The 144179-nt window shown below is 37.3% G+C and overlaps 1 protein-coding gene and 2 pseudogenes across 1 annotated transcript; 2 read left to right on the top strand and 1 right to left on the bottom strand.

The window, feature by feature from the left end:
- Positions 1-35391: 35391 nt before the first annotated feature.
- On the bottom strand, positions 35392-36202 carry LOC149195614 (pathogenesis-related thaumatin-like protein 3.5). The gene is made up of 2 exons (XM_089408600.1): positions 36154-36202; positions 35392-36062 (listed from the first exon to the last, which is right to left on the bottom strand). Exons 1-2 carry the CDS (start codon positions 36200-36202, stop codon positions 35392-35394), a joined length of 720 nt encoding a protein of 239 aa, XP_089264726.1.
- A 7605-nt stretch (positions 36203-43807) lies between these two features.
- Positions 43808-46407, top strand: LOC149195613 (putative galactinol--sucrose galactosyltransferase 1; annotated as a pseudogene).
- Positions 46408-58223: 11816 nt separating this feature from the next.
- LOC149195612 (uncharacterized) lies at positions 58224-134956 on the top strand (annotated as a pseudogene).
- Positions 134957-144179: the final 9223 nt, after the last annotated feature.

Raw genomic sequence — 144179 nt, 5'->3', positions numbered from 1 at the left:
ATAGTCATAAGTTCGACACACAACTTCAAATTCAAACAAGAATGTTTCAGGGTCCTCAGTTCTTAATCCATGAAAATTTGGGAGAACGGATGGTGACATGTTTTTCATGGTGGCTCGGGAGTCCTCATCAACAATGGGAAACCCAAATGTGTTATCCCCATCTCTATTTCCACCAATGGGACCTCTACCTCCTCCATTGTTATTGTTATTCCCTCCTCCTCCTCTACCTCTACCTCTATTGCCTCCTTCTTCCTCTGCCATGATGATTCTCCTAGGGATTTCAAAATCTTCTGGTTCTTCTACAAAGGGTGAATGAGAAGAAATTTCTCCTTCTTCTACAGATGAGTTTATTTCCTCAATTACAATTGGTTGTCTAGTAGGAGAAAGAGAAGAGTCTCTTCCTAGTTCAAACTCAATAGAAGGTATAGGAGAGTCAATTCTTGGTTTTTGAATTTCAGGACTAGGAGTTTCGGTTGGAGATAAGGGAGGTGTCTCTTGTCTATCTCTTGAAGCAGATGGACTTGTAAAAATCGAACTTCGAGTTCTAGCTAAAAACCTTCCCCTAGAATCTCTAGCTCTATGCATGTCATTTTTATTTTATCTTCAAGTCAAGTTAAATAGTTCTTTTTCTGATCTTCCAGTTCACTCTAGGTGCAAGAAGAGAGCATACTTAAGAAACTATTAGATTAATAACTTTCTCCTTTCTGATCCTCCAGATCACTTCAAAGTGCAAGAGGAGAGCATACTTAGGTAGGTTATTAACTTCTTTTCTTGAAGTTGTTTTTTTTTTTTTTAATTTTTTTCTAAGAATATGGCTACTTAATTTCACTTCCCCGGCAACGGCGCCAAAATGTTTAGTCAATTTAGTGTTATCTAAATTGCTAGTATTTATTGTCAACCCGGGGCTCGTAAGCTGATGAAGTGAAGGTGTACTATATGTACTTAAGTAACCTCTTAGAGTTTTTCTTATCGTTGGGGTGTTGTTGTGGTTAATTATGTTCCTATATGGAATGAGAATTTATAAACAAGTGAGTGATGGTGTGTGTGTAAGTGAATTCTAAATGAGTGGAAGTGTGTGTTGAGTGATTTCTAACTATTTGCTTGAAAGGAAATACTTGGAAAGAATAAATGAAATTGAAATGACTTGAAATAACTTGAAAGCAAATGACCACTACCAATGGCACTAGACACCGTTCAAGTTGTTGCTAATTAAAGAAGAAAAAGAGTCACTTTTAGAACCCAAGAATGAAGATTATCTCTCTCTAACTCAATGCCTCGAAGCACATGTACTGTGTAAAGCACGGAAAGAAAGTAGCTTAAGTGGAATTATAAAAGTGAGAAAAATATGCTTAAAAGACTAATAATAATTTGCTATCTCTAATACTCTACTTCAGCCATATGTACTATGGGAAGCATGATTAGAAAATAGTGAGGAAATAGTCTAAGAAACACTTTAAAATCAAAACTTCTACTTTAAAGACTAGTGGTAATGATTTACTCTCTCTAACTCAATACTTCAAAGCACATGTACTGTGTAAAGTAAGGAAAGAAAGTAGTTTAAAAATAGTCCAAAAAGTACCCAAACAAGCTGCAAGTTAGTAATATTTTGATCTTGAAAGATGTTAGCTTATGATGAAGATCATTCATATATGTGAACAGCTCTTTGAGAAATAAAATTAAAAACTAACTATAAAGGCAAAAGCAACACTTGGATTGTCAACTTAAAATACCATCAGCTGTAAAGCAAACACAACACATATAAAAATAAATCCCGGGCAAAAAGAAACCTGCAAAAGATAACACTGATCAGCTGAAAATAAAAGAAGACAAGTAAATAAAACTATACATGTTTAAGAAAGCAAATAAGGAAATGATGAAATACTGCAAATGAAATACTCTACAAAGGCTGAGATGAGCAGGGGCCCTCTGTCCATTCAGCCATAAAAGACTTCAAAGATCTGGAAACTTCAAAACAGTGCTTATATTTATTCCTCCATTTGCAAACAGGTCACAAAATAGAGTGCTGGAAAAACAGAGTTTACAACTGCTCCTTAATTCAACACAGTACAGCAAAAATATCACTAATCAAAAGTCTCTTGAGCGTACACAGACGCATCAATTTATAGGATTTTCTAACCTATCTATGCGTGCAGCTAGTTAACGGAAAAACGATAACAGTCATGCGTATTAAATGCCTCTTTTGACACATCACGGTTGCATAACGAGTTTGATGGTTCCTGTCATCATGGATAATCAATCTCGGTTGGATTGCGTTCCCTGTCGTCTTCAGAACTTGGACAAATCGCCATTGGAGATGACGTGACCGAACAGCCTTCAAACACCGTTGAACCACCTTGAGTTGACCGTGGTTAAACCAGCTTTGACCATGGCTGAAGGTGACGTGGATGGTTGAAACAATAGGATAGGAACCTCGACCATGATGATATCTGGGTACCCATGTGGCCCGTCTAGCAATCTGACACGTGGATCATAGTGTTTAACAAAATGGCTGCAGGATCTTCAGATAGCTGCGGGATCATCAGATAGCTGCGGGATTCCTGCAAGTATGTCAAAAAACTAAACAAATAATCATCCATTAGCAAACTTACTTAATCATGCCTATTGACACTGAATGTAATGATCTGAGAGGTTTCATGATGAAAATGAGGCAAAAGAGAAGGAAAGGTAGGGAAAAATGAAGGAAAATGATAGAGAAATAGGTGTAGAATAGAGGTTCTACAGTGCATCGATATTATTTATGAAGAAGAAAGATGGAACTCTTAGATTATGCATTGACTACAAGTAGCTAAACAAAGTGACTATTAAGAACAAGTATCCATTACTGAGGACTGATGAATTGTTCAATTAGTTGAAAGGAGTAGCAGTGTTCTCGAAGATTGATCTGAGATTCATATATCATCAGGTACACATCAAAGAGGATGACATTTAGAAGACAACTTTTCGAACTAGGTATGGGCATTATGAGTTTGTTGTAGTTCCATTCAGATTGACTAATGCTCCAACTACATTAATGTGCTTGATGAATAGTGTGTTGCATTCGTATTTGGATAAGTTTGTTATTGTGTTCATTGATGACATATTGGTATATTCTAAAAATGAGGAAGAGCATGTCGAGAATTTAGCATTAATGTTGAGGTTATTGGGAGAGCATAAGTTGTATGCTAAGCTTAGCAAGTGTATTTTCTTTCAGATTGAGGTGCATTACTTGGGACATGTTGTCCCCAAGGAGGGAATTGCAATAGATCCAGAAAAGATAAGGGCCATCATGGAGTGGGTAGCTCTTAGGAATGTGCATGAGGTGATATCTTTCATGGGGTTGGAAGGGTATTACAGGAGGTTCTTCAAGAACTTCTCACATTTTGATTATTGTATTACATCATTGCAGAGGAAAGGTAAGGATTTTGAATGGATAGAGGAGTGTGAGACTAGTTTTAAGCAACTTAAGCATTTCTTGACACATGTTTTAGTGTTAAGTATTGTAGATCTGGACAAGGAGTTTGTAGTATGTATAGATGATTGCAAGAGGGGACATGATGGAGTTCTTATGCAAGATGGACAAGTGGTATGCTACAAGTCATGAAAAATAAATGAGCACAAGTAGAACTACCCGACACACGATCTTGATTTAGCAACGATCATACATGCATTGAATATGTGGAGGTACAATCTTCTTGGAAAGGGGTTTGTACTAATGAGTGATCACAATGGGTTGATGTATTTATTTGACCAACCAAATATGAATGCCCAACTGACTAGATGGTTTGCCACGATCAGTGAGTTTGAATTTGAGATCAAGTACATCAAAGGAAATGAGAATAGGGTGGTAAATCCTCTTAGCAGGAAGGTATAAGTAAATCACTTAGCAGTTACGATCTCCTATGGGATAGACTTATAGGATATTATCTTGCGGGCACGTCAGCAAGATGTCAAGTATATGGAGATTGTGCACATGTTGCAACAGAGTACTGGTATAGGTATAGGTGATAGTATAGCTATAGGTACAGGTGGTAGTATAGGTACAGGTACATGTGATAGTACAAGTACAGGTAGTGGTACATGTACAGGTACAGGTGGACAAGATGTGGAATATTGTATTATGGCAGACAAATTGGTTAGAATCAGAGATAAGATATATGTGCCAGACAATAGTGAGCTCAAGAAGGGGATCTTGAGAGAGTTTCATGCGAAACCATATTCAAGCCACCTAGGTTATCAGAAGGCATTGACTACAGTGAAGAAATTTTATTATTGGTCAAATCTGAAAAAGGATGTAGTAGAGTATGTGGCTAGGTGTTTTGATTGCCAACATGTGAAGGTAGAGTGTAAACATTCAGGTGGACTGCTACAGTTGATTACGATTCCATATTGGAAATGGGAGGTCATTTCCATGGACTTTATCATAGGTTTTCTGAGGAAAATGAGACAACATTACTCCATCATGGTTGTTGCGGATAAGTTGACAAAGTTTGCACACTTCATTCCAGTGAAGTCTAAATTCTCAAATAGCGATGTAGCATAGATATTCATCAGAGATGTGGTCAAAAAGTATGGTGTTCCAAAGAAGATTGTGCTAGACAGGGATGCAAATTTCACTTCCAAGTTTCGGAAGGAGTTTTCTGCAAGTTTGGGCACATAGTTGGCCTTCAGTAAAACTTATCATCCGCAGACATATGGACAGATAGAGAGGGTCAATGGGATATTGAAGGATATGTTGAGGATGTATTTGATGCATCAGTAGCAGAAGTGGGAAGAGTATCTTCCACTGGTTGAGTTCGCATACAACAATGGTTATCATGAGTCATTAAGGATGAGTCCTTTCAAGGCATTGTATGGACAAAGTTGTAATACTCCCATCAGCTAGAGTGATCCAATGAAAGGTACTTATTGGACTAGATATTCTGGTAGACACGGAACAAGAAATGCAGGTAATCAAGAAGAATCTAAAGGTAATAGAGGATAGGGAGAAGATCTATGCAAGTCAGAATAGGTTATTCAAGGAGTTCCATGTTGGGGAACAAGCGTACTTGTGCATCAAACCAAATAAGAGTTCCTTACGAATTGAATCATGTGCCAAGTTGGCACCATAGTTTTGTGGACCCTTCAATATTATTGAGAGGATTGGTCCGGTAGCCTATGGACTTGCACTTCCATTAACAGTGGAATTCCATGTTGTTTTCCATGTTTCATTGCTAAAGAAGTATGTTAAAGATGTTTATCATGTGATTAATTGATCTCTATTGTAGGTGGAACGAGATGGAGAATTCCAACCGAAGCCTTAGTGTATATTGTAGAAAAAGGTGCTCATGCTTTGGAATCGAGCAATCAGGCAAGTTAAAGTAAAGTGGAAGCACTTTGGGCTCGATGAAGTTACATGGGAGATGTCAGATAAAATGCGGGCTATGTATCCTTCGTTGTTTGTAGGTTGAGGAAAAGCAATTTTTGTATATGTTTCATGATGTTTTGGTATATGTGCATATGAATATGGATGTAAATACTGCCATGAGATATGTTATAAAGCTCCATGAGCAGTATGTTTTTTTCCTATGGTTTTGTTGAGGTATAGGTGTGACTGAACACTGAGGAAAATGTCCCCCAAGGGGGAGGGTTCTGTAACATCCCTGGTGAAAATTCCATGTAATAAAAGTTAATAAAGACAAAAATAATAACCACGGTTGATGGGACACATATTCCAAGCTAAATGTTGGGCAAGAGATCCTAGTGTGGGTGTTCATCAATTTATTATGGCTAAGGAAATTGGCAAAGGTAATGGCTAAGGATTTGGAAACGCATAATGGCATTTTTGGCACATTTATTTATGAAAATAGTGTAAATTATGATAAAATGGAGGTGAAAGGTCACAGGTTTCATGTGAGGAGGAAAATGAAGGAAAATAATGGGAAATGAAGAAAATAGAGGCCTCATTAATCAAAAGGCTTCTCAAGATCAATTGGTAACCCTTTGTCAGTTCAATTTTAGAGCTTTCTCATTATTCTCTCTCTCTCTATCTTTGTCTCTCTCTCTCTCTCTCGCTCATGGAAACTTAGAGTTTTCTTGGAGCATTTTGGCATTGGATCAAGAAAGGAAAAGAATGTAAGAGGAAGCAAAGATCAAGCAGGGAAAGGCAAGATTAAGTAGCTACAAGAGAGTTATTTGTAGGTATCAATTTGCATGTGTATTTTCCTTGCTAGATTTGGCATGTATGGCATTGCATGTATTTTTTATTTTTTTTTGGTTATGGCATGAATGTTTCCAGGTATAATAATGTTTTCAACCTAGCCTTGCCATTTCCTTATAGCCATGGTATGATGGGGTTCTCATGTTTTGGTTGAGATGAATTGCCAGATGGATTCAAAGCTGAGTGAGGGGGATCTCTGAGTGATAGAGCACATGGCTTGGTGGTCCCTGAATCGGATTGTGGATCAGAGTAAAGCCACTAGCTCAGTGACCCCTGAGCCACACTGAGGGTTGCGGTAAAGCCAAGATTGTATTACCTCAGTGGGCCTAGGAATCCTTGTCAGTGAATGGCAGGATATACGGTAAAGCTAAGAGGTGGTTTTCTCTCTGTTGGGCCTAGTAATCCTAAGTTTGGGATATGCGGTAAAGTGTGGAGAGTGGGTCTCGGTTTAGGGCCTAGTGATTTGGGTTTGGATTGTGATAAAAGCTTGAGAGACTAGGAGACAAGAAAATTCCTCACGGTGTAGGTGGACAAATCTGGAGGCATCCATGCTTGTTTGGCCTACTAATCGAGTGGAGATCATGGTAAAGCCTATTATAACATGTTTATTGTGTTTCCCTAGTGATCTGGGATGGATTATGGTAAAGCCTAATTTCTATTGACGAGGGTGATGTGGTTTAGCCTCAAAATTCCCTGGTAAGTTCTTTTGATTTGAGTCCCACATTCATGTTTGGAATATAGCACGGGGTGAATGGATGGAGAGAGATTTGGCTCAACCATTTTATGGTCAGGTGGAACATGGTAGTTGCATCCCAGGTTTGGATTTTGCATCATCAATATCAGGTTATTTCTCCTTGTATTTGTACGAGTAGTATACTGATTTATATGTGGATCATATGGCTGTGGCTTCATTGGTATTTATGATGATATTATGATGGTTATATATGTGTTTCATGATAGTGCCTATGTATTCCTTTTATCATGTTTTTACTTGTAAATGAATGGACAATATATTTATGACCTAATAGATGATAATGCAACAAATGATATGAGGGAAAAATGGTTCTTAGTGATTCTCAGATAAGTATGAGATCCATACACTTAAATTTTTTATTTACAACTGTAGATTACATATTTGTGATATGTTTAACGAAACCTCTGTCATGGATAGTAGGGGTCTAGTTAAGGATTTGTTCAACTATTTTCTTTTGCGTCATTGTTTCCCTGTTATTTTACTTTTATGAAAATGTCATTCAATTATGGGCAGTGACCTTGGCTCTGGGCCTGAAAATGTGGCTTAAATCTCAGGAATGTTGGCATAGAACTGGACAGAATAGTCCCTGGACACTAGCATGCCTAGAGCATGACAACATCTTGAGCCTTCTGGACGCTGGCAGGCCTATAGCATGAGAGCATCCAGAGGTCAAGTGATCAAAAACTTCAGTGGGACCTAGGGGCTAGCTGCCTGAAGTATTGGGATGGTTTTTAGGGGTCCTGTAGTTGATGTGGAAGGTTTGTATGTTGTGTTTCTGTTGATTCCATTCCCTTAAGGTCACATATGAGGTTGAATTTGATCATAGTAGCCTCTTGTTGCATGTTGTAAAAGACTAGATGATGATGAAAATGCGACCTCACAAAGACCAATACAAATGCTTATTAAGTAGGAGTGCTGAAATTATTAATTACTAATGGTCTTATGTGAAACTGTATTTGTAATTGTTATTATTGATCATTGTGGGATAGAGTTTTTAAGTAAAGAGTTTGTTTTTATATTTTACTAGATTGTTAAATCTAATTAGAAATGAGAGATTCTTTCTAACTATTTAGTCTCAATTTTGATAATTGATAATTTTAATAATATTCAGATAATCTCTCAACAATTTATTGAATTATTAAAAAATGATAATTTAGATTTTCCCAAAAAACATATTAATAAAAATAATTAAAGCCTGACTCGCGTCCGGACTTATCCTTTTAAAATAATTTTTGATAATTGATAATTTTGATAATGTTCAGATAATTCAACAATTCATTGAATTACTTAAAAATAATAATTTCGATTATCATCCCCAAAAAAATCTTAATAAAAGTAATTAAAGTATGACTCGCGTCCGGCCTTATCCCTTTAAAATCATATGATATTTTGAATTCATGACTGACGCAGGTCAACAGAAGCAAGATGAATCCCCGGCGACTCTTTGTTGACTTCAGTGGTGAAGAATTAACCCATCGATAATGTTCATTAGGTCAGTGCAAAATTGGAGAAACATTGATTGTTTTCCCGTGAGGATGGGAAACAATGGAGAATCACAGGTTATTTTGATTATTGGCGAGAAAGGGAAACTATGGGAGGCTTTCACTATTGTTTTATGTACAGTAATTTTATGGGAAGTTATAATGGCATGGTTGGCCCACAACATATTTACACCGTAAGGCATTCCCTCTGAGAAAGACATCCCTAAAATGTCACGTGTGTGATCCTGAGCCGTTGATTCTGTGTTAGACGATTGGGGTGTTTTCCACCGTTGGTTTAATATTTTTTTTTTCATGGAAAAATGTCTCTTTTTTTTCCAAAAGAAAAAGAGGGCAGCGCGCGCGTGCTGAGGAGGGCAGTGGACCTGTCATTGCCATAGCTGATAGCCGATGCCAGGTTCAATGGATTCTTGGTTGTTTGCAAACTGATGGATTCGAGGGCTGCAGAGCACGAAACATGTCTTTCTTCGCTGCATGAGGGCCGCGTAGGCCATTTTTTCTTGCATCTGATGACATTTGTTTGCAATGGATAGTAACCCTTCCTCGCCAATTCTTTTGGACTTGCCACTATTAAGGTGCACCTTTCTCAGTTTTCTACATGCATTTGCAACTGCATAAATACCTCAATCAGGACAATCAGACACCCTGCTCCTAACAGTCACCTAACCATCAAGGGTAACCAGCGCCACACAAGAACAGGTAATTCTTTGTTTTATGTTAATGTAATAGCGATTCTATACGGTTATTCATCTGTTGTACTTAGTTAATTAAGTTTTTTCGAAAAGAGAGTCTGTTAAATCCCAACTGTTTGATTAGATCTATAATATGTAATTTGAAATCCAGTACCTCATATTGTATTTCCATAACACTACTGTTTGTTTATGAAACTCAGTCATGTATGTTAGGGCTTTTGGATATCCATTCTTTTTCAATGCCTGAAAAGATCAACTGTGTACTTAACAGAGGATTTGAAATGGTTCCCAAATATTGATTATGATTTTGCTAGTCTACCTTTATAATCTGATTCATACCCTGTCCTCGCTCAGAAACATTCCTTTTGTAGTTAGCATATTGATGTCCATGTGTTGAAGAATTGCACTATGGTTGTAATCCTCTATTTGGATGTGGGGGTTGTATAAGGAAAGGGTTGAGATTGTGTCAAATAACAACCATTATGCGAATCCTTTTCAGACTACTAGATCAATCCCTTCTTTTTCAATCTTTTTTCTACTGTTTGGATTGGCTTATATTACTTCTGTTCTATTACTATGGTACGCAGATTGGAATTATCAATTCAGTTCCAGGAGGATGGATAGTGGCAGAGGAAACAGAGTATCTTTTTGCAACCCTAACAGTTCAACCGTTTCCTTTCATTCCTACTTCTCAGAATGCAGATTTCTTCTCTGATGCCAATTCCTCCAAGATTATTCCCATAGACTTCACAGTATACATGGGTGGACATGCCAGTGTGTTATATTTCTTCACTTCTTATGTTAAAGCTATTGTTTACTGCAACTTTGTGATTGATATCAAGTAGGGGACAAATCTTAGAATGCAATGTTCGTAGATTTATCAGTTCATTTTTTTGCATGTCAATAATGGGTTCGAGTATTGAACAAAAATAATGGGTTCCAGTATGTAACAAATAATTATTTTCAAATTCAATTCTCGCCAGTGATATGATGATATTTGATTGATAATTGGCCAGAAGAGAAGCATACCAGATATTTCACATCTCTCAAATACTGCTGCGAGTTATACTTAAGTTATTCAATGAAATAAAGCCAGTTGTGAACCATCCATTAGATCATGGTCTGTTGTAGCCTTAAAAGATCACAGGTGTATTAGAATATTTTGTTGCCTGGATCCATTAGAGCATGGCCTGTTATAGCTTTAAAAGATCACAGGTGTATCAGAATGTCTTCCATTAGATCATGGCCTCGTATAGCCTTAAAAGATCACAGGTGTATCAATGTCTTTCAGAGGAATATAAACATTGTTGTCATATTTTTTCTTCCATTAGATCATGGCCTCTTGTAGCCTTAAAATATCATAGGTGTATCAATGTCTTTTAGAGAAATATAAACTCCGGTATATCTTTTCTTCATTTTGGATGATTCTTAAAGTAGCAATATATCATTATTCAATATAATAGACAAATTAGACAAATTGAGACTGGTTGGTCCCTACCTAGGTTTCCAAGTGTTTGTACCTTGCAACATGTTTTGCTTCATGGCGTTTGTTAACTATTAGGGAAGAGGTTATATGCTTATTTGCTAGGACACCCACATTAGCTTAGGATTTTATAACATAAGAAAAACTTTAAATTCCTACAAAACCTTGAGTTTTACAGTGATGATATACACAATGATCAAGACTCAAGAACCCCAACATTGAGAGATTCAAATATGACAACAACACAATTGTGTTCTATTACTATGGTACGCAGATTGGAATTATCAATTCAGTTCCGGGAGGATGGATAGTGGCAGAGGAAACAGAGTATCCTTCTGCAACCCTAACAGTTCAACTGTTTCCTTTCATTCCTACTTCTCAGAATGCAGATTTCTTCTCTGATGCCAATTCCTCCAAGATTATTCCCATAGACTTCACAGTATACATGGGTGGAGATGCCAGAGTGTTATATTTCTTGACTTCTTATGTTAAATCTATTGTTTACTGCAACTTTGTGATTGATATCAAGCAGGGGACAAATCTTAGAATGGAATGTTCGTAGATTTATCAGTCCATTTTTTTGCATGTCAATAATGGGTTTGAGTATGGAAAAAAATAATGGGTTCCAGTGTGTAACAAATAATTATTTTCAGATTCAATTCTTGCCAATGATATGATGATATTTGAATGATAATTGGCCAGAAGAGAAACATACCAGAGATTTCACATCTCTCAAATATTGTTGCGAGTTATACTTAAGTTATTCAATGAAATAAAGCCAGTTGTGAACCATCCATTAGATCATGGTCTATTGTAGCCTTCAAAGGTCACAGGTGGATCAGAATGTTTTGTTGCCTGGATCCATTAGAGCATGGCCTGTTATAGCTTTAAAAGATGACAGGTGTATCAAAATGTCTTCCATTAGATCATGGCCTCGTATAGCCTTAAAAAATCACAGGTGTATCAATGTCTTTCAGAGGAATATAAACATTGTTGTCATATTTTTTCTTCCATTAGATCATGGCCTCTTGTAGCCTTAAAAGATCACAGGTGTATCAATGTCTTTCAGAGAAATATAAACTCTGGTATATCTTTTCTTTATTTTGGATGATTCTTAAAGTAGCAATATATCGTTATTCAATATAATAGACAAATGAGACTAGTTGGTCCCTACTTAGGTTTCCAAGTGTCTGTACCTTGCAACATGTTTTGCTTCATGGTGTTTGTTAACTATTAGGGAAGAGGTTATATGCTTATTTGCTAGGACACCCACATTACCTTAGGATTTTATAACATAAGAAAACCTTTCAATTCCTGCAAAACCTTGAGTTTTACAGTGACGATATACACAACAGTCAAGAACCCCAACATCAAGAGATTCAAATATGACAAAAACACAGTTGTGTTCTATTACTATGGTACGCAGATTGGAATTATCAATTCAGTTCCAGGAGGACGGATAGTGGCAGAGGAAATAGAATATCTTTCTGCAACCCTAACAGTTCAACCATTTCCTTTCATTCATGCTTCTCAGAATCCAGATTTCTTCTCTGATGCCAATTCCTCCAATATTATTCCAATAGACTCCACAGTATACATGGGTGGAGATGCCAAAGTGTTATATTTCTTCACTTCTTATGTTAAATCTATTGTTTATTGCAACTTTGTGATTGATATCAAGCAGGAGAAAAATATTAGAATGGAATATTTGTAGATTTATCAGTCCATTTTTTTGCATGTCAATAATGGGTTCGAGTATGGAACACAAATAATTGGTTCTAGTATGTAACAAATAATTATTTTCAGATTCAATTCTCGCTAGTGATATGATGATATTTGATTGATAATTGGCAAGAAGAGAAGCATAGTAGAGATTTCACATCTCTCAAATACTGCTGCGAGTTATACTTAAGTTATTCAATGAAATAAAGCCAGTTGTGAACCATCCATTAGATCATGGTCTGTTGTAGCCTTCAAAGATAACAGGTGTATCAGAATTTTTTGTTGCCTAGATCCATTATAGCATGGCCTCTTCTAGCTTTAAAATATCACAGGTGTATCAGAATGTCTTCCATTAGATCATGGCCTCGTATAGCCTTAAAAGATCACAGGTGTATCATGTCTTTCAGAGGAATATAAACACTATTGTCATATTTTTTCTTCCATTAGATCATGACCTCTTGTAGCCTTAAAAGATCACAAGTGTATCAATGTCTTTCAGAGAAATATAAACTCCGGTATATCTTTTCTTTATTTTGGATGATTCTTAAAGTAACAATATGTCGTTATTGAATATAATAGACAAATTGAGACTGGTTGGTCCCTACCTAGGTTTCCAAGTGTTTGTACCTTGCAACATGCTTTGCTTCATGGCGTTTGTTAACTATTAGGGAAGAGGTTATATGCTTATTTGCTAGGACACCCACATTAGCTTAGGGTTTTATAACATAATAAAACCTTTAAATTCCTGCAAAACCTTGAGTTTTACAATGACGATATACACAGCAGTCAAGAACCCTAGCATTGAGAGATTCAAATATGACAACAACGCAATTGTGTTCTATTACTATGGTACGCAGATTGGAATTATCAATCCAGTTTCGGGAGGACGGATAGTGGCAGAGGAAACAGAGTATCTTTCTGCAACCATAATAGTTCAACCATTTCCTTTCATTCCTACTTCTCAGAATCTAGATTTCTTCTCTGATGCCAATTCCTCCAAGATTATTCCCATAGACTTCACAATATACATGGGTGGACATGCCAGAGTGTTATATTTCTTCACTTTTTATGTTAAATCTATTGTTTACTGCAACTTTGTGATTGATATCAAGCAGGGGACAAATCTTAGAATGGAATGTTCGTAGATTTATCAGTCCATTTTTTTGCATGTCAATAATGGATTCGAGTATGGAACAAAAATAATGGATTCCAGTATGTAACAAATAATTATTTTCAGATTGAATTCTCACGAGTGATATGATGATATTTGATTGATAATTGGCCAGAAGAGAAGCATACCAGAGATTTCACATCTCTCAAATACTGCTGCGAGTTATACTTCAGTTATTCAATGAAATAAAGCCAGTTGTGAACTATCCATTAGATCATGGTCTTTTGTAGCCTTCAAAGATCACAAGTGTATCAGAATGTTTTGTTGCCTGGATCCACTAGAGCATGGCCTGTTATAGCTTTAAAAGATCACAGGTGTATTAGAATGTATTCCATTATATCATGGCCTTGTATAGCCTTAAATGATCACAGGTGTATCAATGTCTTTTAGAGGAATATAAACATTGTTGTCATATTTTTTCTTTTATTAGATCATGGCCTCTTGTAGCCTTAAAAGATCACAGGTGTATCAATGTCTTTTAGAGAAATATAAACTCTGGTATATCTTTTCTTTATTTTATATGATTCTTAAAGTAGCAATATATCATTATTTAATATAATAGAAAAATTAGACAAATTGACACTGGTTGGTCCCTACCTAGGTTTCCAAGTGTTTGTACCTTGCAAAATGTTTTGCTTCATGGCATTTGTTAACTATTAGGGAAGAGGTTATATGCTTATTTGCTAGGACACCCACATTAGCTTAGGATTTTATAACATAAGAAAACCTTTAAATTCCTGCAAAACCTTGAGTTTTACAGTGACGATATACACAGTAGTCAAGAACCCCAACATTGAGAGATTCAAATATGACAACAACACAATTGTGTTCTATTAATATGGTACGCATATTGGAATTATCAATTCAGTTCCGAGAGGATGGATAGTGGCAGAGGAAACAAAGTATCTTTCTGCAACCCTAACAGTTCAACCGTTTCCTTTCATTCCTGCTTCTTAGAATCCATATTTCTTCTCTGATGCCAATTCCTCCAAGGTTGTTACCATAGACTTCACAATATACATGGGTGGAGATGCTAGAGTGTTATATTTCTTCACTTCTTATGTTAAATCTATTGTTTACTACAAATTTGTGATTGATATCAAGCAGGAGACAAATCTTAGAATGGAATGTTCGTAGATTTATCGGTCCATTTGTTTTCATGTCAATAATGGGTTCGAGTATGGAACAAAAATAATGGGTTCCAGTATGTAACAAATAATTATTTTCAGATTCAATTCTCACCAGTGATATGATGATATTTGATTGATAATTGGCCAGAAGAGAAGCATACCAGAGATTTCACATCTCTCAAATACTGATGCGAGTTATACTTAGGTTATTCAATGAAATAAAGCCAGTTGTGAACCATCCATTAGATCATGGTCTGTTGTAGCCTTCAAAGATCACAGGTGTATCAGAATGTTTTGTTGCCTGGATCCATTAGAGCATGGCTTATTATAGCTTTAAAAGATCACAGGTGTATCAGAATGTCTTCCATTATATCATGGCCTCGTATAGCCTTAAAAGATTACAGATGTATCAATGTCTTTCAGAGGAATATAAACACTGTGGTCATATTTTTTCTTCCATTAGATCATGGCCTCTTGTAGCCTTAAAAGATCACAGGTGTATCAATGTCTTTCAGAGAAATATAAACTCTGGTATATCGTTTCTTTATTTTGGATGATTCTTAAAGTAGCAATATATCGTTATTCAATATAATATACAAATTAGACAAATTGAGACTGGTTGGTCCCTACCTAGGTTTCCAAGTGTTTGTACCTTGCAACATGTTTTTCTTCATGGCTTTTACTAACTATTAGGGAAGAGGTTATATGCTTATTTGCTAGGACACCCACATTAGCTTAAGATTTTATAACATAAGAAAACCTTTAAATTCCTGCAAAATCTTGAGTTTTACAGTGACTATATACACAGCAGTCAAGAACCCCAACTTTGAGAGATTCAAATATGACAACAACACAATTGTGTTCTATTACTATGGTACATAGATTGGAATTATCAATTCAATTCCGGGAGGACGGACAGTGGCAGAGGAAACAAAGTATCTTTTTGCAACCCTAATAGTTCAACCGTTTCCTTTCATTCCTGCTTCTCAGAATCCAGATTTCTTCTCTGATGCCAATTCCTCCAAGATTATTCCCATAGACTTCACAGTATACATGGGTGGAGATGCCAGAGTGTTATATTTCTTCACTTCTTATGTTAAATCTATTGTTTACTGCAACTTTGTGATTGATATCAAGTAGGGGACAAATCTTAGAATGGAATGTTCGTAGATTTAGCAGTCCATTTTTTTGCATGTCAATAATGGGTTCGAGTGTGGAACAAAAATAATGGGTTCCGGTATGTAACAAATAATTATTTTCAGATTCAATTCTCGCCAGTGATATGATGATATTTGATTGATAATTGCCCATAAGAGAAGCATACCAGAGATTTCACATCTCTCAAATACTGCTGCGAGTTATACTTAATTTATTCAATGAAATAAAGCCAGTTGTGAACCATCCATTAGATCATGGTCTGCTGTAGCCTTCAAAGATCACAGGTCTATCATAATGTTTTGTTGCCTAGATCCATTAGAGCGTGGCCTATTATAGCTTTAAAAGATCACAAGTGTATCAAAATGTCTTCCATTAGATCATGACCTCGTATAGCCTTAAAATATCACAGGTGTATCAATGTCTTTCAGAGGAATATAAACATTGTTGTCATATTTTTTCTTCCATTAGATCATGGCCTCTTCTAGCCTTAAAATATCACAGGTGTGTCAATGTCTTTCAGAGAAATATAAACTATGTTATATCTTTTCTTTATTTTGGATGATTCTTAAAGTAGCAGTATATCGTTATTCAATATAATAGACAAATTAGACAAATTGAGACTAGTTGGTCCCTACCTAGGTTTCCAAGTGTGTGTACCTTGCAACATGTTTTGCTTCATGGTGTTTGTTAACTATTAGGGAAGAGGTTATATGCTTATTTTCTAGGACACCCACATTAGCTTAGGATTTTATAACATAAGAAAACCTTTAAATTCCTGCGAAACCTTCCCCGTGAGGATTAGATTATGTGGATTAGATTATGTTTTTTTCCCGCAGAGACTATTAATTTCCATAGCACTGTACAGATTATGTTGGTTACTCACACAACAATGTTAAATACAGATACTTTGCATCACTTCCTAAAAAAAGCCTTGGCCTACTCTGTTTTAAGTTTTTTTGCAAAGAGAGTCTGTTAAATAAATTAACGAAACATACAAATCAGAAACAAAATATAGTCAATTTCCAAACATCTTTTTCCTGGAATCTTGTACATAGTCATCACACCTCATATCCACATGGATATGTTGAATTTAGGGTCTTGTTAGGGATTTTGGACTAAAACTTGGGTTTGTTTCCCTACAGATACATTAGGATTGCCTAAGGCTCTATTGCCATTATCCCATACTCCCTTTTTTTCCTTTTTATTGTATAATATATTGATTCCTATCTATTCTTTGATTACTGTTTAGATTGTATGCTTAATAGTAAGTGGGTATTATGGTGTTGCATTTATTCATTCTAAACTGGAGGGTCAACCTCTCAGTAAATGCCAAGGATTAACACCATAACAAAATTAGACTTAGAATTTTGGAGGCACTTTAAAAACAATTATTGCAAGTCATTCAAATGCTTATTTTCCTTGAAAATTCAAGACTATTCGGGGGCCGTGTTGGAGTTTTAGATTTCAGTTAACAAGTTATTGAAAAACTGGAAATGCTAATCTGTAAAAATACTTGGTACAGCCCACTGTTATCTGTCTACTTACGTAGTCTGAAATAACATGATTCATAAACAAAGGGATTTGACCATCATATAAAAATTTTAGTTAGTTATTTATAGAATAATTGGAAATGCCAATCTAGAAGAAGGGTTTGTACAGTTCATAACCTCTCTCTTGTATCCCTGTCAAGCTGTTAATTTTTCTTCCATTTCATCTACAATTTTACATTTTGTGATCACTACTGTCGCTTTGAAAGAAAAATAGTTGAGATCTGTACTTAACATTCTTTTTGTCATTCACACATTAAAAAAGCGGAAAACAAATACATGCATGTGCATTTGCATTTAGAATGCATGCGGAAATTGATTTAGGACAGTGCATCTTCGTGTGTGCTCCTTGCTCTATGTTGAAACAATTTCACTTCTCTTTCCTTAGTAGCTAGGATTTCCATTGCAAAAATAAATTAAACGGCTATTTATCATCTTAGATTGCATATTTAGGAATTGTGTATCTACATCACGCAGTCAACCTTAAAGGAAAACTTCTTAAGAAAGATCAACTGTAAAATAAATTTCAATAAACATAAAAACGCTTTCTAACTCAATGCACAACATTTAGAAGTCTAGGCTAGAGACGTATTCCGGCGTCGTAAAGCCTGCTAACTATCGCTTTCATCGTAGGTTGGGTGATTCCTCCTCTTTGAGATGACAAGTGCCAGTACGGACTTGTGCTCCCACGTACCGTCGAGTATATATTGGGAGACCACAATAGGCTATATCCTTTATCCTTAGGAAGCCGTGTCTACCGCCCTATCAATTGCAATGCCCTGAACACAGCATTCGGGAAGATTGATTGTTGTACCATAAAAAGTATTCTGCAATTTTGCGATTGGTTTGGTAATCCCCCTGTCTAGATTTCTAGAGTAGTCACTTTCGTTCCTTTTCAGACTCCTTAAAAGAAAAGGTCCATCTGAGCAGTTGTCACTTCAAGCTCATTAAAAATCGAAGGTGACTAGAGTCATCTTTAGCTTTTTCTCGACTCTTAAAAATTGAAAAAGAAAGTTGTGTCAAAGCGTCATAAAATTTATTTAAATCGGAATAAGATCACTATTCCCTCGTTGGTCTTAGGTTGAGAAAATGGAGTCCACCAATCAAGGATTTCCCCTCGGGGGAATCCTACTCCCTTTTCCTCTAGGGGAGATGTTGGTGTACCTCATATGGCTACCTTGTCCCTTCCAGGGCTTGCAATTGGCCTGCTAGTATGGCTTTTCTCGACCTCTATCGTTCAAAACACCGTGATTCTTGAGCAATCAAATTAGCACCCAAATGATACTAGAGTTACCCAAATCGAAGGCGACTAGAGTCATCTTTAGCTTTTTCTCGACTCTTAAAATTTGAAAAAGCAAGTTGTGTCAAAGCGTCATAAAATTTATTTAAATCGGAATAACATCATTGTTCCCTCATTGGTCTTAGGTTGATAAAATGGAGTCCACCAATCAAGGATTTCCCCTTGGGGGAATCCTACTCCCTTTTCCTCTATGGGAGATGTTGGTGCACCTCATATGGCTACATTGTCCCTTCCAGGGCTTGCAATTGTCTCACCGGTATGGCTTTTCTCGACCTCTATCATTCAAAACACCATGATTCTTGAGAAATCAAATCAGCAACCAGATGATAGTAGAGTTACCCCCCAACCTTCTACTTCGTTTGTTTCTCCCTCTCCTTCTTCCTCTTCGCTTGGTGAAACTAGTCAAACTAAAAACCAAGTAATTGAGAAGAAGAAGAAAAGGAAGGAGAAGAAGAAGAAGAAGCCAACGACGAAAGGGGGCAACCATGCATCATCTGACGAAAATCCACACACTGCACCATCCAAACCTAAATCTCCATGTGTCATTTGCAAAGGAGATCAGAATCATCGAGATTGTCCTTGCATCCCACGGATCTTAAGGGACTGGGGTCCCCGCTTGCCATTCCTTTCTAGCACTACTTTTGGCTATTGCATATTCCTTTACTCTTTTGAATGACATACTTCATTTTATCCTCTCATCTAGTTCCACAAGACCTGTCCTTTCTTTGTTTGTGAATATGTCAACTAAACAAATGACAACTGATCCCGAGGATTAAAAACATCTAATTCCAAGCCCGTACAACATACTAATTACGAGGCAGGTAAGCTGTTCAGAGCTTTTAGATGTTCCAGAATGGTGCCAAAGGTGAAGTTGTTTGGCTTAAAAACACTCTCCTCATTTGACCTAAAACATTTCGGACCTCACGACATTACCCAACGCAGGCCTTGACAATGGTGTGTAAGCTGAAGTTGTTTGGCTTAGAAACAATCTGCTTATTTGAGCAAAAATATTTAGGGCCTCATGGCATTACCCATTCTATGCATATCATCACATTACAAATCCTAAAATTACATAATTTTATGTAACCTCATCTAGCATAGACATTGCATTAAATAGTTTCAGTGCTTGGTCATTGGACCTATGTTGAGCTTAGCCACCTATCATTGCATTCTATGCAATTGCACAACTTCTCTCCACCATTATGTACAACATTTGTTTTCTTTGGAAACAAAAATACTCATGCAAAACCCAAATTCCACAATACAAATTTGCCCAATGTAAAACCCACAACGTAGCTCCAACGTAGCTCTGGTGTTGCTACTGCCAAATTCCCTAAAAAATGTATACATTATTTGGCACGGGAAACTCAATCATCATGCCCTATCTGATTGTTTCTAACATGTGTAGGTTTTTGAAATTGTTAATTTACAATTTTCACTATGTTTCAAAAAAAATGATCATATAAAAGTTGTTGTAATAAATATCTTTCTTCATTATGTTCACAAGCTTAGATACCCACTCATTTGGAAAAAAATTGAACATGCTTCTTGCCCTGTGCCTTTAATTCATATATTTTCAAGTAATGTTATAGGAATGTAATGAATATTAAACATCTTACGTGAAGGAAACAACATTAAATTGAACATGCTTCTTGCCCTTTGCCTTTAATTCATATATTTTCAAGTAATGTTATAGGAATGTAATGAATATTAAACATCTTACGTGAAGGAAACAACATTTTTGTGTTTTGCTTTGTACCAGAAAATGACAACAAACCTTACTCAGAATGAAATTTCCTCAATGTTATCTGGATCAACTCATATTCAACCATACCTACAAATTGTTGAACTTGAACCAACACAATCAATGCGAAATTCAACTCCACGATATCGTACTACAATTTCAGATGGAACACATAAGAAACAAAGCATGCTTCCAAAAGATTTCAATGATCTCGTAGCAATAGGCTTGCTACAAAAGGGTTCTGTTATAAATGTTAAAAGTTGGACTACCTCAGCTATCGATCCATCAACGTAAGTTTGTTATAAATTTCTTATTTCAAATTTAACATTTTTATTTATAACACATCTGCTTCTAACAGTTATTCCTATGGCTCTCATTTGTCGTGTAGGTCTATAAAGCTAATAGACTTTGAAATATCTACTTCATTTGTACCCTTAATTGGCAATCCAAAAACTATCAGTATCCCGATCACATGTGATGAAAACACTCCATCCTCATCGAACCCAAATCCTTTATCAAAAAGATACTGCCTTCTTCCAACTACTCCAACTCCATCTGTTCTATCAGTTCAAATTCCCATCAAATCGTTAAACCCTTACCACTCAAATTGGTGCATAAAAGGATACGTCCAAAGGAAAATAGCTCTTCGACAGTTTCAGAATCAATATGGACCCGGTAAAGTGTTTGGTTTTGACCTGTTCAATACAGAGGGTGGAGAAATACAACATGTTTCAACAATGTCGCAGATCATTTTTTCGACAAAATCCAAAATGGAAATGTCTACATTGTCTCAAAAGGGAATGTAAAAATGGCTAATAAGCAATACAACCACTTGAACAATGACTAGGAAATTTTGTTGAATGCAACATCTACCATAGAACATGTTGCCAACGAAAAAAACATAATCCAATAGTGCAATTCAATATAAAATAAATTAATGATATCAGAACAACAAACGTCAACTCCATTGTCGATATTCTTGGTATTGTCATATACATTTCCAGTGTATGCACTATACGTAGAAAAGACGGCTTTGAAGTTAATAAACAAACAATACAACTTCAAGACATGTCAGGGTATAACATAGATGCAATCTTTTGGGGAGATAATTTTAATACCATGTCATAGGAAATCTCCTCCCTATGTGCTACAGGAAATAACCCCATTGTTGCAATCAAATTTGCGCATGTTGGAAAATTTAATGGAAAAAATATCGTCACTACAATGAGATCCATTATTCTTGTAGATCCTGACATTGAAGAGGCCCATACGCTAAAGTCATAGTTTAAAAAAGAAGGTTCGACTGCAGCTTCTACATCTTTGACAACAATATCTCCTTTTGGCCATCAACAAAAAAAGAATAACAATTGCTGATATTTATAGTATGGATTCCTTAGAGAAACCAACATTTTTCCAATTAAAGGGCACAATAACAAAAATTGGGATGGATAGTTTTTACTACATTTCTTGCCTGTCGATCATTGGTGGGAAAAAATTCATGAAAAAACTTATTCCACAAAATACAGGGATGTGGTTCTGCCCAAAATGCAACGCTGAAGTAAGTGACTGTGATTACAGATACTTATTGAAAATCGACATACAAGATCACACTGGTGAATTAGCTTCAACTGTTGCTTTTGAAGACGCGGGCTCTATAATTCTTGGAAATAATGCCAAAGACTTCTATTTATTATCTTCAGATCCAAAAATGATCAAGGAAATTGTCTCTAAAGCTCTATGGACAGATCATATATTCACACTATCGGCGAAGACAAAAACTTTTAAAGAAGTGCCACGATTGAAATGCATTATCATAAAAGAAGAAAAGTTGCATTTCATGACAAAATGCAACAACATCCTTCGAGAAATTTAGAACATCTTGATATTGTAGATAAATATCGCAAAATGTATTCCTTGCTTTTTGACAATTCCTATTGTCCAATTTTATAAGTACAACTTTACACGATATAATGTTGCATGCCTTCTTACGAAATGTTCTTATATACCATTGAAATAAGTATTCGTCCTACATTGTATCTAGCATTATGTGAGTAGACAAATTCACATTATTTTTTTTCTTTAATCATCTTCTTCCTTTTAAAAAATGATGTAACTTGCTACATTACACATGAAACTATCTACATGTATAAAGAAAAAATACTAATATGTTCTTTCAAACACATTATTCAAATAAAAAAATTCACATAAAACTATTCAAAACTTAAATTTTTTTCCCTTCTTTCGCTTTCACTTAAATTTTTTACCATTCTTTCGCTTTCATACAATAACATGGTTGTTGTCTCCAAATAACATTCTTCTTTTCCCCTCTCTTGCTTATAGGTACCATAAACTTTGTGAATGGCTTCTTCTTCTAATAATGAACGTGCTCGAAGATACTATGCAGCAAATAAAGAACGAATAAATGCACGTCGCCGTGAGCTTTATCAAGCAAAAAAAGACATCAGAGAATGTCAAAAACATAAAAAACAGAAGGAAAACCAACATTCCTCGTCTGAAAATGGCCCACCTTGAAAACAATCCTCCCTTGCAATTATCAAACTCTTTATCTTCTCAGCAAACCTCTCAAACAAATACATCCATACCTCATTGCCCTAACCCCTCCTTCACACATGCTTTCAGCAACATTTATACTAATCAAGCACATCGAGATTTCCATGCAAAGATTGATAAAATCTCACCTAAATGCCCATGCTCCATTTGTCTTGAATCATATCCTAGAATACATATCCACAATTCCAACCACATGTATTGTTTCTCCAGATGCGTCTCTGAAACAAAGGGTCATCGCTTCTCATTATCAAACAACATGGACCCTGGTCCTCAACCAGCTATCCTTACATCTCTTTCACAAATAGAAGAAATGCTCATCGCTAGGGTTAACCCTATACTGCAAGTAACACATGCACATGGTGGCCAATATAAATATAGTGGCCACACAATTTGTTTACCTCAAGACATTACAAAAATCACAAACATGTTGCCACGACATGTTGAAAACTTGGACATCCTAATTGTCACTCGTCATAGTAATGACCATAAGGCTTATGATTTCATTGTCAGTAGACATCGTGTTCTCGTTGCATTAGAATACAATTGGCAAATGACCCATACTATAAGAATGTCTGTATTGATAACAACGCACTGGAATCCTTACCAGCAATCCCCACTGATGTCTCCTCCTCCCTTCACCATTCCAATACTACAGAAGCCACTGTCCACCTTTCACTTGAACCACCACATGAGCTCACCAAAGATTCCGCAGACCCATCTGTAAACCAAACATCATCATTCGTACCCATCATACCTAATACAAATACAGAAATCCAAGAAATCTGCCATTATTTACATGCTTACAACCACCAATCTGAGACTACAATTGAGTGGCCAACAATTGGTTTATCACCAATCAATGAATACAACATAGAAGGTCTACTCTCTATGGCTTTCCCCACCCTTTTTCCGACAGGAGGTGCAATGCCAAACCAACCAAGAATGAAAGTAGTGCAGTTACATGAATATGCACTTCATCTCATACGTTACTATGATAATAGATTTGGAAAGCACCCAAGCTTTCGTTATTACATATATAATCTCATGATGCGACATCGTAGTCAAGCAACAACATCAATTTTTGTGAAAAAGAACATCACAGATAACTTCCCAATATCTATTCAAGATCTGAACATCCGATTAGAGAAATTTCCAAATGAGCAATTGGCAGAGCAAGTCATGCGATTCGGTAGCTCTTTACGTGGAACAAGATCATTTTGGCACAAAGCTAAAAATGAACTAACGGACATGATATCTCAACTCGGTTGTCCGACGTTATTCTTCACATTAAGTGTAGCTGATACAAAATGGCCTGATATTCATGCAATCATGCCTAGATGTCTTCCTTCTGATATTGCAAAACAACAAAAGTGGAGAAATGATAACATTATCTCTAACCCACATTTAACATCACTATATATTCACCATAGATTCACAACATTTCGTGAGATTATCTTAGAGAAACACTTGAAGAAAAAAGATTACTGGTACAGGTATGCATTCTACCGCATTTTTTTTCCAAAAACTCGAAACAACATTCCTCGCCTATTACAAAATTATCTTACAAAAACGCATACTTGACAGGTATGAATGGCAACCTAGGGGATCTGCACACATCCATGGTTTCCTTTGGATAGAAAATTCACCGGATATGGAAAACCTCAACTGGGAAGACACAGAAGTAGTTGATATTACAAGGCAGTTCTTCGACAAATATATTTCCGCTTGGAACCCTCGTACTCCTTCGACTTCAAACCAACCAATTGCTTGGACAAATCCTGAAGACCCTTGTCTATTGTCCACACTGCAAATCTTCAGAACCAATCCTTTCAATGACTATGAATAGCTCATCAATTGTGTTGAACGTCACACAAAATGCTCAAAAAGAACATGCCTAAGAAAAATGGATCCTCACTCCAATGTCGTTATAAAGCACCATGGGAATTACATCCAAAATCGGCCTTACTCATTGATTCCAATGGCCAAAAAACATACACCCCTGCTCGCAATGACGATCGACTCAATAGCCATAACCCTACCATCTTATCTATTTGGCATGCAAGTGTTGACTACCAACCAGTACTATCCATACATGCTATACAAAAATATGTCGCCAAATATGCATCCAAAGCAGAAAAAAAATTTGAAAGTTTCTGTTGGGTGAAACTATGTTAGTTTAATTCCGTTGTAGTACTTAGCCAACTATTTAATTTATCAATCCGAGGTCCGTAGACTTACGAGACACATGCACTATATATGCAGGACTGAAGTGGAACTAATCTAATCTAATCTAATCTAAATTACTGAAATCAAATTAAAGCATTGGAACACTAACTAGGAAAGCTTCTATTGGGTGAAACTATGTTAGTTTAATTCCGTTGTAGTACTTACCCAACTATTTAATTTATCAATCCGAGGTCCGTAGACTTACGAGACACATGCACTATATATGCAGGACTGAAGTGGAACTAATCTAATCTAAATTACTGAAATCAAATTAAAGCATTGGAACACTAACTAGGAAAGCATGAAATTGCATAAAGGAAAATAAATACAACATGTGAAGAAGTGAATGGCAAACAACAGATATGAGCTCATAACAATAAAACTATGTCAAATTATATTACAATAACTAAATTACAAATCATGAAAGAATCAAAGTTAATCTCCATTCTCTATTATTCCTTCCTATCCCAATGAAGAGAGAGCACTCTCTTATATACATGAGGAAGATAACATTTCCATAATTACATATCCAATATTCTCTCAAGCACTCTCAACTAGTTTCCCGTTATTACAAGATGTCATCGCACAAATCTCTCAAACATGATCCCACAAATCTCTTCTTGGATAACATATGTCTTCATGATTTTCTCCTTAGGATAAGATATGCTTCCATGATTTTCTCCTTAGAAAAAGATATGCCTCCATGATTTTCTCCTTAGAAAAAGGCTTCCATAATTAACACATATTTCCTACACATCACAAAACTCACATATTCTTGAGATATATATAAAAATATGTACATTTTCTAATAATTAATCATAAATTCACTTAAAATACAAAAATGAATAAAATGCAAAATAAGAAGGTGAAACGCAAGTGTATGTAGGAAAGTGATATGACAACAGGTTAATGGGATGATGAAATGTAAGGAAAAAGGTGGATGAAAATATGACATTTCTGAGTCCCATCATCCTCCCCAACAGAACTTGTTGCATGTCCTCATGCAACCATGCATGGGTATCTTTTAAGAACATTTGGCATATTGAACTTTGGCTTTACATGATGATGTCTTAAATGTTTCCAGGGTATGTGAGAGACATTAGTAACAATTTACATTTTCTTATGGTTGGTTCTTGTGTGACAACCATGAATATGGTTGGTTCTTGTGTTACAACCATGAATACAAAGAATGTTGGTTCTTGTGTTAACAACATTCATTTCATTTTCTGTTCTCTTTTCTTCAATAATGTAAACACTCACTGGAAATCATAATGTGCATAAGAAAGCCCTTTTGTAATATTAATGAAGCATGCCAATATTGCGTATGAAACAAAGTGCAACAAAGTATCATTGGAAAATAAATGTTGGTGAATGGTAAATGGAGTGATAGTGGTGAAGAAATGGAATCATGGAAGTGAATATGTAGTGAATGTAGTTAGTTCTCCGCCCCCCTCAACTGAATTGGTTGCATGTCCGCATGCAACTTTTACTTAACATGGCGCATGAAAGGAAATGTAGCATGGTGAGGGAATTTTCCAAAATATTCAATTTAGCATATAAGGAATTGCATGATTAAAGATTAGAAAACAACATACCTCTACTTACCCAAGAATGATGAAGTATGCAATAGGAATGTAGCTGCTGTTGCTGCTGGATCGGGAAAATGTGACTGATGTAACTGGATCCTGGAGAATGAAGGAATCTGAACTGCTGATGCTGAATCATGGAAAAGATAAAAGCTGAAAGTGGTATTGTGGTATCCTCATAGATCAGAATGCATACTGCTGTAACTGCTGAGGGAGTCATGAAAAAGTGTATAGTCTTCACCCGCTACAAACCCGATGGTACAATTCTAAACATGCGAATGAATGTGTCGATATCGAGCATGAATAGAAATCATTGGATTACCGGCCATTGATGTATGTCGTTAACCAATGCGAGGCAACTCACCATTGATGTCAATGAGTGCCAAGGTACTAGAGTACATCTTGCAAAGTGCGAATGGATGTGTCGAGGTCAAGCCACTTGCAAGATCTGAAGATCAAGGGACATTGATGCATTCCCATGATCGCCAGCGAGAGAGCTTGCCATTAAGGCATGCAAGCCTCTAGGTACTCAAAATGAACTCTAGTCTATTTCCCAGATAAGGTGCTGATGTCGATGGGGCAAGACTTGTTGAAAGGTGGGCCTTAAGGAATCCCACATCAGTCAACGCGAGTTTGTACAAAAAGATTTGGTAGGACTATAGATGGAAAGAACTCACGGACAAGCAGTGTGGATCAGCATGTCTAGGAAATCAAGGTAATGTGATCATGGAAAGGGAATGAGTTTTATTCAGAAGGCAAACTAGAAGGAAAAACTAGACTGAAAAGGATAAAGGGATGTATGCGATTCAGAAAAATAGGTGTGCATGAAGTCGTGAAAGATAAGGAAATGGAAGATGGCTGCAACACAAGGATGGTCTAGGCGTTTGGAAGGAAAAAGGGAACTAATCATGACGCAAAAGGATTGTTGTGCAGTGGAAAATGTCATGATATGTGCAGTGAAGAATTAGTTCCTTCAAGCGTCCAATGATGCATGTTTCATAGTGATTTCGAAAAATCACTTTGCATTAGATTGTCTTCAACTCTTAGCACCATTCCTACATAAAAATTGTCACCTTTGTGTGCCATCTCCATCGATCATTCCTATATGAAGTGACTCAAAAACAAATTAGCGCATTTTCAAGAATTTACAAAATGTCCATTTTTTTTTAATTATTTTTCGAAATAACTCTAATTGTGGATGAAAAAGGTGTCGTATTGTAATGTTGAGTTTTCTGCATAAGCTTCTCATTGTCCTACACATAACACCAATCTCATTTCACTTGTTAGTATATGCATCCTAACTTTTGCCCATAAATTCACAAAAAAAATCCAACATACTTTGACTCCCTCCCCAACTAGAACTATTGCATGTCCCCATGCAATGTATTCATTGATTTTGCAATATTTTTTCACAATGTTTTTATTGGTTTGCAGGACATTTGAAAAGGCATTGTACTTGTTAGGGATCGAGTAATGAGTTTATGAATGAAGGCAATTTTATTTAATTATTATTTTTATTATTATTATTTTTTATTATTATTATTTTTTTTTTTATATTATTATTATTATTATTTTTTAAACTACAAGTCAGCAACTGTACATTATGCATTACATTAAGTTAGGCAAGTTTGAATAATTGAAACACTTCGTGTGTCCCGCAAACATTATATCTCCGCCACTACATCATTCATAATTTCATATAGAATCAAAGCGGTGCCATCCATTGCTACTGAAACAGTAATATAAATCATATTTTTCAAGCGCTTATGATACTTATCTGTTCCAAAATATCCTCTTTGCAGTTACTTATCTACTGCATATAATTATCAGAAAGAAAGAAAATCCATGCACTGTATATTTCAACGACAATTCCTGCGGATTTCGGCAGTGGGTGGCCAAAGGCTGCAACACAGCTGATTAAATTTCATGGAAGCTATCAGCAAGACAACAGAGATGAGCGCTTTAAAGGAGGCAAGTCTTATCAGTTCATGCTTCGAATGAAGAACCCGGCAGGGAAAGTTCCATATAGACTCTACTTGGTAATGGATGATCTTGCAGATGAGTTTGGGATTGGAACTCTTCGACTTACGACAAGACAGACATTTCAACTTCATGGCGTGCCTAAGAAGGATCTGAAGACAGTTATGAGTACCATCATCAGAAATATGGGATCCACACTGGTGATTTGAATAGAAATGTTCTAGCTCCTGCAGCACCATATTTGACGAGAAAAGATTATTTATTTGCTCAGGAAACTGCAGAAAAAGTTGCTGCTCTTCTTGCCCCTCAGTCAGGTTCTTATTATGATTTATGGGTAGATGGAGAGAAAATAATGTCAGCAGATCCACCAGATGTTGAAAAATTGCTATAAAACCATCAACAATCGACCACCCAAATCAGAAAATTCCAAATAGCATGAATGATTCACAAAAGGCACCATGTATATATAGAAGACGAGTGGAAAAAGTAAAATCAGTAAATATTGTAAACCATACTGTGCCTGGAGTCACCTGAAAGAAGCGGGATTGATTATCAGTCACAAATATATACCGAGCTACCGGTGTTTGCTTCAACTTCGCTGGCCCGCTGTCTACAATCCGTGATTGTCACTGTTGTAACGGACACATTAATCACCATGGAGCATCCATTGATATATTCAGAGCCGCTGAAACGAACTTGAGATGTGTTTGGCAGAGCTTCAATTTCGAATTAGGAAGGTGAGTCGGCGTTCAGATAAATACAAAAGACAGATCGTGTGTCACCAAAGGTCCTGCTGTAAAGATTTACATGTTCAGAGGGGACTGGCAGACTAATATTGTTATCTTATTTTACCTGAGTTAAATGTCTGCATTCGTGGTGGTGCTCTCTACCCGGCATGACCGCATTACTAAAAGGTCTCAAGATGTTCAACATATTGCGCGAATAATGTAAAAGTTCAGTGCACGAATTGGAATTGATTTCGCCCACTTTTAACCTTTTCATCGTTTATGTTGAGGAACACGTATATGTGGACAGATAGAGATCGCTATGCCGGCAAATAAATTTGGACACACAGGTGACACTCTAACAGATCCATATTGCACCAAAGGAATAAATACAGAAATCTCGTTGCAATATTTTGTCCACATTCACGCACTTCTCAAAGATTTTTACTGCCAGCAACACCCCTAATTCTCTGTACATTGATTTTAAAACCGTTTTTTATGCAGTTACCAAACCAGGGTCTCGAAGAATCGCGATTCCCTCTCAAACCGTTAGGAATTCAAGAAAACAATTTATGGGTTCTATAATTCATTCTATTAGGGAAAAAACCCATGTCTGTTTTTTTCTAAATTTGTCCTGGTTTGATCACAAACCGCTTTTGGAAACTTACGTTTGTAGGGATTGCGTATGGATTGCCTGTCAAATCCAACAAAATTCAATTGGCTTTGTCAAGCCTGTGACTTGACTAATCAGAATCAGCCAAAACCTGAACAAGATCAGCTGAAGCTGCAAATGAAAGTCAACTTAGAGACAATATCTTCTAATGTTTGGATTTAAAAGTGCAAGTGAAGCGTGGTCGTCAAGTCAAAATGTTGTTTCTTTGAATTATTTAATAGGGAGGAAGTAACTCAAGATATAGATTGATCGAATGATGAGAAAGTACTGATCCGAGTTATGAATAATGACTGCATGCGTGATGGTGGCGACAGGGATTAAAATTTCAATAGGTTATTAATTTATATGTAGAACATGTGTGAAGTGATAGTGGTAGAAGATCAAGATTTTCTCAGTGAGAGTCCTGTGACATCTGGGGACGAATTCATCAATTAGAAGTCCTTCTTCTCAGAATGAAAATTTTCACGCAGATCAATTGATCAGGACACGATTCTCAGGAAGAGATGAACTGATTGTCAAGATATTCAAGAATACTTTCCAGTCCGGTTTTCTTTCAATCCTCTACAGCCTTGGGAGCAAACCATTGCAAATATGGGACAAAGAAGTTGTAAATGGACAGATTAAATGGTTACAAGATTCAGTCTGATGTTCTGGAAATTGTTAGCCCAAATGTGAACATCACATGCCCTACAGATCTTGCTGCGACACTTGGTATTAAACTGCCATTTTTGGTGATGATTGTCAAGAATCTAAAGAAATATTTTATATTTGAGATTCAAATCCTGATGAAAAGAATGTTCATCGCTGATTTAGAGCTTCCAACTATCAAGCTATAACCCGTGTGAAACCATACATGAGTGCGCTGGTTGACTGTTTTATTATTTTTTATTTTTTTTATTATTATTTTATTTTTTATTTTATTTTTTATTTTTTTATTTTTTTTGATTTTGTTATTTTTATTATTAACAGTCTAGAAAATGAAATTAATCCTATCTTTAAAAACAAAAATGGTTAGTTTTAAATTTTCTTTTTAACAAATGGACACAAAAATTTGCATATTGAAAGATATTTTTGATGAAGCATATTGCAAAACATTTATTTATTCCTGAAATTGGTCGCCTAAATCATCCCTATTTTCTGATCCTCAAGATCGTACAAAGACGCAGGAGGAGAGCATACTTATTCTAAGCAAAACTGAAACCTATTTTCTGATCCTCGAGATCGTACAAAGACGCAGGAGGAGAGCATACTTATTCTAGGTAAAAGTAGAACTGAAAATGAAAGCAAAAGCTAAATCTAAAAGCCTCCCTACTCTATACTAATTAGAATTTACAAATTAGCTACGTGTAGTTAAACTTCCAATGAAGCCATTCGCGTAGCAGTGACAACAATAGATTCAGTAGCAATTTGTCAAATGAAAAATGACAATATTCGAGAGTGGATATGTCTAGTTGTTGTAACTGCAAATTAACTAAAAAATTAAAAAATGAATCTAATCTAGTACTTACCTGGAACCATTGTTCGATGAAGCTTTGATAAGCACAGTTACTCTCACTCAGATTATGCTGTAACTCCTGTTCTTCTTCTCCGATCTGCTGCTCTTCTTCCTCGATCTCTTGTTCTAATGATTGTTCGCCATTAGATACGCAAGATTCTTCAGATGTTGATATTTCTTGGGGAGTAGTTGAACTTTCAATTTTTGTCAAGATCTCCTTTTCCAGGGAAGAGGAGATTCCGACTTCTGCAAGGATCTGAGCGAGTAGTTCCAAGCTGAAACTCATTATAAAACCATGTTGAAAGAGAAAAGCAAATAAAAATTAGCACACTAACAATTGAATTAAAAACAAAAGGACCACAGAAATAATCTTGAATTCAATACTCAATTAAACCCTCTTACAAGGACTGCTCATTAATTGAGTAATCGAATGTTTCAATTATAACCATGAGCCATGAATTCATCAAACACTCTTCACAGTTGCGAAAATAAAAAACACTTACAGAAATTAAAATTCACACTTGCATAAATGTAAACACACCCTACATGCCCTGATCCATAAGAGGTCGAGCCCATTATGGTATCTCGAATGCGATGCGTAGGATATTCCCCACGTCTTACCACCTTAACACCTCGGAGTTAGGAACATGTCTAAACACACTTGCATGAAAAATCAAACTAAACTTCAATCCATCGTGCCTCCCCCGCAACGGCGCCAAAATGTTGGGTGAAACTATGTTAGTTTAATTCCGTTGTAGTACTTACCCAACTATTTAATTTATCAATCCGAGGTCCGTAGACTTACGAGACACATGCACTATATATGCAGGACTGAAGTGGAACTAATCTAATCTAATCTAATCTAAATTACTGAAATCAAATTAAAGCATTGGAACACTAACTAGGAAAGCATGAAATTGCATAAAGGAAAATAAATACAACATGTGAAGAAGTGAATGGCAAACAACAGATATGAGCTCATAACAATAAAACTATGTCAAATTATATTACAATAACTAAATTACAAATCATGAAAGAATCAAAGTTAATCTCCATTCTCTATTATTCCTTCCTATTCCAATGAAGAGAGAGCACTCTCTTATATACATGAGGAAGATAACCTTTCCATAATTACATATCCAATATTCTCTCAAGCACTCTCAACTAGTTTCCCGTTATTACAAGATATCATCGCACAAATCTCTCAAACATGATCCCACAAATCTCTCTCATATCTTGGATAAGATATGTCTTCATGATTTTCTCCTTAGGATAAGATATGCCTCCATGATTTTCTCCTTAGAAAAAGATATGCCTCCATGATTTTCTCCTTAGAAAAAGGCTTGCATAATTAACACATATTTCCTACACATCACAAAACTCACATATTCTTGAGAGATATATAAAAATATGTACATTTTCTAATAATTAATCATAAATTCACTTAAAATACAAAAATGAATAAAATGGAAAATAAGAAGGTGAAACCCAAGTGTATGTAGGAAAGTGATATGATAACAGGTTAATGGGATGATGAAATGTAAGGAAAAAGGTGGATGAAAATATGACATTTCTGAGTCCCAACAGCTTCCACCACATGCTATGTAGAATTGTCCTGGCTTCATCCATTGCTGACCCAACAACATCTGCATTTCGAAAATTTCTTGCAGAAACCCTTGTTGATCGTGACATTGGAGCACAAGAAACCTGCCATATGCTGCAAAAATTACCATTAACATTATGTAGTCGACCATTCATTTCTTTAAATGTAGGCCAAAAAATTCTTATGCTCCTTCCACAATCGAACACCACCTCCACTACATCCCCACACATCATAGATACATATATCCAGCACCCTTCTACCCTAGAATCCACATCACTAATAGAATTAGCAAGATCTTGGTCATATGATCCTCGTCGCAAAACAAACAAATGGAAACAAAGACCTACAAAAGCAATTGTTCGGGTCATACAACGTTACTCCTCCATACCATCCACAACTGAACCTTGCTACGTTGACTTTAGCAGAGTTGAACTTATGCTATACAAACCTTTTCGCTATATGGTACAAGATATAGGAGATTCTGCTATAGAATTCATCACAAATTGGCAAACGTTTCGTCCATTCTACAAACCTTGGCATCAACACTGCACACTATCTGATATTGAATCTGTCGCAAATGATACCTCAACTATTCATGAAACCAATCCTCCAGACACCATGGAAGTCAATGAATGGGAATTACTTTCCCAATCACACCCTACAAATGAGCTTCTCATAAATGACCTTGACATGCTTGGTCTTCGTGGCTTTGATGACACCCATAACTGGAATCATACCACTATCTCATTAGATCTACAAAATAATGTCATACAATTCATTGAGAGTAGCCGCTCCATCCACCGCATTCTTCAAACACATCAACATATCCTGGCAACCCTTACTACATTATCTCTAATGCAAAGAAAAGCTCTAAATATTATTTCTAATCATTTTGCTAAGAAAGATTATTTACCCGCTCTCAAAATGATAATACAAGGCACTGCTGGTACAGGAAAATCCCTCCTTATCAATTGCATCAAAGATATGCTCATAAGCCTTGCAAGCCCAGAACCTTCACCGATCATGCTCCTCGCCCCTACAGGGGTCGCTGCCTTCAACATACAAGCATCGACAATCCATTATGCTCTACACCTTCCTATAAAGGATCTTATGCCCTTAGAAGGTAATGCTCTTGCAAAATTCCAAGAAGAACTTAGGCATATAAGATACATAATAATTGATGAAATGAGCTTCATTGGGCCAAATCTTCTCAGCCATATTGATGAACGTCTTCGAGAGGCATTTCCACATCAAAGAAACACTCCTTTCGGTGGCTGTTCCATTATATTGGTTGGTGATCTCGGACAACTGCCACCCGTCAAAGACATACCTTTATATGTAGGGACGAGCCACAGAAGCGCATAGTGGAACACCTTCAACACAGTCATCACATTAGACACAATATTTTGTCAACAAGGCGACAACATCGCACAAGTTATTTTCAGGAACATTCTCCAGAACATTAGAGATGCAAATCCAACAATCGACGACTACAACATATATGTGTGTGTGTAAATTTTTAAATAAATATTAAATATAAAAAGATTTTAGATCGGATTTGAAAGTATGAAGGAATTTTGAATTTTGAAATGAAGATAGATTTTGGAGATAAGACAAGTGTAGTTATCATTTTGATAAGTAAAAAGTAATTTTAAAATTGTTTATATTGATTAAAATTATTAAAAATTATTTAATTTCAAAATAAATGGGAAAAAATGACAAGACATTGTTGTTATAAGAAAAAAATATATATATTTAAATGTTTAAAATATATATTCTCAAATTTTTTCATCATTGAAAAATTTTCATGAAAACTTTTATGGTATGGAATCGGAATTCAAACTTGATAACTATAACACGAAGAAAATAATGTCAAATACCATAACACGAGATTAAATTATTATTATTATAAAAAGAAGTAAACCTGATATACAACCTTCATCGTTATCGTTATATATCACTGCTCATAAATTTAGAAGAATCCGGCCTAATGGCTAATCTAGTAATTTTGAATATAGAAACTTAATCTTATATTAACGTTTCCATTATAACAGTGATCCGGATTTGCTCTTATTCTTTGAGTTTTATTAATCCCAGACTATAGGCATACACCCATCATAAAATCCTCCCCGCAATTCATGGACAGAAGGTGATCCTATAATCGGGATGGGTGCAGGTGAACAAGCTGGTACTGTCATCATAAGCGTAGCTGTAGGCCGTCGGGCAAGCAGCCTTGAAAACCTTCGAGTATTCGGTGGGAGGACACGTCTGAGCGGTGTTATGGTCGCCCGTGCAGCAGTATTCCGGACTCCCGAACTCGTCGCAAGCGCTTTTACAGGCAATCACCTGTCCATTGCTGCCCGTAACCTTAAGCTCGTCCGGGCAGGTTTTCCGAATATCGCCGACGCACCCGGCCGTCGTGCAGTTCCCAGTGCCGCCTGCCGTGCTGATCTTCAAGGGGACATTGAAGCCGTCCACGAGGCTCACGTCGTAGTAATCCAGGTCGCCGATTGTGAACTCGGCGAGGGTGGCAGGCGGGACCCCGCCGGCGCCATCGCACTTGAGGCCGCGCCCGCAGTCACCAGTGTCACACGAGCCTTTGCCCGACGCATCGAAGTTACAGCCCGTGCGGCCCCAGAAGCGGCCCGACCAGTCCGCCGGGGCGGTAACCTGTTCAGACTGTTGAGCGGTGAGGGCGAAGCCGCCGTCATTGAGGGAAGCGCCGTTCCCCGTGAGGACACCCACCCAGATCGTCTCGGAGCAGCTGTTAACTACCGTGAATACCGTTCCGTTAACTCCAACGCACCCTGCAACAACACAGCACAGACAAACTCGTCAATCACACATCCCAAAGAGCAGGAGCTTGAACATGGGGAATTTTTCACAGGATTTTCTCACAGAGTAATAGCACAATTGCCAGCGCTGCCATCAAACCCTTCGAAGCCATGTAAGCAGGCACTAACCGAACCGAGCTGAATATTTGTATTTAATATATATTCTCACAATATTGAAACTGAGCAGCTAACATTGAGATAACTCCTTGACCTGTGGATGCTATATATCGAATCTCGTCATTTGATATCAACGCTATGATCTTCGCTTAAAATCCGTTTAGCTTCGGATATATTAAGCTTTATTAATTTCGAGATAAACCACTTTAATACCAATAAGATAAGTCTTATTTTTTTTAATTATAAATATCACTTGTATATTTAAAATTTAATTAAAAAAATTTAATATTTTTCATTAAAGTTGTCATAAATTTATTAATTTATTTGCATCTTATGAATAGGGATGTGTGACTATTTGTATTATTAATTTTTTTTAAGTCACCTTGTTAGGTTCCAACCCTAAGACCTTGTTAGCTTCAAATCCTAAGATTTTGGTTTTGGGCTATTTTGTTTTCATACTGGTTTCTTTTGCTATTTTAGGAATATGTCATATTTTAGATTTTTTTTTATTACAAATATTATAGGTATGTTGAAGATTTAATAAAAAAGAATATTTTTTATCATTTAATGAGATGTTTTCACTAAATTATTAAGTCATTTTCAGTTTATAAAAGGGAAGTTGTGGTTATTTGCCTTGTTAAATTTTATTTGTTTAGTTATTTTGTTGACTTCCAATATTTAAATTTAAATTATTCCTAACCCCATTGTCACAATTGTTGGTCTTTTTTGATTACTTTGGTGTCCTAAGCTTATCCATGTTCATTCTGATTGATTGATTTTTTTATCTTTGTCTTGAGGATGAACCACATTAGTTGGTTCGAAAGATCGACCAAATAATAATGAAGTGATTAATCAAAAAAACGTTCTTCTTTACAATATGGATCACAAAAGTCTAATGGTTATAAATCAAATATGTTAGCATATTTTTGACATCTCCTCCACAAAAATTAATAAAATTTCAAATATTAATTACTTTTTTATTTCTAGATTTATATTTACAATTTTACATTTACATAATACAATTATCATCAAATACAAATAACATTTTGTGTAAAAAATAATCATTAATTTAAAAAAATAACATGATTCACATATACCAATCACATTTACCAAGAAAATCGTATCAAATAGTCATATCTACTAATAAAATTATACTAATTTATATATACTTAATTTTTTTTTATAAAAAAATTGTTAATCTTTCTTGGAATTATTTATATTACAGGCTTCTCAATTTTATAAAAACTTTGTCAATCCTTTCTTCGGGCTATTGTTTTTATTAGTTGTCCTTTTGGGTACTAAGAAAAATGTGTTTTATTTTTTTAGTATTTTAATTTATATATTTTTGAAAATTTAATTTAATAAAATATATATATTGATTTGATTTTCTATTATTGTATTTAAATTTTAATTTGATAAAATATATTGATTTAATGGTTTTTTTGGGTGGGATGTTAGCTAATGTTTTGTATGATTAAAAGGTAACCTGTTTTAATGAGTACGAATATATTGATTAATGTTTTTTTAATTATTTTCTCAGGTTGGATATTAGCTAATTTTTTATATGATTAAAGAGAAACATGTGTTAATGGGGTGGTGGCAAATGTTATGCCATGCTCTCCCTCAAAAGGTTTATAATTGTTCACGATACAACGAACACTCTCGCTCTAGCCTTTTACTTTCACCTTGCTATATTGGGATTGCTTATGGATGTAAGCATGCTATTATGTGCTCATTTTAATCCTTTCATTACAATTATGGCCAATGGTATTAAACCCCTTTGGCGTCATTCGTTTGGTCTATGTCCTCAATGCTTAAGGGCATGTTGTAGTGGCTACAACCACCCTCCAAAATTTTGGCTCGCATGCAAATTTTGGAGCCTACCTTGGATCTTGCGATCGATCGTTCCTTGGTCACTTGTTGGTAAGCTGATGATCTCAAGCTCCCCTCCTTGATCTTAAGAGTTGTTCATGTTCTCATCTTTATGCAACACGTGTCATCTTTGGGCAAAGGGAATGTTGTTTTTCTTCAAGGGAAATCTTGTGCATATGAGTTGTTTTCATTACATAGACATGTTTCACACTCACTTCACACACTCTTGTCGCGAAGGTTGTTGCATCAAGAAGAGTATGTTTTATAAATTTTGGATGGTCTACGTTGTATCACTAAGTGTTCGTGTGTGATCATAGTCGAGTCCTATCACTATTTACATTTGTTCCCATGATCTCACACTTAGCCAATTTCTTAAGCGAGCTAGCATCATCCAGCTTCCCAAAACTATGCACTTTGCTTCTAAAAACCTCAAGCTTTTTCCCTTGCCTACTAGAACTGCGTAGTGCGTAGAGACCCTAGCCTCCCTTGGAATCCAACCCTGCGTAGTGATTTCCTCCAGTGTCCTTCCCCCAACCGGAAGCCACTGTCATTAGAAACTACGCAGTATTGTCCCTCAGCTGCTTAGTCTGCCTTGCAACCTGAAACTACGCAGATGTGTCCTCTTGGAACCCATCCCGCAACAGTGCCTTGCATCCAGAAACTGTGCAGTATTTCCTCTTAGCTACCCAAGCTCACTACAGTCAAAAACTGCGTAGAGGTGTCCTCCCAAGACTCCTATAGCAGTTCCATGTGCCTCAAAACTGCGCAATGTTGTCCAAGCTATCATGTTAGTCTTGCATGTGGAAACTATGCAGATGAACCTCCCAGGGCCTCATTCCAGCAACAGTCACTGCCCGCTCAAACTCCGTTGATCTATCTTTCAATGGCTACAGGAAAAGGTGACAAGCTAAGATCACTCCCAAGGAGTTGAGGATAAGGACCAAGAGACTACACTCCCAAGGAGTTGAGGATAAGGACCAAGAGACCAAGTCATGGAAAAAGATCAGGACCGCATGCAAACTCTATCGTGTGCATAATCATCTTGAGGGTGAGTACAGTAAGTGAAGAACACCTTTCAAAGTACATCTCTTAGTTGAGTTTGCGGGACTGCTTGTCATTGTCTTATCATCATGTCTTCAGTAACATGCATGTGTGCAAACACAAAAGTAGCTTCATGTGTGCATGAGTTGTTCCAACTATGTAAACACCCATTGTACTCACACACAAAGTTGTAGAAATTGTTGTGCAAGTGTCATCATGATCATTCAATGACCCATCTTAAGTGTCGCACTTGTCGCTCTCACCTTTAAATGGTCGCACTGAGCACATTGTCTTGTTGGTTTGAGGTGTCTTGTCGTCGATTCATGCTAAGTGTGTGTTCACAAGGTCATATATACATGAGTTCGCTCGCTCACACACTTAACCATTTTCTCGAAAATTTGTCGACCAGACAACCTTCCATCAACCAAACCTCCACTGAGCTGCGTTACATAGTCTCAAACCTTAATGACCCTATATTGTTACCTAGAACTATGCATAGCTTGAGGTTGTCCTCCTGGGAAGCTTGCATTGTGCAATTCTAGAAATGAGCCAGCTGACTATCTCTTAAATCTGCACAGAAGTTTTCCAAGAAGCCATTCCAGTTTGCGCTTATCATAAGACCATCTAGCAAGCCTCCCTCTAGTCAGTCGGAAGATCTAACTTGAGTTATGACCCAGGGATGCACTCATCCCCAAAACAACACAAACTTTTTCCAGCCTGCCTGCCCACACTGCCTATAGAAACTGTGCAGGCATGAGGAATAGGCCTATGCTTCCTATCATTGTACTGTCCCAAACAATTGTGTAGTTTTTCCAGGCAGTCCCCCAGCTGGCCTGCTCTCCTCTCCTGCTTAAAACTACACAGTTCACTGACATTCCTCCTGCTCCACGACACTCTACTTAGCCCAAAAACTACACAGTCATGCACTACCTTGACTATCTCCCAGAACTGCGCAATTCTGACAAGCAACTCCCACAACCTCATCCTGGATTCCTCCGATAAACCACACAACTTTCACTACCACTGCTTCCTATTGCCCGAACTACCTTCGCAGAAAAATTTTGCAATTCTGCCTCCGAGCTGAACCCTCTCTTGCAGATGTCAATATTGTCCCAGACTGCTCAAATTAGCCTCATAGTGACCTCTACGCAATTTTTCCTGATAGTGCCCTAGAGCCCTGCATCCCAGCTCGAGCTATGCTCTGCGAAGTCTTAGTACCGTGTCCTCCCTCTTGGTCACCCAGATTGATCATGGAAAACAATGCATCAAGGTAGATTAAGATATTTCTGGATTTGATGTCATCTTGTCATGAGTGATTGTAGAAGTAGATACATGAATGGAACATGGCGCGATGACGAATGAGATGAAGAAGGGGTGCATGCTAGAAGACTTGCTCGTGGTTGGACAAACACGCGAAGCATACCAAGTAGCAAGTGAAGGAGATACATACACATGCATGAACCATCAAGCAAATACCAAGACCATCAAAGACCGCACATTTCAGCATGCGAAGGTTAAGATATGATACACCAAGATCGTACTCATCGCTCAACAACGTAGCAGCTCGACATGGACACCACAGTCATCATGTTCATGTCAGCAGTGTCATGTTGGGTTATGCCATGAGTCATCTCAGCCACATCACTACTTTGGGCCATACTTGTTGTAATCAATTTAATTTAACGTGGAAGTCTAAGAGACGCAAGGATGAAGTTGAAGAGTTATGTACATTGAACAGTCATGAGGGAAGTTTAAGAGTCGTAAGGGTCAGTTTCACCCTTAGCTATATATACCCCCTCATTTGTACATGCAGGGGACTTTTCACCTTGTCTCCTTCCACATAGCCTTAAGAATCTGTAATATTTTCTTTGAGGAGCGAGTAGTGGCTCCAACCCTCCATTGCTAGGGCTAGTGATGTATGGTGTACGAATGTGTCTTTGAAGTTTTACTTAATTCAGAAGCCTATCACAAGCCAACAAATTTTCATGCATGTGTTGTATTTGTTTGTAAGATTATTCTTTAAACGCTTGTAATGGATGTTTTCTTAACTTGTACTAGGATAGTTGAACTACTTCAGTTATTCTAGTGCATATATTGTTGAAGATGTATTGTAATGGTTTCTATTGTTGTCTCATCTGTGTGGACTAATCCGCCGGACACTGGAAAAATTCATTCTTATATGTTTCATAGAAAATTTTAGGGGCGAATCTTAGACCAAAGGAGAAATTTAAGGGGTTTTATATTTTGGAGGGGCGAAATATTTATATTATACCCATTTTCTATAGTTAGCCAAAAATTTATTTAAAAAATAAATATTTATTACATTTTAGCCCAAAAAAATAAAAGGCAATAAACAATGGAAAGCCCGATTCACCTGATTTGGGAGATTGCATTTGCTTGCAGTCGCCCGATTTCGTGGGTTGAAGGTTGGATCTAGTTGTAATCGCCCCTGATTTCCTGGTTTACAAATAGAAAATTGAGGGCAGAGTTGAATTTGGCGATTTCATGGGTTGAAGGTTGGATCTAGTTGTAATTGCCCCTGATTTCCTGGTTTGCAAATCAAAAATTGAGGGTTGAGTTGAATTTGGGGGATTCCCCAATATAATTTATACAACTTCCATTAATGCAGGTCGAAAAATGACATACAACCTCCGCAGTGCCTTCAGACTTACGATGGATGTTTCTTGCACTATGGGCTTGCTTACATAGTGGTATTGATCATCCTTCTGATATTATCGCAGAATGACTAGGCATAAATGGCAATGACACTGCAGGTGGGGTAGGCTTCCTTACGTTCCCATTCATTGATTCATGTAGAACCTGATCCTTAAAAGAGTATCCTAAGAGTTACGACCAGCTAAAGCCCTAAGTTTACATGTGTTATTGTACATTGCAGCTACAGGATTGAAGATGGAAATACCCGAACCTATAAAAACAATAGTGGTGCTCATCCAGGAGAATCGATCCTTTGACCACATGGTGGGCTGGATGAAGGAGCTAAATCCAGAGATAAACGGTGTAATAGGGGAGGCATGAAACCAGTCTCAGTAGACATTGACTTCTCGTGAACTTTGTGTTAATGCCACACAGTGGTGTGCCTTCCCTTCACAGATGGGGTGCTGGAGTTTGGTGTTACAGAGCTTGTAACTATTGAGACTATACAGAACTCCAAGTTTGAGCCACTAGTTTTATGGCCTTCCTGGGCATTCTGGAAGCTGCTGCGGTAGAGAGGGAATTCTAATGGAAGATCTGCTTGGATATTGGTGTGACTGTGTGGGATTTTGATGGTGGTGGAGTAGCGTTTTTTCTCAAAGGTAAGTAGATCCGGTTTGCACTATTTTGGTAATGCTACATGGATATTTGGCTGGGTTTGAGGAGTACTATATATCTATCTGGTAGTTTTTTGTTTTGTCTGCACTGCTCGCGATGTGGTCCTTAGATACTTCCCATTTTTTATTTGTTCCCTTGCCATAGTTTTGGGTTACTGTGGCATATCGGGGTATGGGGTAACTTTCTCTACCTATAGTGACTTCTAATATGCTCGACACATTTCTGGCTTTTGTTCTTTCCCACGTACTATCTGATATTTCCCAGATTCTGATGATATTCCTTATTGCAACCTACATCATTTTCTGCATCTTTAGAACACACATTCCACCTGGTCACAGGCAACCAGATGCCTATTTGGACTGACCTCATCTCCCTGGCATGCCCTCACTTATCTCAGAAATGAAATTGTTCCTTGCAATGAAATTGTTCATGGAAAATTGTTGTTTCTGAAGATTAGGGGTTCGAAATCAAGCTTAATTTGAAGGTTGTTTGTTATGTTAACTTTTTTGATGTGGCTTTCTCTGGGGTAATGATCTGATACATTTTACTAGTCTTTCTGTTACAACAAAATGTATTTTGGTTCTGTACATCTTAAGCAACAGAATGCTGCATTTTCTTTTGTGTTTTACACCTTTTTGGGGGAACATGATCTTGTATTCAGAACCATAGCTGCATTTTCTTTTGTGTTTTACAACTTTTTGGGGGAACATGATCTTGTATTCAGAAGCATAGCTGCATTTTCTTTTGTGTTTTACACCTTTGTTTTGGGAGAATTTGATCTTGTATTCAGAAGCCTACCTCGATTTTCTTTTGTGTTTTACACTTTTTTTTTGGGAACTTGATCTTGTATTTAGAAGCCTAATTTGAAGGTCATTTTGACTGTTATTTTTTTCAATATTCTAATAGTTTACATGATCTACTTATGTAAAACCCAAATTAGACTGCTAGGTATTGGAATCTATTGTTTTATGTTTTTTTAGTTGCAAAATTATTTGGTCAAGAATGAGTTTCATTAATATCTGAAGAAACTACATGTTCATGTATGATAATAAACACCATAATGATATTTGGATCTCTTGTTTTTTGGTTTTGAACTTTTGATATGTTTTTTTGAAGGACATACTGAAGATTACATGCTTAATAATGCAATAAAATATCATGTAGGAGACTACTGTATTAGGATATATTTTGTCTTCAATTTGGATGTTTTCTTCAGTGTCTTGTATTCAGAAAATGTCAACTTCAATGTGCAAGACGTTTACAATGCATTCTGATAGTGCAAGAAGTGCACTTTTTGGGGACTTTTTTGGTTATTCTGATCACAATTCTTTTCTATGGGTTACGATGGATGATTTTATATGTATTTTTGCAAAGGCCTTCGTTTTATGTCTTTGTTCCACTTCAAGCTCTGGTGTATGACACAGAGGATGGGCTCCTATGGGAGAGATGTCCGATTTGAGACTCAATTTTTTCTAGTTGAGGGTAGTGAAGGTTCACCTTTGAGCACTGGTGTGGGCGATGGCATTGGAGAGCCAAAAATCTATATTGTTTTCTTGCCACTGTTGGAAGGATCTTTCAGAGCAGTTTTGCAAGGAAATGAAAACAATGAGCTTGAAATATGTCTGGAAAGCGGTAAGAATTGCAGGGATTATGAATGGTATAAAATAAAATTCTTAATATGACTCAATTTTCAATTCCCTGGAGTAAAATAGACATTCTGATTTTCTCTTGAATTTACTTCGTATTTGGCATTCCAGGAGATCCTGCTGTTGAGACAACTCAAGGAGTTTATTTAGTTTTTGTTGGTGCTGGAACGGATCCATATGAAGTGATTACTAGTGCAGTAGAGTGAGAACGTTTCCATGTTTCAACTTTCTTATTTAATTTCATCTCTTTTGGAACTTTTCAAATTTCAGTATCAATTTTATATGATTAACATCAATTATTGATAACGCAGGGTTGTTGAGAGGCATTCTAAAACTTTCTTATTTAACTTTCTCTCTTTTGGAACTTCTCATATTTCAGAATCAATGTTATATGATTAACATCAATTATTGATAGCGTAGGGCTGTTGAGAGGCACTCTTAAACCTTTGCCCATCGTGAAAGAAAGACGATAATTTCTCATGGAATTGAAGCTTGGTTCTTTCCAATGGTGTCTGAATTTGTTCCATGTGCTAAAACATTTAGCTCGCCTTGACTTTTAATTGAGAATGACACATATCCATGTATTTTTTTACTAAGTCATTATAAGTTCTCGTTGGTTCTCTGTAGTCTTATGATTTGAATATTTCTCTTGCAGTTACCTGATATACTCAATTGGTTTGGGTGGTGTACATGGGACGCATTTTCCACAGATGTCACAACTGAGGGTGTAAAACAAGGTTTAGAAAGTTATATTATTTTTCCCACCCCCCTTTTATGTTCTGTAATCGTATATCAACTCTTGTCGAGATGTAGTTACACTGTGACCTTATCCTAAGGGTCTAGTTCCAAATGTTTGTGATTTTTTTGTATTTCTTTAACAGTCTAGAGAAAGGGGGCACCCCTCCAAAGTTTCTACTTCTTGATGATGGCTGGAAATCTGTTGAAATGGACTCTAATGCAAAGCCTCCTCCAGTTGGAAATACAACAAAGTAGGCTTGACCTTCTTTTTTCTTCAAATATGACATTTGAAGACAATAATTCATCTCTCTTTGAAATCTAAAGATAATTTCCTTTTGATCCTGAATCTTCTTGCAATATGAAGATAATTTCATTTTTATTCTCAAAGTTCTTATAATCTGAAGATAATTTCATTTTGATGCTCAATTTTCTAGTGGAACTCTAAACATTCTATGGGCTCATAATTCAATTTTGCAAATCGGCTGACACATGTAAAAGAGAATTATAAGTTTCTAAAAGATGGAAAGACTGGTCAAAGACAAGAGGATCCTGCTTTGGGCCTTAGATACATTGTTATAGAAGCAAAGAAGACCCACAATTTAAAGTAAGCTACCTTAGTTGTCCATTAGGAATTACTCAATTATACTCCTTATTTATCTATATGCTCCAAACCCTTCATTCTAGCACTTGCCTCCTGAATTCATAAGCTACATTCTTTGTTTAGTGACTAGTTGATATATTTAAACTATAATTTGTATATGCAGACTACTTTCCTCCATAGTTGATTTGGCATGCTACTTTGTTCTCAATTTATATTAAATTTGTATTATTCCAAGTAAATTTATTTTTGGCATGCTATCACTAGTTACTAGGGAGGAGTGAAGCCTGATGTTTCTAGAATGGAGCATTATAATTCAAAATTGTTATTCCCTAGTTAGCCTCATGGGATTCTTCTTCACCAACCAGACGAAGCATTAGAATGCATAAAATTAAATGGATTGGGCTTATTCCATCCCAAAATTGCGTTTAAATTTTATGATGACGTCCACTCGTATCTAGCAAGTGCTAGCATTAATGGTGTCAAAGTGGACATCCATAATATTATCGAGACATTAGGTGTAGGCCATGGTGGTCGTGTTAAATTGGACAACCAGTATCAGCAAGCAATGGAGGCTTCTATTGCTCGAAATTTCCCTGATAATGGGATAATTTCTTGTATGAGTCATAATCTTGATGGTCTTTACAAGTCAGTGCCATAGAATTGTGTATGCTTGCTTGTAGTAAACAAACAATTTGACCAATATTTTCTCTCCCTTGACCGTAACAGTAACAAATTTGTATTTAATTGTTTATACAGTTCCAAACAGACTATTGTTATAAGAGCCTCTGATGATTTCTGGCCAAGGGATCCTACATCACATACCATTCATATTGCTTCTGTAGCCTACAACAACATTTTCTTGGGAGAGTTTATGCAGCCTGATTGGGATATGTTCCATGTAATGCCCCTTATAATATATCTAATGTCTGTACTTCCAAGTTTATTTTCTGAGCTTCAAGTCTACGAGCAGTAGCTGATTATTATATATTTAGGCTGATAGGCCTTTCTTTTAAATCAGTTAACCTCACAATTTTGTCTACCATTTTTACTGACTTGTGACATCTGTCTAATAACTCTATCTTTATTCTCGTGATATCTATCATTACACCTATGATTTCCACCAACTCCATTTTCGGAACTTCACACTCTACGAGCGAGTTCCATGGCCGCGAATTTGCCGGGTATAGCCACAAAGAAGTTATTATTTGCTACACTTGTTGTCTTCGATGGACTCTACAATCAAACCTTTGTACATAATGCAAACCAGGGCATTCTTGGGAAAGAGAATGTTGAGAGTATTAGCGATTGTGATAATGACAGGCGAAATGGGGTATCCATCCATGGACAAAATTATACAAATGAGGACCCTATGAACCCCTCCATTGACAAAAATCAACTCACACAATCTACAGGTCAGCAGAGATGAGAAATGAAGGGTTTCAGGAATAGGAAGATGGTGAAAAACAACCAGGATTGGAGGCAGAATCTTCTTCATCCTCCTTTGAGCTACGAGTCTATCGAAAAAGTAGGATAGTAGGGAGAAGACAAATTTGGATAGATCCAGTGTACCAAAGCTAGTGCAGAAAATTGAAGAGAAGCTTAATAAAGGATATATTAAAGGTTGACTACATGATATGATATGAAATAGTTGGACGATCAATAGCCGAGGTATGAATTCTCGTCCAAAGTCTTCAACACCTTCGACGACAACACACGGCAACAACAGGCTACAAACTCTATTCAGGACTCAAGCGAATTCACGATCCACTCAGAAAATATCACTCATACAAAATCCACTCAAACAATACCTGGCTCTGATACCATTTACTACAATCAGCCAATTGCATCCTGTCCAAACTCCTATACCTCCGCAGTTTGCAATTGACCAAGCAATGTATGATTCCATCAGAAGATTATTTTCGTAACCAGGCCCTTCTCAGCTATTCAGCTCAGTCTGTGACCATCCACACTGCTATAAAACATTTTGTCAATTTTCTTCAGAACCACCCACACCACATGGTGAGTCCTTAGACCTTCATAAAATCAATATGATCAGATTTACTCCTCCATCTGATTCTTCTGAAGAAAGTTACAAAAGAGTTGTATCTTTTAATCCACAAGAAGAAATTCTTGTACATATAGTCTCTGGTTCTTCTACCTGTGGTTTAGGTTATGTTGGTTCTTAACCTATTCCTGAATATAGAAGGAACCCCATTGACAAGATTCCAAAGCATGTAGAAATTCCTTCTGATTCAGAGATAATTGCTTTTTTTAAAAATATCTAAAGGTATTAGTCCATATGATCCAGAAGATCAATGGAAAAAGAAAATGTTCAATTGGGATATGTTCACACATGAAAAAGAACATTTGTACCTCGAAGAAATAAGACTTCTTTCAAAAGATGATCGTCTTGCCTTCAACAGATAGAATGTTGAGAAATGGAAAGACTAGATGAAGGCAGAAAACCAATGGATATCATTCTATGAATGGTATTATCCTTCTGCAAATATAGTAGAACAATCCTTGATGAAGTAGTTCAGAAATCAAGCCAAGAAAAAGAGAATCAAGGACCCAGAGAAATTTGTGGAAGAAAAATTAAAAGAAAACCCTGTAGTAATTCCTCCACCTTTGAAAACCCATGTTTTCCAACCAAAACTTCAGGGTATGATGAATAAGCCAAATATTCCTAGATCTCTGATGGTTGTTCAAATATAAGGAGAGAAATTACTGAGAAAGATTTGTTCCCAGCTCCATGTAAATATGATAAGGACCGAAACTCCAAATAACACAAGTGGGAACTCCTTGATGGTAATCTCTTGGAAACAGATACAAAATTTCCCCCTTGGAAAAATTTTGTGATACAAGGTCAAGATGGAAAATTATACAAATTATTTCCATCACATTATGATGATCCTACCTTAGTAGCAAGAGACTCGATTGCTGCTACCAACTGGACTAATCTAGCTCTGTCCAGTCTTGAAAAATTTGTCAGATCTAAATTTGAGAGTATTGAAACTGCTGATTCTTAAATGAGGACTATGCTTGAAAGTATTTTGCGAAAGCAAGATTATAATACAGTTTGTCTGAATAACAGTATAACTACTCTAGCAGAAAATTATAAGGCTCTTGCTAAAAGTCTTGACAGATTATCTTTATAGATAGAAAGGAAGATCCATGATGCTGCCTCTGCCCATGGAAAAGAAATAGACAAAATCAGCACTTCACTGGATATTGTTAAGAAACAGGTATGGGAAGTATCTAAAGGAGTAGAATCTTTGAAAAAGAAGCCCCGGGTAGAAGCAAACAAGTATGCAACCTTGTTCTCTGAACCCAAGACTTATGTTCCTTATTCTATTACTCCTTCTGTGGAAAGCCTCATAAGAACGCCCAGTTCCATAACCTTTCCACCCCCTACTTCTACTCATCCCTATTCTTTATTTGCCAATCCCAGTTTCTTCAGTCCAAGCCAAGTAATCTCCAAAACCAAATAACCTGAAGAAACCAGCAAAGAAACTTCAGATTTTGTATTTGGTTCATCTTCTAAGGATGAAGAAGAAAAGGAAGATTTTGATACAAGTATTCATAAGATAGATGTTGAACCAGAAATTGAAGACCTTGAAGCCTATATCAGCAATTTCTTTGTCTCAGACAAAGAACAGTCTGATGAAAATGAAGACCAGGTAAATGCTACCTCCTCTAGATCTCGATGGGATACCACCTGGAATCTTGCTCCTAATCGCAGAGACCTTATGAAATCTGAATATCATAAGGACTCGTCTGCTAATGCTACATATTCATGGAATATAGATAATTGCACTGAAGCTGAAATTATTTATGTTCTACATTCCATGCTTGTTTGTTATAGGACCTATCTTGTAGATGATATAGGTCCCATTAATGCCACCAGGAGGATTATTGGAGGATTTGAGGGCACTTTGGATTCTTGGCTAAAAGTAGAAACCCTCAAACACCCAAACCTTTTGACATCTTGGGAACAAACTGTTGTCCTTAATGAAGATGGATCTACCCACATGGATCCCATCACCCATATGCCTCACAGTAATATGATAGGAAGTCTCCTCTATGGTATTACAGTCAATTTCATTGGTTTTCCTCAAATAACCAATGACATTACAACAATTACTTTGCTTGCCATGAAACTGCATAATATGCAGCATTTTGAAGAATACTTCAATGAGTTCCTCCACAGGCTCCACACCTTGACTCCAGATCTCATCCTTGAGCCAAAGTGGCAGGAAATGTTTGTAGCATCTCTTCCCTAGTGGGTCTCTTCTGCTATTGTTAATAAATTACCAGGGAAGGTTGGTGATTACAAATTTGGTATAATCAGGCAAGTTGTTAAAGCTATCATTGTTGAATTATGTTCACAAATGAAGATTGCTAGAGCAGCTACTAATCCTAAAAAGCCCCATGGCTATCAGCAGCTCTGTAAGCAATGGCACCTTGGAAAAGCTGGCAATTCTAAGGGGCATAAACGCAGAAAGAAAAGGCATTTCAAAAAGAATTCCCAGTTTTCCCAAGAAAAACTACAAAGAAAACATCACAAGGCTAAACCTTATAAACATACAAAGATGTTTTCTAAAGACAAAGAAATCATTTGTTACAATTGTAACAAGAAAGGCCACACAGCTCCAAATTGTCCAGAAAAGAAGAAAGATAAATCAAAGAAGAAAGTCCAGTATAGAAACAAAAAAGGAAAAATTAATTTCTTTGATCTACCCAGTAGCTGTGATGAATTGATAACCTCTGACTCAGAATCTGAATATGATTTGAATTTTGTTGATTCTGAAGACACATCTGAAGATGAATTTTGCAGGGATCCTCATTGTACAGAATGTAGGGATTGTGATTGCAGTGACCCTGATGTTTGTAAATGTAATGCAGTCAGAATGATGAAATCTGACTATGATGAGACCAGCAGGAATATATTTGCACAAATGATGAATGCTACTGAGCCTCAAATAAAGAATATGTACAAATCTTTGTTAACAGAACATTTGAAGCAAGCACCTGCTGAATCAAAGAAGTCTCCTAATAAAGGATATGTACCTCCAGCCACCTTATTCTCAGTAGAAGCTCTGACTCGGCAGTTCAGGAATGAAGATTTTGGTGAAGATCTGCCGCAAACATTGCCCGCAGTTCATCAAGCAATAAAAGAACTGAGAAGAACTATAAAAGAAAATAGAAGATTGTGCATAGAAAAACATGAAGAATTGAATGTGAGATTGATGAATGCTCAATGGGCTTCTGCCTCGACTTCACAAGGTCCTGAACTTTCAGGAAAAACAGAAAACTGGACTTTCCATTCAGAACCAGTCATCACAAAAACCCACCAGCAAAATAGTCCAGAAGAAGGAGAGGAAGAGAAAGATAGAACAGATTTTGGATGCAATACCATGAGCCGAGATGTAATGTATTGTGTCAAAATGAAGGTAAATATTGGTGGACAGTTTGAATATTGGAAGGTATTGTTGGATACTGGCTCTAGGTTGAACATTGTCAGCAATACTGTGGTCAGTATGCATCTACGAAGACCTACTGCCTGCCCCAGAGTCATTACTGCAAGTGGTGAAATTGCCACTAAACATGAAGCAGAGATAGATGTGTTCCTGACTGAAAATATTGGAGTACATCTAGTCTGTCCAGTAGTTCCAGGTATAGATTGTGCTATGTATCTCGGAACTCCTTTTTTCCAGAATTTCAAAAAGCACGGAGCAAAACTTGATGAAAATAGCCAAAGGTATGGTTATTTTTTCAGCTTAGGAAATAAAGAAATCTTCTTTCCATTCATAAACTCCAACTCGCCTAATAGAATAAAGAGAATTGAGAGATTGGAGAACCTCTTAGCAAAAATGGAAGTGAAGAAGGAAATTTTAAAAACAGAAGAACATTTGGACAATGGGAAATATGCCTCTGAAATAGCAGACCTCACTGCTAAATTCAAAGAGTGTTGTTCAGATGATCCGAATGCATTTTGGCATATCAAGAAGCAGGAAGTAGAACTTCCTCTTAAGAAAGATTTCAGCGGAAAACTGAGGAGATCTAAAGCAGTGGCAATGAACGAAGATCAGATGAAGATGTGTAAAGCAGAAATCAAGGATCTCTTAAAGAAAGGGCTCATCAGGAAAAGTAAGAGCCCCATAGCATGTTTTGCATTCTATGTTAATAAACATGCTGAGATCGCCAGAGGTAAGCCAAGGCTAGTTGTAAACTATAAACCTCTGAATAGCATATTGGATTACGATGCATATCCTTTGCCCAAACCATCCTCTATACTTGCCCAAATATCAAAGTCAAAAATATTCTCCAAATTTGATCTCAAATCTGGTTTTTGGCAAGTAGGAATCAAAGAAGAGGATAAATGGAAAACAACATTCTTTGTGCCTGAAGGACATTATGAATGGAACATCATGCCATTCGGCCTAATCAATGCCCCTTCAGCCTTTCAGAGGATAATGGACGAGACTTTTGAAGGAATGGAGGAATTCCTGAAAAAGTACATTGATGATTTACTGATTCATTCTGATAATATTGCTGACCATATCAAACATTTGAAAATCTTTCTCCGCAGGGTCAAAGAAATGGGTATAGTATTATCAGAATCCAAATTGAAGTTGTTCCGGCCAATGATAGACTTCTTGGGTTACAACATACAGTATGGTTCTTATACTGTAATCCAAAGAAGTCTGAATTTTGTTGATCATTTCCCTGATGAAATTAAAGATAAAACTCAGTTGCAGAGGTTTTTGGGAAGTTTGAATTATATTTCTAAGTTTCTGAAGCATTGTGCACAAGAAAGGAAGTTGTTAAATAAACGACTTCAGAAAGATCCAATTCCATGGAATAATGACTGCACCCAGGCAGTCAGGGCAATAAAAGAAAAGGTCAGAAGCATCCAGCCACTCTCCCCTATCAGAGAAGAATGGGAGAAGATCATAATGACAGACGCTAGCCATGAAGGATGGGGAGCAGTTTTGTGCCAGAAGAACCCCAGTAGCAAAAATGAGATAGAAGTATGCCAGTATGCATCTGGTCTTTGGGCAAAAAATCAATTGAATTGGTCCAGTCTGAAAAAGGAGCTTAGAGCAGTTTGTTTGGGAATAGCAAAATTCAGAGATTTTGTTATCTACACAAAGTTCACTGTTAGAACAGACTGCCAAGCATTAAAATTTTCCATTCACAAATGTGACTTTGAAGATGCTGCCATGGTAAGATGGATTATGCAGCTCAGTCAGTATAACTTTGATATTGAATTTGTCAAAGGAGACAAGAATAGTTTTGCAGATATGTTAAGTAGGGAATTTTTGTCTGAGCATTCAATAATGAGTCTGCAATGCAATTTCATCAGAAGAAATGAAGACACTGTGGAAATTGAAACTTCCTCTGGATGGATCTCATATGATTTGAATAAAATCCTTTTAGATCATGATGAGGATTGGCGACCAATCAAAGAAGTCAGGTATAGAACAGGCATTGATTTCCTCTGGACAGACCCTCACCAGGATGAAGTAAATGATGAAGCTCTTGAAGCTTTAGACTACCTAAGACAGATTGGAAGCATTGCCTACAGGCTTGAAAGAGATCATGAAGATGATAATAGAATCACCAGCTGTCATATAACCTTCAGAATATTTGACAATCATCTTCACAGAGAAAATTATGATCCTGACAGACAGCAAGAAGCATTTTATGCAGCGATGAATCTACAAAATTTTTCCACTAACATGTTTTATTCTTTGCAGTTTTCTTTTCTGTTTGAAGATACTCCAGTGGAAGACATGGAAGAAGATGACCCGCTCCCAGATTGGTTCATGGATTGGTGGGAAAAGTACGGCTTATCACCGCTCATCATGAAACCATACTCCTTAACCATGTTGAAAATTCCAAACTTCAGTCCCCCCAGTATGATGCTGACTGATGTTTTGTACAAAACAATAAGAGATTTGGTAAACCTAAGCAGTACAGATTTTCTGAATGGTGTCAGAAGATGTGGCCATGTGAGGTGGTTCGTAATGAACCATTACAAGAACAGAAGGATTATTCCAAGTACCAACTATGAAGAATTCCACCGACAAACTGATCCAGATTTGAATCCATTCATGAACTTAAATTATTTGGATTTACCAAACCCACATGATGATGCAACTTGGGAATCCGAAAAAGAAGTATGGGTACAATATTACTCAAATTACTTGGTTGAAAGGTGGAACTACCAGTATTACACCTATCCTCAAGTTGATTACTATACTTTTGATTGATGTCTTTCCAACCGACTATGGTGTTGGACGAGCTTTCGTGGGTTCCCTTGTCCTGGAATCTCCACCTTGTAATCTTGTACAATCAAGATTTGCATATCTCAACCTTTAGTCTTTTCAGTCTTTCGAGGGTTCTCTTTTTATGAATATCCTCTGTGTAATTACTGTTTGTACCAAGATTCGGTCCCCACATGCCTCTGGCTCTCCGTAAAAGGAGAAGGGACGAGATAACATGGGACAGTCCTCCCATGCCCGAATCTTGCTTTCGGCGATCTGTCTAGATCTGTCCAGTAATTTTACTTTTGAGTCATCAGTCTGTACACAGTCCATTCACGGGTGTTTGTTCCCTTCCGGCCTTATAAATAAGAGATGGCTGCGAAGTAAGATTCATTCGTGTCTGGAGAGAACTGAGAGGTCCTGAGTCAAGTCTGAGTCAAATTTTTCTCCTGCTCTGCATCTGCGGACTTATAGTCTGAACTGCTTGCACCACGAGAGAAGTTCAAGTCTTTAGGAGAATTGAGAAGCTTGCGCATTGGTGCTTGACGCCAGTGTGAACCTAAAGTGGTCGGTTCATAGAATTGTCTTATGATTCTAACAGTCTGTTTTAATCTCGAGACTCAGTCTGCTTGTATGACAGGTAGCCTGTAGATTTGTTACGCTTCAGCTAACTCATATCTACTAAATGCTGTAGCAGTCCATCTGAGGAAGCAATTTTCCCATTGTAATATCTGCATCCGTAAATAATATAAATCTTGTTCAGAAATTTTCCGCAAACTTTCTACATCTGTAAAAGGTCCTGTAGTAAATCGTCTTGTAGTAAATGGTCTTGTGGTAGTTTTTATTCTATTTGTCTCCTACATTGTGTAAGAAAATTGGTAAGAGCTCCATCCTCTATACATTTTTCTACTGCGCACAGTCAGGGTTCCAACTGGAGATGCCCTAGTTATCAGTTTGTGCAGCTTTCACTCCTAGATCATCTTCATTACTATTGTTTTTTTTGGAAGGTGCAAGAGCTAGAAGTAGAATATTATCTCACTCCACATTCATGTGGAGGACCATGTGGGAAGCCACTTGAAAAGGAAAAGAAAACTCCCAGTTGCTCACATAAATGTACTCTGCAATGTCATCCAGGGACTTTCCCACCTTGCTCAGTAATGGCTCCCCCCAACGTTGCCTGTGTGGTAAAACAACAATTACAAGGAGATGTTCTGATCATAAATCAATTGAATCATGTGGAAAGTGCTGCAAAAAGCCTCTCAAATGTGGACACCATTATTGTGACAATGTCTGCCATGAAGGCCCATGTGATCCTTACAAGGTTCTAATAAAAGCTTCATGCTTTTGTGGGGAAAAGGAGGAGATGATACTTTGTGGCAATATTGAGATCCAAGGGGAAATAGACATGAAAATTGGTTTATTTTCATGCAATAGCCCATGCATGAAAATCCTTTCCTCTCAGACTCATAAGTGCAACAAGATATTTCATCCTGGAAAATGTGGAGAGTGTGAACTATCACATAGGAAGATCAAATCTTGCCCCTGTGATAAAACTCGGCTGCAAAATCAGACGAAGAGTTGTATGGATAGCGTACCAACCTGCTCAGAGGTATGTGAGAAGCTTCTTCCATGTGGAAAACATTTTTGTATAAATTTCCTCCTTGTTTGGTTTCTGTTAATAAAAAATGTTGATGTGGATCATCATCTAAGACGGTCCCTTGCTGGAAGACCATGGTATCCGTCGAGGAGAACGATGAATTCACATGTGAAGAGCATTGTGAACAAAAGAAAAATTGTGGTAGACATAGATGCAGTGAAAGAGGCCGCCCTCTTGGAAATAGAGGGTGTTCAATTAATCATTTAGGTGATTGGGATCCACATTTATGTCAAATTCCCTGTGGGAAAAAGTTGCAATGTGGGTAGCATTTTTGCCAAGAACTTTTCCATAGTGGCCACTATCCACCCTGCCTTGAAACTATTTTCACTGATATTTCTTGTGCATGTGGGAAGACCTTAATTTCTCCTCTAGTCCCTTGTGGAACACCCATTCCTTCATGCTCATATCCCTGCTCCATTCCTTAGACATGTGGTCATCCTGCGACTCATGATTTCCATATCAGGGATTTCCCTCCTTGTACTATTCCTGTTGCAAAAGAATGTGTAGGGGGTCATGTAGCTCTAAAAAATGTGCCATGTGGTTCTCAGGACATTAGATGCAACAAGCTCTGTGGGAAACCACGACAATGTGGAATGCATGTGTGTACTAGGACATTCCATCTACCTCCATGTGACTTAGTTTCCAAGGAAAATTCATCATCAGTAGGTAGAATCTCATGTGGGAAACCTTTTGGAGCTCCTCGAAGAGATTGCAAGCATACTTGTACTGCTTCATGTCACCCACCTCTTCCATGCCCTGATACTAGATGTGAATTTCTAGTGACTATTACTTGTTCATGTGGTCGATTGACTACAAAGGTCCCATGTGATGCTGGAGGTAACAGTACAATAGTTGATCTTGTCTTTAAAGCCTCTGTTCTTCACAAATTTCCTTCTCCTCTTCAGCCAGTGCAGTCAAAATCAAATAGAGTGCCTCTGGGCCAGAGAAAGCTTGCATGTGACGAAGAATGTCTAAATTTGGAGAAGAAGAAGATTTTGGCAGATGCTTTTGGCATTTTCACAATAGTTGATCTGCTAGGGGTGAATGAACAAATTTCAGAACTTTTGGCTGAGTTGATCAGGAGAGAACCACAATGGGTTTTAGCTATTGAGGAAAGGTTTAGATACTTGGTTTTGGGGAAAACAAAATCCCACTCAAGCAGCATTCATGTGCATGTTTTTGGTCCTATGCTAAAGGAAAAAAGGGATATGTTGATACATCTTGCAGAAATATGGAACCTCTCCATATATTCAGCTGGATGGGAACCAAAATGTTTTTTGGTCATACAGACTACACATAAGTCAAGATCCCTGTACGTAGCATAATTCCCAAAGGGTCACTTCCTACCATAGGGTTGGTGCAAGCTCCACCTTTCAATTCAGTTGTAGATATGGATCCCAGGCTCGTCCTTGCGTTGTTTGATTTACCAAGAGAACATAAGTGAGTTCCCTGATTTTGAGATTTGGAGGTGAGTGTGAACTTGTATGGCTAAATGACAAGAATGCATTAGCCATATTTATAGATCATGTGAGGGTTGCAACTTCTCTTAGACATGTGGATCATGCTTCTATATATCGAGGTGCTATTGTAGTCCCTCATAATGGTGGATTAACCAACCACAATGCCTGGGCAACAAAAGATGGGACATCAGAAAAGGCTAATGCATGGAAAAAAATTAAAAATGAGCAATAAAGTGTGTGGATGGAGGATTCATGGGGGAGGATTGGTCAAGTGTTGAAGTATCGAGGCCAGTATGGAAATTCCAGAGAAATCCTATTTTAACAAGAATAAATCCATATGGAGCTCTTGAGAAATATAATGTAGGAGAGACTTGGTCAACTAATGTATCCCAACCATCTTCCAAGCCTCTAACATCTATGGGTTCCACTGAAGTTTCATCCTCTCAAGAGAATCAAAATAAGTACTCTTCTAGTGAAGTGGATGATTGGGAGAAAGCTTTTGATTAGGCTATTTGGTTTACCGTTTTTCTTTGGTTATATAGCTTGCGAGGAGACGCAAAACATTTTGTCTCCCTTTGGTTCTGGTACAGGATCTATAGTTCAAATGTTTCAAGCCTAGCTAGCGAGTTTTAGAATTTTAAATTAAGATGTAGTAATGGGATACATTCTTACTCACCATTCTTTTGAGATGGGTCGACAATTTCAGAAGCAAAACACAGTTTGGTCCATTGAGTCTTCTTTTCTTGGTTTACATCGATTTCACAATAATTGTGGAAAGTACACTTGTACACATGGATTCCTATTATGATAAATGTATTGGTTTTTTAGAGTCGATTCCCTTGATTTAAATTATGGATACAAATATTTTTTCATGCTTAACTGCAATATATTATGCTTTCTCAAGTAAAATAAACCTTTATTTTGTGATAAAATTTACTATCAATAAGATACACTAATAGTTTTACCATTTTAGTATTGAATTTATTAAAATTCAAGTTAATAGGGTAACCATTTCTAGTATTAGTCCTAAAGTTTAACATTACAATTTTGTTTTTGGTTATATACTAGGAACTTTCAAACAGGCTTCAAAGCCATGGATGTGCTTGAATTTTGACATGATTTTTCATCTAGCCTTGGGAAGGAACTCTAATCTCCAACTGTTTCCTACTATAATTTGTGATATTGTTGATGTCCATGTATTAATGGTAAAGATTCTAGGAAAATAATGTTGTTACAGGACTGCACAAGGAACATTGGGAAACTAAGTCTAATATCAAGTTGCCTCCAGAAGCTCTTGAACCTTGAGAAGCTTGGAATTCTAAATGAGGAGCTTTGAATTCTAAATTGAGGTTCCTGTTGTAAATTTTTTCAAGTGATTGTTTCACTCTTGGGTGTTGCAATGGAAAGATTAATTCGTGAGAATTATATGGGCAATATTTCTTCACAGGTCCTGAGAATTATTTGGGAATCTTGCTTCACTGGTATAATAACATTTCAAACACTGAAAATGGCCAACCTATTTCAGCAACCTGACATTGTCTCATGTGTTGATTGATTGTTGCAGAAATATAGGCTTGGGAAGTAGTGCCACAGAGAAGTCAACATTGATAGAAGCAATGGTGGTTAGTAGATTTCTAAATTGGAATTTAAAAAACATTGAAAAATTTTCTGGTAGTCACAGGATGCTTCCATATATCATTGTTGCAAGTTACACAACTTCACCTATCCATTTTCTCAAATAAGAGAGCTTCATCCCATCCCCATCCTCAAATTAAAGAATTTTACCTCCTACCCTCACCTTTCACCCTCCAATAATAATAGGAATGGTTGATATTTTCAGCTCAAAAAATAACCTTTTGAAGTACCTCTACATAGAAAATTATATTACCTTGCATTTCTACAAGCTCCCTGGGACCTTTGTAAGGACTTTTCTGAAGCTATATGTCTCACTTTAGTGGTTAGTAACCTCACTTCCTTTCCTTGAGTCCTCCTTGGTCCTTGGTGAAGCATCTAAAAAACTTCATGGATCAGGGCCTAGTAGAGAATGCTTCCACCCCACTAGGGAATGGAGAAGCCCAATTCTACAAACCATTCCCTGTAGTGGCACCATGACCCTACCTAAGATGACACCTTCCACCCTTAACCCCACCTCCACCCTTCTCCCACCCTCAACTCCACCCCACCCTTCCCATTCTAAGAGAGTTCTTCTTATTATTACAATTTTTTCAGGAGGAAGTTCTGATGGTGGACACTGCCTAAGCAAGATGGCTCGGGATAGCAGCATCGCACCAAATCATAAGGAGTAAGTAATAAGAAATCTACAGAAGAAAAATGGGCTAGAAACTCAAATAAGCCCTTTGGTTTTGAACTGATTTTCTGATTATCATTATGTTTATAGAGCAATGCAGATTGCTAATGCTCTGAGAGCTCAGATAGAAGTTCAGAGAAGACTCCATGACTAGCTAGAGGTATGACATTTTTTTCTGAAATTATGAAAATCGACGAACATAATATCTCTCCCCTGTTTCAGTTACCTGATGACTGAATGGAATCTATCTCTTGTAAATGTCAATGTAGGTTCAAAGGCACTTGCAGTTGAGAATAGAGGTGTAGGGTAAATATTTGCAGACAATATTAGAGAAAGCATAGAAGACATTGGCATCAGAAGCATCGACGTCAACATGCCTTGAAGCCACAAGAGCCAAGCTTGCAAATTTGTTCTCCAAGCTTCCTACAAACAGCGTGAAGCCAAATTACTCTCGAGTGAAAGTGACTCCATTGATGTACATTCATAGACAAGATCATGGGGACCTAGAGGTCAAGCCCCACCTTAGAGATTGTTGCTCTCAAAATCAGTTTGCAGGCCACGACATGGAGTAGAGTCTGAACGAATCTGAGAGTCCAATTGAGAAGAAAAGGTGGAGAAATTTTTTCCATGAGAGCAATGGAGAGAATTCCCCTACCAAGCTGCGAGAATTGGGCATTTATGCCTCTACCTATAAAATAGAAGAAGAACAAGAAGAAGTGGAATAGCTCATAAATCCCACTACTGTTGAAAGGCCTGCTGCAACTAGAGCATTAGTGGATGAGAGAATGGCCATGCTTGTACAGTAGCATTAGTGGATGAGAGAATGGCCATGCTTGTACAGTCTAATGGCCTTTCTTTAATCCAGGCTGATCATGAACCGGGACTGTACCATCCACATTCCATGTTGGGCAATTGTCGGAAGGTGGTAGAAGGATTGGATTTGAACAGGAAAGGGGAGGGATCAGTTTCCCAACAGGGAAGAGAGCTGGATATCAATGCATCTCACTCTCAAAGCAGTTGTTTTTCATGCTATTTTTGTAGATTTTGGTCTTATCCCATAACTAATCTATCTATATATATTGACCTCTTGTATGGTATGGGATATCTAGGCTGGTATCAAGCACACCCATCTATTTGAGATATGTGATCAGATAATGTTTTGGAAGCTACTTAGCTACCTATATATTTTAATACATCCTGTACTTTGACCATTATACCTATATATCTGGGTTTTCCATGCTTAATTGGTACTACAAATATCTGAAGATTATATATTCAGACAACAATCACATGAAACTCAAAGAGCTTTTATAAAGAGAACCCTGACATTGATGAAGTGTCTCTGAGTGCAACACTTAGTGAATAATTATATGAAAATATAACAATTAAGACGATAGAATTATGAAAACTACAAGATAATAACCTACTTGGTATGACCTAGAATTCATTGTTCAATTTGCTTAGGACGCAGGCATCAAAATCTAAATACATGCAACATTTTCTTTTTTCAGTCCTTTCACACACTTGACTAAATCTATAGTCTCAGTAACTGTCAATCTCTTCTCTCTTGAATATAACTTTGAAGCAACCTTTATTCCTGGAACATAGTTTTCTATCTAATTTTTAATATAAATCCTTAAAGCATTTTAAAATATTAATATTTTATATGTTGAAATTTGCAATTTAAATTTTTTAAGTAACAAAGATTTCCTTCTAAAACTATTTTTTTTTTATTTCTTTAATGGAGATCTCCCTACCCTAGCTAAAACTATACGTTACCTAGTTTCTCCCAATACAAATAATCTTCACTATATAAAAATATAACTAAGACATTGACTCTTTTTGAAGGCACACCATAGTTTCTTTGAAATGACAAAATATTATTAAACTCTGCTTAGCAACTTACTTTATTGATACAAAGTATGGTTTGTTTGTTATAGTTGATGAGTTTTGTTGTGATAGTTGATTTGATGTTAGTGAAAGCGCTGATTAAAAAACATAGTTAAGATATTGATTCATTGAAAATGACAAATATTGGAACTTTGTTCAACAGATTACTTAGTTATTTAAATATAAATATAGTTTGATGTCATAGTTGATTTGATTTTAGTGGAAGCTTATCAATCTTATAAAGGGAAAGGTATTTCAATTTTTTAATTAAAAATTAAGTTTGTTATTCAATATAAAACTCTTTGAAACCTATAAAAAGGAATCTCTAACATAACAAAAGTAGAAAAAAATTGAATACTTAAACTATGATATTTTAAACATTTAATTGGTTGGAATGTACATAATTTTTTTGGTTATAGGAAGGAGATTTTAATTTTAATGTAAACAACATTTTAATATAAATTAAAAATATAGTTTAAATGAATTAAGATTTATTTTATTATATAATATTCAGTTTGATAGATATGTTTTTATTTTTATTTCAATTAAATAAAAAATATAATTTAAATGAATTAAGATTTATTGTATTTATTTTATTATTAATATTGATATATCTTTTAATGTATATGAAAAATAGATAAGTTTTTATTTTTATTTACAATTTTGAAATAAAAGAAATTAAAAAAAAAATTGTAGTCATCGCCATCACCGGAATAGGATGAAGCATCCAGACGTGTTAGTTGTATAATGCTTAACTAAAGTGTGTCATCTTTCTTTGGAATCCCATAAATTAAGCAATGACCAAGTTTAAAAATCTTTTTTTTTTAATTTAATTTTTAAATATCTATATATAATAGGGACACTATTTTTTTTGGAAATTTGGGAAAACATATATAATAACATTTACATATGCTTGAGTGTATTGAGGTTGTAGATAGAACTTAACCTGGTACTATTTTGTGTTTAACATTTATACAAGAAAAATGCTAGACACAAATGAGGTACTGCCAATACTTGTTACAAAAGATTGCTCAAGCCTAAGACATTGTATTATAGAAAATGTAGAAATATTACATGCATATGTGCTTTATGATGTATTAGTTTCCATTTGTCACAAAAATGGGATAGGAAGGAGCATCTGCCCAAAAAATAGAAACTAGATGTTTCCTTCGAAAGTTCATTACATTTAGCATAAAGAATGACCAAAAGAGAAAAACAAGAGAAGTTTGGAAAAACTTGTTCAGATGTCCACAAGATTGTCAAACTCATGGATATAATCTTTTATCTGTTATTTTGCATTATTATGTACTATGAAAACCCGGAGATATGATTTCCTGCCTTCATTGTTTTCATTAACTGCACTCCCCTCAGATATATGACCACCATTTTATTAAAAAAAATGGTGATACACAATAGTCTTTGGAAGCTCAAAGACAATTGCATCATCCAAAATTGAATATTCCAAACCAAAGTTCACTTATTATTTTCTTGATTATGGAAACCAAAGTAAAAATTTTTCATTTGAGAATCCTATCGACCTTTCTTTGCACCTTTTGGGGAAATTTCTAGTTATAATACAAAGTCTTCATCCAATGGGTGAATACCATGCTGCTGCTCGAGTTGATGGGGGTGCTCAATTTATGTTAGGTAGATTTTTTGATTGGTTTTAGTCCTAATGGCTGCAAGAGGTATATTCGACAACCTAGATGGGGGATATGTCCATTACTTTGTGTGTCCATGCATGAGTGTATGCATAATGTTCCAAATGACAAAAAAGGGAAGATTCTTTCTTATGATGGATCCATCTTAAGCTTGGGATCTATTTAGTGCTAAGAGGAAGCAGAAAACTCAAGGCACAAACCTCAATGTGTTTGCATCTTGAAGGAATTTTTCACTACGTTGTGGTTTGCACCTTGAGTATGAGGAACCACTGCAACCAAATAGATAGGTGGATTAAGTTGTTTCTGCTTTGCACATTTGACCCTTGTTTTTGTTTTGGAGCATGTTGCTCTTAACCAATCTAGTTATCTGAGGCAGTTATGTTTCTTGCTTATTATATAGATTTTGGGGTAAACATCCACGAGGGATTTGAATTGGTGACTGAGTGTCTTAACAATGCATCTATTCACCGTCAATCCAAATCCTTGTGGGCATAGTTTTTCTGTACTATATTAATGACAATTTTTTTTTTTCCTTGGATTGATATTGGCAACGAAAAACCTAGTGAACATGAATTTGACTTTGACAAAGGTATACATTACATATAATTAATATGTATATATACATATTAATTTTTTTGTCCCCTTGTCTTATCGAAAGTTTCATCTTCCCTAGACATTGGAAATATTGATTATTGTGTGCAACAACTTCTAGAAGTTGCAAAAAATGATATCATGGGAGAAGTCGCCGAAGAAAAGGAAGTTGAAAAATTTGCGTTCAAAGTGAAGGAGACAAGGAGAACCAAATCTTTTGAAAGTTTTCACTTAATTCCTCAGAGTATTACTTTCTTTATGCATGCTAGTACATTGTTGGTAAATGTTAGATGCAACCTTCATAGAACACTTTCTCCAAAAAAATTAGGATTGAGTCCATGTTACACTATTTAGCAACCAATCTCCGGGCTAATGCATCATTAATTCAGACAAATTTATATATATATTTTTTATATGGATTGATTGAGGATGGTATGGAGGAAGAAAATATGGGTAGGAAGATTGTTTTGTTTATTAAACCTAGCCTAACATTTTCAAGATCATTTGACTCATATAAAAATTCAATGAAGGGACCCACTGATTATAATCTAGATACACCCAATAGGTATCTAATTTAGTGTTTCACTGAGACTTCTTGAGAACCATATGAAAAAACCAAAAGTAGCTAAGAGTGATTAATATTTAATAGTGATGTTAGACCCTTTTATACAACTATTACGGCATTGTCTCAAATCTAAGTATGAAGGAGTTATATCACATTTTGTGAAATGTTTGGTTTGACTATTGAGACTTCCCCTTCCATCTATTGATATTCACAGTAGTAATATTACCTCCTTAGATTTTAAATGGTCCTAACATCAGGAAAGAGTGATAGTGCCTTAATGCAGTGTTCTATTGATTTACTCATTATGCTTTTGAGACATTCAAATACAACCATCTCAAATGATCCATTAAAGATGCTTCTCCAACATCCACTCTTTATAAATTTAGAGAGTATCTCAACTATCATTGCACTATCACTTTTGAAAGAAATTGTTAGGTGGAAACTATTGGTTCCATATCTGTATGATTTAGTCACTAGAGTGGCATGTTTGATGGTAACTAGTTAAGCTCTTATGATTCTCCAACAATGTAGTCAAGTTATTTTATAGTTTCTTCTTGAATACCCTCTTGGTGCCAAGCGACTATAACAACCCTTGGATTTCTTTGTGATTCACCATTTTGTACTAGTGATTCGCCATTATTTTACAAGATAATATAATTTTGTGAGAGATTTGCAAAAAAAAGTCTATATACATATTATATTATTAATAAAATCACCTTCCATTTTTCCTATGTATTATCGGGATTTTCCAGTTTATTATACATATAAATTTATGGAGATTCTTAAAATTTTCCTTAGAATGTTTATTATAATGACCATCGCATCTGTGTAGACTACTTTGTTGGGTGTTGTACATGCTATTCATTTACCCTAGTGTTTGTAACTACCACATCCATGTGGACTACTCCACTGGAGCCTACGCAGATCTTGTTGTGTTGTGTGTCTCTCTACCTGAGTTGGGACTACTCCCTCTTGACCAAAGACTCTCTTTCACCTTCCCCCTCTGCAATGAAGGAACTTAGGCACAAGTTAAGCTAAGAACTCACTAGGCATGTACCTTGCTTTTTGAAGCCCAAGTATATCACTCTCATGTGCTGACAAGCAAGAGCTAAGACATATCTTTAAGATTTGACAACTGATCCATCATACCGGATGGGACTCCTACACCATACAGTGTGAGGTCTAGTTGGGACTTCATACCCGGGAGATCCCATGAATGTTGGCAGATCCAACATCATCAACATGGCCCTTGCATGGGTGTGTATAATACCATTCCTTCAGTGGAATTATCCTCCCCTCCCTTTGCTACCCTTCCCCTAGCTTATAACCACTCGTCTCATCTCAGATGACCCCATTCGCATTTCTAAGTGTCACTCTCACCCCATTAATCTTCCACCCAAGTCTATATGTAATTTCCCATGCCACCTTATCACACCATGTCTCTAAGGTTGTGGAGAATGGGACACAAGGGTTGTAGACATAAGGAAAAATATGCTCGAGCCACTATGGATTTACAAGAAGAAACCAAAGAGGACGTGGAATTTTATACATCTATTATGGACTAGCAAAATTAGGAAACTAGAAAATTAGAGCATCATATTAGAGAGCTAAGTTAGCTCATGCATCATGAGCAACTCAATAGTGAGGTGGTGTTCTATATGCAGGACATAGGTGTAAGCGTTTCCTCTGGTGACTGCAAAGCCAAGCTCCAAAAAAAAAATGTACTGGACAACAAGACTACGGTGGCCTAAGCCATCAATGATGTAGAGGCAGAACAAGGTTTGATAGAACACATGGATTTTTTTGATAGACATAACCATTTCAACACCACACTTCTCACTTGGTTGGTGAAAAAGCACCATGGTATTCTACATGTTATTCCTCTTAGTTCATTCAAAGAAGCTCCTGGCTCATCTAAGGAATCTCTCATCTCTCTCTCAGAGGACGTCCCCAAGGAAGCTACCTCATAATGGCTTAGTATTGGTCTTCTCTACCCTTTTGTTTGTCTACCTCATATGTTGTCATTGCTACATCACAATCATTCTGCCAATGTCTATAGACCTTTCTTGAAATGGTTTAGACATGTAGTTTGGTGGTATAAAAAAATTGATTTCCTCCTCTCGACAAGCTCATGGTTAAAGATTCTATGTCATGGAACTCAAGTCTCTATTGTTGACCATTGGTTTCCCTCTTAGGTAGAGCATATCAAGTTTGAATGCACAAGATCCACTTAGCAACTAAGACTATGGATATATAATTACAGATAGATAAATAAATTTTTTTACATACAAATAATGTTTTCTTTGTTATTATAAAAAATTTATAAATATAATTTCAATTATATCACATCAAAATAGTTCAAAATTTGATTCATAATATTAATAAATTTTCATTACCAAAAAAATAAAAAATAATAATAAGGTTAAATATAATTTAAAGATACCTTTTATAGAGATTAGGCCATATCCATGTTAAGGTTTTCTATTTTGGAATTTGCATTTTCTTTGAAATTATTGGGCTTCAAACAAGTTTTTCATTTCTTTCTAATAAATTATAATTATGGATTTTAGTTTCATTAAGTTGCATCTCTACATAAAGTATCTAAAATTAATCTATGTAACCCCTTATTTATCAGATGTCCCAGTAATCAATTATTATGGCTCTATTAAGTTGCATCATTACAAAAAGTATCTAAAGTTGATTTCTGTGACCCCTTATTTATTGGATGTCCTAGTAAGCAATGATTATGGAAGGGCTTTACCTCTTCAAACTTCATCGAAATGATTTTTACATATTTTTTTGTCTAATGATTCATTGGACAAGCTTTCAAAGATTAATATGAGAGGATTAATATGAGAGTTTTAATAGCCAAATTCATCTTTGACTCAAAATGCCATATACCCACATGATGAATATACCTCATGATGAATCTAGATAGAAAAAAAAATCCATTATAAGTTATAATCATGATGGGCCTTATATCTTTACCCACATGATGAATATACCTCATGATGAATCTAGATAGAAAAAAAAATCCATTATAAGTTATAATCATGATGGGCCTTATATCTTTAGAATGAGGATTCAAGATTTGATTGGAATTAAAATCTGTGAAGGCATTGAAGTGGCTTTTATGTGTGATAGGGTTGTTCTTGATGTAAAATTGAGGTGGGTTTTCTTTATAGAGGATTTTGGGTGAAAATGGAGGTGTGTTGTTTTAGGGGATGATATGGAGGAAGAGGATGTGAGTATGTATTAGATTCTAACAGAATATATGTATATTGTAAGAAAATAATATGGGTAAATTTTGGCAACTTACTTTGTCAACAATTTATACTAGATTTATAAAAAATATTATTATTGATTTTTTATTTTGTACAATAAAAAATTCACATGATTTTATTATTAAAATTATTTCATGTATATTTCATGAGTTGAATCTTTACCATTCATTTATTAACTATTGATAATTGAACCAAATTTTAGGGAGTTCTATTCTAAAATAAACACACTTATTAAAGTTAAAAATTTAATATTTTCTCTTATTTTCTTTTACAACTTTGCTCAATATAATTGTATTTAATTAAAACCATGGATAGTTTGGTAAATTGGTAATTAATTTATGAATTTGCTAAATATTAATGACAATTCAATAGGGTGTTGTGTGTTAGTTATTAATTAAGTTTAGGGCGTGTAGTTGAGTATAATTATTGTTATGTTTCTTACCTATATTCAAGTATCCGGTGAAAAAAAAAGTTGAAACTATATAGTTTCAAAAAAATTGAAACTATAGCATTAAAGAATAAAGACCCTTATTTTGACAATTATTATGAAAAACTTAAACACAATACCCTTAATTGAAAAACTTAAACACAATACCCTTAATTGAAAAACTTAAACACAATACCCTTATTTTGGGAATTATTATAAAAGAACTTAAACACATTACCTATTTGATTCAGTCATGGTTTAAGGATCTCATCGAGCTTGTTAACTTGGTTAGAATTAGTTTGAAGTATTTTGACTATTAAGGATCTCATATTCTGAGATTTAAAGTATTTTTACTATTAATTATATCATATTCTGAGATTTTGACTTTGTAGACAAAATTATATTTATGAAAATTTGTGTCCCATACGAATTAATTCGTATCTCATAGGGAATTTGGGATTCTTGTTTCTTATTTTGGGAATTATATGAAAAACTTAAACACATACCCGTTGGAGTCAGTGATGGTTTAAATATCTAATCGAACTTGTTAACTTGCTAGAATCAATAACGAAGTATTTTGACTATTAGGGAATTAATAGGCAATCTCATATTCTGAGATTTTGACTTTGTACGGAAAATTCTATTTATGAAAATTTATGTGTCCTATACGAAAATTTTTGTATCACATAAGGAATTTGGGATTTTTGTTTCTTACTAGGTACAAACTTTTTAAGAGGTAGGAAAAAACATTACCAATACGAGGGTTATGGAAAATAAAACCTCATATTTATACATATGTATGTGTATATAAAAAGATAAGAGTTATGTGGGTGGATTTGGAAATCCACCCATCCATAATAATAATAATATAGTTGCATAAATAATTTAACATGCGATGATGAAAGAAAAGGTAAATCTTTAAAGATTCAAATTTGGTGGGCTAGGATCACAATTTACTAAGATTCTAAAACATTTAGTAAAGTATGTGGCGTTGTGGGGTTCTTAATTATTTGGTTTTGATGATTCCCATCACCATCTTAATTACTTTCTATTTAGGTATGTAATGTAAATATTTTGCAAAAAAATCTTAATTACTTTCTATTTAGGTATGTAATGTAAATATTTTGCAAAAAAATGAAATGGTTGAGTAATGGGACATAGATTTTGTTGGGATATTTTTAAATTGTTTTTCACAATATACAAATTTGAGGAGGTACATAAAAATTGATAACTTTGGAAAATTGGACAATTTGTATATTCTTATCAGTTTTGCTTTTACAACAGTAGACAAGAAAAATGAGACAATAAATTTAAGGAAACGGGTGAGTTTTCCAACTGGTATAATGTGTTGGCCACCCACTACAACCAATTAAACAACATTTAACAACCTAGGAATATATAGGAAGGTGGAATCATCCTCATTGGTTGAAAAGATTCTATTGGCAAGAGTCACTGCCAAAAAGGAGACAATTCAAACAACAAGAAAAAGATCAATAGATAACGCAACACCTACGAAAGAGTAATTTGATTTGTTGAGGGATTGCGCAAGAAAAAAGAAAAGAAATGAGTTGGTGAGTAATGGATTAAGTTAGATTTCTTATGGACACAAGCATGCTATTAAGTGCTCATTTCAATCTATAAGGGATAGTTGGTGAGTATTAAAGGTGGGTCCCAGAACATATACTTGCCTTGGTCAGTTTATGGTTCAACGTATGCATATAACATGTAACTATTGATGCATCACATGTCAAGTAATATTCATAGGTCCTCGTCGATACCTATGGTGAGGCAAGATATATGTAGATCTAATATGTATAAATATGTTTTTTTTGAATCTAGGATAATCGGTAACTGGTGAGAGTTATCCTAAACAGACCTAGGATCAAATCTAATTGGCTACCACTATAAACCTAGGCTATGTGCAACAACCTGCAAGCCGCACAATAGTAGGAAACTTATGCCTCAACAAGAGCCGAGACGTCCTCTATGTGGTCGCCTACTCTTCTAGCCAAGACACAACAGGTCAAATATATACTCAATGGGATTTGAACCCTCATCTCGTGGGTTTCACCTAGCGAAACTCACCGCTAAACCCCATATCATTGTATAATAGGTGGTGAGCTCCAGTATTGTAGCAATAATGCTACAACTCCTGGGGCTTCCTTTCTCTCATTTTATCAACCCGGTAGTTCGTACAAACTTGGAAGCGACGGTGCTATATGCACAAGTACTAGCTCTTGTCGCAGCTGTCACTTGGTCAGCTGGCACAAGTCCGCTAGGGCTCAAGCCAACTTCTATAGGCTCTCAGAAGAAGCTTGCTAATTGATGGACGAAAGCTAATCTCAAAGGAAAGCTACTTTACTTGACAAAAATGAACTGAAAGCAAATCAAAGCATGTAAACCTAGGAAACCCTAATTTAACTAGTCTGACCTCTACAATGCAAGGAATGTAAATGCAACTTCTACCAATGTTGTCATTACCTCTAATAAATGAAAATGCATGGATCTAAACTACTTGCATCATGAAAGTTATGTTTTTTGTATTTTTCCTTTAAGTGTGTGGAATGATTGTGATCTTGTGCTAACTAGGGTTTGGTTGTGCAGATGGGATGGAGAAGGAAGGAAAGCGTGGGACAGGTTAGGGAGGCTAGGAGAGGTCCCTAGGGACCCTTAGCACCCATCCACAGAGGTTCCTCGCATTCAGATGCTCAGCAACTGAGAGAGTGGCCTCCTACAGGATGGCTGTGGAGGATCCTACAGGATACTCTGTTTTCTACAGGATGTCTACAAATGGCTACAGGATGACCTACCGTGAGTGTTTGGCGTGATGGAGGAGTGATGAAATGGTAGGGGGAGATGTGTAAGGTAGGAATGAGGCTGGTGATGGCTGTAGAAATGGAGGAATGGGGATAGGGAGTGAATGTAGGGAGTAGGTTGGAAGATAGAGGGCTAGGTCAACGAAAGGGCTAGAGAATGGAAGTATGTGAGGAGTGAAAGACTTTGGGAGATGACAGAGCGGAGCAGAGGTCAAAGATGTGTTTGCAGGTGTGATCAAGGTGGAGGACGAAGTGATGGAACAAAAGAAAGCAGTGTAGATGAAACAAATGCTTGTGACTGTTACCAAACCAAAAATGCATTACCCTAAGCGATCTGTGACATAAAATCAATGAACAACAATATAAATTGTGAAGGAAACTCATGCATGGCAGTGGAATGAAGAAGTAATGCTAAATATAAAAGTGCATGAATGGATCTAAGTAATGCCTCAGCCTACTTCCAAACAACTACAACAATTCTAACTGATAAAACCAATCTATTTGACTTCTACAGGAAATCCAAATCAGCAGCTATACTCGAATGCATGTAAAGGGAAATGGAAACGAAATGCGAAAGGAACAATATTGATACAAAGGAAGGAGGCCTGAGCTCTCAGTTTGGGCCCAACCCCGAGAGCTTTAGGCTCCTTTTAAAACTCAAAATCTGATCCAAAACTGCTTGCTTTTATTCATAATCAAAAGTCTAATGTCATGCCAAAACTGGCTTACAAAGAGCAAAAACCAAATTGACTAACTAGCTGCTACGAAATGACTAACTACTAGCTACCAAAAATGACTACCAACTATCTCACCAAAATGAGGCCCCAAGCCTTCTTATTTATACAATTTGAGGACCCAACAGTCCTCCTAAAAGTTAGGGACTTGGCTGCCCAAGACTTGTAGTTAACAGCAGTCCAACTTGACTTGCTTGGCTGCCCTTGAGCTCATTGATTTGGTGGCCTTTGAACTCCGAGCTGATGGTGGAGAATTCGAGGTAAGGGTCCATAAATGAGGGGGACACCTTCCTACAAATCCTCTAGCTTGTTCTCCCACGAATTTGGCTGCCAAGTGCTCATTAAGACCTTCAATTTTGTCTCCAAGTTGACCAACAAGGCTACACAAAGCACCCATTAGACTTGTTGGCATAATGACTAACCAAATTCACTCTATTAACATAAAAATAATCAAAAACATGCAATAAACAAATGAGAATGGTGGACTAAGCCAAATTAGGAGGTTGAATGAGCCCAAATAATTGTACATTTTTGGGGCTCATCAATAGGTATAAATATAATATAATGCACTGTGAAAATCCCCCACACTTAAATTCAAAAAGAGTCAAGGGATCTCTACTTGAATGGTTCATGAGGCACAATACTTGCTAAGGTTTTGCAAATGGGGTAGCAAGCTAAGTGGGCTTGATTGTGGGGAAAAACTCCACAGTTAAGCGCGCTTGAGCCAGAGGAGTTCTGGGATGGGTGACCTCCTGGGAAGTCCTGGTTACCGGGTGCAAGCCCCGGAAGTGATGATTGATGCTATGTGATTCGTTCTCCACATTTCACTAGTTTCAATCCCACTTCTTCACCCCTGTGAGCATCACCCGATGCAATGAGTGCTAAGTGAACTATTCAAAAATCATGAGAAATTAGTCACTTTACGACTACCTCTCATGGAAATGGTCATACTTTGAATGACTTACTTAACGCAGTTGAATCCCAAAAATGATATCTAAGGTATAAATATGTTATACATGATATAACATCCCTGAGAAGGGTTGGCTTAGTATAAGTCGTAGTCATGAGGTCAATACATATTGTTTTTCGCATACATAAATTTTTATGTTTGTGCATGCACATAGAATTAAACATGTATAATTATGAGTAATAGCACCATATGGGACATGCATTCTTAGGTTTTCAATGTTACTCACCACACGGTAAAAAGAGGAAATAATAGTTTTAATCAATGAAATTTAAAAGGAGTATAATTTAAGATTTAAGAGTTTAAATTGGACAAAAGTTTATATCACCGAAATCATCTCATCGAGACAAATAAAATGATGAAATCTATTTTCATTTTTGGGAGGTTCAAAGAAAGAATTTTCTTTTTATCCCATCTATAACAGTACATGAGTGATTGGATTAACAAGTGAACACTTCACCGAGGTTAAGGTGGGGTGTTTACAAGTGGTATCAGAGCATCCAGGTTCAATACAGACTAGACGGGCTCTATAATGGGAAAGTAACTACAAACTACTATAAAAGAAGGGGGTATCTTATGTTGATTTTTAGAAAATTAATAAAATAAATATTAGGTGTTAAAACCCGATATGAATTATTTGAATACATGCATGATTATTGCGATCACTCTATGATTTGTTTATGCAGCATAGACTAATAATTGATATGTTTTCACTGCCATTAATAAGTTAAAAGTGGTGCTAATAGATATATATTTTGTTGACTATGCAGGCATGTATACTGATGCTAATAATTTGTTGATTGACTGACGTTAATGTGCTAATATAGATTTTTTAATCCAACCAACTTTCCATAACAAATCTACAAAATCAAGATAATGGGCATGATTTCTTGTAATTTATTTATATTATAACGTCTCTAACAATTGTGTGTGAATGAAAACACATAACAAGCAGAGAAAGAAAGTAAGAGATAAATAATGAGGACTAGAATGGTGAAATATAGCTCTGATTAGTCACAATATAGATTGAAGAACCCAGGAAAAATTAAGAAGAAATATTAGTTAGACAAGCAGAGATAGAGGCAACATGAGCTAGGAACTAGTCTTAGAGACAAGAGAATCCTTCTCGAGTCACAAGAGAAAAGAAATGGGGAAAATGGTAGCATGCACAGGAAGAGACATGTGCAAGAGAATCAAGACATCTTGAGTGAAAATGCACCACTAAGTCCCCCAGAAGGAAAAGTAGCACTTATGTGCATCATTCTAGTAGATATTCCATCTCTACTACCAGGAGGCACTATCACCACTCTCATCGTCATCATCATTAAAGAAGGAGACAAAAAAACTATATTCCCAAGGAATTAAAGAAGGCCAAGCCACCCACATTTGATGGAGACATGAATAAATCTAAAGATGCAGAATCTTGGCATGAAGAATTTTTTCAAAATTCATGATTATTCTGAAAACATGAAAGACAAGATTTCCACCTATATTCTTAAGGAAAAAGCATACATATGATGGGAAGATTTGAAAAATGTGAGGCATTCCTAAAGAGGAGATGACTTGGCATGAACTGTAAAGGCTCTTCAGAAATCATTATTTATCAAAGAGATACTATGAAAAAAAAGCAAAAGAGTTCTATGAACTCAAAATTGGAAAAATGTGTTGGGTTGTGTTATATTCTTTCCACGACTAGCCCACGTAGTTAACCGGTGAGTTAGAGGGGTCGTGGAGCCCCCCCTTCATTGCGCTGATTGCATAGCCGGGGGGTCACAAGGGGTTTGAGGGGTGTAGGTAACCCCCCTCTATGGGGTCCAGGGCAGCGCCCCAGAAAATTTTGTTTTTTGGACCCTATATTAGGTTGGGCAGACCTACCTATGGTTTTGTGCATGTTTTTCACACATGGTTTTGGATGCGATGGTTTTCGGTCCATGGTATTGGATGCTTCAGCATGTATAAATATTTATTGTAACATTGAAAGGAACATAATGAAAAATCAAGCTGGTAGTCCTCGTTTTGGGATCTAGGAGAAAATCTCTGTGTATATGTGTTTTATGTGTTATGCTCTCACATTGTTTATTTTCTGTCTTTTAGAATTCATATGCAAGTAATTTATGTATGGTTTTAAAACCTACATTTGGTATCAGAGCTGTTTTGGCTTCAAGGGGACGACTTTGTCGCTGAGGGGTTTCGCTTGGGCATGTGGTAGACCCTGTTCAGTGGGAGATCTACAGGATAGATTCTGGTGGTTAAAGAAGATGGTGAGTAGTGGAAAGATAAAGATCGAGAAATTTAATGGTCTGATTTTTGAGTTATGGAAAATCAAGATGGAGGATCTATTGATGGATAAAGATCAGTGGATCGCAGTAGATCTGTGTACTAAACCAATGGGAGTGTCCGATGAAGAATGGAAGAAGTTGGATCGAAAGGCAAAGAGCATAATACGATTGTGTGTCTCAGATTCAATATTTCTTAATGTATCAGGGGAAGCTACGGTGAAGGCTTTGTGGGACAAGTTAGGGACTTTGTACCAATTTAAGTCTCTGGTGAATAAACTGTTCCTACGGAAAAAGCTGTATAACCTGAAGATGAAAGATGGAGACTCGGTGACAGAGCATCTGAACTCATTTAATATTGTGGTAAGTCAGTTATTATTTGTTGATTTTAAAATTTTCAGATGAAGGTAAGTGCATCGACTTGTTGTGTTCTCTACCAGATTCGTGGGATAGTCTGGTTATTGCAATAGGTAGCAATGCAACTGCCTTGCAGTTTGATGAAATAGTCTCATCCTTGTTGAGAGAGGAAATGAGACGGAAAATATGGAGAGCCAGAATGGTGATACCTTGTCTCTACGAGGACGTTCCTAGAACAAAAAAAAAATAAGTCATTGAGTGGGAGGTTTAAATCTAGAGGGAGATCTAAATCTCTAGGAAAACCTGTAAAGGTGGTGTGCTGGAAATGCAAAAAGGAAGGGCACTACAAACGGGATTGTAAATCTAAAGTTCTTGATAAAGGAAAGGGATCTGATGATGCTCCTTTTGTAGAGGCAAAAACAACCTCAAATGGAGGTGGGGATGTGTACTTGGATTCTTCAAGTACACATGTAGATCATGAGGCATGGCTGATTGACTTAGGTTCATCCTTTCACTTCACTCCCCATAGAGAGTGGTTTTGTGAGTATGAGAAATATGATGGTGGTGATGTCTTCTTGGCGGATGATAGGAAAGCTAGAATCATTGGTCATGGAAAAGTAAAGTTGAAGTTGCAAGGTGGAAGAGTTACAACACTTCCGAGTGTTCTACATATTCCTACATTAGCCAAAAATCTAACTTCTGTAAGCAAGCTAGATGATGCAAGTGTAAAAGTAGTGTTCGAGAAGGATACCTGCAATATGGTTTGAGGGGCATTGGTATTGATGCGGGGAGTTCGAATTGGAACTCTGTACAAGCTGTAAGGTAGCACTGTTGTTGATGGGTGCAACAGTTTTATGGTTCCTAAAAGTGGAGCAGAAAATATAGTGGTCTTTGGAAAGAAGACCATGTTGTGGCATAAAAGGGTTGGACATATTGGAGAGAAGGGCCTTTGAATACTTCATGGTAAAGGTATGGTAGAAGGTATGAGTAATAGCTCTTTGGATTTTGATTTCTGTGAAAATATTGTATATGGGAAGCAGAATCGAGTGAGTTTCCCCTCTAGTGGTAAAAGGGCGAAACATATATTAGAACTTGTGCACAGTGATGTGTTTGGACCTGTGAAGGTTCTATCACTGGGTAATTTTGTGTACTTCACATCATTTATAGATGACTTCTCAAGGAATGCATGGATATATTTCCTTAAGAATAAATTTGAAGTATTTGACAAGTTTAAAGAATTTAAGGCTCTGGTGGAAAACCAGACAGAGAAGAAGATAAAGGTGTAGAGGACAGATAACGGTGGAGAGTTTTGGAGCAAGGAATTTGAATAATTCTCTAAGAAGTGTGGTATAACACGATAGAACACTACTCCATACACACCTAAGCAAAATGGAGTTGCAGAAAGAATGAACAAGATGTTGATGGAAAGGGTAAGAAGCATTCTCAGCGGTGTCGGGTTAGGACATGAATTCTGGGCAGAGGCGGTGGAGACAGCATGTTACCTGGTCAACAGATCACCTTCATCAACATTGGAGGATAAGACTCCAAAAGAGGTATGGACTAGTAAGAAACTCTCTCTTTCACATCTGAAGTTATTTGGATGTGATGCATATGTACATGTTCCAATGGAGAAAAGAACCAAGTTGGATAGTAAATCTGAAAAGTGCATCTTTATTGGGTATAAGGATGGTTTAAAGGGCTATAAGATTTGGAACCCAGTAACAAGGAAGCTTGTGTACTGCTGAGATGTGGTGTTCAGAGAGGTGAAAGATGTTATTCAACATGAAGTCCAACCAAAGGAACCTGAGAAGATAGAGTTTGAGCTTAAGGATAAAGAATCAGACTCTACAACAAAGAAGGAAAAAAAAGATGAACAGCCACAAACTCTGGGTGTGAGAAGATCAGTTCAAGAAAGAAGGCAGCCGAAAAGGTATAGCCCATCTACTTTCTAATCAAATTTTTCTTTATCTGTTACTGATGATGATCCTAGAACTGTGAAGGAAGCAGTAGATTCATAGGATGGAAAACTCTGGAAAGAGGTAGTGGTTGATGAAATGGCATCTTTGCACAAAAATGAGGCTTGGGATCTGGTGGAGTTGTCGGTTGGAAGGAAACCCATTGGCAGCAAATGGGTGTTCAAGAAGAAGACAAATGCAGAAGGAAAGGTGGAGAAATACAAAGCTCGGTTGGTAGCAAAAGGTTATTCCCAGGTGCTAGGAATTGATTTTGGTGATATTTTTTCTCATTTTGCCAAGGGAGATTCTATTAGATTACTTTTATTTGTTGTTGCTGCTTTTGATTTTGAGGTAGAACAGATGGATGTGAAGACAACATTTCTTCACGGGGATCTGGAAGAGGAGATCTACATGAAGCAACCTAAAGGTTTTGAGGTGAAGGGTAAGAAAGAAATGGTATGCTAGTTAAATAAGTCTCTGTATGGGTTAAAACAATCACCAAGGATGTGGTATCAGAAATTTGGTACATTTATACAGGGACTTGGATTCACCAAAAGCAAAGAAGATCATTGTGTGTATTTTAAATTAATTGGTGACCATGTTATTTATCTGGTCTTCTATGTGGATGATATGTTGCTGGTTGGAAATGAAAAAGAGATTATCCAGGATTTGAAGACCCAATTGTCCTCCAAATTCGACATGAAAGATCTTGGTGCTGCAAACTATATATTGGTAATGGAAATTAAAATAGATCAAGAAAAGAGGAAGCTCTGGTTAAACCAGAGGAAGTATGTCGAGACAATAGTGCAGAGGTTTAATATGTAGGATAGTAAACCGGTGAAGGTTCTTATTCCTATAGGTGTGAGGTTATCTACTAAACAGTGTCCCAAGACACAAGAAGAGGAAGAGGACATGTCTCATGTTCCATATGCAAGTGCAGTTGGTATCCTGATGTATGCAATGGTCTATATTATACCATACATTACACATGTAGTGGGAGTATTGAGCAGGTTTATGTCAAAACTAGGGAAGGAGCACTGGATAACAGTGAACCGAGTTTTCAGGTATTTGCATGGCACTAGTGATTATGGTTAGTGCTACCAAGGAAGACCAGGATTGGATAGAGTGTTGGATATTTGTGACTTTGTTGATGTAGACTAGGATGGAGATCTCAATCAGAGAAGATCTACAAGTGGGTATGTGTTTAACCTATTTGGAGGTGCAGTGAGTTGGATGAGTAAGAAACAATCTATAGTGGCATTATCAACTACATAGGCAGAATACATGGCAATGACTCATGCAAGCAAGGAAGTAGTTTGGTTGCAGAGATTGTGTTCAGGTATGGGGTTAGTATAAGGAGCTATAAGGATAGACTGTGATAGCCAAAGTGCAATTTTCCTGGCAAAGAACCCTGCATATCATTCAAAGACAAAGAATATTGATGTTCAGTATCACCTTGTGAGGGATATGATAGACGACAAAAAGGTGTTGCTAGTAAAGGTGGACAATTTGAAGAATACTGCAGATGCATTGACAAAATTTGTGAGCTCTGAGAAGTTGTCTTGGTGTAGAGAAACAATGGGCGTTGCAAGGTTGGATAAATGACTAAGCTCTCTTATGGCCCCCTGTGGAAAGAAAAGAACAAGTGGGAGAATATTGGGTTGTGTTATATTCTTTCCACGACTAGCCCACGTAGCATAGTGAGGGGGTCATAGGGGGTTTGAGGGGTGCAGGTAACCCCCCTTTATGGGGTTCGGGGCAGTGCCCCTGAAAATTTTGTTTTTTGGACCCTATATTACGTTGAGCAGACCTACCTATGGTTTTGTGAATGTTTTTCACACATGGTTTTTGACACAATGGTTTTCGGTCCATGGTACTGGATGCTTCGACATGTATAAATATGTATTGTAACATTGAAAGGAACATAATGAAAAATCAAGCGGGTATTCCCGATTTTTGGATCCAGGGGAAAATCTCTATGTATATGTGTTTTATGTGTTATGCTCTCGCATTGTTTCTTTTCTGTGTTTTAGAATTCATATGCAGGTAATTTCTGTATGGGGTTAAAACCTACAAAATGATGGATGATGAGCATGTCAACAAGTTCTTGGAATTACTAAGATATGTGTTGTGTATTAAAGATAAGAAGGGAAAAATCCATAGATTTATCAGTAGGTTGCTTATGGCATTTAGGGATCGAATTGAATTTCTAGAAACTTAGACATTGAATGATGCCATTAAGAAACTAAAACATTGCTATGAGAAGGAAAATATCAAGCGAAAAATTAAATGCAATTGGATAACAAAGAGAAGTGTTGTAAATAAAAATAAATGGTCCAAGAAAAGTGTAGATAAGAATGAAAGTAAGCGCATACCAAACATAAATCGATTTCACTAGAAAATTAGCCTAACTGCTAAATGTAGTGTCCATCATCTAACAACAACACAGCGCAGAGATGAGACAAAATATAAATTAAAGTGTTGGACATGTGGTGAAAACCAATATAAAAGAGACTACCAACACTAGAAAAATGTAGGTCCAAATATTTACAACCCATACGAAGCTCCTATAGTGGGTGACATAGCAGAGAGCTTGCCCAAAATTTACATAGTCATGGAAAATCACCAAGAAGACGACCAGGCATCCATAATTGAGATCGAAGGTAAGTTGTGTAGTCAATTTTTTTCCATTTTAATTGATCCTAGTTCTAACTATAGCTATGTCAATCCAGAGCTCATGGAAAAATAAATATTTACTAAGGAATTACACATAGAGCCATGGTTAGTTCATTTGGAAATAGGAACAAAGATAAAAATTAATCATTAGGTGAAATCATGTGCATTTGAGCTCAACAGCACACCCATAATAGCGCATTTAAATTTTCTACCACTAGGTGTGTACTACATGTTATTAGGCATGGATTGGTTGTACACACACAAAACTAAGGTCAGTTGTTTTAAAAAAGGCGATTGAATTCTTGGATGATGTTTGAGAAAGAAATTTTTTATAATGAACGTGAAAGCCAATTTCAATGAGGATGATCACAGAAATGCAAGCTAAACACAATTGCCGAAAGGGCTATAAATTATTTGTTGTGAAAATTTCCAACAATAAGGAAGCTAATGATAGTGCTGGAAAAGAAGAAATTGAGTTTTTGAAGAAGTATTTTGTGTTGCAAGAATATGAGGATGTGTTTCTAGTAGACATTCCAGGTTTACCTCCTCATAGGGAATTTCATTTCTCTATCGAATTGGTGCCTAGAGCAACACCAACATCCAAGGAACCATACCATATGAGTAAACTAAAGTTGGTTGAATTAAAATTATAGCTTAAAGAGATGCTTAATAAAGGCTATATTTGGCTAAGTGTGTCATCATTGGGAGCTCAAATATTGTTTGTGAAGAAAAAGGATTGTACACTCTGACTTTTATTGGTTATGAGCAATTAAATAAAATGATCTTTAAAAACCAATATTTGTTTCCACCGTTTGATGATTTATTCAATCAGCTAAGAGGAGCAACAATCTTCTCCAAGATCGATTTGAGGTCTATGTATCTTCAAGTGGGCATCAAAGAAGAATATATCCATAAAAAGACTTTGCAGATAAGATACAGGCACTACGAGTTTGTGGTGGTACCAATTGGGCTTACTAATGTCATTTCCACTTTCATGTGTTTAATGAGAAATGTGTTGTCTTCTTATTTGGACAAGTTTATGATTTCCTTTGTTGATGACATATTTGTATACTCAAGAATTGAAGAAGAGCATGAAAATCACTTGAACGCAATGCTACAGTTGCTAAGGGAACACAAGATTTTTGTAAATCTTAGCCAATATGAATTCTTCTAATCATAGATACATTATTTGGGGCACGTTGTCTCTAAGGAGGGGATATCAATTGAATTCATATGCAGGTAATTTCTGTATGGGGTTAAAACCTACAAAATGATGGATGATGAGCATGTCAACAAGTTCTTGGAATTACTAAGATATGTGTTGTGTATTAAAGATAAGAAGGAAAAAATCCATAGATTTATCAGTAGGTTGCTTATGGCATTTAGGGATCGAATTGAATTTCTAGAAACTTAGACATTGAATGATGCCATTAAGAAACTAAAACATTGCTATGAGAAGGAAAATATCAAGCGAAAAATTAAATGCAATTGGATAACAAAGAGAAGTGTTGTAAATAAAAATAAATGGTCCAAGAAAAGTGTAGATAAGAATGAAAGTAAGCGCATACCAAACATAAATCGATTTCACTAGAAAATTAGCCTAACTGCTAAATGTAGTGTCCATCATCTAGCAACAACACAGCGCAGAGATGAGACAAAATATAAATTAAAGTGTTGGACATGTGGTGAAAACCAATATAAAAGAGACTACCAACACCAGAAAAATGTAGGTCCAAATATTTACAACCCATACGAAGCTCCTATAGTGGGTGACATAGCAGAGAGCTTGCCCAAAATTTACATAGTCATGGAAAATCACCAAGAAGACGACCAGGCATCCATAATTGAGATCGAAGGTAAGTTGTGTAGTCAATTTTTTTCCATTTTAATTGATCCTAGTTCTAACTATAGCTATGTCAATCCAGAGCTCATGGAAAAATAAATATTTACTAAGGAATTACACATAGAGCCATGGTTAGTTCATTTCGAAATAGGAACAAAGATAAAAATTAATCATTAGGTGAAATCATGTGCATTTGAGCTCAACAGCACACCCATAATAGCGCATTTAAATTTTCTACCACTAGGTGTGTACTACATGTTATTAGGCATGGATTGGTTGTACACACACAAAACTAAGGTCAGTTGTTTTAAAAAAGGCGATTGAATTCTTGGATGATGTTTGAGAAAGAAATTTTTTATAATGAACGTGAAAGCCAATTTCAATGAGGATGATCACAGAAATGCAAGCTAAACACAATTGCCGAAAGGGATGTAAATTATTTGTTGTGAAAATTTCCAACAATAAGGAAGCTAATGATAGTGCTGGAAAAGAAGAAATTGAGTTTTTGAAGAAGTATTTTGTGTTGCAAGAATATGAGGATGTGTTTCTAGTAGACATTCCAGGTTTACCTCCTCATAGGGAATTTCATTTCTCTATCGAATTGGTGCCTGGAGCAACACCAACATCCAAGGAACCATACCATATGAGTAAACTAAAGTTGGTTGAATTAAAATTATAGCTTAAAGAGATGCTTAATAAAGGCTATATTTGGCTAAGTGTGTCATCGTTGGGAGCTCAAATATTGTTTGTGAAGAAAAAGGATTGTACACTCTGACTTTTATTGGTTATGAGCAATTAAATAAAATGATCTTTAAAAACCAATATTTGTTTCGACCGTTTGATGATTTATTCAATCAGCTAAGAGGAGCAACAATCTTCTCCAAGATCGATTTGAGGTCTATGTATCTTCAAGTGGGCATCAAAGAAGAATATATCCATAAAAAGACTTTGCAGATAAGATACAGGCACTACGAGTTTGTGGTGGTACCAATTGGGCTTACTAATGTCATTTCCACTTTCATGTGTTTAATGAGAAATGTGTTGTCTTCTTATTTGGACAAGTTTATGATTTCCTTTGTTGATGACATATTTGTATACTCAAGAATTGAAGAAGAGCATGAAAATCACTTGAACGCAATGCTACAGTTGCTAAGGGAACACAAGATTTTTGTAAATCTTAGCCAATATGAATTCTTCTAGTCATAGATACATTATTTGGGGCACGTTGTCTCTAAGGAGGGGATATCAATTGATTAGGAAAAGATCAAGACCATAATAGAGGGGGAAACATTGAAGAATGTGAATGAGGTTAGATCATTGATGGGTTTAACAGGCTACTATGGGAGGTTCATCAGAAACTTCTTTAATATAGGCCACCCTATTACATGCTTGCAAAAAAAGGGAAAGAAATTTGAGTGGACAACTGAATGTGCAAAAAGATTTGGATAATTGAAGAAATTTATTACTAATGCACTGGTGTTGATGATTGCAGATCCAGACAAAGATTTTTTGGTTTGTATAAAATCATGCAAGAAAGGGCTCTATGGATTCTTGACGTAGGAATGATAGGTATTTTTCTATGAATCACAGAAATTTAATGACCATGAAGCAAACCATGTGATTCATCATATAGAGTTAGTTGTCATTATTCATACATTGAAAATGTGGAGACAATATATCCTCATAAAAATATTTACACTCATGCCAAATCATTGTGGACTCAAATATTTGTTTGATCAACCTAAGTTGAATATCAAATAAGTTGGGTGGCTAGCCATACTTAGAAATTTTGACATTCAGATCAAGTACGTCAAAGGCAATGAGACAAGGGTTGTCAATGCACTTAGTAGAAGGATTCAATTGAGTCATCTTGCAGTCATAAGTTCTTATGGATTAGACTTGGTATAAAGGATTAAAAATGCAGGATAAAATGATGAGAAATATCAGCAAGTGAAGGAAAAGCTACAATAAGATGGTGAGGATGAGGAATATAACCTCACAAATGATGGCCTAGTTAGATTCAAAAATAAAAATCTATGTACCAAATAATGATGATTTGAAGAGGATTATAATGAGAGAGTTTCATGTCGAGCCATTTTGGATATCAAAAGACTCTCATGACCATAATTTTTTATTATTGTCCTAATTTTAAGAAGGAAGTGGTTGATTTTGTACATAAATGCATAGAATTCCAACAAGTGAAGGTTGAATTTAAACATTCAATAGGCTTATTGTAGCCCATTCCCATTCCAAAATGGAAGTGGGGAGTAATCTCCATGGAGTTTATTAATGGTTTTCTAAGAACCTTAAGGGAACGTAATGCAATTATGGAGGTGATTGACAAATTGAGCAAAGTGGATCATTTTTTACCAGTCAAATCCACCAATTCAGCTAGTGTGGTGGCTCAAATTTTCATAAAGGATATTGTGAGGTTGCATGGACTTTCCAAGAAAATAATATTAGATGGAGATGCTAAGTTTAGTTCAAGGCTTTGGAAGGAACTATTTGTAGTTTTGGGGACATAATTGACCTTTAGTACAACTTATCATCCATATAGAACAAATAGAATCCTCAAAGACTTGTTGAGGATGTATGTTATGCATCAGCCCAAGAAGTGGGGAAATATATTCCTCTTGTAGTATTTTTATACAATAATGGGTCCCAAAAATACATAAAGATGAGCCTATTTGAGGAACTTTATGGGAGGAGCTGCAATACTCCTATCAGTTGTAATGATCTAGTGAAGAGGGTGATTATTGGGCCTCATATGATGAAAGAAATGGAGCAACAAATGCAGATTATAAGACAAAATTTGAAGGTGGCACAAGAGAGGTAGAAAAGCTATGTGAATTAGCATTGGGTGCTTAAAGAGTTCCAACTTCGTGAACATGTTTACTTGAGAATTAAAACCAAGAAAATTTTCTTAAAATTGGGTCATGTGCCAAGTTGGAACCATGGTTTTGTGGACATTTTGAGATCCTTGAAAGGATTGGACCAGTGGCCTATAGGTTGGCCTTACCTCCATCAGTGAAATTCCATGATGATTTCCATGTTTCTTTGCTTAAAATATGTGTAAATGATTTTAATCATGTGATTGATTGGTATCTTCTATAAGTGGAACTAGAGGGAGAGTTCCATCCAGATCCATTATGCATCCTAGATTCGAGGAGCATAACACTCCATACTCAATTAATAGAGCAAGTCAAAGTGTAGTGGAAACAGTTTCAACTCAAGGAATCCACTTGAGAAATCAATGATTCAATGAGGGCAGCATATCCTTTTTCGTTTGTTAGTTGAGGAAAATGTATATAAAATGTAAATATTAGACAAAGTTTTGTATATAAAGCTCCATAAATAGTGTGATGTTTGTTTTTAAGTATGTTTTCTCTTCATATGGATAGAGAACACTGAGAACAATGTTTCCCCACAGGGGCTTCATTGGGGGGGAAATACCATACCACGTGCATTCATATTGAGGGGAAAATGAAATAGTATATTGGGGAATATATAGGGGGCAAAGTGTTTTTATATTGGAAGGTATAAAAAACTAGAGCTCAAAGTTAATGAAAAAATATAATGGAGTATAAAAAATGTTAATGAAAAAATGGATATCTACAATATCTAATGAAAGTAGGGGTTTTGAAATTGGGAAGGTGTATTAGGTTTTTATTAGTAGGGGGTTAAATAACGTGATTTTTAGAGGTATAATCCAATATGTAGCCAAATTAAGGATATTGTTTAGTATGCCACAAACACATGTGATATGTCATAGGTTCATTGATTGATGCCCCTTAGTGTTCCCCCAAGGTGGAGGGGTTTCTGAAAACCCCAATTACTTTGCAGTCATCTATTCAATTTAAATATTTTGCAAAAAAAATGGTTTGAGTAATCGCATACCTATTCCAAAGGTTAGGCAGGTTACCTGTTGAGATATACTTAAATTATTCTGTACAACAGAAAAATCTCAGCTGGTACATAACAACTGATAGCTGGGAAAAATGGATAATTTGTATTTTCTTATCAGTTGTGCTTTTACATTAGTGGAAAATAAAACTAGGATAATAAATAAATAAATAAGAAAAGGGTGAGTTTCTCATCTAGTATGTTGTGTTGGCCACCCACTGCAACCAAATAAATAACATTTAACAACCTAGGAACAAGCAAGTAGGTGTCATTCTCCTCAGTGGATAACAAGATTCTATTGGCAAGAGTCATTGTGATAAAGGAGACAATTCAAACAACAAGAAAAAGATCAACATATAGTTAGGGATAGCACAACACCCAAGAAAGAGGATTTCAATTTGTTGAGAGAAAATATAGGAAAAAAAAAGAAAAAATTTTAAGATAGAAAAGACTTAAGAAAAGGGAGAAAGCAAGAACAATGGAACTGATAAACAAACAAAAATAAAAAATGAACTTTGAACTGTAGAGATAGGCATTTGAAGAGGATTGTTATGGCTATGCTGGAATAGCCACTAAGAGCTATTTCTCTATAGTGTTAGCCTTGATAAGACTACCAAAAAGAGGAGTAACTGGAATGTGACAAGAAATGTACAAACAAACATTTACCCAAACTAGAAAATCCAATCAATCATCCATGCATGAATTTCCATATCTAGGTTTTGATTTTAATACCAAAGATCCATGTGGGTTAATGGCGAGTGTTGGATCTGATGCAAAGAATCGCCGCTCTACCCAAGAGATCATGTCCTCTAGAATATATCTCAATCATGCATACAATCACCTCTAAACAAAGCACACAAACACTCTTTCATGGAGGACCTTCAACTTAAAAAAATCAACATGAACAATGGATTATAAAAAAATATTTAATGGAAGGGAATCTTCACTTCTATTAATCACGAAATGGAATCGATATAAAGAGTATTATACCATAAAATATGGATCTTCTCCTCCAAATCCCTAAAGAGTCTCCCCTTCTCCAAGCAATATGACCTTGAGGCAGAAATAGCTCACATTCTCTCATAGAATCAGAATATCATAACGACTTTCTAACTCTCCAAACTAGCCTGACCCTCAAGGATGGAGCATTATATAAAGACTCAAAGGGCTTTCAAGGAGGTTGAATGTAAAAATTGAGGGTAAAGAGAAGTGAGGAAGCTTCTCTAATAATGAACCCAAGCCAACTCGAAGAAATAAGATACCATGTGGCTTCAAATTGATCTCTTAGGGAGAGTAATCTTATAAAGCATAAGCTAGGGTTGCAGGGACTGAACTGAGAAACTTCAAACCCAATCATTATTAAGATAGGTGTTCCATGCGACTATAAGGCTAGAATTTCTATGTTAGATATTGGTTCCCATCGAATGTGGAGAAAATTAATTCAAAAGAAAAGTCAAAGCTCAAGCAAGTGGTCATTAGTAAAATGACTCATGAGTATTAACTAGAGGGGGTAAAATAGTCTCATAACAAATGTCCCCTAATGCATGAGGTCATAAGAGTAGTTGATTGTTGAATACATTATAATAAAGCTAAAAGGAAGAAATGGGAGGAAAGAGATGAAGCCAAGAAGCTAGATTAGATTAAGCCAAATTTTGAAGTCTCATTTGTGTTAATAATATCCCCGACGAAAGCATACCCATTCTCGATCATAAGAGAAACTAAACATGGCCACAAAAAACATAAATTTCGGATCCATGACATGAAATGCTAGGAGATAACCATGAAAAATACACAATGGATCCATATCAATCATCAAACAGATCATGGCCACTAGGAAATGCAGTGTGTATCTATGTCACAATATACATCAGTAGGAATATGCACACGTGATAGACAGGAGGTGTCCCAGAGTAGTCCTCAAAGGACATATTGAATACACAACTCCAATGTAGCTTGGGAAGGATGCAATATAAGAGTGATATTTCCCTAACCCACAGTTTTCGACATAACCGTGATGGTACGAATATATGGCATGAAAATATGTGAGTTGATGTTGAACATGGTAGAAACTGTTTGATTACCAGTCATTGAGGTATAACATTAATAGATGTCAAAGACCCACCAATGATGAAATGGACCCCAAGGGACATAATAAAGTTCACTAAGTGTGAATATATGAGTAGGCATTAAAAAAATTGTGTACTCGATCGATCATGGGTTAATGATGTAAACCCGTTGTCGATTGCAAGGAAACATACCACTGAGTTTTACAAGCTCTAAGGTACTATTGGTTCCTAGATCAAGCTCTTGGATAGTGTGCTAACGTCGACAAGAGAAAATATGTGAAAGAAACCCTTGATGTATCCCCCATTAATCAACATGGAACCAAAAAAGAGAAGATGCCAATTGATGAAATCATAAGATGATGAAGTACAACTCACACAGGGATGACTAAGACAAAACTTTTTATGAGGATTCCAGATGAACAACAGGGGCTTAGACTTCCCTTGAACACATAACGAAATGACACAAAAGTGACTTGGAAACATGACTAATGACCACCATATGATATCATGCAACAACATAGGAGGCATTAAATCACCCTCTATAGTGACTATAAGAGTATCAAGTTGAAGGAGTAAACAAACACATATGTGTGGTGTGACTCCTAAGAAAGCTAAAACCCAACTGTAAGATAATAATGTAGAAATGCGTCATGTTCAAGGGCGACACTTATGAACAAAAAAATTAAAGCTACCCTTCCCATTTTAGATTTTAGTCTCCTTCATCATTCAATATGCACAAAAGAGAAGACAAGTATGCTCAATAGGTTACTCTTTTGTAAAGTTTGACGAGGCTGGAATATTGGAATAGTGAGAGGGGGGGGGGGGTGGTTGAATCATTATTTCTTTAAAAATTATTACTTTACCAGTTAAGATCACTTAGATAAAACACAAAATGAACAATAACAACATAAATGATTTTATTAATAAGAACTTTGCAAGGAATCCAATCCTCTTTACTACAAATCACAAGCTCCAACTTGTACAACAATTTGTTCTAGGGCTAAAACCCTAAGGACAGCAATCCCAAAACCAAATAAAAAAAGATAAATTGTAGGGATCCAACCCTAACTAAATACACCAATATTTAATCCGCCAGGCTCCAACCTATACTTTTTCCAAGCACCAACTTGGTCTTCTTGAGGACTCAAATCCTCTAGGGTTCCAACCCTCTCAATTGGTCTAGGCTCCAACCTTGTCTTTATGAGGCTCAAAATTGAAAGGGCTCTAACCCTCTTCACTGGTCCAGGCTCCAACCCTCTTCATTGGCCCAAGATTCAACCTTTAGGGCTATAAGCCACTACTTCAATTCTTCAATAATGTGTACAAGTGGTCCTTTAAGGCTTCCCAAACACTTCTGCAACAATCCTTGACAGTTTCTTCATCACAGACCCAAGGTATCTTCAACAAATATTCAACAGTCTTCTAGTTCATCAATGACAACTTAGTCTACTCTAGAAGGTGTCTCCCAAACTCTTCATGATACCTAATAAAATTCCTTAAGAGGCTACATCAAGGTTTCAATCATACTGCCCCATGGTGAAATTATCAATGAAAACTTTGCTTCAACAAGTTAACAAAAATAAATTTGATTTATCTGCAGTGTACTATTGCAAGTATGCTTCCTCTGTTACACAAACTACTCCAAATTTTTATACTCAAAGGTGTTTTCTTCAAAGAGCTGTGATGCCAAATAGGGTCTGCAGTATAAGCACAACCTCACAATAAAATTCAACATCTTCTCCAACAATTCAAGGATATTCAATAATGTTTCTCCAAAGATATTTCAAGAAGCTTCTTCAATGTCACCAAAATGTTGCTCAAATTTTCCTCAAAGTGTCCACAAAATAAGTTGATAGGTCTACAAAAATTCTACTAGAAGGTCCACAAATAGGTCCGCAAATATATCTTCCATCAGGACACAAATTACTATAATTTTCTTTTTTCTAAGCGCTTGAGAAATTCTGAACTTGGTTACTCATAACACAGATCTCTCTTAGACCATACGTTCCTTCAACACATCTCCCATAAGCTCCTTCAACTTCCCCGAACAAATCTCTTTTTCCAACCCATACATTTGCAAGTTGTGAACCTTTTTTTTACTGAGATCTATGTGTCCCTTGACCAAATTGATTATATTAAATGACAGGTATAGGTATGATATTTGTTAAATAATTCCACACACTACTTCTTTCATGTCTGAATCCAAACCAACTTGCCGAATTGTTGATTGCCACTCAAGGCTTTGGGTCAGAACCCTAGCAGAGCTGGAGTAATCTACTGAAAGGAACAAGCATATAACTCAGGCAAAATGCTTAAACGAACAAACTATGTGATGATGTACACACCCGAGGGTCCTTCGTTCGAGTAGTTCCAACCAGGGTCCAAACCCTCTGCAACTCCTCACGATGTTTGAACCTGCAAAACAACTAATCCAAAGATGCACAACAAAATATAGATAAAGCATTATAGTGAAATCAACTTTATAAAATATAAGTAGATGGTTAGTTATACATTGAAATAATCATTCATATATAAACCTTAACAATAACATTAAATGCATGAACAAAGTTGATATCAGGAACAAGACAGTGTTTCTTTTTATTGCAAATAACTATAACAAAACATAGAAAGAGTTCACGTGAGTCTTCCTCTTCCAGCTCCAAGCGGAACTGTCCTCCAGGACCATCCAGTACCGGTCTTCAAAAGGCTCCTTCCATAACCAATACAAGGATATCTCCAACAAGTGAAAGGATATCAACTCTCAAGGAAACAAGGGTTTCCTGAACTTGGGGAAGTGCTTGAAGCGCAGGGATCTTCAGACTTGATCAGGGGATAATCTTAGCAGAGTAATTCCCTATTTTCTCTCCTCCTTAAGGCCTTCCCATTGAAGTCTTTATATACTTCTCCCAAAGTAGTTTTTTAGTTGGGAAACAGTTGGGAACAGTTGGGCCATGGGAAATAATAGGTAATCAACAGATAAAACCCATGATCTTTTCCCATTATTAAGGAAATTTAATTCTTTTAAGTGTTTTAAGACATATACGCAGGTTGGGTATATATTGACCCACATGTACACACGTTTAATATAGGTCAAAGTCGCGTACAAGGAATAAAACATGGTTTTTTAAATATTTGTACCAAGTCTGGAAGGAGGGTTTGCCCTAGGCCATAAACCAAGCATCACAAATACATAAGGTGATATTTGGAGCTATAACAGCTATGAACTGTTGATTAGGGTCAGTAAGAGGGAGATTCTGTGCACTCTTTAGACTCGAGGTTTTTGAGTGAAAATCCTGTGTAATATCACTGTTTGTTGTGTTATGGCTCTGATTGAGCTCACACCTGTAAACTCTATTCTTGAAGACATAATATAGAGGTCGACACTAAAATCTGGACCAGGAGACATAGCCAGGAAGTTTGGTGAACTCCTTGATTATTGGTTGTGTTGATGTGTGTGTCTGTTATGTTTTCTGACTGTTAATTTTATATATTATTTGCAATCTTTTCGATTCGTTGCACTAAGTAAAATAGGAATTTTCCTGCACATGAGCCTGTAATACCTTTTCTTCTTGATTTAATATCCATTTAGGATCAAGTGGTATCAGAGAATTTGGTTTTGGTTTTATTAAGGTTAGACAAGCTTGTGATGGATTTTGAATGCTAACTATATTAAAGCTCAAACTAGGAGAAGGAGAACTTGTTGAGGCTAATCTAGAGATTGGAAGAGTCTATTCTCAGAGGAGAATGGTAGAAGAAGGTCCATTGGGATTAGAATCTCAATTTATAGAAAGAATTAAGACACTCCAAGCCATGGTGGAAGAGATGTATCTAGATTTTAAGAAGGGTCAAGGTGAAAGCACTGCAACACCCAAACCAGACAAAGGAGCAGAGGAACATTTTCTAGTTACCCCTCCATAAGGCAAAGAGAAAGGGTAAATACCTCCTCCACCATCTTCTCCATCATCACCTTCATCATCATCATCATCTTCTTCGCATAACACTAGCTCTTCTAAGAAGAAGAAGAAAACTTCCTTAATCAAATCAGATGTGAAGTTTGATTTGCCAATTTATGATGGAGAAATCAATGCAGAAAAGATAGATAATTGGATAAGACAAATTGATGTATATTGCAGGGTACAGAACGTTGATTCAGAAAGGAAGAAGATTCAGCTGGCTAGCCTTCGACTTGGAGGAACTGCACTAGTATGGTGGGAAGGCAAGACACAAGTTGATCTGCAAAAACATGGTAAAATCATTTCTACCTAGAATGAATTTGTTTCTGCTATCAAAAAGCAATTCTATCCTTTAGCTTACATGCAGCAGGCAATGATGAGTTGGAAAACTCTTCGCCAATTGAAGGGTCAAAGTGTACATAGTTATACTCAGGAATTTAGAAAGAGAGCTCTAACTCTAGGTATATCATTAGACTCACCTGAGACTTTATTGATGTATATAGGTGGTCTTCATAGCTATTTAAATCATACTATTCTCATGTTTAATCCCACTAGCTTAGATGATGTATCAATTCAAGCCACACATCTAGAAGCTAGAGGTAAGAATGTAAACCCAGAGGTTGGGGAATCATCTAAATATTCTATAAGCAAGAGCAAGGAAAAGAAGAAACTGAAATGGAAGGAGAGGAAAGAAAACAATGTAAAGAAGGATAAACCTTCATGTACTCATTGCAAGAAAGAAGGACATGATGAGGCACACTGTTGGTCTTTGCATCCAGAATGGAAACCTAAGAAGTTTGGTGGAAAGAAGAAAAAGAATGTTGTTTCTATTCAACAGGACTTGGGATCAGATTCAGGCGATGAAACAATAGTTGCAACCATAGGTATTAAAGGTAAAGATTATAAAGCATCCACAAGTAATTATTCACAATCTATTGATAATGAAAGTAATGAGAGGGAAAGAAATGAGCTTTTTCGTATTAGCATAATTTCCAAGCACAATAAGATTGATACTTTATTTGATAGTGGATCACAAGTAAATTTGATTTCTGAAACAATTGTAAATAAGTTGGGATTACAAACAAAACCTCATGAGAAGCCATATCCATTAAGTTAGGTGTGTGATAAAACTTAGGTTTGCTATTGGATCAACATTTATAGATGAGGTTGAATTAGATATAGTTCCATTGGATATATGTGGTATTGTTTCGGGAAGTCCATACTTGTATGATAGGAAAGCTATTTTCTATAGAGTTGAGAATAAGTATCAACTCACTAAAAATAGAATAGAATACATTTTAAGAGCTCATAAACTCAAAGATAACTATTCTCTCATAAACTAAGGGCAGATGAAAAGAATTGTGAATTCAAGTAAGCAATTTTTACTAATGGTTCTAAAGGCAAAGCATCCTAAAAAATCCAATGCATTTGAAGGCTGTCATTCTAAACAAAACGTTGATTTAGTTAAAGTTGTTTCAGAGTATGATGTTCTATTTCAAGAACCAAAAGGTCTACCACCCAAAAGAGAAATAGTACATGATATTTATTTGCAGCAAGATGCTCCATTACCTAACATTGGAATGTACAGGTTGTTAGCTTTATAGAATGCAGAGATAAAGAAGCAGGTACAAGAATTGCTCAATAAAGGGTTTATATGACCAAGCACATCAACATGTGGATCTCCAATTGTGCTAGTCAGAAAGAAAGATGGTTCGTGGAGAATGTGCATTGATTATAGAGCACTAAATAAAATAACGATCAAGAATCGTTATCCTCTTCCTCGTATTGATGATTTATTAGATCAATTGAAAGAAGCAGTTTACTTTTATAAATTAGACTTGCGAAGTGGTTATCATCAGGTCAGAGTTGTAGAAGAGGATGCATGGAAGACTGCTTTCAAGACAAAGCAAGGACTGTATGAATTGTTGGTTATGTCTTTTGGCTTAACTTTTGCTCCTGCTACATTTATGAGAGTCATGAATGATGTACTCAAACCATTTATTGATGACTTTGTAATTTTTTATTTAGATGACATTCTTGTTTTTAGTAAGACATGGGAAGACCATGTAAAGCACATGAAGCAGACTTTAGATGTTTTAAAAAGAGAAAATCTCTATGTAAAACTGTCAAAATATGAATTTGCCAGAACATCTTTAAATTTTTTGGGTTATATTGTAGGGGGTGGTGAATTAAACATAGATCCCTCTAAGGTTGAAGTCATGGTGAACTGGCCTAAACCCAAATCTACTACAGAGGTTAGGAGTTTCCTAGGGGCAGCACAATACTGGAGAAAGTTTATTGCTAACTTTTCTTTGATTGTAGCTCCATTACATGCTTTAACAGGATTGAAACAGGGGTTTAAGTGGGGAAGCAAAAATCAGAAATCCTTCGACACCTTAAAAGAGAAAATTAGTACATCACTAGTACTAGCATTGCCATATCTTCAACATCCATTTGAAATTGACATAGATGCCAGTGACTGTGCCATGGGACCAGTGTTGATGCAACACGGAAAACCCATATGCTATCATTCTAGGAAATTTACTTCTGTAGTAGTTAATTATCCCACATATGATAAAGAATTGTATGCATTAGTACAAAGTGTGAAAAAGTGGAAACATTACCTAATGGGAAAAGAAACAATCATACATACAGATCATCAACCACTTTAATATTTTCACTCACAAACTAAATTGCAGCAATCAAGACATTATAGGTGGATGGGTTTTCTACAGAAATTTCTTCTTGTCATTAGATATAAGAAGGGCATACACAATAAGGTTGCAAACATGTTATCAAGACCAATCATAAATGCATCTACTATAATTAAGCATAACTCAGTAATGCATGAAAGTTACATTGAATAATATGCTGAAGATGTAGATTTTAAAGATGTATATGCAACTTTAAGTCATGGCAAGCAAGTAGAAGAATTGGATTATTATGTAAAGGACCAACTGTTATATCATTTGGGAAAGTTATGGATTCCACAAACTGAAAGAGTTAACATAATCCAAGAAGCACATACTTCTCTCATATCAAGTCATTTTGGTGTAAGTAAAACAATTGCACAATTGCAAAGGTTCTGTTATTGGCCAAGAATGCAGGAGATAATTTCTAGATATATCAAAGGGTATACTATGTGCGCTACAAGCAAGCCCAATAATCGGAAATTAGGCTTGTACACTCCACTTCCAATTCCTTCTCATCCTTGGGAAAGTGTTTCCATGGATTTTGTTGGGGGTTGCCAAAATCTAGGAAAGGTCATGATTATTTGTATGTTGGTGTGGATAGGTTCAGTAAAATGTGTATTTTGATACCATGTAACAAGCAGGTTACAACTAAACAAACAACAAAGTTGTTCTTTCAGAATGTATGGGTTCATTTTGGGTTACCCACTTCTATTGTATCTGATCGAGAATCTCGATTTGTTGGGAAGTTTTTGTCAAATCTATGGGAGTTGATGGACACTAGATTGAAGAAAAGCACAACATTTCATCCACAAACAGATGTTCAGACACAAGTGGTCAACAGGACAGTGATCCAGTTGCTCAGAGGCTATTGCAGCAAGCATTCCAAGCTTTGGGATGAGCATTTGTGTTATGTGCAGCATGCTTACAACCGTGCCAAGCACTCTTCTACTCAAAGATCTCCTTTTGAGACTTGTTTTGGTTTTATACCAAAGTATCCATTGGATTTTGTCTTTGGTAAAGACATAGCAGTTGATGGACACAGTGATGTGGACAAAGCAACCAAGTTCATTGAACAAATCCAAGAAATTCACTAGGCAGTACAGGAACACCTGGAAAGAAGTCAAGCCAAGTACGAGGCAAGACATGACAAGCATCGAGTTGAGCATAGTTTTCAAGTTGGCAATCGAGTCTGGCTATACATCAGCAAAGATAGAATGCAGAGTGAAGGTAAGAAGCTAAAACCAATAAGGTATGGACCTTTCAAGATACTTGATATAATTGGTGAAAATGCTTTTCGCCTTGATTTTCCAGCTTATATGTAGATCTTTTCAGTCGTTAATGTAAAAAACTTGAGATTGTATGAACCTTCATTAATTGAAGATCCTGAAGAGCAAAGTCAATTGCCTTCTATTAGGAATTTGTTTCCCAAGTATCTCAATGAGTTACAGGAGGACACATTTCTGGACAGGAAGGTAAGAATTACGCATTAAAGGGATGTTGAGTACCTAAGAGTGGGACTCAAAGGGTCAAATCCAAGCAAAGCATGATGGATAGAAGTTAGATAGGTGAAGGAGTAGTATCCTCACTTGCTCAAATGCTAAAACCAACTTTTAGTGGTCCAAAATATTTTCAATGGGAAGGCGTGATCCAAAATGGATCTTGAATAGAACCTCTAAGTCTAAGTCTTCAAATATGTTTAAAAAATCGCAAATATAGTATGGCAGAGAAATAATTACAAAATGGTGGAAAACCCAAATGCAGCGAGGAGCAAAGAAGTGCAGCCTTAATTCCCTAGAGCCGTTGGATCTATGGGATCAACAGATGAGATTGAATCACATCAGAGAAAGCCAATGATGTATTGACCTCTACCTCAAGTGAATTGCGATTAGCGATGATTTATGGACTATGGATCGAGCGCGTAGATCAACGGTGGAGCTTGCAAGTTCTATATCGCATCGCAATAATGCTAAAGGGGAGGACTTACCATAGGCCGAAGACTCAGCGATATGCGATTGCGCTTTATCGCATCGCAATATCGCATCACAACAATATATGGGAATGGACCATGGCCCATGGCATTGCGAAGGGCTGATGTGTGATAGCGATTGGCGATAGTTATCACATCGCAGATTTCCAAAGGGAAGGGACCAAGACTCGCGACCATGCGATATGTGATATGCGATGGGCCAATAGCACCGATCAGTGATCGACGATTGGTGAATCAAATACAAAGGGCCAATGCGACATGCGATAAATCTAGACCCGAAAGGGTTTATAGATGTGGCTTTATATAATTTGAGTTCTGATAATAAGATTTTTGTCGGGGTTTTATATGTTTTGCAATGTATTTCTGTTATTTCCGCATATGAACCAAATATGTATTTTTCAGGGATTTTCACCAATGCCCGGTCCTTCCGTTTGTAAACAGGGGGCCTCAATGCCTTAAGAATTTTTGCAATGATTGTTTAAATGCTCAGCAGGGAGATGAAGGGACAGTGCCGGGAGCCAGAGAGCCCAAGAAGGGGATTGAACTGACAGCGCCGATAGGTTTAAAATCCATTCAATGGCAGCACAGAGGGAGGTTAGAGATAGAGGGGGGACAAAGAGTCAGAGAAAACATGTAGCTACGAACAATTGATCAAAGGCACTAAGAGGGAGAGCTTGTGCACTCTTTAGACTCGAGGTTTTCAAGTGAAATCCCTGTGTAATATCACTGTTTGTTGTGTTATGGCTCTGATTGAGCTCACACCTATAAACTCTATTCTTGAAGACATAATATAGATGTCAACACTGAAAGCTAGACCAGGAGACATAGCCAGGAAGTCTAGTGAACTCCTTGATTATTTGTTGTGTTGATGTGTGTGTCTGTTATGTTTTCTGACTATTAATTGTCTATATTATTTGCAATCTTTTCGATCCATTGCACTAAGTAAAATAGGCATTTTCCTACACATGAGCCTATAATACCTTTTCTTCTTGATTTAATATCCATTTTAGATCATTAAGGTAGAGCCCATTGTGGGGTTAAGACAATGGATTCCTATCACAATCAGATAACACATAGGGCCCTTTCTTGAGAACACGTTCAATAACATAAGGACTATGCCACAAGGGTTCAATATTGTCTACTCCTAACTTTTCATGGTCTTGGTCATAGACCAAAACCAAATCACCTTCAGAAAATACACGGGGGTGAATATGTTTTTCATATTTGGCCTTAACACATTTCTTATGAGCTTCTTTATTAATCAAGGTGAAAAGGAATTTTTTATCTAGATGAGCAAGGTGTAACAAACATTCTTCCTCGGTCGAAGGGTGAGGAAGCAGTTCCACAAATAATTGAAGGGAAGAGATTTCATGCTAAACAAGAAGAATAAGCTCCACTTTGTAAAATAGTTGGAAAGGATTGACACTTGTGGAAAACTTGATGGAGGTTTTGTATGCCCATAATACATAAAAGAGCATAAGATTCCAATTTGACTTGTGATTCCTTACCAACCAATATAACATAGTTTTCAAGACATGATTTACTTCCTCTACTTGACCATTACCTTGAGGATAATAGGGGGTTGAGTGTTCATAATGAAAACCAAACTTGGTAGATAGATCCTATATCATATGCTTTTGAAAGTCTTTACTATGATCAATAACAATTCATTTAGCCACACCAAACCTAGAAATGACATGATTAAACAAGAATAATGCTATTGTAGCACCATCATTAGAATATGTAGGCATAGCCTCATCCCATTTGGTGAATTAGTCAATAACAAAGATAATGTAGTGATGAATGCAAGTTGAGGGTGGGTTATAATGCATGAAATCAATGCCCCATTGAGTGAAAGAACTGACAATAACTACAAGACATAAATGAGCAGTATGAGCATGCATGTTTTGAGAAAATATTTGACATGCATGGCAGTTTTGGATCACTATGATACAATCCTTAAAGATTGATGGCCAAAATTACCCATTGCACAAAATCCTCTAGCGATAGAATTCCTAGAAGGATGACTAAGACATGCCCTAGCATGGAAATCATTAAGGACTTGTTTAGCTTCATCATGGGTAAGGAATTAGCGTAACACAGTGTCAACACCACGATGGTATAAAGTATCAACTATAATAACATAGTTTTGAGATTCATGGCATATGTGTCGACGTTCATCATGAGATTGTTAAGGCTATAAATTTTGATTTTAGACATATAAAATAACATCTCCATACCATGGGTCAGAAGAGCTAATGGGGAACAAATATTTGTTGGGTAGGAACTCCTTGGAAACTACTTCCTCATTAGTTCGAGGCAACTCAATAAGAAACTCTACAAATGATAGAGATTTCTTAGATTTAGCAATGGAAAAATACAAATAAAACTCCTGAAGAATAACCACCCAATTGGATTATTTTCCCCAAATTATTTGACGATTAATTATTTTACCATGGTGTTTCACAAGAATATGTAGTGACTCAATCATTGGACATCGGCAACAGCTTCCATAGCCAACTTCTCAATATGGGAATAATGAAGCTCATGACCAAGAAGGCCTTTGACAAGATAGTAGATGGGATGTTCATTTTGCATCTCATCCTCTTAGACAAGAACCATACTGATGGTGGAATTAGAGGTTGCGAGATATAGTAATAAATGTCAGTTGAAATCAGCAGGGCTAAGTAAACGTGAAAATAACAAATTCTATTTAAGACCATGAAAAAATCATTGGGATTGTTCATCCAAGATGAAAGGAACTCCCTTTTTCAACAAATGCATGAAGCCTTGGGTAATTTGAGCATAATCGGAAACGTACCTACATAATAAATTAGCCTTCCCTTGGAGTTTTTGAAGTTGGCGGACTATGTGTGGAGGAGACAAGTTGATGATGGCCTCAACCTTAGAGGGATCAACACAAACCCATTATTTAAACATAATGAAACCTATTAATCTCTTAGACCATATAAAAAGACACATTTATGAGGATTAAGTCGGGTTTTATAATAACAACATCATGAAAATACCGCTCAAAGATGTGTAGGATGGTTCCTCATAAGAAAGAGATGGAAGTAAGGTCATCAAGACAAACTTGTAAAATGTGTTTCATATCGTTAAACACATAAAAAAAATTCTCCTAGAAAGTAGAACCAACGTTTATGAGACAAAAGGGAACTTTACGATAGTAAAATGTCCCCCAAAGGTAGATAAAGACATTATTTCGTTGGTCTTTAGGTTTGATTTCAATTTGGTTATAGCTAGAAAATCCATCCGTATAGGAAAAGATAGAATTATTATCACACAAATCAAGGATTTGGTTGATAAATGTTGCATAATAATTATCTTTAGGGAAGAATCTCAATAGTTCACAAAAATTCAAATTGTCCCTTGCTTCTTGGTAACCAAAACGGGATTTGAAGCCCCCTTAGTAAAGGGTATTGGGTAAATAAAACCAACATCGAGTAATTTTTTCACTTCTGGTTTAATAGGAACTGCCTTGTTACGGTTAAATGGTAGATTTTGTAGATCTAACCTAGAATATATGAGAAATAACAAATATACCCAATAATAATAAGATCGAAATAGATAGAAATGCTTCTTTATTATCAAAACCCTTAAGGTAGGGCAACACCATACATTCACTCCTTAAGGAAGGAGAACACTCCACAAGCCATATGCCTGTTCATACAATAATCCTTCACTATTCATCTCCTCCATGTGGAGTCTCTAGCCTTTATATAGGCCTCATACATACAATACCATGTATCATTATCATGGTTCCCTCATACTATCAAACTAATACCATGGGCCCATTACATTATTATTAAGTACTTGTGGTCCCTTACATAACATGGGTTAACCACCTTATTTATTACTATGGCCCATCCCATTATTACATTATTACCTTGGGTACCTCCCTTGGTACCCCATATTATCCCCCCTAGGTATATAACATTCCACCCCCCTAAGCATGTTTCGTCCCCGAAACATGGGAAGAACATAAATAATAAGATCTACTCAAAAGAGTAGTCCACTGATACCATGCACGTGCATCTAGCCATCCAAGAGAAAGGTGAACCCTCGATCTTGCTGGTGCCTCGCTCGCTTGAGATGGAAGTTGACCATGGCAGCTCTTCTGTGTTGATGTGTAGTAGGTGGATCTTCTCTCCTCGCTATCTGTCATGTGACTACTTGGTTTCCATCTTGATGGTTGTCTTGCTGGGTGATGTGGGTCATGATATGTTGAAGTTTTAACCCACGATGGCTTTTTCTTTACTTCACCCTGCTGTGGTGCCTGTTGTGGTGTCTTCTTTTTCAATATGACTTCAACCACTAAGCCTTTCTCTGATGTATCATCACCTGTAACGTTTTCTTCTTCAGCCTCTGTTTGTGTTTGATTGTTGATCATCAAAGGCTCACCATCTGATATGTCAGTCCCTTGAACATCTTCTGCTTCAGCCTCCATGTGCTCTACCTGTTTATGGATGGAAATATCCCATAATGTAATTTTCTTCTTTTTATACCATAGCTTCAGGAATTTCTTCTGCACATTAATATTGATAGTACCCACTAATTCCATCCAAGGGTATCCCAAAACAACATCCATGTTATCCATATCTGAAGCATAAAAATCACCATGAAACACATACTTATCCATAGAAAGCTTCAAATCCTTATAGATTTGAACATCCTTATCATCAACTTGTGTATGTTCAATTTGTTTTGCTAGGACTTGCAACTTTTTTGCCAAATTAACACCGATAAAATTATGTTTACAACTAGGATTGATAGAAACAATGATCTTCTCTTTCTGAATCAATCCATGAATCTGCAATAAGGATATACCCATAGAAATTAACCCCTTATGTGTCTCATTCTCCTTTTTTCTAGCCCGAGACCATTTGTCCAAAAAGACTTTTTCAAATTCTGCATCTGAAAGTTTGGTCAAGTATTTGTAGTCAAGTGATGAATTCCATTTTTGAGCCTCATCTCTCAGATTAATCACTATTGGAAGCCTCCAATATCTCCCATGTGAGGACTTGTATCTTTGTATGAATTCTTCAATAGTAGGACCATCATCTGTTCCTGTAAAATATAGAACCTTGCTAGAAGCCATGAAGAGGGTTTTGAAAAAACTTGGCGAAAATTTGAAATGGCCACAAATCCGTCAATATTGCTCAGAATCTCTATTATAACCTATTTTTGGAAATGGAACAACCATTCTGCATCTACCCATGTGATATAAATCCTGATTCAGACAATGGAATTTCAGATCTGCGTTGCTACTCTCCCGCCATCACCCAAAATTTCTGAAAAAAAGAGCTGATTTTAAATCAGCGATATCTCCCTCATCCGGACTCCGATTCGACTGATTTGTTTTTTGAAATTAGGTGGTTTTTCACAAAGATTCCATATCTACAATTAGATCTTGCAGATCTTGCACAAGGACGTCTAGATCTGCGCCGCCAATTCGCTGCCCTGAAAAATTCTCTGCAACCCCACTGATTTTTATATCAACAATATTTCCTTCATCCGGACTCCGATTCAACCGATTTTTTTTTTTTGAAATTGGCTATTTTTTCACAAAGAATACAGATCTGCAATTAGATTTTGCAGATCTTGCACCAAAACTTACAGATCTGATCTGCAACTCGCCGCCCCAGAAACCCTGCAAAAATGAAAAAAAAAAATTCTCCACTTTTGTGCCCAAGAAAGTGCTCTGATACCACTTGTTGTAGATCTAACCCAAAATATATGAGAAATAACAAATATACCCAATAATAACAAGATCAAAATAGATAAAAATGCTTCTTTATTATCAAAACCCTTAAGGTAGGGCAACACCATACATTCACTCCTTAAGGAAGGAGAACACTCCACAATCCATATGCCTGGTCATACAATAATCCTTCACTATTCATCTCCTCCATGTGGAGTATCTAGCCTTTATATAGGCCTCATACATACAATACCATGTATCATTACCATGGTTCCCTCATACCATCAAACTAATACCATGGGCCCATTACATTATTATTAACTACTTGTGGTCCCTTACATAACATGGGTTAACCACCTTATTTATTACTATGACCCATCCCATTATTACATTATTACATTGGGTACCTCCCTTGGTACCCCATATTATCCCCCCTAGGTATATAACAGTAGAATCTTCTACTGAATAGGTTTGGCTCTATGATAAGTCTTAACATCATGTTGAATAATATGGGGGTCTATGGTAGGAATTTCTTTGTAGGACCAAGAAAAAACATCACATAGTTCTTTGAATATGGCAGCATAAGTTTCAATCTCTTGAGGAGTATAATTTTCCCCAATCAAGATGTTTTCTATGACACCTAGTTTCATGGAAATATTAATAGGAATCATTGTTGATATGTTGGCTAGGTTCCCTTCAAAATTGATAGTGTAAACCAAAGTGGGGAGTTAGGAACATTCAACACTACGAGAGGAAACTAGGATTTTAGTCGACACATCCATGTTATCGAGCTGAGGAATGAAAGAAGACTGATGATGAATACCCACATAGGGACAATAAAAGATAAACATGACCTCCATAATATCTTAGATAGATGGAAATGCAAAATATCATAAGTCGCTAAACAGAGGATGATCAACAACCCAAGTAGGCACATGGTAATCATCAAGTGGCATAGGAGGAGTGTCACCTAACTCATTAGGTCCATGATATGTGAGTTGAATGTTTTGATAAGAAATTTATACTGGACTTAAAGCCATTTTCTCACCATATTGATCAAGTTCAGAAAGAGAAGGCACCACCTAGGGATCGCTAGGGACCTAGGGTCCACAAGTGCGGAAGGATATCATATGAATGTGAGAAATAGTAGACACATACAAAGTGATGTGTGGGGGTAAAGGAAAGACACCAATAAGGGATGAAATTTTGAATAAAACCACACCAACACTTTCATAACTCCTAGGGTTATCTCCAACAAGTGGGAGAAAATTCCCTGTAGCAGTAAGTTGGGTAAATGACACACAATAGTCCAATTGATTAATCATGACTATCTTTAATTCATGTAGAAAGAAAATAAAATGAAACTGAGTATATGATAGAGAACATAACATAAAACCAACTACGACTAAGTAGTAGGTTATAGTCTAAGGAAGCATTGATGGATTCAACATCAACATAGGTAGTTTTGACCCCTAGCACGATGGAAAACATAAGAAGAACCCCCTGAGGTACAAAATGGTGTCCATCAAATTCCTGGAGAGTGGTAGTATACTTAGTAAGTGTTGGAGAACCGAGAGCTTTCATGCATGATGCTGACATAACATAGGTAGAAGAACCTTCATCCACCAGAGTGCAATGAATATTTTTGTGAAAGATACACACATAAATATGGAAGGAAATTTAGTGGGGAATCCTGTAATGAGTAGTGTCAACATTAAAAGTAAGGATATTAGACTGTTCCACTACCTCGATCAAAATCATCAAGGATTTTCATTGTTGAGGGAGGATTTGTGAAACATCCAAGGCGAACATGGACAAAGGATCTTGGGGTAAGTCCTCGATGATATTGTAGTGGTGGGAAACCTATGTAGTGAATTATGTGTTTAATTTCGAATGACACCCTTAGGTGGGTCACAAATTAGCTCCACACACTTATCTAGCATGAGATATCTAGTGGAAGTAGTCAGGGTATTTGAGTCCTTAGAGGTAGAATTTGACTTAGGAGTATCATAAGAAATAGCTCACATAATCACATTAACTTTCTCTTGGTAAAAAAGGAAATGTATTATTAGAAGGATGAAAATATTGCCCCACATTGCCCCCTTGTGGACGCTAAGGATCCTAGGAAAGCACTTGTTGTCAAGGTTGTGTGGGGAGTGTATGAGTTAAGACAACTGGCTAGTGAGTAGCAAGTCATTGTGCAAGAAGCTGGTCGACTTCATCCATTTGAGGGCCAAATTCTCACCTTGACAAATATTACAAGGGAACTTGATCTTATGACATCATTCACTTGTTCCCCCATCCTCTTTAGATGGATTTGGTTTAGTCTCCTAAGAAGGTCGAATCTTTTGTTTATTATTTTTATTATTTTTACTATCGAGTAGTTGAGTGTTCTTGGGTGTTGTGGACTTCACCACAATAACCTCAATGGGTTTCTTATAAGAGGGTGCTTTTTAGAGCTAGGAATGCTTTCTAGGGCTTGTGATGTAATAATCAATTTCCATAGTTGGGAAATAAGTTGGTTTATGGAATTGGATACAAAACTAATCACAACATCAGAATGTGGTCCTAGGGTTGTTTGGGTGGGTTTGTAGAAGGGAAAGAAGCATTAGGAATTATTTCATAAAGTGTGCCTGACTGAGAGTGTCACACGGAATAAGTCGATCTTGCGGACAAGATAGACCTTCCTAGGATCTAAAGAAGACCTAATGACAAGCAAACCAACCAGACACTATCTTTCTCTAAATATTCTTTGATAAAAAATAGCAAACAAGTGTTTTTAGGGCCTACCTTAGGTCCAACGCAATATTGTGGATGCCCCCACTCCTTTGATCCAAATGAGCTCCTTTTCGAGAATCTGCAAACACAAACAAGGCAAAAAAATTAAATAGCACCTGAAAATCCAATTGCATAAAACATATTTAACATGAAATTCAAGGAGTCCATGAAACAAATAACATAAGATACTTGTTGAGAAAAATGAGTTTGATTGTATTAATTCAAAAGAAGAAGAACTTTACAACCTTTCCCTTGATGTTGTACAAGCTCCTCCCAGGGTCTAGCAAGAAGTCTCCTCTACTTTGACAAGTTTCACTCACTCCCCAATGAAGCCAAAAAGATGTGTGATCTCTCCTCTTAAGCTCAACTAGGAAGTCTTGATTTCACCAGCATTTACCCTAAAAAATGTTCAGCTTCTAACCTCTCTAGCAACCAGCCCAATGCCTGTATTTATAGTGCAATGGAGGGAGGTTACTAGGTCCTCCTTCAAAGGGATAAAGCCCTCCTTCAAAGGGATAACTCCTCTCATCAAGGGATTAGCTCCTTCTCTTTTGGGATGCATGAACCACCTCAGAGTGAACAATCCACGTCAAAATTCCTTCTAGAAACCTCTAGAATTAACTCAAAGTGAGTTTTTTAAGATAAAACTTGCGCCTTTTGACTTTCACAGGGGTCCACACCTACACCGTTAGGGACAAAGCGGGCAGGTCCGCAGTTTTTGTGCACAGAAGGTGTGGGACCGCAGGTGACAGTGAGAGAAAGTGGGGAATCGGATTTACATTGATTTTTAATGGCTTTCTCTCATTTCCAAAGCTTGATTTGAAGAGTTGAGGTCTGAGACTTGCTTAGGAGGACAGTGCAAGTGATGATAGACCCATACTGACTACAAATAATCATGGTGACGATATTTTTGTGTAACAGATTTCCCCCTAAAGTGCGAAGTCTGTAGTAGGTGAGGATTTCTTATCATTTAGGAAGAGTGAAGTACTTTATCATTTCGAGGATCATCTTGTGGAGAGCCCGGTTGGAACCTGTAAAAACATTCAATGCAAGATATATATATATGAGATCATATCATCGCTGAGGTAGGCATTCCCATACTCAGATCAAAACTGAATAGAAAAACTAACTACTGCTCTGATACAGGAATCATCTTGTAAAACATCACAAGTATAGACTCATGTGGACACAGTATGGACGCAGCCATCTGTTTATGAATAGTCCATTATATAATGAATACAAAATTCCTCGTAGCCTGGATTTTGGAAACTAGATCCAAGGTCTTCATTTCTACTTCCCGAAATAGTACGATTCTATCCATGCGAATGAATGTGTTGATGTTGAACATGGTAGAAACCACTTAATTACCAGTCAATGATGTAAACTGTTAACAAGTGTGAGAGAAACCACCAGTGATGTCAATGGCTCTCAAAGTACCCAGTACAATCCATGAGATGCAAATAAATGTATTGATGTCGAACATGTCACGAAATCCTTTGATCGAAAGTCAATGATGTAAACTGTCGTCAAAGGCGAGAAACCTGCCATTGAGCCATGCAGATCTCAAGGTACCAATGATTTCTAGATCATCTTTCTAGATAATGAGCCGATGTCGATAGAAAGCGATCCGTCGTAGGCAAGCCCACAACACGAAATCATAGATCAAATTGAAGAAATTTAGTTGCAAGGGCTGACTTAGGGATGGTCAAGATGGATGACAGATTTTTTGCAAATGAATGGCTTATTGGCAGTGACCTCTTGAACACATAATGACACGACAGATGGCTTGGTGACAATTGACCCAAAGTTAATACCAAGAAACCGGCTGAAGACTTTCAATGTGGTTTGATCAACTGTTAGGCAAAGGATTTCCCAACCCAGGTGAATGAAAGTGTCATGTTCAAGAGTGGTAACAAAGTATGACAAACAGGCTCATTTTTCTCTCTTTTCCCCCACCATTTCTGGCAAGTACCTCTTTATTTTTTACAAGCTTGAGGAGGATAACATTTGCTTGATTATAAGCTCATCCTTCGGATGAGTCCAACTTAGTTTAAATTCAAACCCTAAGAAGGAGTGGTTTGTTCCTATTTGTAATTGAACAGGTCCTTTACTGTGAAATTTTAACGAGTCCAATATAGGAGAAACTCGGCGTTTTTCAATTTTAGAGAGTCTGAAAAACTTAAGAAGACTCCAGGGTTGACCTTTTTCGTAAATTTGTGTCTCCCAAGCTTGAAAAAGTATAAAATAATACTTGAGAGAACCGCTTGATCTTTTAAGACCAAGGAGTACTTTTCGTCATTAGTGCCCTTGACCCGAAAAAGTAAAAAAGCGATCAATGACACATCGTTTTATGACCGATATCGAATTTGAAACGACAAAAATCCGGCAATATTTTCATGTTTTTACGGTCGGAAAAGAGCTGTAAGTGGATCGTCTTTTAATTCTGTTTTAACGAGTTTAAAAGAAACACTCGGCAATATTTTCATGTTTTAGGAGTTAGAAAAGAGCTTAAAGATGACTCTACATGTTTTTTCGTTGAAAATGATAGATTTCGCCTGAATAATCCTTTATTCTGCACAAAAACACAAAAATTACTCATACCTATTTGAAATAGATAAAAATGTCGCAAAAATACCTTTTCAAAGTGAAACCTAAACAAATTTGCAATTTATTTACTCAAAAGACTTATAAAAAGGGGTTTTGTCAATTCATTTTTACCATTTGAGTTTGGGTGAGAAAATAGTGCTTTTGCTCAGAAAACTTCTCGTGAAGATTGCGAAAAATCCAACCGTCGGAATTGAACGCCGTCTTCTCCAGGTAATCCACATCATCCCACTCTTCATTTTTAACAGTTTAATTTTTTGTTTTAGTCATTTATTTAATTTTTGGGAGGGTTTTTAGGCACAAAACCCGTGCGCAGGGACCCGCAGGTTTACCATTGCGGGCTTGCGGACCCCGACTTTTTCTCCATTGGGAAAAAGCTCGGGGTCCGCACCTTCCGTGTAGACAAAGTGTGGTCCCATGCACTGTGTCTAACTTGGAGGGTGCGATCCCCACCACAAGGGTTTTTAACCCAAAAAGTCTCAAAAATGGACCACACAAAATAATTTCTAGCAATCTAATTTGTCTTTATGCTTGATGCAAAGAGTACATCATGCCAGATTGGCGTGAACGAGAGCATGAGGACGTGGATGTTGCCACATGGAATCATCAACCTTCACTTGATGCTTTGAGGGCGTGCGGTTTGTGAAAATACTAGGCCATTCCTGGCATGAGGGCTCAGGTGGATTTCTTACAGTGGTTGGTTGACAGATGGAGCATACAGGACCAGTGCTTCTTCATTGGTGGCCACCAGCTCGAAATTGAGCTGACGGACATATATTTCTTGATTGGTTTGCCTAAGGGAGGCGAAGACTTGACTCTGTTTGGGGCTAGGCCAAGTGGCCAGTCTGTCGATAGCCTCAGGCTAGAGTACTGCAACAGCCAGGCTAGAGACAAAGGGATAGACATAAAGACCATATCCCGTCCTGAGCTCATGGTGATTGCATTCACTGTCACTTGACTTTGCTGAGCTACCGCATTACATATTGCCACCAGATCCAAGATGCGTATGGCAGTTGATTGCTTTCGAGGCACCATCTTCAACTGGTGCGATGTTGTGTTGGCCAATCTGAAAGTCCAACTAATCAGGGCCAAAAACGGACAACTAAAGACCTTTGGTTATGGGGCTTTGGTCGTGAGTTTTGGCATGGAGAGGGTTCCTATGCTGATCCCACAGCACCTTAATGTTGGAGTTGGGCTTCCTCAAGAGCCCAAACTGATGCGATGGGTCGCAGTCATGGCCTGTCACCCGGACGAGATGACAGAGGTTGCTCGATTCAAACCTGAGTATTTCCAATGGTTGGAAAACTAGGTCGTTTACATTCAAGACTTCCCTTACGCTGGGATAGATTTTCGTGGTGACCCAGACATGGTTCTTCCACCAAGAGAGCAGTGGGACGAGTCAAGTAAAATCCTTTTCAACATTTTTTCTATTTTAATTTTTTTTGTTACTTTTTCATCGTCTCAAAATTGATAGTAAAAACTTCAAATGTAGATGTGGGTCCACAGCGAATAGCCGCTCTCCAGCCTTATGAGAGGAGGCAACCAGTTGCACCTGCGCTAGCCCCATAGGATGAATCAGCAGAGGTTTTGGCCAAGTTGGAGGGTCATCTCGAGCGCTTGACAGGAGATATTCCTGAGACCACTATAGACGACATTCCTCTTCGACTTCAGCGCTATGTGATTGGGGTCCCGAGACCTTTTAGGAGGTTAATTTGCAAGGTGGCTTGTGCAGTGGTTTCTTATAGAGATCATCACTACTGATAGGATGATCGCCTATTGTGGGCACATGTGACATTTTTGTTTTTTTTACTTATCATTTTTGCCGATCATAAGGTGTTTTTCAGCCCATGATCGAGGACGATATATATTTTTTTGACACACTCCTATATATATATCACTATTACCGGCTTATCTTGTAAATCATGTTATGGAATGGTTTTAAATTTACATGTATGATTATTGCAAATGTCTATTTAACATTCAAGAAGCAATTGCATCTGCTAATGTATTTAAAGACCTTGGAATATGCTGATATTCAATATAATCAAATTCACGTTCCAAGAGACGCACTCTCAAAAATAATCTTAATAACACTGGATTTCTAATGGCATACACTCTATTAAGCTGTAATACAACGAGTTCAGAATCTAACCTCACTATCAAACTCCGAATCCCAAATGAAATAAATTCAGAGAATAACTCAATCACTGCACTATACTCGGCAATGTTGTTCGTTGTTTGACCGAGGCTTACCCCATGCATAGATACTAACTCGTCAGAGGGCGAATAGATAACCCAAGCTGCGGAAGAGATGTTACATGTATTACGACAAGCACCATCAGCGAAACCAATGTATGTTTGGAGAGGCATCGACATCTGCAATATCAAGAGTAAAACCAAGATAAGCAGGAATAATGACGAACAAACATTCTCTAAGCTAAGCACACTATTTAAACTAAAACACACCAGCTAGAAAGAAAAACTATCCTAACTAAATCTCCATAACCATTCTTTTAAGCATAATACCTCTTCAAGTAAAGGCCATTTCTGGGTTTACCCAAAGAGTCCCCGTCAAAGTCTACCAATTCATAGGCTCCTTTGGCTAGCTTTCGCTTGACAACATAGGGACCATGCCACATAGGAAAGAATTTTCCAGTGCCTAATTTATCATTAGGTTGATCATAAACTAAGACTAGATCTCCTTCCGAAAAATTTCGAGGGGTCACATTTCGATCATACTGAGCTTTCATTCGTTTTGCGTGAGTCTCGATCGCCAACGGAGCATCACGTCGATTCTTATCTAATTGAGCCAAGTATAACAAACGCGTTTCCTCTTTGGAAGTGGTTGGAAGTAACTCGATGGCCATTTGCAGTGACGGGATTTCGCATTCAATGGGTAACACAGCTTCCAAACCGTAGACTAGTTGGAAAGGAGTGAACCCTATTGATGTTTTTACTGAAGTTCGGTATGCCCAAAGCGCTGAAAATAGCATGTTGTGCCAATTCGACCGATGAATCCCAATGATTCGTCGGATCATGATAACTAAAACTTTGTTGATGGATTCAACCAGACCATTCACTTGTGGATAATAAGGGGTTGAACTATCGTGACGTAAACCAAGCTGGCCTGTAAGTTCGGTCATCATAACGTTTCGAAAATGACGCCCATGATCAGTGATTATCACTTCCAGGATACCAAACCTAGCAATTATTTGATTGAACACGAAAATTGCAGTTTTCTTGCCGTTTGCCTCAAATGTAGGCATCGCCTCGGCCCACTTAGTAAAATAATCTACCGCAAGGATGATATACGCATGCCCCCCGGCCGAGTGAGGGTTACATGTAATAAAATCGATACCCAATTTGGTAAAAGGACCAATGACAATTATAGGGTGGAGAGGAGCAGGTGGAGCGCGCATATTACGATAAAAAATCTAGCAGTTGTGGCATTTTCGGACCGCCGTAATACAATCTTTAAATAAAGACGGCCAGAAGTAGCCAGCGCGCAATATCTTTTGGGCTGTGGAAAACCCAGACATATGACCGCCACACGCTCCAGAGTGACAATCATTTAGAACCCTTTCAGCTTCCTCGTGAGTTAAGCAACGTCGAAAAACAGAATCCGCGCCATGGCGATAAAGAGTATCTCCAATAATCCTGAATTGTTGGGACTGGAATCGAATTTTCCAACGTTCTGACCTTGAAATTTTTGGCCTAAAGGATTGGGTCTGGAGATAAACGATGATATCACCATACCACGGATCTAAAGTGCTGATTAGAAACAAGGATTCGTCCGCAATGGGCTCCTCCGCCACAGTTTCTGTGTCAGCACGCAGGAAGTCACACATTAACTCCGCAAAAACTAAAGATTTCTTAGACTTAGATTTCTCAAATTCCAAGTCGAACTCCTGCAGGATAACGATCCATTTAGAGTACTTGCCCCCTAGCAATTGCTTGGTCAAAATGTAGATCATAGGGTTGCAATCCAAAATTACTGTAGTTTTACGTAGTAGAATGTAGTGACGAAAACGTTGGACAGCTTGAACAGCTGCCAATGCCAATTTCTCCACATGTGAGTATTTTAGCTCAGTTGGATTTAAAGTTCGACTAAGGTAATATATCACATGTTCAGTTCCGAATTCATCTTCCTGAACTAAGACCATTCCAATGGTGGAATGAGAGGCGGCGAGATACAAGAAGTAATCCTGGTTGTAATTGGGAGGATGCAACAACGATGCATGGGTCAACGCGTGTTTGAGTGCATCAAAAGATTTCTGAGCTATCTCATCCCAATAGAATGGAGTGTTTTGATTCAACAACCAGGTAAAACCCTTTGTAACCTCAGCGTAGTTAGGAATGAATCGTCGTAAAAAGTTTGCTTTCCCCTGCAAACTTTGGAGTTGGCGAAGACTCGAAGGAGGAGGCAATTTGATGATAGCTTCGACCTTCGAGGGATCAACGCGAATGCCAGCTTTCGAAACTACAAACCCCAACAATCGACCCATTTCTATACAGAAGACACATTTGTGTGGGTTCAACCAAATACGATAATGCCTACACCTCATAAAGATTGCTCGTAAATGGACGAGGTGATCAGCTCGATGTAAAGAATGAGCAGGCAAATCATCGAGATACGGTTGCACAATGTGCTTGATGTCATGAAATGCATAAGACATCACCCTTTGAAAAGTTACTCCGACATTCTTAAGCCCAAAAGGTAACTTGCAATAAAAAAATGTCCCCCATGGACAAATGAAAGGCGTTTTTGGTTGATCGGTAGGTAGAATCTTGATTTGATTGTATCCGGAAAAACCGTCCATGAAGGAGAATATTTCGCTGCCGGCACAATCATCAATGATTTGATCGATATAGGGAGTTGGGTAATTGTCCTTTGGACAGGCTCGATTAATGTCCCTATAGTCGATGCATATTCTTATTGTTCCCTACTTTTTGTTAACCGAAACAATATTCGATACCCAATCCGTTAACGGGATTGGATAAATGAAACCTACTTTCAATAATTTTTCAACTTCTGCTTTAATTGCAGCAACTTTTCGTGGGTGAATCTGACGCAAACATTGCCGGACGAGTTTAGCGTCCGGGTAAGTCTTGATTTCATGAACAACAATCGCGGGATCAATTCCTGGCATTTCCTCATAGGACCAGGCAAACACGTCGCGGAATTCTTGAAATAGGGCCTTATATAATTGAATTTCGTCATCTGTACACGAGGCACCTATATGAATGTTCTCAACAATTCCGGGCTTAACCGAAATGTCAATAGGAATAGTTTGAGAGATGTTTCCCAAATTTAACTCTGAATCGAGATGTTTCATTGGATTCTGAGGTTCCTTGACATATTCAGTTGTAAAAATTGATGAGAAATCATTTTCAAAACGATCATCCTCAGGTAAAAATGAAGATCTTTGATGGAGATCTTCCCATGGTAAATCATCTACACATAGGATTTCACGAATTTTCTCATCAGAGTGAACAAGTTCAGAAAACATAGTTAAATCTGAGGTTGATGTGAAAAGTGATTCCTCACGGACCACATTCATTAAGTCATTTTTGGTTGAACATGGGTCGGCAAACGACTGCACGGCTTCATAAGCAATTTCATATGGACTCAAAGGCATGGCATTACCAAATGAGTCTATCTCAGATTCAGAAGGAATGATCCAAGGATCATCATAAATAATGGTGTCTGATGTAATCATATGAATGGTTGCAAATGAAGATGATGCATTGATTGGAGGAAAAGGAAAAGTTCCCAGTAAACCGACATCTTTAACTAATCCTACTCCAACATCCTTATATGGGATAGTCATTTTACCAACATGCTGAATACTCTCCGAAGAGGCTGGGTTGGATGAAAAGTAAGCTAGCTGGTCTATTGTTACGATCTTTCCATTATGTGGAAACTTTATTACTCGAAAGACCGATGAAACGACTGTTGTCATAGCGTAAGACCAACTTCGACCCAAGAGAAGGTTGTAATCTAGAGGGGCATCAACCACCTCCACATCTAGACTAACAATTTTTCCTTCAACCCCTATAGGCAAATCCTGTAGAATGCCAAAAGGATGAAACCCACGACCATCAAAGGCCTTTAGAATCGTCGGGGATTGATTTAGCGAAGGAGAACCAAGCGATCTCCAACACTGTATCGACATAATACACGTTGAGGCTCCCTCATCAATTACAGTCCGATGAATAGGCCTGTTTTTGACTATCACTGGAATCTGGAAAGCCATTTGATGAGGCAAACACGGTGTACTATTTTCTAGATCGAAGATTATTAGGTTCGGGTCCTGAACATCAACAGCTCCTATAGCCGACAAAAGTAATTTACGTTGTGCTGGACATGATTGCAGCACTTCCAAAGCCGACATTGGTGATGGGGAAACAGTTAAATCCCCAACAATGTTATAATTCTGAGCTGCTCTCTCATGTGGATTGAAAGTTGACTTTCGAAGTATACCCTTGGCAGGCGGTTTGATTACCAAGTCTGGATTAGGTTTCTCGATCTGTAGTGGATCGGAACCGGGAGCTGAGGTTGATGGATTAGAATGAGAAGATTCTGCTTCTTTACCATCAACAGGACTTTTACTACCATAATCTTGTGATCGAGTCGCAATCCTAACATGGGACATCATCAGTATGGGTTCTTCATTGGCACTCGAGGATGAACCTATCATCTTACTGTCTTGAGCCAGAAAAGGATCCTTCAAAACAACAGGAGTTTGGGAACCCTTGACAATCTTCGCAACCTCTGCACGATGAGGGCAGTCTCTTGTAAAATGTTCATCATCACAAATGAGACAAGGATAACGAGGTTTGTGCTTTTCATCATTGGATTCCGCCTTTTCAGGTTTCTCCTTTGAACTTTTGTCCGTTTTATTCTTCTTCTTTCCTTTCTTCTTCCCACCGGATTTTGATTTGGCTGTAGATGACTCTACAACGTGAATATCGGCGGAGATCTCTGCAGAAGAATCTCCTGTTGGGGAATCAGGCAAGGTTATGATAGGGGAAGAATTCTTGGAAGACTTTTTCTTACTTTTAGTGTTAACCGTGCCAATCATGTCATCAACGGCATGAGATTCCAAAGGAACTGCAGTGATTTGATTTTTCTTGGGAAGATCAGGGATTTTTTCATGTAACATACCTAACTGAATATAGACCAAGTCAAGGTACTGTGCTTGAGCAATTACTTGCTCCTCAGTAACAACTCCGGTTTTAGAAACATCTTCAGTGATCTTTGGCAACAAAGATTTTACAAACCACTCAGCCAAGATTTGATCCGGAATAAATACCTTCACTAAACGTCGTCGACGTCTCCACTCATGAATATGATCTGAAATGTAAGTGGATTTTGATTGTTTTAGCGAAGTTAACAATTCCGTGCCATTGTCATATCGGACTGGTAACTGAAAATGAGTTAAAAACAAGGTAGCTAACTGACTAAAATTATAAAAAGTGCCTCGCGGTAACTCAATGTACCACTTGGCCACAAGACCAATTAGAGTGCGCTGGAAAAGTCTAAGACGGATTGAATCATTTGTGATGGAGTTAGACGCACACCAGAGGTGGTAAGTCATCACATGGTTCGACGGGTCCTCTCCTGATTTACCTTCGAACTTGGGAATGTCACTGGGCAACTTATTCGGCATTGGCGGCCAAAACGGAAGATAATTAATGAGTTCGTTCATTAGGCGCAACAAGTAAGGTAAGTCCAAAGTTGCAATAAACGGTAACTGCCGATTAGGATCCCTAAAACTCTGGGTCATGAGACCAGCCCCAGGAGGAGGATATCCAGGATAACTAGGAATAGGAATCGCGTTCGGGATATTGTATCCTCCTGGAAAACCAGGATTAACCGGACCATACTGGGGTTGTTGAGGTTGTTGATAAGTGTACCCAGGATACGGTTGATACTGATAGACTGGCTGCTGCATAGTGGGACCGAATTGGTACTGTCCCTGGTACGATTGATAGGTGAATTGTGGTTGACTTGTGACAACCATACTTAAACCAGGTTGTCCTACAGGCATCTGAACCAAAGTTTGAATCGTAGATCCAGACGGTGGTAAAGATGTTTGAGGAGTAGATACAGGAACAGTAGAAACCGGAGTTGTCGATACTCCAGAAGTAGGTGGGGTAGATTGAACAGATGTTGAGGCAGTTGTAGCAGTCGTTTGAGGTGGGGTACGAGGTGTACTAGGCCCAGGCTGAGAAACTACCGAAGGTACAGAAGTTTGAATGTTAGACTGGACTGGTTGCTGGGGTGAACCAGAAACTAAAGGTTGTCCAGTTTGAGATGACAACTGTACACTTGGCTGCAATACCTGTTGAGTTTGCGATGGATCCCACACTATATTCATTCCGGGTACTGACCCATAACTGGTTGAGAATACTGAGGACCATAACCGGGTTGAGGGTAGGATTGATAATTGAAAGGTACATTTCTCGTTCCTTGAACATACGTTTGACGTTGGGGTGGTTGGAAACCTTGGTTCGAGTATTGACCTTGGGGTTGATACCCTTGAGGCACATACTGATACTGGGGTTGACCTTGAGGTATAAATTGATACTGGGGTTGAACTTGGGGTACATATTGAGTCTGGGGTTGACCTTGAGGAACGTATTGTCCCATAGGTATTTACTGTCCTTGAGGTTTCCCCCCAGATGCAAATTGTGTACCTTGAGGTTGCCCCCCAGGCGTTAATTGAGGCTGCCACCCAGGCAGTAACTGGCCACCTTGAGGTTGAGGATTTGGAATAGAACTTGACATCATAAGAATGTCCTCTACGCTCAACGGCTTAGTACCATTGTTTCCAGTTAATAACCCTTGCTCAATGGGTTGAGGAGATGCTCCCGAAAAAGTACCAGAAAGTGACTGATACCCGGGGGGAACAGAAGGACCGTCGTACAAAAAATATTCGGGCGATTGAGTAAACATGGATGACTGTCCTGCCATATTGACGGGAGTGTAAAAACCTCTAGGTGTTGGGTGATAAGGAGCATGAGGTGGTGAAAAACTTAACCCTGAGTTTTCTAGAAAATTAGTCAAAGAAAGATACCAAGAACTACTCCTAGGTGGACTGTAAAAAATTGATTCACGCTCCCTTAGTTCAATAACAGGTTGATTTTCAGGGATAGGGATGCCTACTTCTTCTTCCGGAGCAAGTTATTCAATAGCAATAAGTCCAGAAGGAAGATCTTGGGTGATTACTCTTTCTACCCTAGGTGAACCAGGACCACTAGAAGTTGGAGAAACAAACCCCGATGTCGGAGTAGCAGCAAATTCACTTTCAGGCTCGGATATTTCGGGTTCTTCACCTATATCACTAGTAGATGAAAAGCTACCAGCAATTTTAGAAACAGACACTGACTGTGGATTATAGTCTACTACTAACGGTTGAAAATCAGGATGTACTATCAAAGAAGATTCTCCTTCCTCATGTGACCCAACTCTACTGTCTCTAGGAGTTACGAGGACTTTCAAGCCTTCAAGCTGGCTCGGTACTTCCTCAGGAGGTTGGCCCTAAATTCTACGGGACTTCCTCAGTAACTCAGCCACGTTTACAAACTCAGGAGGCTGGCCCCGAAGTCTACGGGACTGTCTTGGTAATTCAGCCACAGTTGAAAACTTTTAACTACTTCACACGCAAAAAAAATAAAATCTCAATGAAAAGCACCTAAAATCTCTAGAGAACCAAACAAATTTGAATCACACGCCTAAAGAATCTAGGAGATCAAACACACACAAACAGTAACTTTCAAGACTGAAAACACTAGTTGGTGATGAAATCCAACGTCGCAGAGTTCAATACAGAAATGGCGGTTGGAACAGTTACCCCGGAAACCTGCTTAATGAATAGACTGGCACAAGTTCCTCCACTTAACTGTCTCGAGTGAAGAGAACCCCCCAGAAAATCCAAGTGAGTCTAGCCAATGTCTGCTCCAGGTACAGTGGGATCTTCCCACCACTGTCACCTCAGGAAGAGTCCTAAAGAATATGGCCACTAAGGTTACCAACTGAGACAAATATACCTGGGGGAACAGTCTACGATCCGATACGCACGCAAGGGCAGAGTAGCAAGCTCAATCCCCTTGAAGGCTCCTTGACATAATCCAAGGTTTACCAACAAGTGACCCCAGGCTCCTCGACAATGGTTAATCCGAGGTTTACCGTTTTTAATACGTGAATATCTGGCATCGTTCCCAATGAGGAAGGATTGATTTCCACACTGGTTCAGACATGATCTCGTGCTTCTCCTTTAAGAGGAGATTTCCCAGAGCATAAATGCAACAATTGGATTTCTTCCCTACCACAAGATATAGCTACTTGTTTGTTTTTACTGTTTTGGAGAGTTAATTACTCTCCTACTCCAAGACACTAGCCTAAGATAAGTTGGTGTATCAGAGCCCTAGAAATAAAAATGTTACTAGGTGAATTTTACTTTAAGCGTTAATTTTAGTGGTTTTTGTTTAAGTCCAAAGGTGCGGAGATGAAACTCGTGGTATCAAGACTCGACTCAAAATCACTAAAAATGCACCTAAGATGATCTAAACAATCTTTTTCTCTTCGATGAACTTCTAAACTAAGAAAGAGTTTGAGAATGCAAATACTTTGTAAACACAAATCTTTCTCAATTCAACAAATTAAAAGAAGAGTTTTTTTCTTTTCCAAAGAACTCAAAACGAGACAACTAGTTATTTCACAAAAATTTCCCTTTTCCGTTTCAAAGCACTCAAACACTACAAAACAAACTTTTTCCAAAAGAAATTTTTATATTTTTTAATAAAACACTCAAAACTATGAAAATGACTAACTTTGAGATCTACAAACTATAAAAACCTATTTGAAGTCAAAGCCTACTAAAAGTCTTCTTTAAGGATGTTTTACTTAGCTAGATGTAAGCTAAGGACCAATTTATGCAGAATCACAAATAAGTCAAGAACAACCAATTTTGTTTTCTTTTTGAAAATGAAAATCCAAACTTTCAAACACAAGCTTTTTGAAGTTTTGTAAAGAGAAAACTCAAAGCGGATTCCTCAAACAAGGGCAGATTTCATCAATGGTCAAACTCATAAGAAGGTTGGTAGACACTAAGGTGATCTGAAGTCCCTAAAGCTTCTAAGCTCAGAGCGACTACACAACCATAATGAGAAACAAACCCAACAAGCAAAACTCCTAGGAATTTCACCTAAAACCCTAACACTAACGAAATCAATCCAAGGAAAGCTTCTGACAAGTTATATGCAGGTCTGGGCAGTGGATAACAATTTCTAAACACAAACTAAGCTAACTAACAGAGGAAATCTTAGGGTTTTCAAAATTTTGATAGGGTCCACAGGCCCACAATTAGCACAGGTGCGGTCCTGCTCTGTGCTAAAAGCCAAGCTGCGGGTAGGTACTCACTGTGTCAAACGGCTAGGGTGTGGTCCTCTCCCAAAGATATGAAAAACGAAAAATAACCCTAGATCTACAAACTCTACCCAATTTTACACACAACAAGCCAAAAACAGAAACAAAAATAGAGTTTCTCAGGTCAAAGTAAAAACAAGGAAAACAATCAATTCCCCAGCGGAGTCGCCATTTTGTCACACGGAATAAGTCGATCTTGCGGACAAGATAGACCTTCCTAGAATCTAAAAAAGACCTAATGACAAGAAAACCAACCAGACACTATCTTTCTCTAAATATTCTTTGATAAACAATAGAAAACAAGTGTTTTTAGGGCCTACCTTAGGTCCAATGCAAGCTTGTGGATGCCCTCTCTCCTTTGATCCAAATGAGCTCCTTTTCGCGAATCTGCAAACACAAACAAGGCAAACAAATTAAATAGCACCTGAAAAGCCAATTGCATAAAACATATTTAACATGAAAGTCAAGGAGTCCATGAAACAAATAACATAAGATACTTGTTGAGAAAAATGAGTTTGATTGTATTAATTCAAAAGAAGAAGAACTTTACAACCTTTGCCTTGACGTTGTACAAGATCCTCCCAGGGTCCAGCAAGAAGTCTCCTCTACTTTGACAAGTTTCACTCACTCCCCAATGAAGCCAAAAAGATGTGTGATCTCTCCTCTTAAGCTCAACTAGGAAGTCTTGATTTCACCATCATTTACCCTAAAAAATGTTCAGCTTCTAACCTCTCTAGCAACCAGCCCAATGCCTATATTTATAGTGCAATGGAGGGAGGTTACTAGGTCCTCCTTCAAAGGGATAAAACCCTCCTTCAAAGGGATAGCTCCTCTCATCAAGGGATTAGCTCCTTCTCTTTTGGGATGCATGAACCACCTCAGAGCGAACAATCCACGTCAAAATTCCTTCTAGAAACCTCTAGAATTAACCCAAAGTGAGTTTTTTAAGATAAAACTTGCACCTTTTGACTTTCACAGGGGTCCGCACCTACACCATTAGGGACAGAGCGTGCAGGTCCGCATTTTTTGTACACAGAAGGTGTGGGACCACAGGTGACAGTGAGAGAATGTGCGGAACCAAAGTTACACTGATTTTTAATGTCTTTCTCTCATTTCCAAAGCTTGATTTGAAGAGCTGAGGTCTGAGACTTGCTTAGGAGGACAGTACAAGTGATGATAGACCCACACTGACTACAAATAATCATGGTGACGATATTTTTGTGTAACAAAGAGTAAATCAAATATAGTTGTTGGGAAGCTAAAATAACATGTTCCTTGGTACCAAACATAAACATAAACAAATCCTTGCTATGGGAGGTAAAGACGATCGAATGAACCATTACGAAGAATCTCATCAGGGATCTTGGTTCAAACGAACCTCTTATGTCATCCCCACTTGCGGATATGTTCAAAAAATCGAGTGGAATTATCTTTCTTAAAGGTGATAAGAGGTCATTATCATTGTAATACCTTGTCGGTCATTGAGAATGGGTTAAACATGTTGCGGTTGGAGAAGAAAAGTCACTATAATATGTTATATCTTGTTCAATATACCATTTAGCAGTGTCTCTAGTCAGGGTTCATTGGAATAAATGCAATTTAATTGAATCATCCCCCAAGAGTTTGATGAGCATCAAATATGGTAGGTGTTGATATGTGTTGATGGGTTCTCTCCAGGATTCCCTTCAAACTTAGGGATATCATATGGAAATTTTGCAGGCATGGGTGAACACCAAGGATCATTATGGATGGGGTCATTCATTATCTTAGCTAAATAGGGAAGATAAAGAGAATATAAGAAAGGATTATGTTGTTGGTTGAATTGGTCATAGGATGGAGAATCCCCTCACCAATTACCCCCCCCCCCCCAACAAATTTTAGTTCTGAGTAACAGTATTTGTACCATGGTTATAATACATCCTATTATATGGATGATAAGGCCATTATGAATGATGTAAGGCATTTCCCCCTAGGGTAAGTTCCCCCAGAGAGTTAAGGACCCTAAGAGAATGGCTACTAGTGGGGTTGTACCCGAGACAAAAAGGACCTCCTTGCACAAAAGCACCAACACAGGAAGGATAATTCACAAGAATCGTGGTGCTAAGGGCAAGCTTGCTTCCAGGTAAACTAGCCCCTTAAGGAAAAATACTAGAGGAAGGGATCCCTCCAAAAAATAAAATATACTAGGCTTGGATAATACTCAAAGCATGGTTTCCCCCACACTGGTTAGGAGAAACAAGAGATCCCTCCGCACACATTACCCTAGGTGACTATCACCATATTATGAATAGGGACGGTAGCTTGAGCATAACCAGGAGAAAAGGTTCATGATCCTATAGGCTATCTAAGGTTTTCTCCCATGGCCAAAATAAATGAAGGAATGGGCACATAGATACTAGGGAAGCTTGTGGGAGTCACAAAAGCCCCAAGAGGATGTGACAAGTGTTGAAGGAGGTGTAGATCGTGCCACAATCATTGGTGGAAAAAATTTCATAGCAACAAAAATTGCAGATGCACAGAGTAAAGGATGATTTACCTCCTCTATAGGTGGTGAAGAAAAGGGATTATAGACATAGAAAGGTGTTTAACTATCTAAATTCAACCACAGCAATTCACGTCTTGATGGTTTTGTCAAAGGTGGATTAATAGGAGAGATATAATTGTCTACAAGTGTCTTGATACATATCAAGTCACTACCAGGAGGATTAGGAATATATTCCACAACTAGAGGTTGGTTTGGTTCTTGAGTATCTGTAGGCACCCTATGGGTAGGAGTCTACAATTCACCTCTCTCAAGGGGTAGATCCTATATTCTACTTGATTGATGATGATTGGGTTCATCCAAGTTGAATAAATGTGTTAAAACCAAATCAAGTTAGTACAGACACCCCTAAGGCCAAACTATTGAATCAGACAAAACAACACAAGTTAGAAAAGACCTAAAATGTAGTCACATGTAAACAAGTCCTAGTACTATGTTTTTGATGGCCTTCAAAGAAAATTTCTTACTTATGGGATCTCAACTCTGCAAGTAGATCGATTGAGGAAAAGGTAGGGTAGGGGCATGGTTTCTACCCACAGTCACCACATATAGGGTGTTTATCCTGGGAATGGAGACTAAGTTACCTCTTCCCAATAGGGGTAAGTGAATCTTGGGCTTCTAGGTACCATCCATTGGCATGATATTCCCAACTATGAGCTGGGTAGCTTCGAGGAGAAACGTGTGCACTATGACCTAAGCCTAGTGCCCTATTACATGAGTTTCTATTCGACTTTAGTCAGAGTTGATGGAAGCTAGAGGATTTTAAGCTCCCTATTGCAAGCTACTAAGTTGGTTTTGTGGTCTTAGAGCAATTTACTAATACACCTAGCTCATAAACCCTAGCCGAAAGCTAAAGCTGGTGTGTTACCAGAAAAAATAAAAAATGAGTCTAATGAAGTTTATTATAACATTTATTTTAGTGGTTGTTATTTAATTAGTTGGCTAGTGGAATGAAATTTAGATGGTGTGATGAACTCTTGTTAATAAATCCCTAAACATAGCTATATGAATATGTACTCTTTTTGTTTTTCCAAATTTGACAAAAACTAACTAAAGCAGGGAAAGAGTCTCCTCACTATTCAAAAGCAAAAAAATGCCCACCAAATTCACATCTCACTTATCCTAAAATGAAATCCCAAAGCTTACAGAAATATAGACCCAAAAGACAATTCAAAAAACAAAATCCAAGAAGTGGTCGAAAAGTCCCCAAGCTAGAATGAAAAGCACTCCAAAAGCGTCAAAACTTGGAATTAATGCCAAACTAACACTCCCAAGAAATCAACAAGGAAGCCAAAATGTGAAAGAGGAAGGAAATGCAAACAAGATACGACTATAGTGCAATGTATCAATGAGATGCAATGTTCTACATGGTCAAAACCAAACCCTTATACCAAGAAAGACTAGGAAATATTGAATGGGAGCGAAAAAAAAGTGAATCTAAAATAAAGAAAAAACGAAACACACCCAAATCAACTTTTCAAGTCACAATTCCGACAACCAGAAACAAGAAATACCACCTATTGAAAACAAAGGTAAGAACACAAGAAAAAATGAAATCACTTAATCATACATGACAAAGGAAAACAAATCCAAATAAAGTTGCAGTAGTAGAATCAAAAGTAGATCTTGGAATTTACTCGATCAACCAAGCATATCTGAAAATTTGGGTCTAATTATTTATGATAATATCCCCAACCAAAGCACACCAAACCTCCAAGGAAAACCCTAGAGTAGTACCAAATGAAGTATCCAACATAAACCAATAAGAGTGAACTCAGAACTGATATGTTTCACAGTAGAACACTAATCCAGAAAGCCAAGAATAGTTCAATGAGAAGGGAGTTGAAATTGAAACCAAATCAGCTAGCCAAGAAACCCTAACAAGACAAGAAAACGAATCAAACACAAGAATATAGTGGCGGATCAGATCTATATCAGATATGGACTTAGAAAAGAAGATGAAGATCATAGATGATAAAAAATATAGAGTCTTGTAGGATCTATTAGAATACCTTAAAACACCCAACAAAATTGGAGGGAAGGAGACTTGCACAGTGCAGTCCTACAAAGGTATATTCATAGGGAAGGAATGATCTGAATTGATTTCAACATAATCACTCTGTAATCCCTTCCATGCCAGTGATTATGGAGGAAAATATGGTTTTCAAAAAGGTGCACAAGAAATAAAATGAAATCAAGGTCAAATCACAAGATCTATAACTCAAAATGACTCATAACTAGATAGAGAAATTCAGGAACACCACAAAAACTAGATTCAAAGAAAAAGAGAAGATCTTAAGACAAATAGTGTAGAATCCCCAAAAAATTCACCAGTTATAGTGTGGCTATTTTTTCAGATCCATTAGGAGTTATTTCTTTGTAGTATTTTCCTTGAAAATACTACTAGATAGAGGAGTAAATGGAATGTGACAAGAAGTGTACAAACAAATAGACCCCCAAATCATACAAGACAATCAATCATCCATGCATGAATTTACTTATTTAGAGTTTGAGTTTAATACCCTATAGACAAACAAGTTGATGGTGATTGTTATATCCAATACAAATAATTCTCTTTCCAGCCAAGAGATCCTATCCTCTACAACACAAATGGTCTTCTACGTAGGATCGTCGGTTCATACAAATCAACATAAAAGAATGGATTATAAACATAGATTTGATGGAAGGGAAACTTCACTTCTATTAATCATGAAATGTGATATATACAAATATCATTATACCATAACATATGGATATTATCCTACATATCTTAGCAGAGTCTCCCCTTCTCCAAGTAATATGACCTTGAGATCAAAATAGTACACAATATCTCATAGAATTAGAATAACATAATGATTCTCTAACTCTCGAAAACTAGCTTGACCCTCAAGGATGGAGTAGTATACAAATACCCAAAGGCCTTCCAAGGAGGAAAAAAGTAGATGCTTAAGGTAAAAATAAGTTAGGAAGATTCTCTAATAATGCACCCAAGCCAACTCAAAGAGATAAGACACCACGTGGTTTCAAATTGATCTCCCAGGGAAAGTGAGCCTCTGGAACATGAACCAAGGTCATAGGAACTAAATTGAGAAACTTCATCCCCATTCCCTATGAAGATAGGTGTTCTATGCGACTATAAAGCTAGAATCTCTGTTAGACACTAGGTCCTAGTGACTGTGGAAAAAACTAAGTCAAATAAAATGTCAAAGTTCAAGCAAGTGATTAACAGTAAAAGGAATCATGAATACTAACTCTAGGGAGAAAAATAGACTTATATAAGGGAGAATAGAAGAAAAGCAAGAGAGAGAAGAAGACAAAGGAAAAGAAGTGCAAAAAGTTAGGAAAAATGCAAAGCAAGAGGGAAACAACATTTGGTTGGAAAGAGGTCAAGAGGAAATTAGTCAAGGTGAGGGAGTAATTACCTCTCTATTCATAATTGAATAGAGCTTGGTGGATATAGTGTTTATCAAAAATCCTTGAGGTCTGGGTGGAATAATTATCCCTCGGAAAATTCCTAAAATTTTTATGAGGCTTCCTTCTTGTATGTTGGATTTTTTATGGTTTTGGAATTACCAGTGTTGAGGGATTAAATCCCCTTGGGTTTTCGGTCAACACCCTTCAGAGCGGGGGATATCTACAGTAAAAAAAAAGTATTCCACACAGCCATGGTACTTAAATAAGAAAACTACGTGAAGAGAGGTGCACCTGGGGGTCCTTCGTTCAGGTAGATCCAGCCAGGGTCCAAACCCTCTTGGAGTTCCTCTTGATCCTTGAACCTGCAAAACTGCCAATTCAAAGAAGCATAGCAATATAAGGACAAAGTATCATATAGCAATCAACTTCATAACTTATTGAAAGATGGTTAATTATACGTTGAAACAATTATTCATATGTAAATCATAACAATAACATCTATGCATAAAGAAGATTGATTTCGGGAACAAGACAAATGTTTATTTATTGTAGATAACTAAAACAACGCAAGGAATGATATCACCTTAATCTTCCTCTTACTGGCTCCAAGTGCAACCGTCCTCTGGGTCCGTCCAATCCCAAGTCTTCAAAAGGCTCCTTCCATGACTCACACAAGGATATCTCAGCTAGTGAAATCATATCATAACTCAAGGAAACAAGGGTTTCCTGTAGTGGGGGAAGTGCTGGAAGCACAGGGATCTTCAGACTTAATAAAGGATAATCTCAGCAGAGTAATTCTCTCTCTTCTCTCCTCCCTTAGGCCTTCCCATTGAAGCCTTTTTATACTGCTCCCAAAATAGTTTTTAGTTGGGAATTCGTTGGGAACAATTGGGTCATGGGCACTAATAGGTAATCAACAGGTAAAACCCATGATCTCCACCCGAAATTAAGGAGATTTATTTTTCTTTAAGTGTTTTAAGACATATACGCGGGTTGGATATACATTGACCCGCATACACACGCATTTAGCTCAGGGAAATGTCGCGTACAGGGAGTAAAACACTGTGTTTTAAGTATTTGGACCAGGTCTGCAAGGAGGCGTTGCCCTAGGCCATAAATGTAGCATCACAAATTATCAATAGTGAGATTTGGAGCTATAACAGGTGCCCCTTAATATATGAGGTTGGAAGGGGTACATGATGGCCGAAATGTATTAAGTACATGGAAACGAAACTTGTCAAAAACTGAGAAGGACTTTACCAGCTTTCAGCCTGCCAAGCCACAAAAGGAGATCAGAAAGAAACATTGTCTGAGGAGGGCATACCCATGCTCAAAGAAAGTAAAGCATGTTTGCATATCAAGTACAAGCGGATCTACTAAGTATACAAGTATATAAGACTGGAAATACATAATAGATCATCTGATCACAATCAAATAAGTACATATATGAATATCACATATAAGAATGTCAATGATGCTGAAGGATGAAGCTGATCACTGATATCAAAAATTGATCCCAATAGTACCAAATGAACATGATGGAATGAGATGCTACTACACTGCAAACTCGGGTGCCAGCATATAGAATGTCACCGTGAGTGGCAGCAACATATAAGGTGGAATGGTATCAACTAGCAGCAACATGACCAACTATCAAGTGAACCAATGAATGTTGATGCAACTCGAGGTCTTCACTGACCACCGTGGTAAATTTCTACACAATGGGAATGAATGAGCTAATTCAGTTGACCATGTGAGAAATAGTTTGATTACCGGTCATTGGTGTATACCATTAACAAATGCGAGACTACTCACCGATAATGATAATGAGAGTCAAGGTACCCCAGTACAATCTAACAAGTGTGAATAAATGATCTGAAGTCGAACACCCGAAAGAATCTATTGATCAGGAGACAATGATGGTTTCCCACTATCGATACTGAAGGATCTGCCACTAATGACTGCAAACCCCAAGGTACTGCCAAATGGAATCTAGAGCTTTGCCCCAGATAAATGAGTCGCAGTCGATGGGGAAAGATCCGCTAGAAGGAAGGCATTAAGGCATCCTTCATTAATCTAGCGCGAGTGTAACCTGCAAGCCAATAATGTGGAAGGAATCAGATGAAAAGGATGTAGTAACCCGACCGAAGCACATCTTCGGCATACACAAGATGTGGCTAGCGCACGATAGAAACCCTCTGAACCAACCAATAATGAAAGTTGACATAGAGGTGAGGTATCCACCAATAGGGTCAAATGGAAACCAAGGTACTGCACGAATCCCAATGTGTGATAATGTAAGCTGACGTCGAACACAAGGTAAACCACTCAGTCAAAGACCCATGATACTGATCGATGTTGAGCACAAGGTGACCTATCAATAATGAAAATAGGGCCAAGGTGCGGCTCTAGGCTTGTCCTCAGAGTAAGATGTCGTCGTTGATAAGGACAAGACCGGCTAGCAAGAAGTCAATGGAGACCTTCTCAAACTGGCACGAGTAAAGGACCAATATAACTTATGTGATTGTTGAAAAGTGTGCAACAAGAAATGCTTGTTGAGAATGCAACAAGATGATGGAGCTTAGTGGAAAGGAGTCACCTTCACTAAGTGGGCCCGCAGGCAATTTATGGCACAAGTTCTATGTTTGATCCGAGCAGGGATGATCACAGTGTGGGTGACCACAGTATGAGTGATCACAGTGTGGGTGACCACAATGTGAGTGATCACAGTGTGGGTGACCACAATGTGAGTGATCACAGTGTGAGTGATCAAAGTCTATTTTTAGACTGGCTGTCAAAAATAGAAAAGTCAAATATTATTGTCTCATAATAATATTTGGACTATAAACTTGATCTTGTTCTCTTGGAGCACTTCAGGATGAGCTACAAATGTGGTACATGTAGATCCTAGAGGGAAATACGTGGTTACCTATGGGATGACTAATATTTGCATGCAGGACTTCAGTTAGAACTCAAGTGAGTTGAGTTTAGTGGACTGGAGGTGCAGTTGATGGAGTTGTGTTCAGTTTTGCTTTGTTAAACTAGTTGTATTTAGTCTAATTGATCAATAGACTAGAGATGAGTTGGGTGAATTAGTCATTAATTAATTCACAAGTTATTAACTCATAATGCAACTATAGAATACATCAGTTAACTCAGTTGCATGTCAGTGCATGTTCAGTTCAGCAGGGACAGGTGTTAGAGGATCAGATTGCTATCAGTTGTGACTATAGTTGTGCATGATGATTTGCACAATCAGAGGGATTGAGTATGCCAATGAATTGGCCAATATCAAGAATTGTAGCTTGTGCTCACGTCCAACAGAGTGTGAGTGATTCTTTGCAGGTGAAATACAAGTTTGATAAACCATTCTCATCAGTTCTTGAGCAGGTATTGAGCTGGAGAGGCAGGCAAGCAGTGGAATAGAATTGGAGATCAGATCTGAGCTATATTGTGTGTAATAGGTGGAGCTAGTACATGATTGCTTGTGATAAGAATTGTACTTTGTAATGTTACATGATTCAATCAATATAATATACAGATAGTGTGGGGTTTTTAGCGAGATGCTTTCCCCGGGATACATACTATGTTAATGAGTTTGATTGATGCTTCTATGTGCGCCTGTGAATGTTTCTGCTTCTGTAAATTGATGATCAATGTAGAGTAGATTATGTATTATACATGTTCCGCTTATAATTGTATGATCAGGATAATCTCTATGAATATGTGTTAAATTATTCAAAATTTCTACATGGTATCGGAGCTGCTTGATGTAGAAGAGATTTTTACAGGATATCAAGCGAGGATTGATCATCTGATCTACTATTCATAAAGTGTTTACATTTTATTTCTTTAGGTAGAGTCTGTAATTGGGCCAGGTAGCCTCTGGATTCATCCTTTCTTTTGGAAGGTGAGATATCCAGTGAATGCCCATACAGTCGATCTCTGTACAAGAAATACTTTGTTCTCACGAATTCTAGATCAGAAGTGGTTGAGTTTTTGAGCTAGTGGAATTTGAATTTAATTCCAAAGCAAGAGATAAAACTCAGAAACATTCAGTGTGAGAATGGAGACAGTATGCCCCAGTATCTCACGAAGTTCACCCAATGCCGAGATGAGCTGGGAAGTGTGGGGGTGATTGTCGGATGAGGATGGTGAGTCTAGGACTCCTTGACCTTCCTAAGAGTTGGCATAGCTACCAGGACTCGGTGAATGGAAGGGAGAAACTGCCAGGATGGGAGAGACTTTGGTCGGATCTTGTGCAGAAAGAGATTAGACGGAGCACCAAAGACGGTTCTTCATCCATGCAGGATGAGGAGAACTGTGCCTTAGCAAGTAAGGCAAAGAAGGGGAAGGGGAAGGTTTCTCTTTCCGAATCCAGTTCTTCCAATGATGGGAAGAAGGTTGACAAGGAAAAGGTGAGATGCTTTCGTTGTCATGAGTTGGGTTATTTAGCAACTAATTGCCCACAAAAGAAGTCCAAGAAGGGATCCGGGGAAGGATCTGAAGGTGAGGCACTTGCTTCACAGTTTGAGTTGGATTTCACACTCTTCGCATGCATGGTTTCATCCATGATGGGAAGTGGTTGGTTTCTTGACAGTGGAGCTTCTTTCCACATGACCGGTGACAAACGTTTGTTCAGTACTTTGGAGGAGAAAGATCTCCAGATACTCATAGGGATGGGTAATGATGAGAAGTATAGTGTCTCCGGTGTAGGCACGGTTATTTTTCAGAGGGAGCATGGAGCTCGCCTTACCTTGACCGATGTCAAGTATGTACCAGGACTTAAGAGAAACTTGGTGTTGATCGCGATGCTGGAAGACAAAGGCTATGATGTGGCCTTCAGTAAGGGAAAAGTTTTCCTTAGACACATCATCACTAGACAGGTGAAGAAGATTGGTTCATGGGTCAAGAACCTATATTCTCTTGAGTTTCAAGATGCATGCAAAGCCTTGAGCAGCGAGGCAACTGATGGAGACTTGGTGGTTGAGAGGGAGCGTATATTACCTCTCAACATGCAGAGCCAGAAGAAGTCTCAGATGGTTGTGGAGGAGCCACGATTGGTGCAGCAGCTTCAGGAGGTTGTGGAGCAGCCACAACAAGGGAAGCTGAGAGGAGATTGAGTAGAGACATCTACTCATCTAGAGACCTCCAGTAGTGGGAAACTTCGAGCCAAGTGGGCTGAGGGATCGCATGCATCCATACCTCCAGGTAGGAGGTGGGGTGATGTGGATTAATCATCCCACAGAGGAGGGGCAGGATCCTTGAGGTACCCAACCTCTTGGATGAGACCTTGCTATGGGAGCCCCAAATGTGTAGTAGCAGGAACTGACTGATTGGGTAGAGACAGATGCGGATGGAGCGGTAGAGAGAGCATAAGTGCAAGGAATCCCAGGACAACGCATAGCTAGCAGGCTGTAGCAATGTGAGAGGCACAAGTGTTTTGCACAGTGCTAGGTGGCACAGAGAGGTGTGAAATGGTGTGAGATGCATGGAGATGTTGCAGTAGCACAGATGTCAGAGAGGGAGCACTTGTCAACAGCAGGTAGAGCTTCAGCATCAGAGGATGTTTCTATCCCAACAGGGAGGTCAGTTGGGAGGTGCAGTGCGGATGCAATGCTGGGAGATAGAACCAACAGCAGCACGGATGCAGTCAGAGATCAAAGTGACAGAGGCTAGAGCAGTCAGATACTGAAGAGCACAAAGATGCAGAGTTTTCAGTCAACAGAGGCAATAGCAGTCAAAGCCTTTGATGACAGAACAAGTGGACCAACCAGATGTGTTGCATGGAGAACATTCCAGAGTTACATGATCGGGTTTGAGAGGAAGCCTTTCTTGTTGAGAGGGAGTGTTGAAAAGTGTGCACCAAGAAATTCTTGTTGAGAATGCAACAAGATGATGGAGCTTAGTGGAAAGGAGTCGCCTTCACTAAGTGGGCCCGCAGGAAAATTATGGCGCAAGTTCTATTTTTGATCCCAATAGGGATGATCACAGTGTGGGTGATCATAGTGTGGGTGACCACAATATGAGTGATCACAGTGTGGGTGACCACATTGTGAGTGATCACAGTGTGAGTGATCAAAGTCTATCTTTAGACTGGCTGTCAAAAATAGAAAAGTCAAATATTATTGTCTCATAATAATATTTGGACTATAAACTTTATCTTATTCTCCTGGATCACTTCAGGATGAGCTACGGATGTGGTACATGCAGATCCCAGAGGGAAATACGTGGTTACCTATGGGATGACTAATTTTTGCATGCAGGACTTCAGTTAGAACTCAAGTGAGTTGAGTTTAGTGGACTGGAGGTGCAGTTGATGGAGTTGTGTTCAATTTAGCTTTGTTAAACTAGTTGTATTTAGTCTAACTGATCAATAGACTAGAGATGAGTTGGGTGAATTAGTCATTAATTAATTCACAAGTTATTAACTCATAATGCAACTATAGAAAACATCAGTTAACTCAGTTGCATGTCAGTGCATGTTCAGCTCAGCAGGGACAGGTGTTAGAGGATCAGATTGCTATCAGTTGTGACTATAGTTGTGCATGATGATTTGCACAATCAGAGGGATTGAGTATGCCAATGAATTGGCCAATATCAAGAATTTTACCTTGTGCTCACGTCCAAAAGAGTGTGAGTGATTCTTTGAAGGTGAAATACGAGTTTGGTAAACCATTCTCATCAGTTCTTGAGCAAGTATTGAGCTGGAGAGGTAGGCAAGCAGTGGAATAGATTTGGAGATCAGATCTGAGCTGTATTGTGTGTAACAGGTGGATCTGGTACTGGATTTCTTGTGATAAGCATTGTACTTTGTAATGTTACATTATTCAATCAATATAATATACAGATAGTGTGGGGTTTTTAGCGAGATGCTTTCCCCGGGATACATATTGTGTTAATGAGTTTGATTGATACTTCTATGTGCGCCTGTGAATGTTTCTGCTTCTGTAAATTGATGATCAACGTAGAGGAGATTATGTATTATACATATTCCGCTTATAATTGTATGATCATGATAATCTCTGTGAATATGTGTTAAATTATTCAAAATTTCTACAGTGATGATAGACAAGACACTGACAACTAGGGATGGATGACTAAAAAATGAGTCAAGAGACACCGGAAAGAGGCTGACTCAGGCTTACTTCCCTTGAACAAAAGCATGACTCAACTGATGAATTTGTGGCAGCATATGATAACTTTGTATAAGTTCGCCATGCAGGAGGCATGAACGAAGTCTCCATATGACTGGAAGAGATAGCCAATCCGAGGAGGACTAACTCAATAACAAGGTTAAGGCATACCTAAGCCAAACTAAATCCAACCCAAATGGAGGAGACTTTCGTTTGAGTGCTTTGTTCAAGGGCAACACGTCTGACTCTAGCTGCCAACAATAAATGGAAATATTGTCTCGTTCCCACTCTTTTTGGAATATATAATTTTTTTTTGTCCTTTTCTTTAAGCTGGAAAAAGAATAAAATAATGTTATAGTAAAGTGGAAAGAACAAGTGTCGGTGAAGTAGATGATCCAGTTCCTGGGATTGGAACAATCCTATGCTCAATGCAGGGAGGCAAAAACTGGTCAAAGACACTCAAAGTTATGTTCCTTCCACGGGTCATTGCATGTCAAGTTGCAGAAGTCAAGGGGATGCAAGTTTGATTTTGCAGACGTCATGGTCAAAATTTGGCTTAAACACGAGTCTAAGTGAAGCCGACTAAAGGCCAAAAGGTGCAAATAGTCAATATGCAATGCAGTAGTACAACTCAACACGAAGGAGCCTCTAGGATATACAGCGAGAATGAAGCGAAGAAGAAAATAAGAATGAGTCTTCAGTGCATAAGTCATAGCAGGACTAAAGAGGACTCCCGAGCCTACTCAAATGAAGCAGCATGGGCCACAAATGTCAGTGAGGTGCTAACTATGATGCCCATGAAAAGGATGGCTTTACCATCATGTCAAAGTTTAAAAATCAGTGAGTGAAGTTGGCTTACTAACAATGAAAGAATGGGATCGACCCTATGGCAAGTATATCAATAGATGGAGGCTAGTTATGCAAAATGCAACAGAAGAATGGCTTCACTAACATATATGCCAGTAAGTAAACGATACCTGCCATGACGGGTTAGTAGTCATGGAACCGACTTGAAATCTTCGAAGAGGCATCCAAAAATTCCTGAAAAACAACCTATCCTCGACAATTCGAGCTCCAAGTTAAAATATACATGAGAGGGAAAAAAATCAAATTTTGAAAAAAAATTTGACATTTTCAATATCTATAAAAGGATTTTTTGACTCACCATTGTTACTGTTTGAGTTGAGAGCACAAGAAGTGGAGAAAAAGAAGCAAGCTTTGCCTATTTCCAAATCCTACTGTTCAAATCTTCCCAAAATCATCAAGTAAAACCTGTGATCACTGCCCGAAATTAAGGATATTTAATTTTTTTAAGTGTTTTAAGACATATACGCGGGTTGGATATACACTGACTCACGTACACACACATTTAGCTCATGGCAATGTCGCGTACAGGGAGTAAAACACTATTTTTTAAGTATTTGGACCAAGTCTAGAAGGAGGGGTTGCCCTAGGCCATAAATGTAGCATCACAAATATCAAGAGTGAGATTTAGAGCTATAACAACCAGACTACGTGGAACCATAATGTTGAATTTTTGAAGGGTGAAGAAATAGAGTCTCTAGACTCCTTATACAATTTGTTGTTCGCAACATAATTTGTGGGTGGAGGTGGAAGAATCTCTAGAGTCCCTATTTCAACTAGCAATTTGTGTTTAAATCCCTAAGAAAAATACCCCTCAATCACTAGAATCTAGCTCGGAGGTGATAACTGAAAGTGTGGAATGGCTATTGTTAGTGTCCATTAGTCTCAGTGATCAAATTTCCTCTTTTCATATTGTTAATAGAGTCTTGGGTCAAGTTATTATGTTTTCAAATAAAATTTGACATCTTTTGGTTGTTAAAAAGGTTCTGAGTCATTGTCTAGGTGTAATTATTATTGGTTTGTGATCACCATATCTCCATTTAACGTCATATCATTCATCATTTAAAATTAGCAAGGTGTCATGAGAGTTAGCAAGTTAGGAAATATTTGTTTTTAAAAAATAATCAAAGGTACATTCATGTCACATGGACATATATCTTTCCTATTGAAGAAAGATGTTGCAGTACAAGTCACATCACCAAGGCATCCAATCAAAGTACATATGATGTCATTTCACTATCTAAGGTGAAAATACAATTCTTGAGTTATAAAGGAGAAACCAAGCATATAAAACACTTCATTCTATCTTTCCAAGCTTCTAAGAGCTCCTCTCCATCAGTTTTATTCATGAATAGCTATCACAAGGTATAAATTCTCTACTGCTACTATTCACATTCAGTTGTTGTGCTTTTGGAGGTCCTGCTGCGTTTCAAGCCAACTTGTTGCGCTTTTACCTTGGAGGGTAAAAGGGACCACAAACAGCTCAATTCTTTCTTCAAATTTCTTTCATAACCTCTCTATACCAATAAGTGAATCTATACAAACCTTTCATGTTAAATTTTCCCTCACAAAATCATGAAAATTGTATGCTTAGGGTTTTTGTTGCGTTTTTGCTAGTTTCTCATCCATATTGTCATTTCATTGTTTTAAAGACAAATTTACTAGTTTCTAAATATAGACACCTTAATTAGCCTAAATACACATTCCCTGTCACTCTCCATATTCAAATCCCTCATCCCATAATTTTTCTCCTCAAGCCTAGCTACTCGCTGCACTTCTAGCCAAGGACTCTTTTTTGTCCTTGTTACACATCAATTTGTCGCCATGACACTTGATCAGTTTATGGATACTATTACCATCTGTGAAAGTGTTGAAACCATCTCCCTTAGAAGTCCAAAAACTCAAAATATGTTAAAGTCCACAAGAAATTTGGGTCAAATAGCTCTCACACTTTGTGAAGTTCAACCTCTGCCGATGTCTCTAGTTTTCCCCATGCATGCATCAAAATTTACTCTGAGAATAGTGCAAAGCTACACTTTGTCTGTAACTATTAACCCACGCACATGAATTCTACAAAGTAAAACTAAAATGTATATTCTAGAAACCTAGTTGGTCGAATATATCCCAACTGAAAGCTTTGAGGTGATGACTATTCAAGCTATAACCCTCATAAGATGCATCTCCATCCCTTTTCTCATCGTAACCTAATACTTACCTAAATGAGGTTCATATTCTTCTTAGGGATTTCAAGCTTCCCCCTCTCTGATCTATAAAAGGACTAGAGGGGTGAGGGATGAAGGAGGTCAGAATTCAGAGAATACAAACTTATGCTACTAGTTTGAGATTGGAGAGCTTGTTATCTAAGGAGGAGACTGAAGGCATTTGGGAGGGACCTCACGACATCAAGGTGAAGGTTGTAAGGTTCATCTTGTCTTCTGATTAATACAAATGAGCACTTTATCCCATTGACTTTTGTCTTTTGTGAATAATGAATAGGTTTCAATTGTTTATTATGTTCATTGAGGCAAATTTAATCCCTAATTTACTTTATCATTAGGGTAAGTTATTTAAATTACTATATCAAATGCTCTTTTGATCCTTTTTATGGTTTATGTTTGTAGGTTCTACTAAGCATTTAAGAGCTGCATCAAGCCACAACTGGGGATCTACATCAGACATTTCGTGAAATCGGTAAGAGGTCTATCTATCAGTTAGACTTCTTGTAATTCGATTAAATTCAACTTAGGGAAAGATTCAGTTCATTTATCATGATTGTTTCTAGTTTCCATTTAGGATATAGGGAGATCGCTCTTATCTGCAAGAGGGATTGTCTAGTGTAAAAAACTGGTGACTATACTGGGGAACGTCACTGTTCTCGTCTCTTTTCTTAGCCTCACTTTCTAATTTTTCTGATTTATCTAGTACTGGGTCTTCATAAATTAATGGCCTTTTAGATCTGATTGGTTGATTTTTGAGATTTTTATATTTTCTTTAATTTTTCTTCCTTGTGCCATTTCTTTTGTACACAGAGTGCAAATCTCAACCTTTTTTTTCCATAGAAACTAAGCAGATTTGCAGTGTTGCCTATTGGAAACCCGTGCTATCCCTAGATGTTTTTGAAAATTTCATTATGGCATCAACCCCGGACCAAATTTGTATTTCTAAAAGTGTCATTGTGTTTTTTTGGACTCTGTGTTGTCTTTTCTGAATTCAATTGATTGCTTTGTTGATGATTTCCTGAAGATTAGGTATTTTTGGAAGAATAACTTAGGGTTTTGACTGGTTGATTTGAGAATTGATCAAAATGAGTTTAAATGTCTTTTTTTCATTGATATTCTTATTTTGTTCTGTCAAATACAAGGGATAAGATTTAAAAATTGTTTATTTGTGGTCAAAATTATTTTGAATTACAAGTTAGGGTTTCTGAAAACCTTGTCCTTTTGTGAAAGAATCATAGTTATTTTTGCTCGATAAAAGAAGTTGTTGCTTTCATGTTGGAAAAAATTTTGTGATTGCAGTGTTATCATCATCAAATCAAAGAATTTGTAGGAGAATATGCCTTTTCTCCATCTTCTTGATTAATTTCTGTGTGCTTGAAAGTTTCAAGTGATTAGAAGAAAAGAGTTTGTTAGTTTATTTTGATAATTAGGGAAATCTGGAAATTAGTTAATTGGCTACATTTTTCATTACAAAATAGTGAAATTGGTTGTTTTGAGAAAAGTGAAAAGTTGTGAGTTGTTGCATTTAATTTCTCAAAAATCAAACAAAACTCTTTCTTTTCTCTAAATATAATTTCATTGAAAATTTAAAGTTGCTTTTGCATTTTAGATTGCATTAAGATTTCGAGTCATCACAACATCGTAAGTTTCACCTCAATTATCCATTGAGTAAAAAAGATAGATTAATAGTACATCGCTAATTAAAATTCACTTAGAGTTTTATATTTTTTAGGGCTCTTTTCACCTACATTAGCTTAAGTGTAGGGCTTTTGAATAGGGAAGGAAGTAAACTTTCCCAAGTTACAAGCAAACAATGCAATCTTGAGTTAGGGAGACAAAATTCAAGTATTTCTATTTTGCTCCAGGAAGCTCTTCTTATACATGAGTTAAGCACGAGGTCGTGTCGACTCTGGTGAAGTGATCTGACCCACTTCATTGGCTTAGATACAGTGATTTACACATATTACAATGGTGCCAAAAGGTACTTGGGGTCACTCGAAAGTAAACCTCCAATTGATCATGTCGAGGAGCCTTCAAGGGGATTGAGCTTGTTACTCTTCCCTTGCATGTACATCTGATGTATGACTATCCCCCCAAGTAAAATTGTTGTATTTGGTGAACATAGTGACCATAATCCTAGGGTTGTACCTAAGGTGGTGGAAGGAAGGTCTTGTTGTACCTAGGACAGATGTTGGCTAGACTCACTTGGACTCTCTGGAGGGCAATCTTTGCTCAAGATGGTTTATAGCAGAGTTACTTGCACCAGACCGTTTCATTAAGCAGGTTGTCAGGGTAACTAGTCCAAATACTCATTTTCTATAAAAATATTCACCTTGATCTCTTCGATGTTGGATTTCATCACCAACTAGTATATATTGATCTCTATGAAGAGTAAGTTTGTGTGGTTTGAACTCCTAGATTTTTAGTGTGTGTTACTTTCTGTGTTGTTTTTTTTGTTTTACTTTTTAGAGACTTTAGGTGTAATTTAGATATTGTGTTATTAATAATTTAAAAAAATTCATTGTGGCGGAACTACCAAGACAATCACGTAGGATACTCAGGGATCCCCTTGAGTATACACCAAGTCAGTTAGAAAAGATTAAAGCAGAAAAATCTAAATCATCTGAAATTGGAACTGCAATAGAAACTAAAACTTATACTTTTATATATTTTGATGTAAGAGGAACTGAAGTTAATCAACCTATAACATCTATTGATTCAAGCATTGAAGTAACAGGAACTGAATTTGATCTAAATCAGAATTTAACATCACACTAAGCCACAATTGATTTACAAATTACTGAAATCATTCAAACTGAATCAGATACCATATAATCTTATGATAGAAACCTCGTTTCCAAACCAGATATTAACGAACCTGAGTCTAATATCTCTGAGCTTGACATTCATACATCTACTATAGCACATATTCCCGAAACTTATCATTACTGATAGTATTCCTCTAGCCTTATTGACATTGAAGAACTTGTTTCAAACGAAAAGGAAGAACCTTTAGATTCTATCAGTGAACCTGTGGATATCTCAGAACTTTTGTTTTGATCTCTTCACCCTGACCCTTGGTATTTAAAACCCTTAAAATTTTTAGGGAAAGGGATTCTGTGTTATATGATCTTATTCTACCGTACCCAGTTTTGACTGGTCCACAATGATTCCTAGAAGTGTCGTGACAGATACATCCATGTATTCCACTTCTCCGGAGTCCACATTGTTTGGTGGTGTTTTACCACCTGGATACCACTCTCTTTCAGGAGCTTCTTCCTCGAATCCATCTTGAAACATGTCAACTGGTGTAATTACCCTACCAATGAAGGTTTGGCATCTAAACAAGCCATTAACATGATTTCTGGTAATGTTGGTAATCCACAAGCTAACCCAACATGTGGTTATTATTCTCCTGGGGGGCAACCATCATATCCTCCACCTAGAGGAAAACCTTGTGGTGGACCTTAACCTGTAGATGGGGGCAATCGCCCACAAGAAACTACTTTAACCATGCTCAAATGCCTCAAAACATTTTTGGTCATCTTGTTATGCCTCAATCTGCCTCTAGAATGCCTTACCCTGGATTGAATACAATCTAGAACCCTTCTCAATAGTCGATTCCTGTTGCTTATCAAGTGTCTTTGTATCAACCTAGAAAACCTTTTGAAAAACCTATTAGCCCTGTTGGTATGTGGCCCAAAATGGATTCAAAACACTCTCGAAGTCTTCAAGAGTCTTCATAAAAGATCATTCAAAAGATTAAACAACTGCATGCCAAGAGCCCTTAGAATGACGGAAAAGCACTATTGGGAGGAAAAAACTAGAGAAAACCATGAAAAAATAGAGTATTGGAGGTGTGAGCAATGAATTCACAGTACCCATCAGATCTAGATGATCAACGATCTAGATCTGATTGGTAATCGCAATCAGCATAGGCAGACATCAGATATCGGCGCAGACTATGTGGAACTTGTGATGGCGATTGGTGGAGTCAACGTGGACTGTCGATCAAGCGCACAGATCGATGGCCCACGTTGCATCACATAATCGCAATCGGCCAACACAACAGAGTGCTCACCATTGGCTCGGGGCATGAGCGATATGCGATTGTGATCAATCGCATCGGCGGATCGCAATCGGGGAAATATTATGGAGCGGGGCCTTTATACATGTATATGTGCGATGTGATTAGCCAGACCCGATGGCTATATAAGCATTATTGCATAGATTTTCAGATCCGTAGAAAAGCTATTTTTAAATGCATTTTCGTAGTTTTAATGTATTTCCAAAAAAAAAGGGACAGGCCATTTACGACAGGCGACAGCGATTGGGAATGGACCCGATAGCTCTGTTTGGCTCTGTTAATATTTTTAACAGTCAACGGTTGAACTGAAATAACAGAATATATGGCCATAAGGGGAAAAACAACAGTGCAACACAGCCAAACTAGTAGAAATTATCATGGAGCATCGCTGGCACGAGTGAGCCACCTGACAACAAGGAAAAATTACAAGAATTTGGTTACTACTATTAGAAAAATAAACCTCCGAGCTCATGCGTGTCTATTCATGGCATCAAGCCATTAAAAAGAAAGAGAGGATAGATTAGACACCTTGAGCCTTTGAGAGCCCGAGGGCATCATAAAAGGCCTATAAATGGCTGAAAGTTAGAGGTAATAGAGGTTCAACTTTTGGAGGCTGTGGATACTCTGTTCCTTGAAACGTCTCATGTTCATTCCAATAATACAAGCTTCTTTTATTGTTACATGTTCAATTCCCATTTCCTCCTCTGTTCTAAACTTGCACTTGAATAGATTATTCATGTTTTCTTCTGTGTCTAATGCCATATAATTGTCATCTTATCTTTGCGTTGATAAATTAGATTTGCAAGTTTCATCTACTTTTTGTAGCTAGCCATTCATATGTGTTTATGTATGCATCTGCCGGTATAGTTGGTATTCTCCATCTATCCATTGAATCTATAAACTATTGAGCATTAGTGGTCTAAAGCATTATCAAGATGAGGGTGTTCATGCATGTCTAGAGTGAAAAAGGAGTTGAAAGCGTCATCTGAATTGATCCAAACCTTAATCCATTCAAATAGTTCAGAGAACAATATTGAAGATTTATATGTTACCAGGCATCTCTGAGCTACAACCTAGGAGAGCTTCCTGGAGTGCTAACATAATTGGTGTCATTGTTGGGGAGAGGAGACTGAAGCTCAACTTCCCTGGAAGACGACACAAATATAGCTTTGATGATAGACAAAGTCTGGAAACTTTTTCAGTTGTAATCATCTATCTGGCGACTCTACTGAAGGACGAACCTCTTGGCGACTCCACTCCATAGTGTTGGCTCGGTTTGTGAGGCATAGTAGGAGAAATCCTTAGAAGCCACTAGCTGACCCGGTACCTAACTCTGAAAAAATCATCAAAGCAAGAAAGGCATTGCAGAAAGGAGCATCAGTTTCAAGTAACTCTAAAAAATATTCTATATGTCTGCAAGAAAATCTTGTAACATAGCAAATACATGTTGAGAGTATAACATCTAATACTAGTAGTGAAGAAAAAATCTCAAAGACTCGTAGAGCTCCTTATTCTTTAGTTTATCCTTTTGTTGCAAGCCTAAAGGAAACCTCCCCTCCTATCCATCATACTCCTTTAGGCCTATCAGTCACTCCTCAACCCTCTTTCATTCAAACTTACAGTACCCTTACAGCCACCACAATTATGGCAGCACCTAACAAAATGGAAAGAATCATAGCTGCTAGGTATAGTACTACCCACTCCTATAGATGCCATGCATACTAGAGAATATCATAAGTATATGCCTAATTTCATTAGGAATGAAGGTGTTACAACTAAAGAAAATCTTGAATCATTCTATAGCTATGCTGATAACCTAGACATTAGTGAAGATGATGTGTGGATGAGAGTCTTTGCCCAAAGCCTAGATGGAGAGGCTGGGAAATGGTTCAGAGAACTAACCCCAAGGTCTATAGTAGATATTGAGGCTTTAGATTATGCATTCCTAAAGCATTTGGGGGATAAGAAGGATCTACTCTACTACCACACCAAGTTTGGCAGCTTAAAGAGGGAAAATGGTGAGTTGTTATCTGATTTTAATAAGAATTTTAACCGTATGTACAGCAAGATACCAGCTGAAGTAAAACCCACTACAACCTCTGCTAAACTCACCTGTGCCAATGCCTTTGATTCTGACTTCTGTCTACTATTGAGGGAGAGATGATGTGCTACCTTGGCTAATATGCAGGATGAAATCTTGGAAGTAGAATCAAACATCATGGTTGCAGAGAAGCTCAAGGGGAATGTTGATAGAAGGAGACAAAGGGGTGCATCCTAATCATCCTCAAATTCCAAGATAGATAAAATGGCCAAGATGATATAGTTATTAGCCTATGAAATATCCAAATTAAAGGTTGAGTAGCACCCCGAGAAAGGGAGAGTTCCTAACACCTTTTCTCTTAGAAATCCAAATCCATATGGGAGAACTAATGAGCAGTTGCAGATTCTGCAAAGAAGCAAAGATGCCAATGAAGACCAAAGGGTGAAGACCCCTTTCCAGAATGTAATCATGGAAGAAGAGCAGTTTGAAGAAGATGAGGAGATCCATTGTCTAGAAGACAAAGGCAGTGCCTCCTTTTTTACCTTAGGTGCCCATGAAAAATCATTATTAAATGACCAGATCAACCAAGAGTGGGATGGTGAAGCTGTTTTGCAAACTGATGATCAGCGCAGATATGATATGAGGTCGAAGATGAATAATGCCAAGGAAACTCTTGTTCAGAGAGCTATTGTCCCTACAATACAACAAGCTAAAAAGGAGAAACGACCGATAGTTGATCTCATCATCCTCAAAGCTCTAGTTCATGAGGTAAGAGGCCTTGACAAGTCTCCTTCTCCTTTCAGTTTTAAATCAAAAATTCAGAAGCTAAGAATACTTATACCTCTAATTGAACTAGTGAAGAATGAGTCCTTCAAGAGATCTATCCTTGAGGCCCTTGAGCCTAATTCCATCCAGGCCTCCACTGACTATGTAAATCTATAAGATGACAAACCAACTGTTGTTCTCAACCCAATGATTGAAAACTATGATGACAGCTCCCCATCATTCTATGTCTCTTTGAATATTCATGACAAAATCCTCCACAACTGCCTTCTAGACACAGGAGCCAGCCATAATCTAATGCCCAAGGTTGTCATATATGAGTTGAGTCTTGACATTACCAAGCCTTATCGTGACAGATTTTCTTTCGACTCTAGAAAAGTGAAATGTTTGGGACTAATCAAAGACCTAGCCATAACCTTGTCTCAGATGCCCATGAAGAGCATGATGATGGATATTGTGGTTGTAAATGTACCCCCTAAGTTTGTCATGTTTCTTTCCAGAGGTTGGATCAAGAGATTACGTGGAACATTGCAAAATGATCTGTCCTATGCTACTGTCAGATTTTTTGGAGGTAAAAGTCAGAGATTACACAGAGAGGCTCAGTTGCCTTATATCATCAGTGATGAAGGGAATCCCACTAATCATCCCATATACGCTATTGACACTGATTTTGGAGCCTGTATTCTTCAGATTGAAGAATCCCAGTTGGCCTCCATGCAGCTTAAGAAACCAGTTTGCCAGATCACAGAGGAAGAAGGACCACAAATTTGGGACATGTTCTTTGATCGAGCCTGCTCTAAGGAAGCTACAGGGGCAGGTTTTATGAAACTAGCTCAAGAAAAGATAGAAAATATAGATCAACGCCTTAGAATTCAGCCTCTTCGAGGGGGAAACCTCCTTTACATTACATAAATGAACAATTCTTGGATGATACAAATGACAAAACCTCCTTTCTATATATAGGAGTCTAAGGAGTCACAATATAATCCAGCCGACCCAACAATAATAATATAAAGCCACAAAAATAACAATAGAGGGATTCTATGGGGCACATAAATAACAATATGGGGGTAATAGGGGCACAACAATATAAATAAGGGGTATAACTACAATAGTAATGGGGTAATCACTAGTATTATAGGGACCCAACATGCCCCTCTCCTTCAAAAAAGTGTTGTCCTCAACGTTTGAGTAGTTCTGGATACTTCTGCATAAAATTCTCATCCTCCCATGTGGAATCTTCAGCGGATAAGTTCTTCCACTTGATAAGATACTCTGAAATTGATCGATTTCGTAGCTGTCGAGTTCTTGTTTCTGTGACTGCTTCTGGTTCCAATATAATTTTTCCTTCCTCGTCAAGTTCTGGCAATATTGTTTGAATTGGGAGCTTGTCACCTATAACCTTCTTTAAACATGAAACATGGAAAACTGGGTGCAATCGAGAAGCTGCAGGAAGCTCCAATTTGTATGCCATAGTACCAATCTTTTGCAACACCTTGTACGGACCATAATACTTTGGTGATAATTTATTATCCTTCTTAGCTTGCTTTAGGGACATTTGCTTATATGGTTGTAGCCGTAGGAATACCCAATCACCTACATCAAAACTTCTTTCACTGCGATGTTGATCTGCCTGTTGTTTCATTCTATTTTGTGCCAACACGAGGTTATCCTTTAAGAGTTGGAGGACTTGTTGTTGATGTTCGATGTGATGTTCCACTGCCTGAACCTTAGAATTTTCTCTTAAATATGATGTGATGGATGGTGGTTGATACCCATAAAGTGCCATAAATGGGGTCATTTTTGTTGCTGTATGGAAGGAAGTGTTATACCACCATTCAGCCAGAGGCAACCATTTGACCCATTGTGTCTGTTTATCAGATACAAAGCAACGAAGATATCCTTCCAAACATTTGTTTACTATCTCAGTTTTCCCATCAGATTGAGGATGATAAGATGAGCTATGAGCTAACTGAGTACCAAGACAAGAAAATAATTCTGTCCAAAAATTTCCAGTGAAAATGGGATCTCTGTCACTTACAATAATCTTTGGGTTTCCATGTAGCTTTTGATATGTTTCCATAAATGCAGTAGAAACTGTACTGGCTTTAAATGGATGTGATAATGCACAAAAGTGTGCATACTTGGTAAGTCTATCAACTACCACCATGATGACACTCTTTCCCTCAGACTTGGGTAAACCTGTGATAAAATCCATTGAAACCTCCTCCCAACGTTGGCTTGGAATGGATAAAGGTTGTAATAGACCCGGTGTCTTAATTGTTTCAACTTTATTTTGCTGGCAAACCAAACATTCCGCCACAAACTTTTGAATATCTGATTTAAGGCCATCCCAAAAAAATTCCTTCTTAACCCTGTGGTAAGTTTTTAAAAATCCTGAGTGCCCTCCTAAGGGAGAAGTGTGCAATTCCATAAGAATCTTTTGTTTTAGCTGGGAATTCTTACAGAGGTATAAGCGATCTTTGTACCATAACGAATCATTTTGCCAGCTAAATGTATCAGAAGTACTGGAATCTTGTTGTAGCTTTCGAATAAGTGCCCACACTTCTTCGTCATTCTTCCATTCCTCCCTTGCTTCGTTTATCCAATCTGGTTGGATAATAGAAATGGCACACAACAATGCTTCCACATCCTCATCCTTTCTTGAGAGTGCATCTGCCACCACATTTTGCTTCCCTTTTTTGTAGATGATTTCAAAGTCATAACCCAACATCTTTGTGACCCACTTTTGTTGCTCTTCAGAGGATAATCTTTGTTC

The sequence above is a fragment of the Pinus tabuliformis genome, chromosome 2_2, assembly GCF_031772625.1.
Source record: "Pinus tabuliformis cultivar Carrire ecotype Pingquan chromosome 2_2, CPIR1, whole genome shotgun sequence".
Lineage (NCBI taxonomy): Eukaryota > Viridiplantae > Streptophyta > Pinopsida > Pinales > Pinaceae > Pinus > Pinus tabuliformis.
The sequence above is the reverse complement of the archived record's forward strand: the minus strand, read 5'-3'. Positions and strand labels throughout refer to the sequence as shown.

Excerpts from the sequence above, each read along its gene's own strand:
- LOC149195614 (XM_089408600.1), bottom strand. The coding sequence starts at position 36,202 with ATGGCTTCGAAGGGTTTGATGGCAGCGCTGGCAATTGTGCTATTACTC. Across the intron at positions 36,063-36,153 it reads GGCAATTGTGCTATTACTCT|GGTGCGTTGGAGTTAACGGA; the intron begins GTGAGAAAATCC and ends GTGTTGTTGCAG.